Genomic DNA, 140,339 nt, shown 5'->3' with positions numbered 1-140,339 from the left:
ACATAAGAATATTCTGTAAATATTTATTTAAATTTATGAGTTTTGCTGTAGGTTGAATGGGAAAATGAAACACAATCGATCTGTAGTTTTGGATAAAAGGCAATCGAATGTTGGAAAATTTGTCCTCTTTGGAAAACGTCAGTGGACCAAGGAGGGACCATGTAGCTACATGAATTATTTTCTGTATCTCAATAAATCTCAATAAATGTTTAACCGTTTAAGACCTGAATGTCCGTCTGCCCACACAGAGAAGCTTGCTGTATTTGAATTACCGTAACTCTCCGATGAATAATATTCAAGTTGCACTTTCTAGAAAAAACGCTATTACGGTAATGATGACGCACCGCTGCTGTCGGCTGCAGGTTGGAGAGCAACGATCGCGGAGCCCCAGTAAGAGAGACTTGTTTGGAGGAATTTGTTGGTAAAAACAAAGTTAGTTATACCTTTGAGATGTCACTTTTTGAAGAAATAACGAACTAACAGTGCCATGACGTAAATAATACATCATGGCTCAAAATAAAAGCAACACAGTCGTATTGCATGCACAGCATAAAGACTTGTTCATTTGTGCTCATGACTGACATACCACGGGCCAGACGGGAATGCCCAAAGGGCCGTATGTGGCCCGCGGGCCGTAAAATGCCCAGGTCTGCCTTAGACAGACCTCTATGATAGAAGCCCTTAAATTCAGGGAGGTAGGCGTCCAGGTGAAAATACATCACAGTGCTCATACATGTAGACTATGTCAACATGATGTTGTTTCTTAACAAAAACATAGAAATGGGAACCGATGGAGAATGATGAATGTGGCCTTTGTTACTTTTGTTGTCATCGTTCAAGTTCTGTCAAGTTCTAACCCGTAAACCACCGTCTGACCCCAAAAAAGAATCATGTCGAAATCAGAGCGACTATTCTTAGTTTCATTTTTGTTTGAGAGATTTTTTTAATGCGATTTCCTCAGATTGTCTTTAATTGCTCTGATTAAAGATTAGTCTGATATTCGGCAGTATGTTTAATTCGTATACAGAGGTATAAAATGCGTTTTTCATAATTACATTCACAAATGTTCATTGTAAAACTCATTATTTTTATAAACACAAGTAGACATCTAAAAGTATCGATATCAGTATCGGGATACTAACCTTGGTATTACTTGGTATCGGATCGAAAGGTAAAATAGTGATATCGCACATGCGCTCACGACGTCCTCCTACGTCAGACGCCGAGAGCGCTTCGCTGTGATTGGCTGGAGAGACCAGTCTCGCGCCAAAACATTAAGTTTCATTTATTCATCGCATTAATTTCTTCTTACTTACTTCTTCTTTTATTTTAAACAAAACATTTTTCGTATACAAAAAAAAAGGTTTCAAATTCCTATCAAATAAAGATACAAAGCACAAGGCTGTGGATTTAATGGATATTTTATTATATTTCACCAAGTTGCTGTGTATCCTTGAGCAGGAATAAAAATTATATTTTTCAGAGAGTCTTCTTCTTGTTGTCTTGCCAATCTTATATTTTCAAAGAAGTTGCCATGACATTTTGAATAAAGATTTCACGTCAATAAATCTTTGCACAAAGCCAAACTACTTTTCATTTCAAAAATCTTGCTGGACACAAAGTGTTTTCTACAGCCTGCTTTCTGAAAAGTCCTTACTCAGTATATAAACATTGGAGGCCTCAGGTTTTCATGGGTCTTTTATTAGTTACAAATCCAGCTTGTACATCTGAAACAGAGATTTTTCCTGTTAAGCAGGTGAATGAGTCTTAAAGTCAAACTCTGCACACCCATTATACCACTTTGCAGGTCAAACCTCAAAGTGCAGGGACACTGAGCAAAATTCATTTTTGAGTAAAACGAGTAGATTCCAAATTTGTTACAGATCCTACACAGAATATGGATCTGATTATGCATCACAGTACACAGCAACATAAAACACCCTCTTGACATGTTTAGACATTCAACAAATCTTTCTGCCAAATTTTTAATGAAATCTGTATGTTTTACAAATAAACACATGAAAAAATAGGTCTGAAAACGTAACCAAAAGCTATTACAATTGGTCCCTTTTCAATATTCAGTAATGTAAACGTGGACAAAAACTAAGAATCAAGTCAAGCAGAAACAGGGTGACATGTTTAAATTACTACCGTAAACTCTCGGTAAGGGAAAAATACATTCCTTAAGGCACATGTATGAGACAAACAAGTGAGACAAAGCTAGAGTTAAAGCCTGTAACACTTTTCTACACATAAATTAAGGTAACAATAAACATAACATAACTTTAAAACAAATAAAGCTGTGGTTCGGACACAACGCCTCTTTGGTTTCTGTTAGTGTCATGACTTGGACTGCGATTGCTGGAATCTACAATGCTCCTGATGTAAGGCAATCTGTGATTAATAGATAGATCAAATAAAACATGGTTAATGTTGGACTTCTATAAAAAATAAACAAATGATCTGTGTGAAAAGGCTATCAATCTCATTTGAACACACGCATGAGTGGTGTTTCTTCTTAGTATAGCTTGTAAGAACAAAGCAACACAGAAGTACAAAAAGGGCTTTCAAGTTTGTCAGATGCTGCAATCAGGAGTAGAAAAACTCCTGGGACTATCTATTAATAACGGCTTCGGAGAAAGTACTACATACAGTATGTGCTAATCTCCAGATGTAGTTCCCTCCGCCGTCTTCCTGAGGACACATCAAGCTCTAAGTGGCGGCCACCACAGAGCCTTTCTTGTCAGCGAAGAAGCTCCTGAGCATCATGACCTGACCAATGCCGATGATAAACAGCAGGACGGTTTCTCCGATGGACCAGAAGGTCACCCGCTCCAGCAGGTGCTCTGCCTTTGTGCGGTCGTGTGCCTCCCTGAGTCTGTACCATGTCTGCGAGTCAATCACCACCTTCAGGATCTCATGAATGGAGACGCAAGATGACTCCAACTGAAAGCAGAAACACCAATTATATATATTGGGTGTTTTGATGAACAATGACGTCGGACCAAGTAGCAAATAATATTAATTATAATTATGGTTTGAGGGGTAGTCATATTTAAAGCTATCATACTTCATTGACAAAAGCAATATTATTTTTAGTATTAGTTTGCAGGATAATCACGACCTTGGTTGGTCAGTTTGTTTGTGTTATTGTGTGACTTTGATATGTTACCACGTGAGTTTGTATACAAACTAATGTGATAACACACCAAATTCACAGCCTGGTAGACCAGCAACTCCTGTGCTCCTTGTGCAAGGTATAATTACTGTTTTTGTCAATGGAGTCTGGTAGCTTTGAGGCTTAGGTTCCCCTTGCAAATAGTCTGTTGAGAGCAGAGAGAGAGCAAAGTACAGCAGTGATAATATTCTAAATATAGCAAACACTTGAAGTGATGTAGATTTTGCTTGCTGGCTTATTTGTTTAAGGTGTGCTTTGGTATAGGTAGAGAAAATAAACCAATCAGGCATAACATTATGACCACCTTCCTAATGTTGTGTAGGTTGTTCCTCCAACACAGTTGTGACTCATCAGAGGACGGACATGGACCTTCTGAGAGTGTCCTGTGATATCTGGTAACAGAACGTTGTTAGTGAGGGGTCTTGGGGTCCTATGGGTTGAGGGATCAGGCTTGTTCCAGTGCATCCCACAGATCTTTGATCAGTTTGGGATCTAGGCCAGGTCAACACCTTGTTCTGTTGTTAATGTTTTTTTTTTGTTTGTTTCGTGGATTTGTCTGTGTCAGGCTGCATTCTGCTGGGGATGGCTGCTGCCATCAAGGAGTGTCATTGCTGTGGGGTGGGGGTGCCTGGTCAGGTCTATGTGGGTGGTATATGTCTAAGTAACATCCACATGAATGCCAGGTCCAAATTTTTCCAGCTGAACAATGTATTGTCACAAAATGGTCAATAATATTTACTTCACCGATTGGTGCATGTTTTCTTGTTAAATAATAGTTAATTGCTCGCTGCGCTTGTATGCGTGTCTGCTTCTCCCAACATGGGCTCTACTGACCACCATATACTGTAGATAATACACTATGGATGATTACCTCATACTACTCCACTTCGAAGTAAGCAAATACTCTCTTTGAGATTATTCTTCCTTTATTTATGTCACATCTCTGGCTCCACCCAGTGGACTTTGTGAAAACTTCCCACCACTGACACTAATCCTATAATAATGCAAAAACATCTTCAGAAGCTTTGCTGCACTTGGTAGCAATTGATTATTATTTAGCCTAACATACCAAACATGACAGTATTAACAAATAATGTCTTTAATATTTTTTTTTAATAATCTTGTTCCAATTGGTGACAGGCTCAATGAGGCCTTTCCATCGTATCTAGACAGATTTTAAGGGCCGTGTTGATCATTCTTACCTGAGTCAGAGCTGTACTTCCAGTCATAGTGTCCAGGAGAGGCTCCTCGTCCCCGTGGCGGAAGTCCAGGTACACTATTTTATGTGTAAATGTAGAGAACTCATTGCTGAAGCAGACCTTGTAGACGCCCTGCATGCCGGTGGTGTGAGAGAAGCTGTCATACTGCTTCTTCTTCTCGTTATACAAAACGTTGCCCAGAGGATCTGTGACGAAGCAGTCTACATCGTAGTTGCCTCCAGAAATGACCTGAAAGTCAGCAAGTACAACCCAAAACTTGTTAGGACTTAAGGAGGTTGAGGTATTTGTAATACAATAACATATGTTGCTTTGTGCAACATATGCACAATGCAATGGTTGACTGACTGTATTACCGGATGAATTATGTAAATTATTTTTAAATTTTGGTGATAACAAGTAACAAGAATATCACAGACAGACTGAAGAGAAACTTACTTGGAAGTCTATGTCAAACTTCACGTCTTTCTCGAGTTCCTCGAAGAAGCATTGCTTATCGTTATCAGGGAGTTCAAATGTGAGCTCAGTCCCAAACACCACACACGCATGAAACACTAACAAACAGCAGATTCCCAGAGGAAGCATTGTGAAGGCTAAACGTGAGTCCAGACAACTGGAGCCTGTGGAAACTCGCCTTCACTGTCACACTGGAGGTAATAGTTTGGAGCTCTGACGTGGCGCGAGTACAAAGAACTTCCGGGACAGGTTTGTTTTAATTTTTTTTTTTTTTTTACTTGCTTTTTTTTAGTTAAACATTGCCCACTGTTGTCATATGTTAAATCTCATCAGTCACGACTCGTCATGCACTCTTAACATAAGGTAACCCGTTTTAAAAGCGGTTAAAGTCATGGAGCTACGACATTACAGGAAAACGTCACACTCGTCTCAACCAATCAGAGCGTCACAGCACCGAGCCCAGCAGCGGACGTTTCAAAATAAAAGCACGGCGTTTGGTAGGAAGTCGGAGCACTTATTTTGTTTGTCCAGAGGAAACAAGTGCTTCGGTTAAATCAAAAACAAACTAACAAAAATCGAATTAAAGGCCAGCTTATGGTTAGTATTTTGCAGCAGAGGAAAAAGTAGTAAAAGATATATTTAGGTGCTCATCGTTTTATTGTTACATGATTTTAAACTGCATTACAGCCTGTACAGGTTCCATATTGAATACTTTGATATTTTGTCTCACATTTGAAAAGCGTAATAAAATAGTACAGAAGACAGGCATGTAAGAAATGCATGGTGCATGTTCTAATAAGGCTCGTTTCATGAAAGTTGTCAAGAATTCACATTAAACGTTTGTCCGTGTATGACCACTTCAGATATCCATACAAATAAACGGGGTTTTGGATTTCGCATACAAGACTTGCTGCCACAAATACTGTATTGCAAATGTAATGAGTCAACCAGCTGCTTTGCACTGTTTTCTTTGGTGTGTTAGGGTGTGTGTAGTCTCCACAGACACCCTGCTCTGTTCTCCACGGCTGGTAAAACATTATCTATGTCAGAGAGCATATGTCCTTGCAGTCAGAAACTTTTATTTGTTTTAAAGCTTTTAGTGAGTCGTACACTGGTTTATCATCTCATCTCATTTTCTACAACCGCTTATCATAAACTGGCTTCTATGAAAAGAAAGTACATATTAAACCAGAGTCTTATTTAGAAAATCACAGCCAGGGCACGTCACGCCTCCCTTCACTTCCGCAGAGGCGTGTGTGTAAACAGGGTTCAGACTGGGCTAAACTCACTTGTGCATAGTTTGTAGTGCATTTGTCTTTCATCTAATGAATGAATGACCGTGTCCGTGAAAGACAGAATATTTTTTTTAATTTTAAGCTTCCTGAAATATCCAATTGTACTTATTTAATTAATCGAATAACCGAAACTATGCAAAACTACGTGAGCGTTATCAAGGACTTCGGAGAGAAACATGTCACTGGTCTCACGGTTGCGCTGGTTACAGGTAAATCGATCATCATGGTTATGATGTTATCTTATTTTGCCTTGTTTTAAGATTTTATAAAATGTCATTGTAAGGCAACTTTTCTGGTACCACGTGTAGTAGTAGTAGTAATTCATGCTACGCTTTGCGTAACCCATCGTTTATTCAGTTTCCAGTAATACAGGATTCATTTAGATCAGTCGTGAAGTTTTAGCTTATAAGATTAGGACAAGACAAATATCGCTCCATTAATGTTGTTTTTTCCTGTCAGGGGCAAGCCTGCTGGCCTTTCGAAGGTGGATGGCAGGGGGAGTGTGTAGGAGCAAGGCCAGGCTGGATGGGAAAACAGTCCTGATTACAGGGGCCAACACTGGCATTGGGAAGGAGACGGCCCTGGACATGGCGCAGAGAGGTGAGGCCATCCGCGTGAGGAGAGGAGGGCGTGGTCTGCTTGGACACGTGCCACCTGTCTTAATTAATAACAGCAACTAGAGAACACATTATAAAAGCAGATTAAAACTAGATCAATTATTGCAATGACCCCACAGTGTGTGTGATAGCGACAGGGACCTTTAACCAACTGTTACCTTTACTCTACTCCACTTCCTCCATTGTTAGCACGTGAGTATTAAGTAGGTTGCATACTTTTTGTCAAGGTGCCAGAGTGATCCTGGCCTGCAGGGACATGACCAGGGCCCGCATTGCAGCCGACGAGATCCGGCAGAAAAGTGGCAACGGCAATGTGGTGGTGAAGAAACTGGACCTCGCCTCGCTGCAGTCTGTCAGAGAGCTGGCCAGAGATGTCGAGGAGAAGGAGGGGCGCCTGGACATCCTCATTAACAATGCAGGTCATTTGCAGTGGTTCCACATTGAACTCAGTCACCACCAGTGATATGTTTTGCCCCCTTCCTCATCATGCAGAGCAGAATAAATGCATGGGTTGAACATGCACCACTTTTTATTTATTTTTGTGTTTTGTGTGTGTTTTATTCTACAAGTGTGTGTTGTGATTGTTAGGCATCATGATGTGTCCCAAGTGGAAGACTGAGGATGGCTTTGAAATGCAGTTTGGTGTCAATCACCTGGGACACTTTCTTCTCACCAACTGTCTGCTTGACCTGCTGAAGAAGTCGGCTCCGAGTCGCGTTGTCGTCGTCTCCAGCCTGGCTCACGTGAGAGGTGCAGTCTTTTTGTGTATATAATGTCAGAGCACACGGGTGAATAGAAAATCTGACAACCTCATTTCATCTCATCTCAAACATCGGCACAGTTAAAATGTATCTGAAGTGTTTTACTACTTTCACTGTGAATATTATGACAGATTTAACATCATTTGTTCATCATTTTATTTACAGTTACACTTAATTGTTTCTTGTAGGTCAAATTCACTTTGATGACATTCATCTCGATAAAGACTACGAGCCTCAAAAGAGCTACCGCCAAAGCAAGCTGGCCAATGTTCTCTTCTGCAAAGAACTGGCTACCAGACTGCAAGGTAGTGTCCATGATTGAAAACTCAGTGATTCTGAGTCTCTCTCTTTCCCAGCATTAACCGTAGCATCAGGCCCCAGCTACCACTAAACATATGACGTACCCCACTCATTAGGCACCGGCGTGACAGTGTACAGCCTTCACCCTGGAGTGATCCGCACGGAGTTGGGGCGCCATTTTTTCCCTGCCTTGCCTATGTGGAAGAGGATGATACTCGCATGCTTTTTGACACTGGTCAAAAATTGCCGGGAAGGAGCACAGACCACCATCTACTGCGCTGTGGACGAGAGCCTGGCAAACGTCAGCGGCCTCTATTACAGGCAAGTACATGTGACTGTGATCATAACTTGTATTACATGGAATTTCCAAATGTTTCTACACTTTTTCTTTTACTTCTTTGGATTGAGTCAAACCTGTTTTTCCACAGAACGGATGAAAAATATCTCTCATTATGCCGACTTTTTAATAGTCATATATGTAACAACGCATTTGTTTTCATTGCTTGCTGAAGTTTCATTATATAGGGAATGGTTTCTTACATAAACTACTAGTAATCCATCAGGAATGTGGGCTGCATCAGGAATGATTTTAACCATACTGTGTGACAGTTTTTGATTTTCCTTCTCTTTTATTATTTATTGTGCCGCACAGTGACTGTGCTCCCAAAACACCAGCTCCACAGGCCCTGGACGACGCCGCTGCCAAGAAGCTGTGGGACCTCAGCGCTTCCTTGGTCGGTCTGGCTTAAACGCAGCAGGCAGCCATGCTTTCATCAACCAGCGAACCCTGTTTACACAGAGAATAAAGCACTGCACTTGATTTTTATGATATAGTATGCGTAAAGGCATTGCATTTTTCTACTAATCAAATTCTGTAGGCCAATAAGAATACAGAATCATGCACTATTTACTCAGACACCTCAGACAATGAGGTGTAATGCTTTATCTTTATATTTTGTATATTCTGCGCACTTTACAACATGAGTTTTAATGAATACTTGTGCAAAACTGCTACATCTTTATCAAAGTTACAATTGATTTATTTGTTTAACTCTAAAAGGCTAATAAAACGCTAGCCGTTGTTCGTCAAATTCATTCATACCTTTAAGGCTTTGCTGCTTTTGTTCATGGCATCTAACGATTGCAAACACACAGCTGCAGTTATAAAAACACGTAATCTAGAGGCAGAATGTGTTGAAGTCGCATGGCTAAGGGTTATGTAAAGGAAGTGACCTTAAGAGCAGCCTAAAATGAACAGCCTTAAGATTGTTGGGGAGTCGATTCTCCACCAGGTGTTAAGAGGGAGTGGATGCCTCAGGGGAAGAGAGCAGTTAGGATCCACCCAGTAGACCCAGAAGACTTGTCAGTTCCTGTGTGTGTGTGTGTGTGTGTGTTTTTTTACATAGCTGAAGTAGTTGTGTCACAACAATGTGATTCTGACGTTTTGTAATGTTTGCTCTGAAGCTGCGTGAATTTGTTAATGGAAAAACGGAAGTGTGCAGGAAGACGCCAACGTTTTTGGAAATAAATGTCTGATAAAAAGTGACTCTGGCAGTTATTAAAGAACGTCTGCAATGACGAAAACACATTAAATACACATCATTATTTATTCACAGAGGCTTGAAAGATCCAGGATTTAGTGTCCAGTTTTTTAGGGCTGGTGTTTGAAAGCACTTGGTACGTAATAAGATACAGCATGCTCCGTATGAACAGTTTTCACAAAGCAACTTTTAAATGAAAGTTGAAACACAAAGGGAAGTAGCTGAAATTACGCCACTGTTGGGAAGAATATCTTTGCATTTGATTATAACCACACGCGCTGCTTTCGAAAGGTTACGTCAGAAAAGTTTAATGGCTCAATTGAGGATTTTCACATGTTACACATTTACAGGTTTCACTTTTCCAGCTTGCATAATTTTTTTTTGACACACATTGACACACTTATCCTTGTACTTTGAATTAAGATGAATACTAATATGATCCACTCCCTTATCTGTAGTTAAAATGTAGAAATGCCATGCCTGTGTGTTTGTGGATGTGAAATTATCAGTACGTTGGCCTTTACTCACCTAATACTGTATTCCGGTTCACCAGATTTGTCATCCTCGCTGTAGTCGATAAGTATATTAGTGAGTCGCGCTGCGTCATGTCGCTGTGAGCCCACATCTTTATGTTTGCAAGAACAATCTCAGTCGATTTGTACGACACGTATTTATCTTTGGTCCTGCAGTGGAGCCCAAAACTGCCACTAACAAATCACGAGTTAGATTACAATGTGTTGGTGTAGTTCTAAAGTTACTCATTTTAAAACTTGACGAACTAAGTTTTCTCTTAAAAAAACCCAACAACATTACGTAGTTCCTATCAGCTGCTCCTCCTTAACACACAGAATCTGAAAAAAAAAACATCAGTCATCAACATGATCACATGATCGCCATAAAGTGAATGAGTGCATCCCCCCACAGGCGCTCTGGCTCCTCTCTCTTGTTGCCTCTCCATTGTCTGTAGATAATGTCATGCACATGCCCTTATCAGTTCTCCGTCCAACGCATACACAATCTATAGCTGGGCTGGAAAAGTGATAAGGAGATGTGAGCGACCACTGCGGCATCTGTTCCATCTCTGTGACGGAGGAGCTATTGTTTGGGGACAAAAATTGACTCCAGTGCAAAAGTTTTCAAGTCTCCGGCTGCATGAAGTTGCCATTGTTTTCCTCTGAGTCCTGAAACTGAAAGTGGATTTCCTGAGGTGAGGAGCAGATGAGATTTGCCGTTCTGCTTCCATCATTCAGCCACAAAAGAGGTAAACCTATCATGGAGAAAAAGCCCCTCTCAGTCTGCCTTTACCATCACTGCAAGGTGCTCGCGTCCTCCCGCAGCGTCGGACTAGTTAACCAGTCAAAGTGGGTCCCTGCAGCAGTAGGCCTTCACAGTTTAACTGCTGACAAACTTTTGAGACACACCCCATTGATGAGTTTTATTTCACTGCAGCCCCGCCTGGCTGCACGGATTTCTCGGCTGCCATTGGTTCACGTTCTGAACTCACCATACCTGCCCCCTGGCTCCTGAGGACCGGAGCCAAATAGTTATTCCAGCTGTCAGTCACGGTGGAGATCAGCCAGTGGGATGAGAGAGACCAGGCTTGGTGGGTGTGTTCCTCACAGGTGTGGCTGAGAAGCACATTCCAATATGTACATACCTGTCAGCTCCTCTGGTATTCAGCTGCTCCTAGAAAGTGAGACCTCTGTTGACCACTCGCTCTCCCCTTTGCTCCTCAAGGGGCCCATGCCAAGGGAGAAGGACATAGTTCCTGTCTCAGGTGCACAAATGAGCAGTTCTCTAACGCGCTGTTCGTCGCTTTACCCCTTTCTTCAAGCCTCCATTTATATTATGGGATTCCATTCATTAACGTTATCATGAACAGCGCGAAGTCAGCGTGTCTGAAACAGAATGATCCAGGTACTCAATAGGAAACAAAAAAAATCTCTCTTTGTGCCTTGAAGGCTGTTTTGAGTGTAAACACATGGGAGTCGCTGTGTGAGTCAACCGTTCGCTCGCAACCACTGTAAAAACAAAACGGCGAATAGAGGCAGAACTAAGTTTTTCCAAACGACAAAACCCCCAAGCAGCCTCAGTAGTATCTCAATAAACAGCCTGATATGTAGCAGCGTTAGTCGGTGTACAGGTGCAGGCAGTGGCATGTAACCCCCCCCCCCCCTCCCACACACCCCCCAGCAAAGAACATCAGATCATCTGCGCCCGTTTGCTCCCTCTGGAAATCATAAAGCCTCAAAGAGAATGTGTGTGAAGTGGAGATTTGTGTTGTCTGCCTCTCTGGTATGCAGGCTTCTCTCTCTCTTCTTCCCCATCTGAACCACTTTTCTAACGTCTTGCTCCCTCTCTCCTCTCTCGCGTCCCTTCATCTCTCCGTGGATCCCTCTGTCTCTGTCTCTCAGCTCCTCTCTCTCTCTCTCTCTCTCTCTCTCTCTCTCTCTCTCCGTCTCTGCCAGAGAACCGAAACCCCGTGTGCCTCCGGCAGGTATGGAAATGCAGGTTTGCAGCATTTCGCGGGCCTAAATCAGAGCAGAGCGAAGACGCCTGTGCCGTGACTACCTTTGGACGAGTCTGTGCATGTGCTGAGCTGAATCAGAGCAGCCACAGTGACTCAGGTTCTCTGTGTCGCCAGTCGCTAACACACAGTGCAGCTGCAGGTTTTCATCACTACTTTCTGTTGTGCTGGCTTTCAGTCTAAAACATTCTTCAACTCAGAAACAAGCCTGTGACCCAGAACGAAACCCCGGTTAGACAATAAGTACAGGAATAGTGTGGAGCAACGTAAAAATGGTGGAATCAAACTCAAACAAATACAACTTTGGAGTAATGTAGAGCGAATGTATCCTCTGGCTCACAGACAGATACTGAAGCTCAACAACTAGTACCAAACAATCTACACAGGTTAAACAGGTTTCATAAATTGCCATTTTCACCAAAATCATCCTAGACAGCAGAAGGAACGGAGGAAGACTCAAAACCGCGCACAGCTTGTAACAGACCAAACTACATCTTCCCACTGAGGTGGCTGTGATCAAGTAGTTTGAAAAGTCAAGCATGTGGCACAAAATGAAATAAATGAACACCACCCAAACATTTTTTGAAACTCTAACTTCCCTACAAATGCAATTCAACAGTTTGACATAAGTGTGTACAGTGTGTGCTTCTAGGTCCTAGTTCACAGTGTCGTCCTGAATTGCATAACATTATAAGGTGTTTTCCCCTCTGTTAAATTGTCGTGTACAATAGATTTGTAAGCCGATATAATTTTTTTCTTGTCATTCAATGCGTCTTACAGGGAATCTTTGGGGATTGATTGGAAAGTTTTTTTTTTTTTTGGCAAACAAAAGGTATTTATAGTTGTTCCCACACAATCCATGTAAAGGACATGTATCCATGTATAAATCTAATTTTATGCACAACTCTTCATGCTCTTTGTCATGGTAAAATCTTATCTCTGTCTATTTGATGTCTCGGTTGTTATTTCTACGTTATTATCTTTACAAATCAGCGGGTGAGCGCAGTGAGGAAGTAAAGCCAAAAAGCAAAGGTTAATGCGGTTGTTGTGGACATCAGTGGAAGAGACAGAACATGTGTGGGAGGCACCGTGAATCATAATGAAATCAAAATAATAATCTGCTTTACCCACTTGACACTCATAGGTCGGGGTGTATTGGTGGGAACAGAGAAAGGGCAGATCAGAATCAGGATCAGGATCGGGATCAGGGGTGTCTGTAAGGATTCCAGGGCCCGGGCAGGGAGGAGGGTTTTTCGAGGGTTGTGAGGGATGTTTGGGCCCCGGGGCTGCAATCTGTCACCGTGGATAACAGCATTGTTGAGTGAGCACGCTGACAACAGGGGAGGTGCTGAGTCAGCTGTCTGCCTGGTTTAGCACACGCTGTGCTGCTCTGGGCTTTTCAACGAACAGTTCCCATCACCTCCTCAAGTCAGGATGCACAACCCCCATGAAACTATTCAAATTCAAATACACATTGCATAATGAATAACTGTAAAGATCAAATTATTGATCGCTCAGCTGTAAAAAGTTAAGGATTGAACTTTATTTGACTTGATTTTGAAATTGCTTAAATCTAAACATTCAATTTCCCATATGCGGTGAGTATAATAATAATCAAATTGTTACTGTTAATGTATAAGTTTGTGGTTGTTAGATGTCTTTGACTGAGATTTGAAAACAATCAGACGTTGTCAAAATTGTTTAGGCGTTTTCCAAAAGAAAAAGCTAAAACTTTATCTATAGTATTCTTCCATCGGGTAACGTGCAGCCCTTTTCTGCATGGCTTGACACTCTGCGGTTGATATTTTGTGATGTCTTAGCATACCAGTGGGAGAGGAAGGGCTGCAGCCATCTCTGCTGGCATTGTTGCCGATTATTTAGTTGAGTTCCTCTTGTCAGTGTGAAAGGCTGCTGCTAAACCAACAGGCTTCGGCCGCTCTTTATCCAGTTCCGGGGGGTTTTGTGGGAACATCAGATACCAGGGCTGCTCATGTGGACCAGAGGAGATCTGTTAAAATATCTCCTGTCCCTCACTGGGATTAGAGTGGACACATTCCTCGTCCCTTTGCTCCGAGGCTCCCACTGGTCTGCTTTGCACTGTTCACATGTACGAACCTCCATGCTAGCAGTGGATAAAGAAACAGATCATGGCTGCTATCTGATGTAAGATCTGATATAATATAAAGGCTCTTAATTTACAAATCGAAGTTCAGTAGAAAGTAGAAAGACTGGAGACAGATTTCAGGTTTCTTTTTCTTTAGCCCAGAAATGTAAAATGCACCATAAACATTCAGCTGCACTATATTACATTCCACAGCTTCCAGGTACTGTCTACATGAGGCTTTAAAATGTCATCCACGCATCACACGCGATGTTAACCTGGACCAGGCCTTAGGGGGAAGTACCCCCTGGCGTGTGAATCCTCCCCTGGATGGACTCCAGTGGAATGTCCCCACATGCTTCCTCTGGCACTGCAGAAGGTATTCCCGCTCGTAACGATTTCTGTCATTCACCTTTCACCATGAGACTGAGAGCTGAGAGTAACTCCTGTTTACTCAACCTGAAATTCTAATACGTTTATTATCATGAATAGTGGTGCTTCCTGGACCGTTCATCTGGATTTTTCCATAGACACTGTGAATGCTGGTTCATGCTGTCACAGCATTTCTTCTGGCACAAGTCAAAATACCAGAAGTCACCACAAGTCTTAAAATACCAGAAAAAGTGATATTAGTCAAGCCTTCTTCAAAAAATGTTAATGCAGCTTTCAAGTGGAACTTTTGAGTTCATGGTTATAACAGTGGAAATCATGTACACAAAGGTAATGCAGGAAATGCAAGGGTATAATAAAAAGATAAGGCCGGTGTACGTAGACATGCTTGGACATTGCTTGTGGCGTTCCCCAAGGGTCAGTACTGGGTCCGAAATTATTCATCCTTTACATAAATTATATTCGCAAGATTTCAAAAATATTAATATATTGGAGGAGCTAGTTGAGATGGTCACTGCAGAAATGGGAAAATTAAAGAGGTGGTTTGACAGAAATAAATTATCATTAAATTTAAGTAAAGCTAGATTCATGTTATTTGGAAACTACAAAAGGGACACTCAAGTGCAGGTGGAAGTAGAAGGTGTTGATACTGAAAGAGTCCATGAAAATATGTTTCTCAGTGTAATAATAGATGACAAAGTAAACTGGAAAGCTCACTCAAAACATGTACAAAATAAGCTTTCAAGAAGCATCTCAGTACTCAGTGAGACAAAATACACTCTGGACCACAAATCACTCCACATTCTCTACTGTTCACTCTAATGTACACTACAATCACAATCCATATTGCAAAAAAGAGCCATAAGGATAATTCATAATGTCAGTTACAAGGGTCACAAATTTATTATTCTTAAAAAACATTAAAATTTGTCACTTTCCATCAGCACAAATCATGTGCAAAGCAATAAACAACCTGCTTCCTGGAGATATTCAAAAATAGCTACAGGGAGGATGAATGGCTTTGACGATCAGCAGGTGTCTTCACAGATCACTTATTCACTTATTTGTTCACATGAATTGTTTTCTTTTGTCTGTAAAAATGTACATATTTAAATTGTGAATCGAAACTGATTGTTAATTACTGAGAAAGGAGAAGGGGTAGGATTAAATAAGCATACACTTCTTCCTACTCCTTTTTGGACATGTTTGTTAACGAAGTTTTGACTATTTTGATTATTTTTTTAAATTTATTTATTCGTGCATGTGTTTTCTCATGTTCGAAATAAAGTTTTCATTCATTCATTCATTCATTCATTAATTCACAATACTATTCTCTCCAGGGTAGTTTATAATATAAAGTTTTTTCTATTTAAGTGCAAGTTACGACATATACCTTAAGTCGGCATTTCACCTTTGCTCCCTTGCCAGTCAAATGTTAATTTCAGTTTACTGGCAGGGCTTCCTGCAGTAGTGCACTGGTAGCAACAGATTTCATGTCAACCAGCAATGATTCCTGGTCAGATCTGAAGAGGGCACTGACACAATGTAGGATACAGAAACTAGGAATATGTCAGAGCCTATAACAGAAAAAGTTACTAATGTAACTGAGGTTCTATGAATCTATCGTTATTGATGCTCAGAGAGAATAAACTACAACCTGTGGAAATTTGGTGACCTTTCCTCATTCAAGAACACTCCAGGTACAATCATATCTAATGGTCATATGCACATTAACATTGTTTGTGTATTTACTCTATCTGCCAATAGATGGGTGATAACAATTCAGCTCAATTCAAAAAGCGTTACTTGTCCCAGATCATAGAAACAGTTATTAAAAATAAAAGAAAGAAACATCCAACCTACACATACATTCACTGCCTCTGAAGAAGAGACTTATGTGCTACATTATCATCATTATATATAAGAACATGTTCTGTACAACAATAACAATGAATAAACGTGAATAACATCAAGGCCCTTAAAAGAACCACCTCAATGAAATGCTGCCATTGTTAGAGACACGTGCTTCTTCCATGAAAACAAGTGAAAACGTCTAAAACAACACCAGCCCTCTTATGCCAAACTAACAACACAATAGCAATGATTACAAAGTGACATGAAGAGTATGATGTGACTCAGCACAGAGTGATACAATAGAGTTCTGACATGTGCAGTATAGTGGTCACATGAAAAGCTTTGGCAAGTGGTCGTAGTCGAGAGTAATGAGAGCTGTTCAAGCTGATCAGCAGACCATGGTTTAAGGACTGTTGGACACTGTCACAGGTTTCACCAAGGCTGCTGTTGGCTAAATTTATTACGTGGCAACATTGAAAGGCTGAGAAGTGTTTCTTTCATCTGGATTTTACGTACTGCAAAAGAAAAGAAATAAATAAACCAAATTCAATAAGCTCAGATAGTCCGACCACACACACACACACACACACACACACACACACATGCACTGGCCTTTAATCCTTCATGTCCTGGTGCATGTGCAGAGGTTGACATGTTGATAATGACAGTGTTAATTCTAGCTTTATTGATGTTGTAGTATGATCGGGTGCTCTGCCTCAGCAAAGCATAGACTATATTGTATTTAAAGTGGTTAACTGAAGTGCGACCATGAGGCCCAAACATGTGTCATCGGATGGTTAATCAATGCAAACTGGTTACTGAGCAGCTTCGTTTGGAAAGAATATCATTTCATAACACAGCAGAAAATAAAATCATTTAGTTTTTATTATAAACACAATGAAAAAAAAAATATTCTTTATTCAGTAGATAACAAGATGAATCCGATGATGCATTCAAAGCTGATTCTGTAGTTACTGAGTGTGTTGATTGCCTCAATTAACCCATGAAGTTTTTACACATACAAACGTCGGCCATTGTCATTAATGACATTATCACAACTAAAATGATTAACGGTTCAGCCAAATCTCCAGCCCACATGATTGACTTCTGCTGAGAGATTCAGTCCAGTAGATTGTTCAGATCTAAATGTTTTTGGAGCAAATGTTTGATGAGGACATTCACATGATTGGGATGTTTGAAGACAGGATGAATCGGCTTTGCTTTGATAAATGATCTACATAATATTGATTTAAGTTTATAATGATTTCCACAGAAAACAAAACAGGGTGACACAAACATCTGTAGCAGGATTAATCCTGTTTGTCACCTTTTTCAAGAACTTTGACAGTAGAAGCTGTATATGTTTATATGCAGTGTGTTCATGGTAAATCATTGAATGTATCTAAGGTTACTCAAGAAAACAAAGAGGCAAAGATGGAACTATGAATTATATTAAAAATGTACCTACATGACATATACTTTGTCATGTAGTATTGAATTTAGTTTTCTTTCCTTTTTTTGAAGCATCTTAAAGACAATAAAAGGTGAGACGATGCATCATCTTACCCATCTCCAAGTGAGCAATGCCTTCTAGTGGCTGAGAGAGAAAATTGATTCTTTAACTTATAACATTACAAGTTGTGAGATGTTTATTCCTAAAAAGGCAAATAAGGTGTTGTATTAAACGTAACATGTGCCGATTTGCATATATTTTCAGTAAAGATATAAAATACTGCCTCACTCTGTGGACATAATGCACTATAGGGCCGTCATAAATGTAAGGGAGGTTATGGAGGTCATTGTAAAGTATGCCAAAGGGTAGTCATTTCTGGGGCCCCATTTCTCTTTCTTTTTCTCTCTTTTTCTTTATTTTCCACAAGGCCCAAGTCCATCCACAGCTAAACACACACTAAATAACATTTATTCAACAACCTGACTCTCATCTCATGATTATTATTATGATTATTATTATTTTTTTGCAGTATCAAATATTCTCAGTGACAAAAGTTGATTTCATCACCTCTGATAAAAGCAGTATGTGGTTTCTTAACAATAACACACACATATTAAACGTTTATATGAGGAGATAATTAAATAAGCTACATGTAACAGCGATTTCTTTGTTTGTGTGCATACAATGTGTTCTGCGTTAGTCATTATGATCAGTTTATTGTGTTCTGACTCAGATGAGGGTTTTACGGATTACAAAGTCATCACTGACTGCAATATGTGAGAGTTTATGGAAAGTCGGTGATTAAAATCGTGTTTCTACTGAAAACATGATTTGGAAATATATTCAAACGAAGAGTCAATAATAACAATCGTAAAAATCCTCACAGCAAGAAACTGCCAACACAAAACTAAGAACACTGACTGTGTGGCAGGAACAACACAATGCAAGCTCCAGTTTTAAGCATACAGACAGTAATATGAAACTGGTAGACAGCGCTTGTCAACCTCGCTGGGGCATGAACAGATGAGAAGCAACACTGTGGAGCTTCCAGAGCTGCTGCTGTTGTTGCGCTGTGCTACACCCCTGCTGTTCACTGGAGGGTGAAATGTGATCATGGAGGGCTGCCAGCACACATCAGGACCTGGCAGTTGAAATGGAAAACCCAGCGAACTGAGATCTAACGTGTCTCTGCTGGAGTCTGAACACTAGAGGGCGAGCATGGCATTCGGTTTGATAACGTTCAGTCTTTAAGGGAAGTAAAAAAGTAAAAAAAAAAAAAAAAGCAAAACAAAACAACAAATAACAGACAGACGATTCTGATGATCATTCTTCCAGAAACTCACCGTCATCACCTCTATTTGCCTCTGGACCGTCATCCAAAGTCATTGAGAGGCAGCTGTCAGTGAGTTTATTCACAGACGCCAACTGAACACAATCAGTTGTTACTAGACTTAGTGCCACTATAGCAAAATATAAAGATTACTCTATGAATAGTGTGTAACATTACAAAATAGTATGGAAAATACTTTTTATTATTGTGTACTAAGTGTATATTGAGTCCTTCGTTTCCTTTCTGACGTCAGAAGGACAGATGAACAAAACTGTTAAGCCATTCATCCTTTTCACAACTGTGTTTCTTTTCCTTAAAGAAGGATGCCCTCTCTTTTTGTCAGGGTGTTTCTCTTCAGTCAGGTCAGGGGGGCCGATAATAGCGTTTTATATTCAGATGCGGCTTCGTGAATAAAACTGACTTGATGTGACATACTGTCACTTGTGTCTTTTACAGGTTCACTGATGTCCGACACACTTTTTGTGTTGAAGTATGGTCTTCACCGGCCCAATGTTCAAATGAATAAAGTAGAGCTAGCTTTGAATTTCTCCAGCAAAAGTAGATTTCAACTTTTGAGTTTCACCGATCACACCTCAAAGACTTGGCTTAATGCACATTATTTTGAGAAAGAGAAACATTACATATTCAGAGACATTTATCAGAAATATTACAGCTTTAAAATCATGTGATCAACTTTAAGATCTATCTACATTGTTTCCCCCTCAATATAAATATAAAAGGAGAACTTTCACAATAATTCAATATTCAAAATTTACTCAAGTAAAGAAAGTTTTGAGAGTAAATATTTTGGCGGTAGAGTCCTAGATCAGGGTGGTAGATGGGGACTCTAGACAATAGCGATGGGGCTGATGGAGAAGATTGGGAGCAAGGCAGTCTGTGTGATACACAATATGAAGCACAGTGTAGGAACAGCATTGATTTTTAGGAGAATGTGTGCAAACTGAGCACTGGATGAGGATAGGGACGTTGAAAGTGAGAATATGGAGATTTGAAATGAAGAAGAGAAGGTATCATCAGAAAAAGAGACAGAGCATGGGGACACACACACACACACACACACACACACATATATATATATATATATATATATATATATATATATATATATATATATATATATATATATATATTTACAGGTTCACATTCGCAATACACACACACACACACACACACACACACACACACACACACATATATATATATATTATTTAACGTTTTTTTAAAGAAATAATGACCACTATTGCCCACAATAATTTGTGGGCAATAATCTGCAGGGTTTGTCTTTTTTTTTTTTTTTTGGTAATAAAATCACAGCCTTCTGTTTTCAGCTTGTGGAAGGGACATCAGCTGATTATGAATTGCAAATTTGCTAGGCAGCCTGATATTTCTCTCGTTCTCTAACTTTCAGGGTGACCATAGCAGATGTGTTCTGGTATTGCAGGCACTGATTACGCATTTGATTCACACTTATGTGAGCAACATCGACATAACACTGCACATTTTAGACAATATTAAATGGAACTGCTTCCTTTAACCTGGCTTAGCCTTGTACCACCGCCTACAAACTGCTTTCAAGTGTCCATTTAACATAGGTAACATATCTCATAAAGTAGCGCCCTCTAGTGGCAGCAGGTAGGGACTTCCTCACAACGCAACAGGTTGGACAAAACACAGCTTCACATTAACAATAACATGAAAACCCTTCAAAACACCTGACTAAATAACACTGACCATCTTGTAACAATTCAAAGTTCTACTGGGATACAGGCATTCATCTGGAGGTTACTTAAACATGTACCACCCACCTAGACCAGACCAGACATCCCCACCCCATAGAAATGACACTCCTTGATAGCCTGACACACACACAAATGGAACAACTAAACAAAAAATGAAAAACAGCACAAGGTGTTGACCTGGCCTCCAGATTCACTAGATCCCAAACTGATCAAGGATCTGTGGGATGATCCACAGAGGCCCCTCCCTTCAGCCTATAAGACCCAAACAACATCCTGTTACCAGACACCACAGGACACCCTCAGAAGACCCATGTCCATCTTCTGATGAGTCTCAACTGTGTTGGAGGAACAACCTACACAATATTAGGAAGGTGGTCATAATGTTATGCCTGATTGATGTAGTTCTTCTACACTGCACATGGCTCTTGTGCTTAAAACTGCATATGACTGATGAGTGCAACAGTCCCCTCCAGTTTAGAGGTTCACGTGTGCTGCCTGCTCGCTCTGACTACTTGTTGATCTGCCGAGCCTTTATTTGTCGGCTAACCGTAGCTAACAGTAGCTCTTTTGGTTGTGAATGCTGAATTTGATTCTTCTTTGGCACAATGAACAAATGGATAGCATGCTCTAGTTTGGGAAGTTCAGTCTCACAGTAGGGGGGAAAAAAGGAGCCTGAAGGAGGAGAGTGATATGAAACATTAATTTCAGCGTGCCCTCAGAAGTAATCTAATTATAGATAAAAATTAATTACCTCATGCACTGCTTAAATAACTACTTTAAGTACTACCATAATACACTGTGTGTTATTGGCTACATGCAGTGGATATTAGGTAACCCTGTTTATTGTTTGGAGATTCACACAGAAATGAGGACTAAACTTACTATTGAATATGCTGATCATCCCCCGTGTTGTTTTCTAGAAGACACAACATGATCTCTCTCTCTTTAAACTGTGTAAACCGCACAGAGCTGTTGCTGTTCAACCCTGGGCTATGGCAAAAAAAAAAAAAAATGGATTTAAAACAAACTGCACGGGTCAGACTATCTGTTCTTCCAGTTATGTTGACCCTCAGTACTATTCCAGTTTATCAGAGTGCTCATGCTCTGTTGTGCACTGCGGGCGGTGAGTGCCAGATCTGCTGCAGTTTTGAAACTAAGCGAGGCATAGGGAGGTTTATTAGTCTCCCCTCTCTCTCGCTCGCTCTCTCTCTCCTCGGGGCATGGCAAAGGCAACTATGGAGAGACGCTACCACAAATAGATTCTCTAAATATGGAGGGCTTCAGTCAAGAGAAAGTGCATGATCGAATTTTGGGCCTCCCCACCCAACGGTTTCTATAAAAGGAACTAGACAGAAGAGAGGTTGAACGGCTGATGACGCTCTATGTTCGAGTGCAGCTTAGTGTGTGTGTGTGTGTGTGTGTGTGTGTCTGCTTGCACCTGTGTGGGTCTTTCTGTGGTAGATGTCTGTGCTTTGTAAGTTCGCTTTGGTCATATTTTTTTAGACTGCCCTGCTCTGCTGCATCACTGATTCGGGCGGCAGAAGCTTGGGAGGTAGAGCCGTCGTCCAATAACCGAAAGGTTGGCGGTTTGATCCTGCACTATCCCTAGTCTGTCCGTTGTGTCCCAGGCGTGTGCTACCTGGTGTATGATTCTGTGTGAGTGATGTTTGGTGGTCGGAGAGGTTGTTGGCAGGTTGTTGGCAGCCACGTTTCTGTCAGTTTACCACCACCAGGGTGTGACTGTGTGAGCGAATGAATAATGTATCAATGTAAAGCGTCTTTGAGCATCTAAAATGGAAAAGTGCAATATAAAACCAGTGCCTTATTATTTTATTATGATGGCTTGGAGTTAGTTAACATGGACTCTAAGTGTCACTTGTGTTTTGACTTAAACGTGTCAGTACTGTTTAGGAGCAGGTTAGGATGGAACGAGAGGTCCAAGTGGCAAATGAGATTGAAAGCAGACATGGAAGATGAGGGAGGGAGGGGCAAAGTTGGGGGTATTTCCTAGGAAGCTTAGGCTTCTTGTCCTCCTGGTTCCTGTAATGAAAGAGGGAAGTGGAAGCAAAAAAGAGAGGGGGTGGCGTTGGGGACAACTGACAATTAGAAAAGAAGGGGTTAGAGGCCTGTATAGGTAAGTGTGTATAGAGACGTGGTTGTGAAAGTGATAATAAATATGTTTCACTTCAATTTTCAGAATTTATCATTTATGCAGAGCTGTGCTTCTGTTGAATTATTTTTCAAATATAGACTCTCCTTTGCTTTCGGTCTCCACAAACCACTGAAGGAAATGTCTTTTTTTTTTTTTTTCTCCTGTGCAGTACACAGATGTTTCTGATTCCGCCTACACTATCCCATCTTACAACACGCTGCGGAGCACTATTAAATGCTACTGATGGTGCTGAGTTGCAGCCTGTTTTTATAAAGATTATACATACACCGATCGGCCACAACATTAAAACCACTGCTGGGAGAAGTAAATAACATTGACCGTGTTGTGACGACTCAGTGTCCGGGTGGGAGCGTTTTGGACCTGACATTCATGTGGATGTTACTCAGACATGTACCACCTACCCACCAGAAACAGTTTAGGAGCAGCACAGGGAGTTACCCTGGCCTCCAAATTCACCAGATCCCAAACCGATCAAGTATCCTACACAATATTATATATTAGAAAGGTGGTTATGTATTCAGGTCAAGAGTATAGATTTCTTCACAGTCTACTGTGTTTTTATTAGTGACATAATCAGCGACAAGTCGGTCGCTTTAAAAAAAATCCAATTTATGCAACCTTTAATTACTAATAAAATAATATCAGTGTGAGTTCTTTAGGCAGTTAAAGAGGAGTTAAGACAAATTTGCAGCTATTGTGAGGAGTTTTTCCATATGATAAAGGGCGTTTAGAAGTTAGGCATTTTGCCTGGAATACAAACAAGACATTCTCATGTTGCTTCTGATGTTGTAGTTATGCGTTGTGGAATACTGACCTGCAAGGGACCCTCTAACTTTTTTTGTTTAGCACGTTCATGGGAAACATTACCACACATTTCATCTGATCCAGTATATGATCAGCTGCAGACGCTTCGTCGCTGACTACATTATAATAATGAACACATGCCTTCGTGAGTCAGCCTCCTCCGTCCCGCAGCCAGGGCCGTGGGTGCGTGCGCGTGAGTGAGCGCGGACGGTGCCTGTAAGTGCAAGTGTGTGCCGTGTTCTTGAGCGCACGCGACCCCCGTGCATGCGTCTGCGGCCACGTGTCACAACAGATGTTGCCTAAAAAAAATCCCGGCAGCGTCTCCGCCGATGCGCCGTCCGCTGACCTTTGGTAACGTTCGAAGATGTGGACGTGAAGGACAGCGCGCTCTCCTCACTGATCATGATGCTTTGCCTTTCATTAATATGCCTCACCTTCAGATCTGCTGTATTTGCATGGAATTAGCATAAATCACGGGGCCAACAGTTTGACGATGCAGTGTGTGGAGCTTTTGGGAATGACACCTGTTAGACAGAGACGCAGATGTCACTCTGGCAGGGTCACGCTGTGGAGGTTTGAGGGAGTTGAGGGTGGGAGACATACGACAGACGATAAGCATGTTAAGGGCTGGTTGCTCTAGATACCACTTAAAATATGTTTATCGCCACACAAATTGGAAAAAAATAATCCACTTTCACATTTTTTTATTTATTGCTTGGATTTGTTTCAAGTGTCTTATGTGCAGCCTTTTTAAATAATGACACGTCAGACTAATCTTTATCTCGACATTCATTAGAGAATTTGTAATTGATGTTTGTTCAGTTACCAGACTGACAGTTCTACCTCCAACTGTGCTTATAGTGTTGCAGAGCTATGCACCACTTTCAAGCACTTACGTGCTGGTAAGAAAGCTTCACTCCATATTACAGTCAAAATGAGACCTGGCCGGCGAAATGAGACAGAAATGTGCAGAAGTGGTCTCAAAAATAGCAGAAAATTTTCCCTTGTTTAGACTCGCATCTTTGTCCCATTTCTGTGAAGCCTTCGCTCTGCTCTGTTATGCAGTATGACATCTGAAATAATGACTCATTGTGTAAACAAAGGGGGGGAAAAAAATGGAAAAAATGCATTGAGGATTTAGCAAACTTTCCTCTTCTGCGTGAGAACTTTTGCATCTCACCGCTCGGAGAAAACAAAAAAACACTTGTTTCTTGCAAAATAGCTAAACTATGAAGCTCAAGCACCGACAATGATATTAAAAAAAAAAGACAAGAATGAGAGAAAACAGTCACAGAAAAGGCATATTTCCTGTTTTGTGCTGTCGCTTTTTCAAGGTCTGAGTCATTGTTTAACCACTTTGCGCCTGCTGTTTGGTTTGTGTTTAGCGGGGCAGTAATATCTGAGTGAGATGTGTGGTTGTTTTTGTCCCTGCCTAAACCTCGTGTCAGTTCTGGTACTGCTCGGCCTGCGGATGATGCAGCCAGGTGGTGACCCTGCATGCAGTACCTGGCACGCGGCAGAGTGCGTAGAGCTGCGGCCAAATCCCAGAGTCAGAGCTCACACTGGCCAATCTGCCACCAGGGAGAATGGACTGGGGACAATGTCAATAACACAAACACTGTGGCAGAGAAGAGGCCGTTTTTCATAGGAGGGTATACAATTTACACTAAAATAATAACATCAATTACCAGTCATGCTGACTTTGACGACAATAGAGCCATCACGCTAACAAACTGAAAGCTTCCCAAGTACTATATTGTTGTCTGGTCTAAACCTGCACGCACTTTAAAATTCATTGATAAATACGACTGAAGTACCAACAAGACTGTTTCTCTACTTCAGACAATCACTGTTTTTTTAGTAAGTACGGACTGGGTTCTGGCAGTGCACAGCTGATTTGTACTTCTTCTTAGGCGAAAAAGAAAAGAAAAGAAGAAGCAGCAGGACACAACAAATAGCTTAGATAAACACCCATGGACAGAAAAACTGAGCGACCGGTTCACACATGCTGGTAAATGAATATATGTTTTTGGAGCGAGGACCACTCATTAGTGTAATCTCTATATACACTGATCAGCCATAACATTAAAACCAAGTACATAGAGGTAAATAACATTGACCATCTTGTGACAATTCAATATGCTGGGAAACATGGACCTGGCATTGGTGCAGATGTTATTTATTTTTAGGAACAATTCAGAAAACATGAGAAACATCATTTTTATGGAACTAATGAATTTTAAAATTTTAATGACTGTTTTGGGATTTGTTTAGTATTTTGTCTGCAACTGTATTAAAAAATACGTGAAAACCTAAGACTGATTCTTAATGCTATATTTCTCAATGGGGGGTGTCATGGGGTGTCCGAAAACTTCTTTCCACCACTGTGCAGTGAGAAGTCCAGGAAGCAAATCGGTGGTTGGGTGTTGCTAAGGGCAGGAGGTCGGGGGTGATCCTTTGGCCCCAAAACTAACCAAAGCCTGTTACCAGTACAAGTCCCCACAAAGGTAAATCTTCTCCCCGTCGGGGAATCGAACCCCGGTCTTCCGCGTGACAGGCGGAGATACTGTCCACTATACTAACGAGGAGGTGCTCAACAAGCCGGACCTCAGAAATTTTCGAATTCCGCTTATGTTTTCGTTTTATAAGCGTGACGGTGGTCCTTTTGAGAAAAGTTTCACAATTAAATAAATGCAACTCAATGGGAATAATGTTTGGCGGCAGGGCTGGCTTAATTGATCTGGTTCCTGTTTCTTAGTCCAATCGACCCCTCGCACCTCCTCTCATAGAAATATGGCCGTTTCTGAAAAATGAAATAAAATCAAATCAAAGACAAACTTAACAATATTTCCTTACGACGCTTCAAGATCAACACTCGAGTCCGCCAACACCATCCATCTTTAACACTTATTCTATGTCAGATTACGTGTTCTTTTTAGTTTTTCTGCCCCCAAGTGGCCAAAAACACATACACACGCAGCTTTAACGTTCAATTTGATTATCTGGGCTTTCCATTAACCCTATTTTTATCCCATCTTTGTTGATGAACAACTCTTGATACAGAGCAACCCAGAAACCCAGAAAAGATGCCTCAAAATCCTGTTGCACAATATGTCTAAAACCATCTCCAGCTGTGGGTGCTGTGCTCTGAGAGCTGCTCTCTGATTGGCCACAGATTGATGGGTTTGAATCTCCTTGATGACCTTTGTCAAATGTCATCGCCGCTCTGTCTCCCCAATCTTCCGCAACGCTTTCCATTTTAAACCTTCTATAATAGGAAGCCATAAAAATAATCTTTACTATCAGTGCCAGTCATAGAGGAGAATCACCACCTCATTACCACTCCTGTCTGAGGGGCTGATTATGGGACGGAAGGAGCTCAGCAACAGAGCTGAGCCTGGGGCGTCCTGGTGGGCTCAGTCTGTTTTAATGGCTGCATGGGGATGAATGCTGGATCTTTCTCGTTCCCGTTCCACATCCCTGCCTCCGTCGAAGCTGTTACTAAAAAATACAGACACAGAAATGACATTCTTGAGAAAGGTGGAGTGTCCTCTCTCCCGATCAATAAAAAGAGCAGCAGCAAGGGCAGTAGAATCTCACTCAATTATACCCTGTTACCACCCTGGATCCTTTTAATGATCCCACCCAGGCAAAGCACTGTGATCCCACTGTGAAACACCCTGTGATGAAATAAACCATTGTGTGTGTCCTCGTCCCAATATGCTAATCCAGGATTAATTATGGGCCGACCCTAATGAGTATCTCTCCAGCCCTCTTAGATATGTAAATGTGCCAGGAGTGGACAGTGCTGAAAGGCTTTTGTTAACTCTCTGTGTTCTATAAAAGGGACAGAACAAGACAGAGGGAAATAAGGGCAGAGGTTTGGTGGGCACAGATTATTTCAAAAAATATTATATCATTGCTGGAAAAATATATATATTTTTTAAATTCTTTTTTCTTAAATGTGTGGGTAAATGGGTAAATGTGTAGTGATGTTGAGGATACAGCGGATGCTAAAAACGGGGAAAGTCGAAGTTATATTAAAACAGTCAAACCCCGTACAGACCCATGTGATAATTCTGTTGAACGACTGTTCACCATCATCAGCTACTGTACCTGACTGCATGGGTGGTGAATTGTTTTTTAGCCTGTTAATTAAACAGGAAGTGTAAATATAGGCAGCGCAAGAGGAAGTGTGCTCTTGTAACACTTTCATCCTCTTCCCCTTCACTTGAAAGGTGAGAGACTACGAGCGCACGAGAGATACATGTGGCAAGAAGAGTTTCAAGAAAACCTGCTGCTCTGCCAGATGTTGGGAACCAAATATATAGATGAATAAATAAATAAATAATAAAAAAGTAAATAAAAATTGATTCAATTTCTGATTTATATGATAAAAACGTGTGGCAATTTACCTTGTTACGATCTGTCTCATGGGCTGAAGCATGAAGTGGAGACCAGCTATGAAATTTACACTCGTTATCAAATGAGGACATAGATAGAGTTCAGAGTTTTCATTTCTTTAGCTGAGCCCTTTATCCTCAAGTTTTCATGTATGGCTGATTAAGACATTAAAGCCCAGCACCAGCCAGAGACACTTGCACTTAGTGGGGGGTACAGAACGGCATAAAAACACTCTTGGTGTGAAACAGTTAATTAAACGATCCTACGCTCATTTGCCAAATCATTAGGTACAGTTGTTGAAACAAGTGCATCCTAATATAACAGTCTTGAACTAAATCTCGGTTTCATTGCTGCTATAATGTTCAGTTAATGTTAACAAAAAAAAGTGTTTTGCATCATTTAGGAGTGTATAGCTGTTAAACTAGATTACATTCAACCTGTTCTGTTATTTAATCTAGATCATTAACTAAAATTGGGTTATCAAAACAATAGAAAAGTGTTGGTGCAACAGTGGAATTAACGTCTCTCTTGGTTTAAACACATGGTGAATAATTTAACATTTATGAAGTTAAGTTCAGTGCAGGACAAAGACATTGTTACAAAAGTCAAATGATTATGACTCTATGAATCTATATTTATTTACCACCAGGAAATATTAAATGCGATTAAAAATAAATAAATAAAAATTTCCCTCTTAGATGCATGGGAGCTTAAACTATTGCAAAGAACACATTAATTCAAGTAAAATACAAAGGCCTTAAAACTGAACCTTACATCAAAAGTGTCAGAGCCTGGGATTCTTTCATCCTACTGGCAATCACACGTTTTGACAAAGTCGCAGTTTTGGAGGCACGTAGCCAACCGTGCCACCTTCAGTTTCCTTCATGAAACTCTTTGCCATAATAGTCTGTGTTTATTATTGCTTCTTCAGCACTCCAGAAAACAAGTAAGAGTAAGTACTACATTGTTATTCTCCTCCTGCGTGACACCGTTTATTCTGTTGCGAGGTGTTTGTCATGTTCCCTGAATCCACTGGGTCAATAAAGAATGGACTCAAATGTTTATATTTAAAACAGTAACACCTATAGTGTGTCTGTGTAGATTCTCATCCAGGCCATATGGCCATGGTAAACCAAGCTGAAATAAGGGCAGCTGGACTTGTAGCCATAACCGGTTCATGTAATCTGCAAGTTTCCTTGATTTCCTCTCAAATTTCTGCACCAGCTGAATGGATTGCGTAGTATAAACATTCTCATAAATGTTCCTATAGTGTTTGGCTTAAAGTATATATTAAACAATCAGCAAAGTAAATGTTGAAAATGCTTCAAGCGTGTGTTGCTGCGGGATCTGGATTCCTCTCCATGGGTTACATTTCTGAGAAAGCAAGAGAAGTGTATGTATGTGTTTTTCTTGTTATTTTTTTTAAAAGGGGGAGTCAAACTCTCGCGGAACACAAACAGCGTGGGGTCATTTGTTTTTGTTTTTTGGGACTCACGACTTTTTGATGCTTGGAACGTATTAAGAACAGTTTGTGTGTGTGTTTCCTCCGGGATCCTTCGCATGAAGAAACTGCGTCTCTCCCATCGTCTCTCCGTGTGAGTTTCTTTCTGTCCGAGGTACTGAAATCTGCCACGTGACTGCGCTTCCTCCCCCTGAGTGTGTGTGTGCGTGTGCGTGTGTGTGTGAGAGAGAGAGGGAGAGAGAGAGAGAGAGAGAGAGAGAGAGAGAGAGAGAGCAGGAAGCTGAGTTTGTATGCGCGCGCTCGTGTAGGCTCCGCACGCGGACACTTGAGTCCTCATCATGAGCTGTTGGGCTCACGAGGAGGGTATCTCTGAGACTGTGGCATGCCTGCAGCGTGGACAGTTTAGTGCAGTTTAATGCGTGACCGCGGTTCGTTACGTGCACCGTTTTCTCCCTGTTTTGATTTCGCCGTTGCAAACATTAGTGCCGCAAGTGGTGATGGGCACGCAGGAGTGGGCTGCTGCCCACCAAGTCTGACTGTGTTTCGGAGGTACTGAGGAGAAGAACATGTAAGAATCCGCAGGCATCCCCGCAGATCCTCTCTGGATCCACAGCCAAAATGCAGAAAGGGATGAGGCTCAATGATGGCCACATCACCTATCTGGCTCTTTTGGCGAAGAAGGACGGGACGAGGCGAGGTTGCCTGAGTAAGAAAAGCTCGGACAACACAAAATGGCATGCAAAGTGGTTCGCCTTGTTGCAGAATATGTTGTTTTATTTCGAAAACGACTCCAGCTCACGCCCCTCCGGACTGTACCTGTTGGAGGGATGCCTTTGTGACAGGGCGCCGTCTCCCAAGCCGTCTCTCTCAGCAAAGGAATGCTTAGAGAAGCAGGTAAGATATTGATCACACGGGGAGCTCCCTTAAGTCTGACTGACTGACACCGTCAAGGTAATCAGTCTCACCGTTAGGACGCACTCGTCAATGAAACTCTCCCTGGCTCCGGCTTAAAGCGACATATTTATGAGAGCACGTATTCCGCACACGCAGCAAAGTGTTGTTTTCCTCATTATATAATTACCACGCAAACAATTTCCCAGTGATGCTTTTGCATCTTAGTTGACTTGACGCTCACCGTTACGCAATGGCGTCATCCGAAGTGATTGATTGTCTCGATTCTGCACTAAAATAGCCTCGCAGTCTACCTCAGAGGTGTCTCATTAACTTCATGAAATACAAACATCCACAGAGGCTTAGAGTTCTCTGTGCAGCCTTTTTTTTATTATCATTCTAGCCACAGTCACAGTATCCGTTGCGTCACGCTTATATACGTATAACTATTTTTGGACGAACATTCAGAGAATGCAGCACATGTATACGGAGTAAACTTAAACTGCATCCAAACTTTGTAGGTTGCCATCTTGCGGAGGAGAGCTGTCCCTTCCCCTGTCGTTTTGACGTATTGATTTAATTCCTCGTCTTGATATTAATAGCATCCTACCTTGGCAACTGTGTGTCCCCCGGATTTATAGCGGCTTGGTTCATTTGATAGCTCTCTCATTATCATGGGTTGTTAACGACAACCATGAATGAAAACCAAATGACTTCCAGGGCATGCTTTTGTTTCTCAGTACATCCCCCATTTGTTTTGTTTTTAATTCCCTTGGCACTTAGTGCCATGGATTATCATGTGCGAGGCCTGAACGGTTTCCACTGACTTTATTTTTTAATGCCATGACACACTCAGAAATAATCTCAGGGGGAAGCGTGGCTGCGTCCAGAGAAACCGGTTCAAGGGACTGGGAGGGATGCTGCTGCTGCTGGAAGAGCTACAGATTGTGGCGTAAAAGCGTTTAGGAGCCAGAGAAGTGGTCAGGCTGCTGTGAGCTATGACTGCAGTCACCTTCTGAAATCTGCTCTGCCAGCTGCAGCCTCTTCTGCTTTCCTTGCGGCAGAAGGGATAAAGAAGTGAAATGTCAAATTCATGCCTCGTGTTTTTTTTTTCTGTTCAAACATTATAATCTCTGTCTTACACGGAAAAACAGATTGTCAACTGTTTTCACCTAGAATTTGGGAACATTCATTCTTGCTCACATCACTTTTACTATTTTAGGCTCTATTTTACAGTCCAAAATTTAAACTGTGACGACAAATCAAAGGCAACATTGTGTGGTTTTGCAGGCTGGCACATGTCCTCGCACTGGTGTGTTTTGGGCATTTTATGCATTCCACAGATGTGTCTCCACTAAAAGTGTTGATGTGGGGGTTCACATTTGGGACACATAGGTCACGAGGACACAATTTAGAGCATAAAATAACTCCAGTGCAATATGAAAGTTTACGACCTGGGGGATGAGGTTACCAACAAATGTGATTTGGTTCGTTTATAAAGATCAGCGATTGCAAAGTTAGTTGTGTGAACCTCTTGAGTAAGCAGCAGGTGGAGAAAAGCTGACTATTTTTGTGCTTTCACAGAAGAAAATGTTCTTTCTTCTTTCTTTCACTTGGACTGTTGTTGGTATAAACGTTGAGCATGTTGTGAATATCTCATCCTCAATGTTGATCACTCATCCCTCATGGATTGCTCTTATTTCGTAGCTAGAATAGGTAACTTGATCTGTGTGGAGGCACATTGCTTTCTTTGCTATTTGTATTTTACTGCGAAACACATTGTAAGCGTGAATAAATGATGGGGACAGAGTAAATCCATTATCTGTATCAGCTGTACCCGAGGTCGCTGTCCATGGTGCTGAATTCTGCTGCCATACGTTCCCAACACTAGACCTGGTAAATATAGCGTGGTGCTACAGATGGCGCTATGCTATGTTTAGATATGATAGATATGATATTTTTTGTTTATTTTACCGTAGGCAAGATTTTCTTTTTGCTATAATATAGATTTTCTTGGGTTGCAAGAGTAAATCGAAAAGTTTTAGTTGCACAAATTAACCAGACACTACGTGGCAAATAAGGATAAAGGTCATACTGATCATTTCTGGAGGCTTTTGTGGAAATGAACCTACGTATGAGGACTAGTTGAATATGAGGACTTGCTGGTTGCTGTGAACTATTCAACTTTGTTCATTATATTTTCTTGAAACTGTGTCAGGACAAGAGGCTGTTCTGGGGATGGAATATGCGCTGAGTGACATCTACGATGACAGCTGTTCATGCTGACTGCTTCAGTGAATTTATTTCAACAGCGAATTAAATGAATTTGAAAGCCTTCAATTAGCATAACACAGCCTTCTGCTTAGCACGTGTCTCTTTACATAATATGTGTCAGTAATGAATTACCTCAGTTTTGGGGCATTTGTGTATTGGTTTTGTCTTGGTACATTAATTGTGCGCATGTAAAGTTATTTGCTCGAACACATTTGCTGTTCAGTCAGTCATGTCAATATGCGTCCGCGTCCGTGCATCTTGTGAAACTCGTCTCATCTTGTGTGCATGCCTCAAAGTCTATATTTACCTGGCTGTGTCCCCCTGCATATGCCAATGTCAATCCATAAACTGGGGGGTCTCCACAGAAAAGGTGAAACGAGGACAGAAGGTGTGATCAATGCTCCAGGTGTCTGAGGGCATAGAGATTTCCTTTTCACTTTGCCCTACTCTGAAAAAAAAAACAAAGAATGACACCTAAGTCGATGAGCAGACTGCAGAGGTCGTCAGAGGCAATGCTACTGTACGTTCCTGACAATAAACCTCTTACATGGACGGATTACAGCAGATTCCAGATTTTTGTTGAGTGCGTAAGATGTGTGTGTGTGCGTACTGTATTTCAGTGAGTGTGCGTCAACGCTGCAGGAGGAATGGCCAGGAGAGCACTGGATCTTATCTGTATGTGTGTGTGACAGGGAGAGGGACAATGCAGCGAATATATGCCAAGCCAACTGCCACCTTGCAGGGCTACAGTGCTTTTTATAGCCCTCACTCCTCAAAAAAGCAAAAGATCGCTCTCTTCCTCCCGCTCCGTCTGTCTCTCCGTTCTCATTGTATTCTTTGGAGTGTTCTACTTTTTAAATGTTCTTATTCCCCATTTAGAAGGCGAGCTACGTTTAAGCCCACAGTTACTATGGCAACCCCTATTTGCATCTGAAAAAGTGCATTTGAAGGGGCCAACAAAATGTGCAACAACATGCCTTGGTATTGTGCTCCATTTAGCAAGTACAGCAAATATGGGCATGCAAGGAGGAAGAGGAGATGGGTCGTCTTAGGTTCTGGTGGTGGTGGTTGTGCTTTCTTTTTTTTTTTTTGTGTTACTTTTACGTGTTTCCTTTATGTAAGTACATTCTCAATGATCAGCAGACAGTCTTCAGTGGTCAGCTGACTGAATTTATTGTATAAGCTCGAAATGTAGGTTACACAACATTTTAATACATATTTTAACCATAGACAGCATGTCCCTGGCCAATTGAAAGAACATCTGGGCAATCGCACAACAAGTGTACGCTACAAATGCAAGCTATCGCCTTTTCAAGTAATGTATTTTCCACAGTATGAATATTCTTAATTTTTTTCCCAGTAATTTCCAGTAATGTTTATTTTACTGACAGTAGTGTAGGTTATGCATGGAACAGACATGCTCCTTGTGCTTTTCTGATAGTGACGTTATTCCTTCTTCAGTAGTGGATCCCACAGACCTGTTGCTCTATATATAAGATCAGAGAGTAGATAATTAGTTAAAAAAAAGTTTCAAAATTCCACTTTTCCATTTGGCTGATTAATTGAAAGCAAACGTGTTCAAAAGTGATACAGTTGCTCTGAGGTTTAATACAATTAGAAGCCACCTTTAATTTAAATATGAGATCCAATCTGGTTACGTTTGTTTATAAACTTTAAATTTGGACTTGTTACGGGCTACATTGTCTCATTGTGTCTGAGGTGAAAAATGAAGTGACGTGAAGTTAAATATAGCCGTCTAAAAGGCTAGACACACCAGCTCACAGGATGCGAGAGGTGGGAAGCACATTATTGACAAAGGCCTGTTCTGCTGCTCATCAGGAAATATGGAACATTACTCCCCATCACAAATGATTCGCTCTTGGCATTTGGGAGGGATAAAAAAATCCAATATATTGGATTTGTGGGGGTCTATTTACAATGCATCAGTGTTATATAATTTGATGTGTTTCTACTACAAATAGGCTGTCCCTACTATTAGTGCAGTGACCACCACTTTGTTGATTTGAGGATTTTATCTCATAAGCCTATTAAAAAACAATTCTGCGTGCATTTGACGTAATTGCCGTAACTGAACCTTTAAGGCTTTAAGGCAAGGTCAGCGTGGGATAATTGGTGAGAGAGGGGTAAAAGGGGGTGAGCACCCAGAGGTGTTTGTGTTGCTTAAATGCAGCCAAATCACTGGGCTAAACGAGGCAAAAACAAAACTAAACAAAAAAATGGCGTCAGACGAGAGGCTTCCGCCGATTCAGAGGTGAGTTGCCAGGTTACAGACAGAATGCACAGAGGCTTTATAATGAATCTCTCAAGACTTTTCCCTCAGGATCCCTCTCTCCCACTCCTTCACACACATGTCCATGCACGTGTGTACACATACAAGTTCAGTTTAGACAAAATGTAGGTTTAAGGAATCTGCGCGAGGCACGGATTTTACTTTATCGCTTTATCATAACCTGACGGTCACATTTTAAACTCAGCAAATATTTAACTCCCCCTCTCTTTGCTTTTGTTTCCCAGTATTACTTCACTGTCACATTCAATCATGACAACCAGAAAGCTTTGGAGCTGCGCACAGAGGACGTCAAGGACTGTGATGAGTGGGTGGCCGCCATCACACAGGCCAGGTACCTCTCACACATGACCCCTCACCTACATACACACATTAGGCTGAGGACCCTCTGAGGTGGAGGTCTTGTCGAGAAGTGTGAGCGTGCATCAGTGAGTTTAATCAGTCAGTGAAAAGGACTTACCTCGTCCGCACATTAGGAACCTCAAATGTGGCGTCATGTCCAAAGCTCTCATATCCAGATGTTTGTAACCCACAAGGTTCATATGACACATATCAAGACATGTATTTCCTCTACAACATCACCAGAATTAAGAATATAGTGGCTCCGACTGACAAGGAACTGTAAATTTTGTTCAGTCTGATATTTGAAAATAAGCTTATCAAATCAGCTTTATTCACCATGCATATGTGGTGGCAGCTGCAGGGAATTTGTTCCCTACATTTAACCTGTCCAAGTGAGCACACTTGGAGCAGTAGCTGCTGGAGCCATGCGCGTAGAGGGGAGCGACCTAATGACTTAATGACTGGCAACATAACGAAAGTCAACAGTAACCACGGAAAGGTATCCAGTAATTTATCAAACTATTAGATGTTGCGTCACTGCCATCGGTGCAACCTTGCTTCTAGGCTCAAAAACACACTAGCTAATGTCTTGGGCCATTATTTCCATTATTTTTTGATGTGAATCCATTGCAAGACGGAGTACGCACTCTTTTATGGTTCCCTCCACTGGTGTGAGTATATATCGTTATCTACTGAATATCTACTACACTACTGTATGTATGTAAAGGCAGTGTCAACAGTTTTTTATTTTATTTATTAATATGTATCAGAACCTTCACAAGCAGATTGTCATCAACAAATGAAAAAAAGATAGAAATTAACAAAATAAAAAGGATTTCTCATCAATACTGACTAGTGATTTATGGATTCCTCACACGTGTGACGGGTGAAATGCTCCTTCAAGATTCAGGGACAAAAGAGGGTCATGAAAGCCAAGCGATACCGTGACTCTAAATGTCACCAGTGTGCATTTGTATGGCAAAAGGTCAACTGATTGGGCTCATTGAAGATTAAATTGATTAGTGCCCCGTCTAGGCAGCAGCACTTACTGTACAAGGCTAAGTTGCTCTGTAATATTTTAATGCTCAGCAGAGCAATGAAGAGCTGTATTTACTTATCTTCATGTCACATTTCTTAGAGCTTCCTCACATCTGGATGTTGGATGCTTTGAATAGCTTTATTTACAACAAATGTCCTGTTAAGGTTAATAATCTGAATCACTGATTCAACAGAATTTTTTAATCGAGAGACATCCAAATTCAAAATAGCTTTGAGGCCTGGTTTATATGAACTACAAGGAGTCGACTGCACTGATTTTAAGCCTCACATGACAAGTGTTCAACTGGGTAATGTACAGAATTACTGCTCATGCAGAAGCAGCTTTTACACATGGTGTTCTAAGCCTGCAAGTAGTCAGAGAAGTGGTTGCATAAGTGCACTGCACTCGGTGTGGATGTAAGGTCTGTGGTTCAAACATATGCTGATCAGAGGTCTGCCGTAATAAATCTACGGAGAGCCCATGAAACATGCGTTAATGAGGTCCTTACAATGTCTGTGCGTGTGTGTCTGTATAGTTACAGGAACCTGGCTACAGAGCATGAGAGCCTCATGCAGAAGTATCTTCATCTACTCCAAATAGTGGAGACGGAGAAAACGGTTGCCAAGCAACTTCGACAACAGATAGAGGATGGGGAAATCGAGATAGAGCGACTAAAATCAGAGGTAAGTTGCCTTGTAATTTCATGCTAGTAGTACCTGCGTCAATGTGCATGTTGCTTTTGTCTTACTGCATGGTACTCAGTGGAGACAAAGCAATGAAAGTAAAAGAAGACGGGCAGAGATGATAAAGACAGTGACTGGTCACAGGACAAAGGTCATGACCCAGACCATAATGCTGTGAGAACATGGTGAGCTTCGCAGCTCGCGGTGCTCCCGGGATGTACTTGTTAGAGGCTCTGCAATACTGTTGAGTATTTTGTATCCTAATTATTCTGTCTAAACCAGATCAAATGTGTCTCCCTTTAATGTGCTAATGGCTAGCTTCAATTGAATTGAACGTTTTCAATATGCATGAATCAGCTTTTGTTGTGCATGATACCGCAGTCTGCACCAGAAAATGGTAATCTACTGTCTCACTTTTCATGGCTAAAGTGTGTGCTGGTAATGGACTTTGGGCTGTTTTGTTTAATTTCTGTTCTTTATTAAAAGTTTTGTTATTCACATGCTGCATATAAAGGGAGTAAATGTAACAGATATGAACAAAATACAATACGGGAAATTTTAAACCTTTGAAGCAGCTAATGGACGGTAACAAACCTGAACAAAAAGCAATTTAAAAATGTTGAATAAGACATTAATAATCCTAATAAAACATGCAGTGCAGGTAGAGAACATGAAGTGACCTAGATCATGAGTGGGACTGTAGCTGTATACAGCAAAACATGTTTTAGCCCGACTGAATCAGCCCCACTGTTGTGTTGAATTTCAGATCGCTGGACTCCTGAAGGACAATGAGAAGATCCAGTCAAATCCAGAGGTGCCACCCAGTGAAGATGATACAGAGATCAAGAAAATCAAAAAGGTGAGAATCCTAGTGCCTGTGTGATGTGCATTTTTAAAGGGGAGTACGTGTTTAAATCAAGAAAGGAAATAAGAGCTCGAAGAATTTAGTGTTTAGGCAAAAATGTATTAGCAGGAATATTACTGTATTTTAAAAGATAAATCAAAGGGCACTTGCAGGTTTTACTACTACTACTACTTTTATATTTATTGTGCTTACACTTGCATTAGCAGCAGGGAACTCCCTGTTCACTACAACCATCCTGAATACGTATATCTGTGGAAGCTTTGAAATTGTAAAAGCTTGGATAAAATGATCAGTAACTATCAACTGACAAAAGTTTCCTTCAGCTCTGTGTTTTTTGGTCATTTAGCCCTCAACTTTACTGCTCTGTTGTGGTTCACTCTAAACACTTAGCAACACTGGTTTAAAGTCACAACAGATGGGTGGTGAACAAAGTGGAAACTTTCGGTAAAAGACATTTCTTTAAAAAGCTGACCAGATAGGAGAGTTCAGGAAAATATTTCAAATACTCTAAGAGGAAACATAAATCCAACAAGATGTTAGCTAGCCTGTGGCACTTTGTCAGCACAGTGTTTACAACTTTCCCTAACTGACAAGGAAAATGAAAACAACAAAAACAGGTTAACGGAACACACAGTGACAGCTAACTTAAGCTACATTTATTATGGAGTTGAAAGGAACTTTTTTTGGTCAGGGCACCTGAAAGAAGCTGTAAAAATATAACACAATTTAGTGAAAAACTTAACTTCAGTGCTGGCAACATGTTGAGCCATGGAGCATCATTACCTATAAGTCCAATATTTATTTTCTTTTTAGCCACCAGTTTTGGACTATTTTCTTTTGGACTACCATCTGAAGTTAACCATCTGTTGCAAATATTAAAAATACATAGTATATGACACTTTTGGTGATTTTACCAGGACAATGTACGTTACACCTAGTGACAAATGTACCTTTAGCCTACATGTTGCACTAAAGGTGTTGTGTCCAGTCTAGGAGAGGAGATAGGACCCAAATACAGACACAATAGGAAGTAGGAGCAGAAAAACCAAAGAACTTTAATAAAACGTATTAATCTGGATGCAAAAAGTGCTGCAGTTGTAAAGCAGAAAAAACACAAATCTTTTAGCATGAAAAAAAAAAACGGGGAAGTGTAAGGAACTAAAAAAATATAGGAAACAGTTCAACAGAGGTAACTCCACACACAGACACACATACACACACACACACGGGCTGATGTAATAACAAGACACAGGTGAAACCAATGAGGAGCATGAAAACAAAAGACACAAGGGAAGACAGGTGAATAAAGAATCAAACACAGGAAGTAAAACTTATATCATGAGGAAACAGATTACAAAATAAACCAGGAAACCAAACTGGATAACAAAACGGTGAATATTAACAACATACTGGTGGCATATGTAACTATTGGAAATCCAGTTTTCCAGACCTCAGATGTTTAAATGTCACATGACAACATCAGCATATTAACGTATGCTGATTCCAGTATAATAACAATCAGGCATCTCGAATATTAATTCATCACAGGTCCAGAGTTTCCTGCGAGGTTGGATTTGCCGCAGGAAGTGGAAAACCATCATCCAGGACTACATTCGCTCACCCCACGCTGAAAGCATGAGGAAGAGGAACCAGGTGGTGTTCAGCATGTTGGAGGCCGAGGCCGAATACGTCCAGCAGCTCCACATCCTGGTCAACAACTTCTTGCGGCCGCTGCGCATGGCTGCCAGCTCCAAGAAGCCCCCGATCACCCACGACGATGTCAGCAGCATCTTCCTCAACAGGTGGCTGGTGCTCAGACTTGTGGGGACACAGTTGTTTGTGTGACTCGGGACAGTGGGGTCTGCCCTGGTTGTGTACAGGAGAAGGGGAAACAGTAGCTCATGACCGTTGTATCTCTTTGTGTTATTAGTGAGACCATCATGTTCCTCCACCAGATCTTCTACCAGGGCCTGAAGGCCAGGATAGCCAGCTGGCCGACACTGGTGCTGGGTAAGAGACAGGCAGACTGTCAGTCGCCCACACAATTCAGGATGAATATTCCTTTTATTTTCTATGAGTGTCATTTCAGCCAAATCACATACTAAAAAATTATATTTCAAGTAAATCATGGGAATATCTGTGAGAGATTTTTTTGCCAACAAGGAGGTTGGATTGTGGCTCTTGCAGCAGTTCATCCTTCGGCCTTCAGAGACACTTTTTACCCACATACTCAACAAACTGTAGTTGAAACACAGAACTGGTGATATAGCACAAATCGCTACAAAATCACTTCACACCTTTAAAATTGCAGACAGTTCTGACTGTCAGTGTTTGTTGGTGTCTTTGCTGATTATCTCCCATTCCATTCCATTAATACATAGGGAATATCCTAATAATTATTAAGCCTGCTGCCTCTCTTTTTTCCAGCTGACCTGTTTGACATCTTACTGCCCATGCTGAACATCTACCAAGAGTTTGTGAGGAACCACCAGTACAGCCTGCAGATCCTGGCCCACTGCAAACAGAACCGAGACTTCGACAAGCTGCTGAAACAGTACGAGGCCAAGCCCGACTGTGAGGAGAGGACGCTGGAGACCTTCCTCACTTACCCCATGTTTCAGGTAAAATTACACATTCATTAAAATGCACAAAATTTATCGTTATGCAATAATACTGGTGCAGTGGTTAGCACAGTCACCCTCAAAGCAAGAAGAGTTGAAACCTGCTGGCCAGCTGAGTTAGTTAGTTCTTCCTGTGTCTGGGTTTCTCCAACAATCCAAAGACATGCATGTTAGGTTGACTGATGACTAGTGGCCATATATGTGGTGTTTGTCCTGGGATGGACTGGTGGCCTGTTTAGGGTGTACTCTGCCTCTCGCCCAATCACAGCTGGGATAAGCTCCAGCTGCCCCCTTGAGGATAAGTGAGTATATAGTAGATAATTGATGCAATAATGCATCAGCTTTGCCAAAGCAATGAATGAGCCAAATTTGGTTGGAAACACAAACTGGACGCTCATGACGTGATGCATCTGAGTGAAGCATTTCCTATTTTTCCCATTTTTGAGAAACAAAATAAAATGCTTTGTAAGTTTTGCACAGTACTAAAAATGATTGGATATTTTTTTTTTAAATTAATCATAAATGATAATCATTAATATGTGATTATATTACATATGTTTTTCCTATGAGTGGCAACAGCAGTACTTCTAAATTAAAACGCCACATCAGATTACATAATTTTTTTCCAAATTGAAAGTTAATTCTGTTTATAGAGAGAATCAAAGTCATAGTCAAAGTAACATGTGATAAATTTCAAAAATAATCTTCAAGCCTTTTTACTGAACAGGCCTCATGACCAAGTTATTACGAGTAAAAGTCCTTAGAGCCAAGATGTTGTCACCACCTTCATAGAATCTTTGAGGCTCTTGACTTTTAAATGTTTGAACACTGCATTTTAACACAAAAAATATGAAAAGTCATGAGTCTTTCAGTTATTGATACGGGCAGATCTCTGTCCTTATGTCTCTCTTTCTTAGATCCCTCGTTACATTCTAACGTTGCACGAGTTGCTGGCTCACACTCCTCATGAGCATGTGGAGAGGAACAGTTTGGACTACGCCAAGTCAAAACTGGAGGAACTTTCCAGGTAGATTGTGTAGACCTACGGTGTCTTTATGCGGCTCCACCGCACAAAACAACGAAAAAAAAAAAAAACTCAGAACACTTAGATACACAACACCGTATCTACTGCACTCAGAGTATTCATGTTGCACATTTATGTCATAGGATTCAGTGATCAGTTCACATGATGAACAGTTTGTGAAGTTCCTGAAGACCTGAACTGACAAGAACCTGAATTTAATCCTATTTAATCGTTCAGAATCATGCACGACGAGGTGAGCGAGACGGAGAACATCAGGAAGAACCTCGCCATTGAGCGGATGATTGTTGAGGGTTGTGAGGTGCTGCTTGACACCAGCCAGACGTTTGTTAGGCAAGGTAAGTCGTAGACGCTGAAAAAATTGTGTCATTGGTTTATTTCCTAGCCTAAAAGTAAGTGACAGTTTAGGGTAAATACTGTATGAAAGTAACTCTGAAGCATAAAACATATCAATTTATTCAAGGCAGCATTTCATTTATTTGATTAAAGAGGATTAATGTGAATGAACAGAACAAACCACAGGATTTTGGATGTTTGCACACAAATTCCTATGTCTCACATGATTCTCCTTTTTAAAGGCCATTGAACGTTAGAGCAGTTGTCACATTAAGGAATGAAATGAGATCACGTTAAATGTTTTTCTCATGTGTTTGTGGGTGTGTGTGACGCCACAGGTTCTCTGATCCAGGTGCCAATGAGCGAGAAAGGGAAGATCACGAGAGGCCGACTGGGCTCTCTGTCTCTGAAGAAGGAGGGCGAGAGACAGTGTTTCCTCTTCTCCAAACACCTTATCATCTGCACCAGAGGCTCTGGAGGAAAACTTCACATCACTAAGGTAGAATACTGCAGGACTTTAATTCATATGGGCCCATGGTAGAAAAACACAAGCATCAGATCTTCTTCTCATAGGATTATTGTCTGGTGATTATGAATGATCGTGAATTTACTTTGTAATAATTAACAGTTATCAATGATTGGTTGATGAGATTAAGCTGTATTTGTCCTTTCAACCCTGTCTCAGAATGGAGTGGTGTCCCTCATAGACTGCACTCTGATGGAGGAGCCAGAGGGGACAGATGATGAGTGTAAGTTCAAATATTCACACGTTTTCACAGCATATAGATGCGTTAACGGTAATATCTGTCATAAGGTAGATAGAAAAGAGCCCCTGGTGGGGGGGTGCACTGTACAGCCCTCATAAGTTTAAATTGCTTGTCTGTATGTGGTTGTCAAAACAAAAAGCAGCACCGCTTCATGCCCTTAAAGATGACAAACTGCAGCAACCTGCTCGCTGATAGCTCTTACAGCTGGTAAATTATCAGAGCTGAACAAAGTGTGTTTCCCACTTTACCAGCATAATTTAGCAGATATAGATGAGAAAACTGTGGTTAAATTTAAACACCAATACCCCTGTGTTATTTATAAAGAAACAGGAGTATTTTGTACAGAGTGTTTCCTTGGTGTTAGTCAGACTCTGAGTTGCATCATTTCCAGCTTTTCCTCTTCCCCTACATTCACTGTTGTGCCAAAGGGAGTCAAAACACGAACGATTATTTGAATTTATGTTTACACGGCCATCGAGAAACTGGATTCTATTAAATCGAACCAAAACGATCACAATCATCTCATTAGGTTCACAGATACATCTGCGTGTGATTCAGTCAATACTGCACAATAAGCAATTTTAGTGTATTTCATTCTTTGCTTCTCAAATAAAGCTTGTTGACTTTGCGTCTTGCAGCCAAAGGAGAGCGGAGTGGCCAGGACACAGAGCATCTGGACTTTAAAGTGATGGTTGAGCCTAAAGACGTCCAGCCTTACACCGTCATCCTGGTTGCTTCATCCCGACAGGAGAAGTCAGCGTGGACAAGCGACATCAGCCAGGTAGCTCATTTGAACAGTATTCAGTCTGAAAGCAAAACAGTTTACAAGTGAGAGTCCAAGACACGACATGGCATTTTATCCCCACGTGTTATCAACGTAGTGATTAAAAGCATCTGAACTTAAATAACCTGGTGGTCTTTGTAGCCACTGATTCAAGGTAGAAATGTGTAGGTCTTGCTCACCTTTTCACTAAAAGTCCTTTTCTTTGTCTGCCCTACAGTGCATTGACAACATCCGCTGCAACGGTCTGATGATGAACGCCTTTGAGGAGAATAGTAAAGTCACAGTGCCACAGATGATTAAGTGAGGCCCTCGTACTCGGACACCACACAGGAAAACATATGCATTATGCATGCACAAACAGAGAACGGCATTGGCATTACATAAATATATGACAAATACATGAAAGATTCATGAACAAAGGTTACACAAACTCATGCATATCTCTGCTTCCATTCCTGTTAGGACCTTTGGTGAGATGAGATGTACTGTAGATATATTTGACAGCCTCTAATCTCAGCCTCCACAACTGCACGCCTTACACTTTCATATATACCTAATGCTAATGTTAGCACTAAAACAGATTCTCCTCCCTCTGTGTGAAACTCTGGGATCAACACTTCAACATCTGACACAATACTTACCTACAGTCCACTGCATGTACCGTGAGTCCAGAATGATTGTGTGGGCTCTTTCTAGTCTAGATTTCTTCAATTTATTTACAGCTCAAAGGTCATTGATGAAACATCGTCAGTGGATCTTAACAAGCTACTTTTGTATTAGCTTTGTTTTTTGGATAAAATGCGTTAATCATAAAATTGCAACAATGTAAAGTTTCTAACCCTCACACGAGCAGTAAACTAACTAAAGGTGGGAGGCAGGACCACTTGGAGCTAAACCCGTGTGAGTAACACTCCCAGTCTCACTCCAACGCAGGTCAGATACCAGCCTGTACTGCGACGATGTTGACATTCGCTTCAGCAAGATGATGAACTCCTGCAAGGTGCTGCAGATCCGCTATGCCAGCGTGGAACGTTTGTTGGAGAGGCTGACCGACCTGCGCTTCCTCTCCATCGACTTTCTGAACACCTTCCTGCACTCTTACCGTGTCTTCACAAGCGCTGACGTAGTGCTGGACAAACTCATCACCATCTACAAGAAGCCCATCAGTGCAATCCCTGCACGGTGAGTGAGTTGATTTCAAGAGGGTATGAACTTGATCACACTAACCATACTTTAGCAGCAGGCTAATATTAAAAGAAAGTGGTATGGCTTCTTTTGCATTAACTGGGTGTGTGTGTATGTAGGAACATTGTAAAATATCTTTAAACATCGACTTGGGCAACAGTTTTGATGCATGTGTCTGATGAATATGGGTTTATGACCAGGAGACTGTTATCTTAGCTAGCGTTAGGGTTACAGGGGTGACAAGGGAAATCTGAAGGAAACTAAATATATTAGCCATTAAGCACATCTGATGCTAATATATAAAGCGAATTAAATCCTGTTTGTTAAATCTATAGAAAAAATAAGTGTTTGCTGGTTGTCTGGCAAGATGATAACAAGACTTCTGTCAGAGCCAGGTAAACTGTTTCCTGGTCCAGGTCTTTAATGCTAAACTGAGCTAATCTGCTGCGGGCTGTATATGTATATGACAGATAAGAAAGTGGTATTATCATCTGAGTCAAGAAAGCTGTTGCTTTAACTTTGATGTATATACCAATACAAGTTAGCAGTCTCTTTGATGAACCGACGTAGGACAACCACCTGAAGTTTAAGACCTATTAAGAGTGAAACAAATAATTTATTTAATTCATCAGCCACTCACTCCAAACCCACATTTCAAGCCAGTGTCGCAGGTTAGACTAAGTTCACACTTGTTGTGTTTTGTTCTGCACTATTGGGATTTTTGTGTAGAAGCGCCTAAAGAAATCCTTTTCATGTGTCATGTCCTGCACATTCCCTGTTAGATTTCCTGTAAGTGGACAGCTTTAGACAGCAGTGCTTCGATGGTTTGTTCCATTAAACTCCTACAAGTGCCTCACTGCCAGGTCCAATGCTGCAGCTTGTGACAACTGAAAAAGGGAACAAAGTTTGAGATTTCCACATATTTCCTCCAGAGGATGCAGCAACAGTCCTGTAATGGTGCAGTGAAGAGGTGGGACTTCCCCGGTGTCTGAATTAGTCTTTGCTCTCACGTGGACTGTCTGTAAGCAGCCCATCATGCTATCATATCGTGTCCAGGTGAGAAGGGACCGGAGAGGAGGCAGGGAGAGGTCACACCGACACATCTTCTGTCCGCCATCACAGTTAATTGGGTCCTGCGTCCACCCACCTCCCCCTAACCCCTTCTCTTCTTTCTCCTTCTTCTCTTTACCCTTTTCCATTCTCTCGCTTTTATTTTTCTTTCCACAAGTCTGACCATCCCTCTCTCCGCTGCGCTGTCACCATGGCAACCCTTTACTCTGCTGCAGGACCCCACCCTCTCCTTCTCTCTCTCCCCGTCTTCTCCCTCCCTTTCTCTCTCACCCTTTCTCCCATGATCTGCAGCGGCTCTACGGTATTAAATATTGATGGTGGTGTTTTGCACCCAGACCCCGCTCTCCTCCCGTCTTCCCTGAGCCTCCTTTTTGTCATACTCCTCTGTCGTCTCCTGCTTAATTATCTCCTCGAGTCTTTCCTCTTTCCTGCCACACTTGTGTCCCCTCTCGCCTCTCCACTTTGCTTTTTGTCATTTTTCCTTCTCATTTGATTTTCACCCCCCCACCACCCCCACCCCTCCTTTCCTCTATCACACCAGTCTCCCCCATTCCAATCTTTGCTCCTGTCATCTACTTTCTTCACTGTTTTGGGTGAGGAGACACAACATGGCTGCAGCTAACACCATACAGGGCTCGAGGCTTCCCAATCGCCCACTCCCAGCCAGCAGCCTTTGCTGTGGTGGAATCCATATCCACTATGTTGCTCCTCTATCGCCCCCTCCCTCTCTGTATCACTGTTTTCGCCCCTGCTTTTTTTTTTTTTTTTTGCATTGCACCTCTGTCTCCTTCTCCCACTTTCCCTCTCTGTCTCTATGTGGCTCCCCGTTTCTCTGTGTTTCTCTCTACCCATGTCTCTGTGGGCCTCCCCTGGGCTGGTTGCTGTTGGCAGCACCCGTGCCTCCCACACTGTCACTTGACATGCTATTTATAGGCCTTCAGAGGGGGTGGCTCTCAGTGCAAGGAGGATGCTGTCTTAAACAATGTAGCTTAAATAAAAGAGGCAGGAGCTCCCGAAGAGCCCTGTGGTTAATGTGTTCCCTCTCTGCCTCTGTGTACAGACAGCAAGTGCCCATTATCACCATTTCTCCCCCCTTTTCACTTTTTCACTCTCTCTTATTCAGGTCACAAGTATTTTGTTTTTTTTACCTAAAATTCAAAGCTGCGCTGCTCTTTTACAGTTTGTCCTTCTGTCTCTATCACGCGTTCCTCATTTTCCTCTTTCGCTCTCTTTCACTCTCTTCTTTCCTGCAGCTCTTTGGAGCTATTCTTTGCCAGCAGCCAGAACAACAAACTCCTCTACGGCGAGCCACCCACATCGCCACGTGCCAGCCGCAAGTTCTCCTCCCCTCCTCCTCTCTCCATCACCAAGACGTCTTCTCCCAACCGGCGTCGCAAACTTTCGCTCAACATCCCCATCATCACAGGGGGCAAAGCCCTGGACCTGGCCGCGCTCAGCTGTTCTCCCAATGGCTATGCAAGCATGCACTCCACCATGTCGCCCTTCAGCAAGACCACCCTCGACATCAACAAGCTCTACGTGTCCAGCACCATGGCCAGCAAAATCACAGACGAGGGGGAGCCCAAGGCCGAAGGCAAGGCCGAAGAGGCTGTCCCCAACAAGCAAGGTGGGAGTCACGTCCTGAGGGATTTTGTCATTTTGTAGTTTCACTTCACTTTTAATAACTGTGGCAGTAGATGCTGTGCACATATGTTATATTTATGCCATGAAGCTTTTTAAAGTCCTACTGATGTATAGTTTTGGTTAGCAAAACGAATTAACTTTTTAAACAGAATCTAGTGATGAAACGAAAATAAATTAACATTATTGCATTCACACCTGTTCTTCCTCGACCATTTCATCACCAAAACACCCATCACATTACTTTTCCTGCTCTCTTCTTCTTTGTTGTCAAGATTTTCTCTTGACCATCAGAAATGTTCTCTCTGTCCAGATCTGTCTGTAAGAGAGGAATGTGACGAAGAGCCAAGTCAGAGCGACGAGACGGAAGCAGAAATGTCTCCTCCCAAGTCGCCATCAACACCCAAGAACGTCAAGTCAAAAAACTCCGGTACAGTGTGATTCTGTCTCTCCGCTAATGTGCTGATATCCTGTTGAAACTGTTCTGTGTCAGAATGTCTTGTGATCTACTTTTAAATCCCAGCTCACCAGTTAGAAGACAAATGAGTTGGCAAGAATGTAAGAGCTGGCAAAATACTGTAGCTTAGTGGTTAGCGCTGCTGACTTACGCTACTTTGCCAAGGGGAATGTCTTGGCAAAAAATATGACAATAATAGAATAAGACCAATGCGTCCTATAAATAACAAAAATAAATAAAATCCACCGCCCCACTGCACATATGGTACATCCTCTATGTCCATTTGAACTTTACTTTCACTTATCTTTGCGTGTCAGAAAACCGAATAAAATTAAATGAGCAGCTAAACTGAAGTGAAAATAAAAAAGTAGGTGGTTTAGGTGCCATTAGACCCTGAAGAGAACTATTTCTCTTGACCCAAAAGCACAACCAGCTGCAGTTTAGCTTAGCTGAGAAAACAGAGTGGAAACATATAACTTGTTTGTTTAGTCTAGATAAAAACTGAGGGGGAATATATCAGCGCGGTACATAAGAGCCAACGGGCCAAGTAGTAGTCAGACACCTGTTGGATTGTGTTACTTTTGGGCACAACCATTCAAGCCGTTTTCTCATGTCGCCTTTATTCTGTGGCTGTTCATAGTTATTTCACAGAGAGATACAAACATTTTAAACATTTAACTTTGTGCATTTCTCAACACCTTATACCTCTGATAAGAAAAGCTATCATTGGAGCTTGATCCTGCAGAGCCACACGTCTGCCTTTCCTCTGGTCTAAAAGTGATCAGCATTGCAGAGGAAGTGTTGAAAGGTTCTCGATGAGAAGAGCAACTCATAGAGTCAAATAAATATAGCCACAGTGGACTTATAGCAAACTTTCTTTTTTCTCTTTTCGAAACGACGAACGACGTAGCTAAAGCCAAATAAGGTCTTGATGAAAACCACCCACAGCCTCGTGGCCCTCCCCGCACCGCACAGAGAGGGAGCATCCACCCCGTAGGTAGTCAGGCACAATTCATCCCCAGTGTGTTCTCTTCCCACGGTGCTGGATACAAGGGAAGCCAGTGCCTTGTGTGAGTAGGTGGAAGGAAACCTTGTACCTTAGCAACGATGTGCGTGTTCTTCCATACCGCCCCCGGCTGAACGGAGGAAGGCAGGGAGGAAGGGAGGGAGGCAGAGAGGCAGACACGGTGGAGTGTACACCGTCACTGCCACGAGCTGCAGGACACACTGTACTGCTGGGTCTGCTTCAGCTCTCTGTTGCCCTCCACTGGTCAACAACTTTGATTATACACATGTGGTAGGATACTGTATACCTACAACACGCTTCACAAAAAACACCCGTTTAGCATGACCCTGATAGAGAGAGGCCAACTAAAAATGCCACGGCACTCTATGTATCAACACACGAGAAGTTCTGAGCTTCTCACATAGTTTAACAGTTTTCCTTCAGTGATTATACAAGTAAGAGTTTAAATCTCTGCATTTCCTGCCCGTAGAGTTTTCCCTGTTTTCCTTCAACAATGGCATGGTGGTGTCATCTTGCCGGGAGCTGGACAATAACCGCAGTGCCCTCTCTGCCGCCTCGGCCTTCGCCATTGCCACCGCCGGTGCGAATGAAGGAACGCCAACCAAGGAGAAGTACCGCCGCATGTCCCTCGCCAGCACAGGTCAGTCACACGAGTGGAGGACAGTCCAGATGTTTACTGATAACTATGTGGAGGGTTTCTGTAACTGCCATTGTTTTACTGTATTGAGGAATTTAAGTTATTTAGCCTTTATTTAACCAAGAAAAGTCCCGTTGAGATTAAAAGTTTTACTGACAGAGAAAGAACATACAACAAAAATAACATTTACACACATACAAGTTAAATCAACCTCTTAGACATAGGTCTTCTTTATATATATATATATATATATTTTTTTTTTTAATTTCCTCTCTCAAATTTAAATACACATTAACATGAATCTAACATATTTTATAAAGGGTCAAGGGATACCTTAATATTACATGCAAAATGATAATAATGTATATTTATAAATAGCATTAGGCTGAGTTTAATATAGAACACAATATAATAGGTAGGGGGTTACTACTTAATCTCTCCATCAGTTTGGGGGTCCTTGGCTGAAAAACATTGAAGACCTCTGGTCTAAGACCTTCAACATGGTCCTCAAGTTTTAGATCATTTTGCAACATACTCTAGTAGTCTCAGCTAATCTAATAGCTGCAAAACATCTCTGTGATTAAAGAAGAGATGACTTTCCAATAAGTTCAATGCTGGTTAGATTACATTGCCACATTTCTTAGAAAGTGTATGAGAGACAACAGTGGTCCGAATATTAAGCGGCTTTGTGTCTTATGACCACCAGAGGGCACTAAGCCTCATACTTAATGCCATTTATTTAACTGTCTTGATTGTGTACTGTTGAATAAAACCTAGTTTGCAACAAGAGTAAAAATAAGTGAAATGAGAGCAGCACATGTAATTATGATTAGGGCTCCAAATGTTCAAATTAAAAGTACATTTATACTTCTTGAGCAATACTTTCACCTGCGTTGAGGCTAAACATTTAACCAAAAGGATTTTTCCACAAGTATAAATAATGAAATATAGAGTAAAGACACCATTAAAGACAGAGTGCTAATTGTCAAACATGATTCCAGGTTTTCCTACAGACCAGAGGAATGGGGACAAAGAGTTCGTTATCAGAAGAGCTGCCACGAACAGAGTCCTGAATGTGCTGCGTCACTGGGTCTCCAAGCACTCGCAGGTACAGTTCAACTTCTTCCTTTCTTCTTTTGCTTGTTTCTATCTCTCCTGTGTCAGCGCAGGAGTAAAATAACACCTCTGTAATGACTCTGTTGTCGTTCCTGTGTGGGTCTTCAGGACTTTGAGCTGAATACAGAGCTGAAGATGCGGGTAATTGGCTTCCTGGAGGAGGTGATGCATGACCCAGAGCTCCTGACACAGGAAAGAAAGGCAGCTGCCAACATTATCAGGTTGGGTTCCTGTTATCGTCGCTTGATCGCACATACAATCATATATGACACATCTGTTTGTGGAAAAAAAAAAGCTTTAGTAAGAAAATCTCTGACAAAAAATATCAGCCAGGGAGTAAACATTAAAAAGGGACTAGTCTAAATGTAACTCTTGATTCACTGACACAAAATGTATCTGGACTCAGGCAGTAATGCTACAGAGAGCAGAACATTTTAACCTTTCTGCAGAGCTGGAGTCCATGAAGTGTTTTCTGTTTCTCTTGGGAAATCAAACCAAACTTTTAAATGAGTGCATCATTGCATGACTGTGAGGAAACCCATAGTATGTTGTCACTGCACACTTTACCCATGAAAATGATCAATATCAGTTACATGAGAAGCTGAAGCCAAACAAAGACATTTTGACTAATGTTTTTTTATAAAATACAAAAATAATGCCCCTTATGTCTTCTTGTACGCAGAACTCTAACTCAGGAGGATCCCGGAGACAACCAGGTCACTATTGAAGAGATCATGCAGATGGTGAGTGAGTGATTACGGAAAGCCTCTCAAGAATAAAGACACTGTTAACGAAAGCACTGGTTGACTGACAACAACGCCTTTTGCCGTGTGTCTGTGTGTCCAGGCCTCAGAAGACTGCAAGACCGAACCGTTTGAGAGCCATTCTGCTTTGGAGATAGCCGAGCAACTCACACTGCTGGACCACCTGGTCTTCAAGGTCATCCCGTACGAGTGAGTAGGCGCATGTGTGTGCACACGCAAACTCTGCAGGTTGAGTGGGATGGTTGAAGGACGGCACACACGCAGTGAATGTTGACATGTTTTTCATGTTACGTGTTTGTTGAACACTTGAAAACATTTTTTTGTGTGTGTGTGTGTGTGTGTACAGGGAGTTCTTCGGTCAAGGCTGGATGAAGAACGACAAGAACGAGAGAACCCCGTATATAATGAAAACAACCAAGCACTTCAACGATGTATGTGTTTATTCTAAATAGTAGATAGATAGATAGATAGATAGATAGATAGATAGATAGATAGATAGATAGATAGATAGATAGATAGATAGATAGATAGATCTTATTATAATCATGGATTTGTCTTGTGTTTTTTTCGTCAGATCAGCAACAGGATTGCCACAGAGATCCTACAGTGGGACGATGTCAACATGCGCGTGGCCGTGATTGAGAAGTGGGTGGCGGTGGCTGACATCTGCCGCTGCCTCCACAACTACAACGCTGTGCTGGAAATCACGTCCTCTCTCAACCGCAGCTCGGTTTTCCGCCTCAAGAAGACCTGGCTCAAGGTCTCCAAGCAGGTATCAAATGAAACCAACTTTATTGTGCATGTACAGTATTTATTATTACTATTTGTGCACATGCAACACAGGAAATTTGGGCTTTGCGTTAAAACCCATCCAAGTGAGCGGTGGGCGTCCATGCAAAGCCGACCGAGGAGGATTTAGTGGGGTCTTTCATTTTTTAGACTTTTTTTTTTTTAATTTTCCTTGGGACTTTCATACTTAGTGGTACAGATGTGAGAATGACAATGAATCTACACAAGAAACTGAATATTTCTTTGAGATTTGTTTCAAGCCTTGTATGGACATTTTACAACTGTCCTTTATTCAGAAGGCCGTGGTGTCCAGGTGCTGGCACTGACAATTATGACCTGATCTAATTTCTAGACAAAGACTGTGATTGACAAGCTACAGAAGCTGGTGTCATCAGAGGGACGGTTCAAAAACCTGAGAGAGGCTCTGAAGAAGTGAGTAACCATGTTTGTTGTTGTAGGATATTCCCTTTAGTGTTTATTGTGCTTCGTGTTCATCTCTGTGCGTCCATATCCATATATTCTCTGTCTGTCTTCAGCTGTGACCCTCCGTGTGTTCCCTATCTGGGAATGTACCTGACTGACCTGGCCTTCATCGAGGAGGGAACTCCCAACTACACAGAGGACAACCTGGTCAACTTCTCCAAGATGAGAATGGTAAAGAACACCAGAGAGCACAGGCAGTACCGTAAACCAGTACTTTCTGCTATTCCAGATTTGAGTCTAGCTCGTCCATTTTAAAGGTGGAAGTAAATTAGAAAAATATCTGCTTTTTTTAATTTTTTATTATTGTCCACCATTTTCCTCCTCAGATATCTCACATCATCAGAGAGATACGGCAATTCCAGCAAACAGCTTACAAGATTGATTATCAACCAAAGGTGAGGTTTCTCTTTGTATAATTGTTTTTATTTTATTTTGTTTATCATTCCCAGCAGCCTGTGGTGTTGATGTCTTGTTTGGCTTTTATTAGCATTGCCATGAAAAATATCAGTAAGTCTGCTCTGTATTTGTCTGATTTAGCTTATAGGTCTGTATCATTTAGTCAAAAGATTATTGTCACCCAGTATTTGCCATTTGTTTAAATTATGACATTTTTAAACACCCTTTGGATTACTGTGACCTGGATGACTGAGAAGCTTCACAGACACTTTGTGACATTATGCTCTCATTTCTGTTCAACTACATGAAAGAGGTCACAATCACCTCTTGAATTAGACTTCTTGGTATTATATGTAGCTCTGATTATTTGTCAGTGTTTGACAATTGACAGTTTACAGTAAATATTTCTAATTTGTCATCCATCCATTAACAGAACCAGATTACATGTTGTGTGTAATTTAATTGGATTCATAGATTTTTATGAGAAAAGTCAAGAAAAAGGAAAGTGGCACACTCATAATTCTTTTTCTTACTAAACAATCTAAAGGTTTCTAAAGAATCCTTTGTAAATCCCATGTTCAGTGTCACTTGTCAGATCAGAATTTACCTAACACGCAAAATGCATCTATTTAAAGGAATGATGGAAACTTTAAATGAAGGATAGTTTGTGCCAAAGCGGCCGTTAGAACTCACTGATTTGTGCCACGTTTACACTAATAGAAGATGCACTTTTGAGGAGTCTTCATGTCTGTGTTCTTCATTGCTTCAGGCGGGAAGGTACTTGCTCGACAGCAGCACAGTGCTGGACGAGGAGAGCCTATACGATGCGTCTCTGAGAATCGAGCCCAAAACGTCGTCATGAAGAGGATCTCCCTCACTGTCCTCACCTGGAGTGTACAGCAACAGTATATCAAAATGTACATTTACTATTATTTGTATTAGACACAGTAGGCTGTGCCCTTCTAGTATATGCTCCCCAATGGACTTGTTGTGTATAATCGTTATTAGAGACTGAGTAGAAGCCCAGAGAGGTTTTATTTCTATAGTTATAGAGTATTATAGAGTATTTATATGTTATTTATCGTCTTACACGTTATTTTGAACCACAGAATAAACAGACAAGAGAGTATAAAGACTTGATAACCCAGCAGGAATGTGCAGTATAACAAAAGGCTCTCGTTCATGAGAGAGATGTCAAAGTGAAGAGCGGACGACACGTAGCTGCAGTGACCTTTAAACAGCTTCTAATATTCATAAATCCACCGAGTTAAAAAGACTTAAAGATCCACTAAAGGTTTTAATTGTTAAGATTTCCGTCATGATTCATAGTTGAATTCAGCCTCCATACTCTCTGCAATACTAACACCACTAACAATAACTATATTAACGTATATACTGCAACGGTATGTATATTGACTATTAACTGCACCAACTTCTTAAGGATTAAAACTTTTAAAAGTCAGACTTTCCTTTCCGAGGAGCAGAGGAGGTGAAAATTGGGACTGCTGCAGCGACTTATGTCGAATCCTGTGCTCTGATGTTTCATGTAGCCACTGAATGACCGAGAGACTTTGGCACAGGTTTTCTGACTGAGCTGGGACACAGTTTGTTTGCTTGGAGAGATGGCCTTTTATGCTTTGCTTACTATCACCTTATTCCCCTGGAGGGCAACATGATGTATATACAGCATAAGCACCGGGCAATGTATGTAGCAGATGTAACCAATATCGAGCCACTTCAGGACGTTAAATTCCCAGCTTCTGCACTCAGACAGTGAGAGCATAGTTTTTATGGTTAATCCTCTTTGGCCAGTGCATTATGGTTTTGCCTTAATCATGAAATGGATTATATACCACAAAAGTATGTAAACTATTTTGTTCTACGATTTGCCAATGAAGCAGAAATCTTTGCTGTGTACAATATCGTGTACAGGCAGTCTGATGCATTTCCTAATGTGCAATGTGTTGAAAACATATCCCTCGAAATGTGTTATCCTTATGATCGTTCAACTCTGTAATAACTTTTTCTGTGTATGATACTTCAAAACAAACGTTGAAAACAACTTATAAGTGTAACACATTCTGTATCCTGTCTATTCCGATGTGTTAGCAGGAACTATACAGTAGTAATATTGTGCTTCTTCTTCTTCTTCTTCTTCTTCTTGGAATATTTATATGTATTTTTTACAGGCTTTGTATAGAAAAACACCTAAAGCTTAAGTGGCAGGCATGTACCACTTTCACGTGTTCAAATCCAATCTATATCTAGGGCAGTATGTGTACTGTATTTAAACCCCACCCTTGCACATGACTCTTTACCCTCTAACAGGCACATCAGATGTTTGCAGTGAGCAATACCCAGTGGTATGAGAATTATCTTTCAGTCTATTTCAACAGCTTGAGTAGTATTTCCAGTTTTGTATAAAAGTGTATTCTTTCCTGATTACCTCTTGTTAATAAATCTATTCTTTCTCAGGGGGAGAAGTGTTTTTGAGGCTGCTGTGTTTCTTTTATTCTCTTAACTGAAGTACTGGACCATTGCAAAAGCAGGCACAGCTTCACGTGGGGAAAACACAAGGGAGGTGGCCCCAGAGGAAGGGGGGTGCTAAATAGTCATTATGAAAAAAGACAAATCATGTGACTCCCTCAGAGTAGAGTCGGCAGGGTGAAGTATGGCCCTCAGAGTCCTGTGCTTCATCACCGTCGCTTTTACTTTTGTCCATTTGACACCTTTACTTGAGGGTAAGTGGTCATCTATCCGTCTTTCTCATTAGTTTTTTGTTCATTTTAAAATGTTTTAACATAACAACATTTTCAATGAGCTGAAAATGGCTCCAGCCCCCCCACGACCCCCGGAAGCAGTTACAGAAAGTGTATGAATGAAATCTTTCAATATTAACCAGCGATTAAGCAGGTTTTTAAGTTTTTGTGTTAGCAAAGATTTATGCAGAATGAATTGTCAGCTAAGTATCATTTTACTATGTAGAGGGAAATATATTTTACATACTGTTGGGTACTCTAATCTAAAGAGAATGTGTATGGCTCTTAGATAAGTGCAGCTTAGTTAACATTGATGTAGTGTTAGAAATACGTGTGTATGTGTAAACGTGTATTCAGGAACAGGGACACAAATGGCTTCTCAGCATAATATGAAGGTTGTGTTATTCACTCAAGACTTCACTCTATGTTCTGTCAGAGGAATACCATTTCAAGCAGTGGATGTCACAGGCAAGTACAGTGAACTGTAACAAAATCATACAAATTATACTCCATATTTTTGCATGCTTAGACCAACATGAGGTATGAAAACCTCTCCCCTTTTCATGCTTTATTATATTTCCAATTTTAATGTGCAGCACAACAGAGTTTATGACGTTGAGGAGTATCACTACCGGCTCCATGTATTCACTCAGAATAAGAGGATGATTGATCACCATAATGCTGGGAACCACTCCTTTACAAGTACAGTACACTTCTGCACTTCTCCCTAAAAGTCACCACGCTATAAGTTCATGAAAGATGAATTATTTTCACCCAGCTGTTCATTTTCAAATCTAGTGGGCCTCAACCAGTTCTCCGACATGACATTTCAGGAGTTCAGGAAGTTCTACCTTTTCACACAACCTCAGGTATAAAACATTTAAAGGCAAAACCAGCTTTCTAATTAATCTTCTAATAATAATCATCTATTGATTGTATGTCGTTCTTATAGAACTGCTCAGTTACAAAAACAAGTCATGTGAGCAGTACTGGCCCTCACCCTGAGAGTGTAGACTGGAGGACGAAGGGCAACTTTGTGACCCATGTGAAAGACCAGGTATCCTCAAACTGCACAATCAAAACAGAACATTATCATTTTAAACATGGTGATTAAACATTGTCACTTCTTTTTAATATTACAACAGACACTGTATAAAGGTGTGGGGAAAAAAAGGCCAAAACACATTCCCTGGCACCCTCAGTTCTCATGCAGCAAAATCAATAAAACACATAGACTGTGTGTAGAAAAATTGAAAATGTGAAGCTTCAACGAGCGGTACAGTAGGTTACTGCCATCTATTGACTCTCGGTCAGATCCACCCCTCACTCCTCCCACTGGTCCAAATATGGTCACTTCTGCCTCCAAAGATGAAAGAAGATGAGAGTGGTCAAGGGGCTGTGTCTGTCTTTTATATAAAGCCTGAAATTACCCGAATGTCACATAATTTACGTTATAAAGCCTCATCAGAAATGAACAAAGCTGTTTCCAGTAGCAATAGTAGTTTCAGTTATGTGGCCTTTGTGTCTTCAGGGTTACTGTGGCAGCTGCTGGACTTTCTCTACCACCGGCTGTTTGGAGTCAGTGAACGCTATAGCTACCGGGAAGCTAATACCCCTGGTGAGATATTACAGTAAGCTCATACATGTGAGCAGACTTTACTTAAGGAAAAGTACCAATATAACAAAGTAAAAACACTTGTGAACGACATATATGAACAATCATGCTCTGGTAAAGGTATATATATGTATGTATACACACACCAAGGGGCAGCAGAGGTCATCATGTGGTTGATAATGTTTTTTGGAGGTATTAGATTGTTTGAACATTTGTTAAAAAGAAACAAAATTTAGGTGGAAAGCTATCACTGCATGTGACATGTGACTGAGACTATACACTGTGCTTTCTGTAAGATGTCAGAAGACAAAAAGGAATTTTAAAAGCCACTAAATGAAATCTTAATTTTGAAAATAAAATCCCTTTACACAAATATGGAGGAATATATACTGTATAAATATATAAGTACAACTATCAAGTACAGTACTTGAGCAGAGGCAGCCTCTCATGTGGCGCCTCTGTTTTCTCACAAGAATATTGTGAGCTGGACTCTTAGTTTTATAATTTTGATCTTGGTTTGTCTGGATCTGGATCATTATTGAAACCAGCATGTATAAAAGCATAATCCTGTTTTTTTAAATGCGTGTTTCAGTCTGAGCAGCAGCTCCTCGACTGTTCCAAACACTTCCACAACTATGGATGCTTGGGGTGAGAGTCATATATTTGTTATATATTTTTTTCTATGACATATACAACCCTTAAGCTACAGTAGCTGCGATAACATTTATGTGTTGAACTTCAACCACTGTCCTGGTTCGTTCCAGTGGGCTGCCCAGCCAGGCCTTTGAGTACATCAAATACAACAAAGGTCTTATGACAGAGGAGGATTATCCCTACAAAGCCCATGTATGATCTTTCTAAAGGTTTCATTACATGTTTTATATTGAGAGCCATTTCAAATGAAAAGCGCAATATGTTTGTTCTTCCTGTTTTAGGATGACACCTGCAATTTCAACCCTAAACTTGCAGCAGCTTTTATCCAAGATGTTGTCAACATAACAAGCGTGAGTGTTACAATGAACACAGTTGCTAACCTGATTAGCTAAAGAGCAGCTACTTCGGTGCTGTGTGCTTGTACACTTTGTTTTACATTGTGGCATCATTGTAAACTCATACAGTTGACACTTCATTGTGAATGCATTTCCTATATTCCCTCTCAGACTTTAATTGTTCTCATTTACTTATTAAGCTTCTGTTTGTCCATCCACAGTACGATGAGAAGGCCATGGTGGATGCAGTGGCCCGCCTCAACCCCATCACCTTCAGCTTTGATGCCACAGCTGAGTTCATGCACTACAAAGAGGGAGTGTTCTCCAGGTAAAGGTCCCCCGCTAACAACAGCCTGTCGCCAGACACCACAGGACACCCTCAGAACACCCATGTCTATCCTCTGATATTCTCTGAAGGTGTTTTGGAGACACAAGGGAGACCTAGACAATTAATTACAGGCATAGCTGGTTGCCTTTAGCGGTCACCAATGTTTCTGAGCCTGTACAGATATCATAAATCTTGGACTGTGTTTATTTTGTGTAGCCTATGGTCTGCTGTTCTGTCTTGACCAGTCATAAAAATTATCAAGCACACAACCCATTGTACATGTGTAGGATGCTATATAATACTCACACTGTCTCGCTTGCCCCGGGAAAAGACAGACGCTTTATTGGTATAATGTCGTCTGTTTAGCACCCAGTGTAAGAACACAACAGACAGGGTGAATCATGCAGTCCTGGCTGTGGGTTACGGCACCGATGACAATGACACACCGTACTGGATTGTGAAGAACTCTTGGGGCACAGGCTGGGGAAAGGACGGGTAAATATAAGTCTGTATCTGTGTTTCTGTGCGATGGTGTGTTACTGCTCTCAGGCGTCCCTGACTTTAGTTTTTCCCCCACCAGATATTTTCTGATTGAGCGTGGAACAAACATGTGTGGACTGGCTGCATGCTCTTCCTACCCTCTACCTTTAGTTCGAGGGAGAGACATGACAACAAAGGGGTGAAGATCACAACCATGTCCTGTCAATGGAGCGAACATCCTGGGAAGTGTTTTAATGTTTGAACTGAATTGTGGAGATTTTACACAGATTAAGGACAGAAAACCAGCTTTTTGTGAACAGTATTTAACTACGCAGCTGCATCATGTAGACACAAGCACATGTGAGGAATGCATTGCTTGTGGGTTTAAATTCATTTCCCGTTGAAGCTCACGTTGAAGCTCACATGTGCAGGCAAAACCTGCTTGCTGTCATGCTGTCTGAGTTTCCTGTAATTAAGTTTTATTACAACAAAACACTCTACAACAAAACACTGTTTTTCCCGTTCGGTTAGTGTCAGTGTGCCCGTAGGAGAGTTTTTGTTTCACGATGAAGCCGTTTCTACAACTTGCTCTGATTCAACCAACTTATGACCAAACACACAAAGCGTCCATTGAAGAATCAGTCATTCAAAAGTGCTTTCATTTTTCATAAAATTTCTTAATAATAAATAATTTTCACTTGTGTGATGTTCAAATTATTTCTTTTATTAGTGAAATCTTTTTCTTTATGTTTGTCCTCTTATTATGAAGATGTATCTTTTATTTCACAGGGGATGTAAAGACTTTTACAGTCACTAAATGTTGAAGCACGTTGCATGAATTCCTTAATTCCTTAATTCTGCCATAAGATGGCGACATGATCCCATCCCATCAGAGACATCTGGCTCTCGGGTAATCAAAATATGGGCATATGGGTGGGGCGTCGGCTAGGCTAGGTCGCTCTCTTACATAGCTATGTGTTATGTATCTATGGTTGCTAGCACCCGGCTAACGCAGCATCACATAATCTTCACCTATTTTGCAACGAGTGGTGCTACTAGCATTAATGGCGGGTAAGACGGAAGAGGAACAGGATGCCGATCAACATGCAAGGCGTTCATTGGCTGGAGACAGCACAGAACTCCGCCCTTTTACAATTCTGACCAATGTGCTGCCAGCATTCTGTTTCACAACATAGGGGGAGGGGCTAGTTACAAAACATTTCTTGTGGCGCCAACCCGCTGCTTGAATAATGTCCACACTGTTGACTGTATAGGTCCACACAGAGCAAGAGGTTGCGAGTATCGTCTTGACTTCTCTCGAGTAACTGTATCTGCAGTCAAGTGCATTGACATGTCGGCAAAACGTAAAGCTGTTGAAAAGGTACGGTTAATACTTTAATACGACTTTCTCGTGTAGCTTTGAAATGTTATCTATTCTGAGTTATTTAGGTGCCATTAACATTAGTGAAAGTTTCATAGCTTAAGTCGAGAGTGGACGACGTGTTACTTATTAATAATTCTCATCCGGTAGGACATGACTCCTGTAACTATGGAGCCAACAACCAGACGGTCATCTAGAAAAGCCCTGGCAGTGAAACGCCTCCAGTACTCCCCTGAGCCTGAAGTGCAAAAGAAGAAAATGGTAAGAGACTTCAGTCAACTCAGACTAACTAATAATGGTGAAGAAGAAGTCGTTTCGTGTTGTTAATATGCTCACTTTGCCTGGATAGAAAACAAAAGTGCTCAAAGAAGAGGACGTTGAAAACAATGATGTGGAGCATGCAGCCGTAAGTCCTAAAACACAACCCATCATGGGCCCATCATGGTTTCTGCAAAACTTCAGAGCTGTGTGTTTGTCTGACAGGATGGACATGGAGGACTTTCTGCCTATGAACTGGAGCGCCTGGAGAACATCCGACAGAACCAGGCCTTTCTGTCATCTATCAACTTATACCAGGTAGGTTGACAGGTGAATCATACACCCACCAAAATTAAATCTCAGCAACATATTACTAAAAAGGGAAATGTGTGTGTGATGCTCTCGGCTCACCATGACAGTGTTGTGGATCGGTATCCATCGTTGTTCTCTTTGTGAAAAGGCAACTGAGGAGTTCAAGCAGCTGACCCGACCAAAGCCATCACAGAGGGGCCTCATGAGGTACGTTCAGCCTCCCAGCTGTTGTTCATACCCTCTTAGTGTCTCACTGAATAAAAATAATTTAGGGGGCGACTTGGTGAATGACTGGTCAGCTGCACAACTAGAGTTTTCTGTTCACCTATGAACCATCACTGTCTCGATATCACTGTAGCGTTTCCTTCCTGTGGTCGCAGGTCGCAAGCTGCTGTAAAAGAAGTTTTGCCGCCTCGTAAATCCCTTCGTCTCCAAAATAAAGAGGCAGAGATCTTGACGCTACCCCCTGAACCCAGGGGCACGCTGATCACTACAGAGGTACAAGCACATAAATAACCTCATGATGTGTATTTCGTGTCTTTTTTTCATGTTGGTGCTCTTTCTTTTTAGTTTGTTACTCATTTTGGTTATTTACTTGTTTTTATAGTATATATCCGTCAAGAAGCCCTCTGGACCTTTGCCCATGAATCCAGTCAACATGGAAGAGGGAAGCAAACTGCCAGCACAACTTGTCGAGCTTTGTTCTGAGGTATACCTCGCCTTTCTAGACTAGTACAGTGTCGTGTTCTGACTACGCCACAGATTTCACACCTTGTGTCTTTTTTATTTTATTATTTATTTTATTCTATTTGATTTTCTTTTAAAAATGTAAAGGTCTGTTGTTGTGTTTAGCTGTTTAGCATAAAAACTTACAACTAAAAAAAAATAGAAAAAATGTTTGAGATGCCAAACCTTAAGATGTGTTGGCATCTTTGTTGTATTTATTTTTACAGTAATTTTTGGGAATTAATTGGATTAAAACTGCCTTTTTCTCCAGCACTCAACAGAAGAAAAGAAGATGGAGCTTGGTTTAAAAGGGTAAGTTATTTTTTTTTGTTGCTTCATTATTATTATATTTTTCCAAGTTAGCAAAAATCTAAACTGATGTCTTACCACAGGTACCGCTCTGCACTTCAGAGCATGAAGATAGCGGAGGACAAAGTAGCCAAAGTGGTGAAGGATCGCATCTTCTCTGCAGCCTTCCACCCCTGCACCAGCAGCCTGTTGATGGCTGCAGGAGACAAGTTTGGGAAAGTGGGACTCTGGAAGTTGGTGAGTTTTCTTTGCTCCAATTAGAAGTTAGTGCTTATTAAAAGAGGCCAGGAAGTGTGCTCAAAACACGTGCAGAGTGGTGTTGGTCGACAACAGCAGAGCTAGAGTCTTTCTTTCTTTATGAAGAATTAATAGTGCTACATGTTTGACTTTATTGTCCATTACTCTGATCTATCTCTCATCATTGCTGGTTACTGAATACATATTAATACAGTTTGAAATACACTTGTGTAATTGCACTTATGTATACAATTACATTATGTACTAATGTGTGTACTCTTATTTCAGGCTGGTGATTGGGGCGATGATGGCGTGCTGCTGTTTGCGCCACACTCTCGTCCAGTGTCCTGCATGGCGTTCTCCACCGCCCATCCCTCCCAGCTGCTGAGCCTCAGCTATGACGGCTCTCTGCGCTGCATGGATGTAGAGAAGGCAGTATTTGACGATGTAAGACACCCTGTGCTCCACGAAAACGAATGACAGCATTACCTGTCCAGCACACACTGGCTTCCGATTTCATCCCGATCTATTCAAGTCCGTCGGTTTCCACCGCTGACCGTATTTAAGCTGCATTGTACCTTCCTCTAGGTGTATGATATTGAAGATGGCCTGAAAACATTTGACTTCTTGTCGCCTGATTGTTCAACACTCGTGGTTGGGAACTGGTTTGGAGAAGTTGCCGTTGTTGATCGACGCACCCCTGGGTAAGATGTTTTTTTTTTCTGATATTTAACAGCATGCCAGAAAACATTATAACTTATGGTTATTGACTGACACATTCTCATACAAACATTATGCAGAAACTCCCATGAGTCCCTCCACTCAATGGACCCCAAGACTTTGCGTTGTGTTAGCGTCCACCCTTTACAAAGGCAGTACTTTGCGGTGGCAGAAAGCAGGTATGGGTGGATTACATATATATGTTATAAAATATATAAAAAAATATCCATATAAATATTATTACTATTAAAGCAATGTTTTAATTTTCAGGGTTGTGAGTATTTATGACAGCCGGTGCCTGAAGAAGACCAACAGCCCGGCAGTCTCCCAGCTGCATGGCCACAGTTTAAGCATCTCCAGTGCTTATTTCTCCCCCTGCACTGGGAACAGAGTTCTCACCACATGCATGGATAACCACATAAGGTAAATCCAGCTACACGTCTTGACTCTTGTCTTGTACTTACAATGTTACTTTTTATTCTGTCCCAGCTCAATGCCTGAACGTTTCTCGTTTTACAGAATATATGACACATCAGCAATGACCACCAAATCTCCTTTACTGACAAGCATCAGGTAAATTCCCTTAATTGAAATTAAAGTTGTAACGAACTGAAAACCTTTGTAAACAAAACCTGACGTGATCATACATTGTCCTTTCGCTCTGTCGTTGCAGACATGACATGCACACAGGCCGCTGGCTGTCCAAGTTATCAGCAGTGTGGGACCCTAAACAAGAAGACTGCTTCGTGGTGGGAAGCATGATGAGGCCTCGGAGGGTGCAGGTATTCCATGTAAGCGGCCAGTCCCAGCACACCTTCATGGACAGTGAGAACCTTAGCACAGTGCTGTCTGTCACCGCTTTCCACCCCACAGCGAATGCCTTGCTGGGTGGCAATGCATCAGGCCGTCTGCATGTCTTCTCAAGTTAAAGTAAAGACCAGACAGTTTGTGAGCAGCAATGGATGTATCCCTGTTTCCCACTAGAGCTTTTCTACAATATTCTCACTTTATGTATCGAAATAATATCAAGTTGTTGTCATAGACACTTTAAATTTTCTATGCTTCATTCATTCGTACACTGAGGTTAACAGGATATTAACTGTCAAGTGCCAGAGTTTGTTAGGTGGCGGCTGAGCATCGGTGTAGGCTGGGGTACCTCCTGCTCTTGGCCTTAAAAGAAAAGTCTCTACCTTAATGTTGTGTATGTTCACAATATTTCTCCATTAGATCCTCATGCTCATGTTAAGGTCTCACCAAATACAAACTTACTTTCCTCCCTAGTAGTGATGGTGCACAACAGTAAAACAAGTATATTCAGACTTCCATCTGCAGTATGCATCTGTAATAGCCAAACACATCAGGACTCTGCACGCTAATCCCTTCCTTGCAAAGTAGCTTTGTCTTGGGACTGAATGAATGGCAATATTCTGCAACCAGATTATCAGCTGAACTGAGGTCTGGACCACAGGATGATCTGGTGTTTTGAAGCCACTCCTTGTAGACTCGGCTTCAGGCTTGCGTTTATTGTCTTGCAGGATATTGACCTTCTTTGCAGATGGTAGCTGATCTTCTGTTTATTAACAAATGCAGGGACATGCCCATTTTTTGCTGCATTCATTTTACAAGCTGATGGGCCTGCAAATAAGCAAGCAAACAGCACGAAGCTACCAGCTCTCATGGTGTTGTGTTTCTCATGTGCAGGGCTTGTCAAGTGACCAAAAAAAGCTACATTTTGATCCCAATATGGCAGATTTGTAGCTGTGATCTATGGGTTCCCCCCTCCTTACTGTACTCTAAGGCGTATTCTCTGTATAGGGAAAGACAAGATCATTACGTTACAGTTTTATAGATATTTGTTTTGTACATCACCATAATTTAGTTCAGTGATCAGATACTTCTTTTCTTTCTGAAAGCCTAAATTATTGTTACATACTTCTGTTATTATTGTTTGTGGCCCAGAGACAGCACAAGAGTCTTTGGTCTGAGAAAAGTTCCTGTTGTAAAGTTGTTTATTTCTGTTTTTTGTATTTGTTGTTTTTAGAGCAAACGGAATAAATGGACCTTTTAATACTAAACATTTTGTGTGAATGCAGTTAGCTCGGCAGTGCCTGTATCATTTTAACCTCAAGATGGCAGTAATGTAACATAAAATAATAATGTTCATGTTATGCATTAACTACACTGAGCTGGGACTCACAAACCTCCACATCCCGCTGTTAGTTGAATGAATTCAAAATTGAACTTGTAGCCAGACTAGCTGCCACACGTCAAGAATAGATAATATTTATTCATAAATCGCTGACACCAGTATTCAGTAAGTGAGTGTAAATAAGCAGTCTTGTTTGGAGGTAATAAATGCAGGACACATGCTTACAGAGACATTTCCATGTGCTGGGCCACGGTACAGGAAGAAAGCTTACAGTAAGACCAAGTCTGAGGCCTTGATCCCGTTTACATGATTCAGTAAAACAAGAGTCAGTGGAACTGTCACCCCTCTGTGTCGCCACTCCAAATGATCTGAAACAGATTTTTGGAAATTTAGGATAAGGTATACCTTGAAATGCATCACACAAATAAATGTTCAGGTAGTTGAAGATGCTACTTCTGCTGTTGAAATTGACTGAAAAATGTATCTGTTCCATTTCTATTTTCTGTTAGAGGTGTGCAGCTTCTGCAAATTCAGACAAGGAAGAGCAGTCAAAGGTCAGACAATCCAACAGGGTTCACGTTAACACATTTGTCATCTTTCTATTTGCAGCCCATTGCAGACGGGAACAGTGGCCGCTATCCCATAAACCCATGCATCTACAGACTTGAGGACTTAAAAGACATTTTGTGTCTCGAGAACAGAGACAAACATAAATTCTCAGTTTACGTTGATATTAAATACATAATCTAATATTTATTGCTCAGATTATGTAGCAATTCTTCCGTACACATGAAATATAACGGTGGCTAAAAAGCAAAATTTCTGCCTTTTTTTTTCTTCAATCGAAAACCACTGAGCACCATCTGAATCAAAGTAGATACATCAGTAATTGATAGAAAGCACTCCCAAAACATTATTTAAACATCATTTGATAATCATTAAAAGGGAATTGGGCTTATTTGTACTTCTGGTTTACAAAATAAAATCGTCATTTAAAGCTGGGCAACACACCAGGGACTCAAAGTAATGCTTTTTGTGTTGACTTGAATACTAATACTTTCAAAACTACCAGTAGGCACCTGCATAACCTAAATCCCTCTGCAGATAACAAACCATCCCTATTGTTACATACACACCGTGTCATTCTTTTTAGGTAGACTGTTGTGGACCTGCTGATGAGCCACTGGTGCACAGCTGATACATAATACATCCTAAGCAACCACATGTGGGCTTGAGAAAAGGACCAATACTTTACTGTCACATTTGAACTTCATGTCTTAAACTGATCGTGTTGGTCTGGGCTGTAAAGACACACTGTGAGCGAACCTGTGAACTATCCTAAGTAATAAGGCTGGAGGAGGAAAGCAGACTATTATAGTTTCCATCTGTTGACGCAAACCTGCGTGAGCATGAGACAACAGAGGCTTCTTTGGTAGGCGTGATGATGAAGGTTGCAGCGCGACGTAAACATGACGAATCTTAAGCTCTCTTGCAACTGAGCGCAGGGAAAACCACATATCCACTGTAAAAAAATAGATAATGCTTCAAGTACATCAAGAGTCACTGTGAGGAAATCTGATAACAAGACAGAGGTTTGTGGAAACATGATTTAAATATACTCGGCCTTTACACATACGTTTTAACACAACAGGTCTAAACAAAGTTAACAGCCGTCTCTCAACACGGGTCTTAAACTTGAACCAAACTCTCTTAACTATGTACCGTGGGGAAAATAGCACTAATTCTCGCACTTTACAAAGGTAAAACAAGTTTCCCTTAACGGAAAAGATCTCTGGGTTTTTAATGCTAACAGTATTGCACATCAAGATGGACTCCTTCTACAGATTTACGGGAGTCAAAGAACTAACCAAACACCTGACTATCACTACAGCGCTAGCTCACACACTCCCATCACCTTTACAACTACTGTAAAAGTAACTACAGCAAAGTGACAACTGTTCCTCACACACAGATTGTAGTTACTATTTGGCTGCTATTTAATGAACAGTAAACCTAGAACCCTCATTACTTACTTACTTACTTATATAGCCTTACAAAAGCTTAACGTGTTGATAAAACTTCATTAGTCCTCTAGTGTCTGGACGAAAAACGGTGATGTGAGCACACTTAACAGACCACAAACGAAGCTACAGCACTACAAGCATCGTCCATCAATCGAGCCTTCTTTCAGGGCCAAGTCACACCCTTATCAAACCCCTGTGTACCTGCCTACCAATTATCTAAAGAAAACATTACCAGATTCAGGACTCGACTACATTCAATAAGTGCTGCCTATTGTTCCATTGAACACTTTCTCTAACAGACCCTGGTCTATCTCAAGGTAGTGACCACGATGACATTTCTGATGAGCTAGACCCCCCCGTCTTGTCGTCTCTTAACACTTCACTCTGACTTTCAGGTCACATAACGCGCACCCTAACACCTTTCCTTTTCATCTTTCCCTTACAGTTATGTCACATCATATAAATTAATACAAAAATAAAGGCAACTGTTATCGATGGTTGAGCAACTGAGTGTCTGTCAGACTTGTTTCTGTGTTTAAATTAAACCCTGTGACTCTGTGTATAAAACAAAATACCTCGAGATGACCTGAATTTCTAAAGTAAAATGTGATTTCCTTCTCCGGTAGCGAGGGTCAGACATGATAGACAAGGCTCTTCAGGGGACAGATCGTGGCTTTTGACAGGAACTCTTTCCTGGGAGAAGCTGAGCTGATATTAGGAACAGGGCTGCCATCTTTTTTTTTTACTTTTCTCTCCTCTCCTCTCCCCCGGTGTCCTGACCTCTTTTGTCCAGTCTCCATTAGTGGAGGGTTGTCTTGAGTCATTCACTGTCTGTATCTTTCAGCTTTGCCTCACTTGCTGACAAGGAAACCTCCCATCCATCGTAACTTACAGGCGAACCAGCGCCGCAGAGGGCAGAAGTATTCAAAGTGGAACTGCTGGAATTCAGGTGTCTTGCGGATGTCTCTCAGAAAAGCAATGTCCAGGTCTGACTCTGTCAGCATGATGAGGAGCAGCAGCAGAGCAAAGAGTAGTCCAATGGTAACTAGGAACAGACGCAACACGCTCAGGACGAACTTGTTGAGCTCCTCCGCGTCGCTAGGTGGTGATGGCCTGCTTTTGACCATGCGCTGCGCTCTCCTGCCGGGCCGGGCAGGGGCCTGCCCCTCCTTTGATGCACCCGCCTCTGACTCCTTCTCCTCATCGATGCTGCAGGGAGCACCGTTGAGGTGGCGAGCCAAAGGCATCTCCATCCCATGTTCTGCCACTGGAGTGGGCAGCACACTGTCGGAGGGGCTATAGGCCTCGTCAGAGATGACTGCTGATGTACTAGCCTCGCTGCCATCCACCATCTGGCCCCTGGAAGACATGAAGGAGCCACCATGGGAGACGGAGCGCACAGGTGTGGAGTGGGCGCTGTCTCGAAGGGACTCCAAACCTGAAGACACAGCGAAGGACAGCGGTTCATGAGGGAGATGCATAAAAGAATGCTGCCTGATATCCTGACATCGTTTTTTATAGCTTAGACATTATGAGACTGATTAGAAAGGATCCAAGAAAGTTGTTGGAATCTAGGGAATACAAATCAAGTCTGGCATTGTATCACAACATTAGAACCGCTGGAAGGAGAATGTTCTGCTGGGAAACGTCTGAACCTCCCACCACCCACCTAGACCAGACCAGTCACCCCCACAACAACAGTAATGACACTCCTTGATGGCAGCAGCCATCCCCAGTAGGATGCAGTTTAGAAACAACTTAAAAAACATGAAAAACAGCACAAGGTGTTGACCTGACCTTCAAGTTCACTAGATCTCAAACTGATCAAGTATCTGAGTGATGCTCCGGAACAAGTCTGATCCTCAGAGGCCCCTCCCCTCAACCCATAGGACCCACAGACCCCCAACAAACAACATCCTGTTGTCAGACACCACAGGACACCCTCAGAAGGCCCATGTCTATTCTCTGAACTGTTTTGGAGGCACAAGGGAGACCTACACAATAATAGGCAGGTGGCCATAATGTTATGCCTGATATGCCATATACACTAGGTGGAAACCACACCAAGCTGACTAAACCGTAAGATCATATGCCATGACTCAAACAGTCGTATGCATGAAAAAAGTGATGCTTTCAAAAATAATCCAGTAACTAGTTTTTATGTATCTTTTACCTGGACACAACGAGTCATAAATTGTCGGTAAATAGAGCATACTGTGTGTACAGCTGAAGGTGCAGTTACATAAACTTCAGATTTAAAGGATTTATATAAGGTCAATTTGTCACTGACATTATATAAATAAAATTGAAATTGAATAAATGTTTGATGGGCTGCAGGCCACATTAGCAGTGACAGTATGTCAAAAGAGGAGAATTAATATGGATAAAGAAATGCAAACTATGTACACAAGTCACTGATGTGACTCACAAATGTGAGCACCCTGTATGGATCGTTTCCCATGAAACACTCGAAAGTGGAGGTCTAAAGGGGAATCATGTTCATCATTAATTAGACCTGTAGCAAAGATTGCTTCAGCCTCTTTTGAGGTCGGTTCGCCGGGCTGCCAGACCATTCAGGTACTATGTGCTCTGTTGAACACTGCGCCAACATTTCTGATTCAAATATAGCCTGAAGGGAAGGGTGATTTGTTTTTAATGGCTAGCTTGTCACAGCCTATGCTCCAGAAATGGATCCTCTCCTCTCAACATGTTAACTATGTCTAAATGAAATACAAATGGTAACCTTTACCCCAAATATAATGTGACAATATATATCATGAAACTAAAGAACACTGTCCTCTAGGAACTTACTTAGCTCCTATAACTCATCCTTATTACCTCCACAGCTGCTCTCTGTAAGTTACATCATCACAGTGTAAACTTTCATAACCACTGTGTTATTAATCACTGTATATCGATCACTGCATAAGATAAACCTACATTTGTGTTTATTTATATTCTGGCACCGTAGAAACATACATATACTATGTGCTCAAACACTAATAAGACAAGGTCATGCGATGAAAACGTCACCTCTCCATATCTGATAAAAACAGTCTTGGTTTATACCTTCACCGTTGGCTGGTGGGCTGCAGCCATATAACTGGGGTGGGACAGCTAGCCTCGAAGGGGTCCTGGAGTTCTGTCCCGACCCCGAACCAGAACCGGGGGTGGAAGATCCCCCGGGTAGGGCAGGGAAGATAGGAAAGACCCCCAGAGCTTTCCCCAGCAGCCTGGGTCCCAGAGACAGCACACGCACCTTCACATCCCGATAACAGTGGTTGATCATACGCAAGTGAACGTTCACCTTGGTCTTGATCCGGATCAGACACTTCACCATGATTCAGCCGTGTAACCTTGACCCTACGCACTTATGCTGCTCCCCTTTCTTTCATCAAATCTGTCTTGCTTTAAAATGGCTCTTTGTTGTCTGTCGCCCGGCTTTCTGTCCTCGTCTCCGACCGAAGCAGTCGAGCTAAGCAGCAGCCCCTTTCTCTGCAGTGAGGTCTCGTAAGCCTGGAGGGCAGGCTGACAGCAGCAGACAAATGGAAAGACAGTCAGAGTGAAAGACAAGGCGCAGGAATGTGGTCCACTTGTGCCACAGTTCACCTCTCCTCCCCTGCTGTCGACTGTGTCACTCACAGCGTGGCCCCTGACAGCAGGAGCTATTTCCAGGCTGAGATATTAATACCAGTGGAAATACCAGAGCAGACAGAGCAACAGGACAAAACACAGGGGGTTTGTTTCCACTCCTGCAACATTGGGGTGCAATGTCAGAGCATGTTCTCTGTGTGCGTGACAAGATAGAGGCTTGTGTGTCTTTTTCTCTGTTCTGAACGGACTATTCTGCAGGTTTATTAGTTTTATCCAGGCTGATCAACCTAGAGCAAACTTACTCTCAGTGGCAGCATTGGCAAAAGGTTAATAGCCCGTTGGAGGAACGAGTGGACAGTGAGTGCCCTTTATAAACTGACAGGATGACTTTCTCTTGTCAAAATAAAGCCTGAGGCCAGTGGCTGATGGGCTCTCTCTCTCTCTCTCTCTCTCTCTCTCTCTCGCTCTCTCGTGTTTGCGTCTCTCTCAGAAGACGTCCATCCAGAAGAGAACGAGAGCAAGACAATACACTAAATATGAAGAGAGTGACGGACACTCGCAAGTAGGGAAGCTGTTGACATGGAACTGCACTTACTGTGTGAGACTGTTAACAAGACGTGAGAAGTTTTGTGTGCCGTGGGTGTGTGATTCACAGCGGGTGAAATCATGTGGAGCAGGGCAGTGATTCCCAACTTCAGGGCAGACTCGGGAGCGTGCTTCTACATTTGGCCAGGAGGTAACTCACATTATTATTTTATCATTGTACTCTAATTACGTCATAATTATTTCAGTGTAATGCATTAAGATTGTGAAGTAGCTCAACTAGTACAATCGACACAATAAACTAAAGAAGAAAACCCTGCAATTACAAGTTTTGTTTAAGACAACTACAAATATCCTTATTGAGATATCTGCAGTGTCTTAACACTATGTGCTGAGTGCACAATTGGAAAAACCTTTGACTTGTAGCGTACGTATGTATAAGCATCCTGAACAAATGTTTAAAATACTTGATAGACTAATGATAAAAAATAGTTAAATAGATAAAACATAAAAAATTAAAAGGGAATGTGAGATAAAAATGAAGCTATGCTTATTAAAAGCTACTAAATACTATACTGGCTATCTAAATTAGCTAAAACAATAAACATGGTGGCTGTAAGGTTAAAATAGCCAAAATAAATGGAGAAATTTAGCTTAGCTGAGCTGACACTTAGCTGAATGTACTGAATGAGTTAGGGTTAGAGCTAACAAACCTATAACTATTTAATTTCATGAAATAATAATGTACCTCGTTTCATCTGAGTGGACGGTGGACATCCACATGTTATCCACATCTTATGGACAAACATCTGCTTCACACTAAGGCTCCCTTTCAGATGTTGTTAAGTAAAGGACTCACTCCCTCGGTAACATGGTGAGTGCTTTTATTTAGAAGTGTGTTCCCTCTGTCCTCTGTGTACACTACCTTCCATGATGGAGATGTGCACGGCTCTCCTTCGGGTTCTGGGCACGCTGGTCAGACGAGGGCCATGGGTGATGGACGGACAACTCCTACTTGGCACCATACCAGCCCTGGGAGGAAAAAAAAAGTCACATGCATTTTTATAATCTAACACACATTAAGGGCTGAAGCTGAGAATGTGGCTAATGCATTGCGCAGTTTAATAAATAAAGTGTAATGTGACCTGTGGATCTCAGGGGGGTCTCTCTTGATCTTGGCACTTTGTTCCATTACTTCTTTTGCAACCTTTCCGCTGAGAAAAAAAGGAATGAGAAAATCCGATAATCTGTGATCGACACAGAACAAGACCACCAAAACAAGCAGTGACACACTGCGAGGGTACGTGTACCGTTTTTAGCTACTGCTCTGCAAAAAAGCCATACATTGTGCACTGTGTGGTTTAGATACCTGTATCTGAAGCGACTTCCCTTGAAGAAGAGATTACTACTGGACACAGTGCGGACTTGACTCGACTTCTCCAGCCTGTGCGTGAATGGGGAGAAAAATCATAAAGATGATCATGAACTTAAATCAAATGTGAGGTCAAAAAGTTTAGTTGTACTGTGACTCACTTATAGAAGGCCTGATTCTCGACTCCACATTTCCACAGATGCTTACAGGCTTCAGGTGTAGGTGCAAAGTAAGTCAGTATGATCTTCTTATCCTGCAACAAACCCAGCACGTTCATGTATTTTATATTTACTTACATACAGAATACTGACACCGAATGACACCAACATTTGAATTATATAAAGGCGTTTATCTTCCTTCAGACTCATGAGAGGAAGACAGAAGATGTCTTTCTAGCTCGCAAATGATCTCCAAACCCCATAACCAATCGCCTTCTCATATTTTTTCTACACATGCACAACATCTATCACATCTCAGGCTGTTTTATCTTTTTTTGGGGGGGGCAGCTATTCCCCGTTTACTGCAGTATTAGTACACTGGCTCCCCAGTGGCTGTGTCTCCATGCATAAAACAGGAAGCAGGCTCCTTTAACTCCCAGAGCTCCAATAGGCAGCATTTTAATAATGAATGCACATACCTCTTTCTGATTTGCATATATATGGAATGTCTTTGCTTCAAACTTGAGTTTGGTCACCTCCTCCCTGAGGTCGAGACGCAGATCCAGATAAACCAAATGAGGGAGGGAGCAAAATAAAGAGGAAATAAAGATATTTTAGGTGAGGGAGAGAGGGAGAACCAACGGAGAGACAGAACGTTTTTTACATTATTAATTGAACCTGGGATAAATTAATTAGACCAACATTTCTGTGCTGAAAGCATTGCTTCCAGACACAGAAAATGATGAGAATAAGTTGTAAGAGAGGTAACAACTGATTTCACAACAACGACTCAGAGAAAACTTGAGCGTGCCGCTTCACAGTCGACCAAGTCAGCCATCTTGAAAAGGTCACTGATATCCTCTTGTATCTTGGATCTCTGCTCACTTTTAGTTGCTTTTAGACTAAATTTGTAAGTGCGTGATCAGTGCTACGTGCAGACGTTTTAAACGATTGTTGTGTCCAGACAAAACAAACCTGTTATGCTGGTATACTGTACTGGTTATTTAATGTCAAATGCACACAGTTGTTCAGTGCATCAAAATTCAAAGTAGTGAGTGTAAATAAGCTTGAACAGTGCCATATCGTGGCCCACCTGGGGCTGCAGCCCACTGCTCCAACTGTACACACCACTGTGTGAACAAAAGGACGGGTCAAACAGCAGGAGGACATTTCCCCGTTGTGGGACAATTAAGGGTTACAATTAATTATGTGGACTGTATTATAGAGTTCTTTGTCCTTAGCTGGCACTTGAAGCAGTGTTATTTGGAAATAAAAGGTTTTGAACAAAGAGCAGTTTGTTGGCACTGTGCCTTTGCACGGAACTACACCAGTATTCTAATATTTCTGCTCGCTAATGTGGATTCTTCATTTAAATAATAAACCACAGTGTCAAGTTATAACTTGACCCTCTGTACTCACCATTTGAGGAGATGGACCCTCCTGTTTCCTTGCAGCACAGTGAATCCAAAAGGAGTGAAGGCCAGAAAAGCTGGGTTGCCAGACACATCCTGACGAATCCATGTTTTTATGAAGAAGAAGAAGAAAAGCAGCAGAACAGGTTTTAAAGACAGCAGTATATCTTCATTAAGTTCAAGCATTGATAAGGGCCACTCCTTTACTTTACAGTTCTTTGCAGTGACTACCTTGCATGGGTGAGGGTCCACTCCATACGTCTCCAGCATCTGAGCTTTCTGAAGGAAATTTAGCTCTGATGTTTCAGGAGTCTGACCTCTGAAAAAAGAGATTAATTACAATCATAAGGATTTCAGACAAAAAATTTGGGACGTCCGATGCAAATATGGTCTATGGTTCTCAATCAAGAGTTTGTCAACACATAATCTGGGAGGAATCACTAATGGGTACATTCTGAAAAGTTTGGATGTGTTACTGGAAGACTGGGGCCACCGACTTCTTTCTTCTAACATTAATCAAAATTGAGCAGATCAGCTTGTGGCGGTAAAGTCAAGTGTTCACTCTGTCTAAAGACTGAAACTGAAGCTGACTCATTTTTTTTATAAATCCCAGGTCAAATGTTAAAGCAGTGACTAATGCTGCATCTGCTGCTGCACTGACCAAAGGAAATAAGGACAACTTGTGCATGAGTCACCTTAGCTCAGTGTATAATATATAGTAGCTCTTTACACTCATCGTATAAGACCCTGATTTATTCCATCGTTCCTTTGCCTCACTCTCATGTACACCGGCAAGTTACAACACAAGAAAATGCTTGCACGGTGGAGTAAATGTGTGATATTATATGTAAATCTATTGGTCTGTAGGTAAATTATGGCAGCATTGGATTTGTTTTTTAGTAAAATCATTTAGGGATAATCGTTTCACTCACTGCATACAGTTAAAGGTATTTAACTGTGTGCAGTGAGCAATAGAGGGCAGTGTAGGATCAGACCTATAACCACCAGGCCTGTGTGTAAATGTATACATGTGTACACGTATAGAGTGCTACACAAACGCTTTAAGCATTTTAGATGCCAGGTGAAAGACAAAGACGAGAGTTATAACAGGCTGTCCTCCACAAAAGGTAGAGGACACTGAGTACCTTTAAAAACCTGATATTTAAATAAAAATATATCTTTTAAAGGCCTTCAACCTCCGAAAACATTGATTAGCTACGCTTTTGATTCACTTCAGCAGTATCTCCACCACTATGGAAGAATGAGAATTTGCAACAACCTAATTAAGAGTGGCACCTGCAGTGGAAGGTAACGCGTTCACAGGTGTTTTTGCTTCACTGTCTTAAACCAGAATGTCACTGGGGCTGTCATACAGAGAGCTGAGAACACCCACAGCAGCAGCTCCACGAGTTAAAGAAGAGTCTATACATGAAGTGCATCGTGAGTTCAGTGTGCTTCTGAGTTGCCTGCACTCTGGCTGCTACAGAACCGGAGGAGTACACAGGTACACAGCGACCTGGGCAGGTGTCACCTTACATCAGCTCAGTCTTGTGGATCTCAGCAATCCGCCGCTCCAATTTCTCTGAGTGCTTGGGGAAGAACTGGAACTTGGAGCTGTAGCCCTCTGGGTGCTTCCCGGGGTCATAGTCGCCGATTTCAGCTGCCAAAAGCAGGAGACAACAAAGGAAAGGCTGAGGATTAAACACAATAATACATTAATACTCTCACATTGTTTTTTTCTTGGGACTTTTAAACGGACCGATGGCTGTATTGTAAATGTTAGCTCTGTAATTGTGTTCATTAGGTGTTAATAGACAAGCAGTATGCTAAACTGAAGCAGAAAGATACATGTAACTATTTTTGTAACTAAATACATAAGATCATTACAAGTGTTTATCTGGAATGTAAAAATTGTGATGGTTGGCAAATGGCTGAGAGAGGCAGATTTTTGCTATTAAGGTACAAGTTCTTATAATCAGAAAAAAAAGTCAGTTTGCAGTTACTGTACCAAGGACATATTTCACCTGAATCCTGATCAAAATAGGATTCAAGTAATCAAACTGTCTTTACTGATAAAACCTGAACATCAAAACTCAAAAAAGAGAAACTCCCACAGCACAAATGTGCAGAAAACACAAGATCAAGACCAGTAAGTTAAGATTTTTAATGCACTAGTTTGTAAAACATCTAGTAATGTGCACACTGAATAGTCCAAACCTGATAGGAAGGAACTCCAGCATCTAGAAACATACCATCATACCGTACATGTGAAATCTTTTTTTTTTTTTATTTGAGTCAATAGTTTGAGTCACAAGGATTGATGCAAGGTGACAGCTTTGGTGACATGCACTTGCCGATATTTTGGCTACTTGGCCACTCTCCGTGCTGCATCATATTGCTCAGACAGACTTTGTTGTTGAAAACTGCCTTTTGGAAAACCAGAAAATGTCACTGGAAATGTTGAGAAGGGATTGTATGAGCAAGAGATGCTGGGTGAAGGAATGATCAACATGAACATTCAGGCACAGATGAGGCAGATAGTTGAAGGCTTGAGCTGGGAAAGCCGCCACCCCCCAGGCCTCACACCACACACCGACCCAGAACGTTCAGAATACAGTAATGAATTAGTCATAAATAAATTCCTTAATCAAACTCTGTCTCTCGACATGATTGATTTCACTCAATTGTTTATCTCCCTGCTTTAACTTGTACAATGTGTACAGTCTGCACACACTGTACATTGTATAGTCAGTTATAGTTGGCAGTCCTGTGGGTGGAAGAAGATAATCTGAGGGTGTAAAGAACTAAATTACAATTAGATATTAGCCAAAGGTCATAGTACATAAATTCACACAGAGAACCTGTTGGGAGAGACAGAGAATAGAAAGAACAGAAAGCAGACAAACTGATAAGAAGATAAATGGTTGGGACACCTCTCTGTATGTTGATGAGCCACAGGAGACAAAAAGTGCAACTTCTTACAACAAAACTGTAAGATTGTGTTTAGGGAAGCATATAGAACTTTAAATGACTGAATCCCATTTTTAATAAAGTAACACATTCATATTTTCAATTGAGGGGGAAAAAAAACACCAATCCCTGATTCTCAGGTCAGTATGAGTGTAAAACCGCTGAATACACTCACAAAATAATGTACATATGCAGAGAAAACACATTTGCACACACATGTAAATACATGTACATAAATATTTATGACATTAGTAAAGAAGCCTGGTCTGCTGACGAATCTGCTTATTTACAATACCTTGTAAAATGTAGGCAGCCAACAGAGCTGCATCCGATGTCTTACACAGAAGGCGTCCGTGGTAGAGATCCCTCTTGACCTGCAGGAAGACGAGATATCTGTGGAGCAGAACACAGAGGAACCGATTTGGGTCACAGATTTATGTAGGAGCTATCGACAGCACAGACAGGAGAAGTTTACAGTCTGACAGTAAGGTGTCCCACGAGGCCGCACGTCAGTCGGAGCCCAAGAAGAGATGTTGTGGATACTGCAGTAAGTTAAGACCTGAGACTGGCTGCTGTGAATTGCATCCTGTGAAAGACCTGATAATAGTTCAGGAGGCTGCTTTACGAGCTTGTGGTTGGTACAACTGAGCCGCACACACATAGTTTACACACTGAAATAAAAAAATAAAAAAATGCAGCTACTGAATATCACATTAATTTGGCTCTCTCACATTTAATAATTACAATTTGGAAAAAAAAAAAAATAATAAATGGATTTTGGATCATTAGATGAGGCACATGAAGCCTAACTTGAGGCCTAATGCGAGCAATATTATTCTGAGAATTTGGCAAAGATTTAAAATGTGACTGTGGTGTGCTCCGGAGTCCACTGGGTACAACTCAATCTTCTGGTCTCGTCCTCACGTGTCATTTTCCCACCGATCCTGCCTCTCTCTGAGCAACAAAGCAATAAATAGGAGAATGAAGCAATGCTGTGGAAAATGTAAGAGTCGGACACGAGCATCTTACATTACATACAGAATACTCAGGTTATGACCCGTCGTGTGTATTGAAAGGTAAACGCACTATTCATTTATTACCTCACCTCAGTTTTTATATGCACAGATTTAAAATGTATATTAATGATAAACATCACATTATATTTAAAACAATATAAAAACAGGGCTGCTGTAAAACAATTGATGGTGATCATTTTTGCGCATCTACGACATATATGTTTGTGTCTGCGGAAGCCTCCAGTCAGAACAGATGGATAGAGGATAGATGGTTCTGCTCTATCAAGAAGAGCTGGATGGCGAAAAAGAGATTTTCATTGCGTGGCAACCGGTCGAGGGATGTGATTTACAGGGATCTGTGCGCTCGGCAGCTCACTCCTCGCAGCAGTTTGTTCAGCTGTCAAGGATGCCACACACAGTACAGTGGGGCCGGGGAGCAGCGTGACATTGCAGCTTATAAAAATAATAAAAGGGAAATATTCAAACCCCCAGCGGCGCTCTGGATCACTGTGTTGAGCTCTGGATACTCTCACAAAATTAAACGCATTCACACTTTCATTATAGCATGCCTTTTTAGGATTTTAAGATAATATTTTACTTCAAACGACGTATTAAGTGATAATTTTTACTCGATAATGAAGAATATGGTAACAAGGATAAGATGCAGTCCAAAGGCTGGTTGCCAAATAAAAAAATAATGACGGTAACACTGTACATAGGAACTGTTCTTGTTTTAGAAAGGGAAGGACCAACGACGGAGAAATATTTCTTTCTCCCTTTTGTTCAATAAGATTAGTTTGTTCCTGCTGCAGATACTGATTTTATTTTATTTCTACCACTTAGGTTCGCTCAGTGTCAGCATTTTTCAGATGCTGGATTGATTGTGGAACTGTTCCTTTTCCATTGCGTGGTCATATCACGATCTCTTCCTGGAATGGTAATGGTCTTCTGCTCTGGAGGATTTTCCTGTCCTGTTGTGTCCACTCTGAGCAAATGGCATCACTTTTATAGACACTTTTTGATATATATTCTCTTGGTATTTTGACAGCTACCAGTCAAACAAACCAACCAACAGCTGGCGAACCAGCAGAATCGTGATCATGTTTTGTTATTACATGTTTTATTTTTTTCTCCCTGTGTCTGCGTGGGTTTTCTCCAGGTACTCCAGTTTTCTCCCACCTCCAGAGACATGCTCGTTAGGTTCATTGGTGATTCTAAAACTGACCCTAGGTGTGCGTGTGAGTGTTAATGGTTGTTTGTCTCTGTGTTAGCCCTGCGATAGACTGGCGACCTGTCCAGGGTGTAACCCGCTTCTCACCTGATGACAGCTGGGATAGACTCCAGCAACCACTGCAACCATAGTGAGAATAAGACGAGATGTTTGATTTTCACACTTTGAGCTTGTCAAGCTTATAAAATACTGGTGCCAGTCTCATTTGCAAGGCAGAATTTTCAACATGAGAGCATGTTAACTATATGACATGTTTCACTAACCAAAACAAATACTGTTCCCTTGGCCCAAGCAATGAAAGTTTTACAATTAAGTCATTGAAACAAGGCTCCAGATTGACACCTTCTCTTCTCTTCTCTTCTCTTCTCTTCTCTTCTCTTCTCTTCTCTTCTCTTCTCTTCTCTTCTCTTCTCTTCTCTTCTCTTCTCTTCTCTTCTCTTCTCTTCTCTTCTCTTCTCTTCTCTTCTCTGTCAGTTCCACACCAACATGCACAGCTGATCTCACAACTGCTCGTGATTTGACAGCTTTCACAGTTTTCCAGATTTTCTGCAGTTGCTGGATGTAGCAGGAATTCACACCAATAACACAATTTGCTTGTAGTAAACACAGTTTCACTCAGCTGGAGGTGGTAATTAAGGCACAGGGGTAGTGAATGAATGTCACCGCCATCTGTTTCGGGACTTAATCTGTGACAGGAAGTTGCGACATGCAGAGTTTGCCCAACTCAAATACCAGCCCTCAATAACTGCAGACTGTGTGTTTTGTTGTTGTGTGGACTGTTGTGTGATGCCTTTTCTTGATTCACTGTGACAATGTGTCAGTCAGGGTTGTGACCTATAAGCTAACCCCGGTACAATACATGAAATGGCAACATTTATAATTGAAATGGTGCCTTTAAACTAAAAATAAGCAGCAGTGGGTGAGCTCACTGAGCGGTCTTTGCATCTTACCTGGTGATTTCCTCTCTCAGGGCAGCAGGGTCAGGTGGGTAAAACTTGACACGCAAACACATGGTGAATGGAGGCTGGGCTGCAAATGGAGAACACAGATTAGATCATTATTATTATTATTTTTTGTTATATTCTTTAAGGTTTATTAGTCCGATCAAATTTGATCAAAGCAAAACAAACTGCTCAGACGTGGTAAGCGAAACACTTACATTTCATTTGTTTGGCAATTGACTTTGTAAACTCCAACCAGTGCTGTGAGGGAGAGAAAGAGAAGTAAAGGCCTGCACTTTGAACACAGGAATCTCTGGCTGCTTAACTGACAGGCCGGGGCGTTCTGATTGTTCAGCAGCTGAGCATGAGAACTTGTAATCTATGGCTGGAAGACACAGCAAAATCACTCCCATCTCCTCGCCTTCTGTTTAGACTCCCTCCGACGCAGTCGCCATGCCGAGAGGAGGCGACAGGAAGAAAGCTGTTTGGAGAATAACTAGAAGAGTGCTGTTTTCCAAGGGTTGACACTGGGTCTAATCAGTGAGATAATGGCACGCTGACATTAATGGGGCAGTAACCCGACAACACGTTGGTGCTCCTTCTTTAACCTGTTAACCTGTTAATTGTGTTTTTCTGTTAACATTTTCTTGAAACGTCTCTCTGCTGACTGAATACAACACTTGCAAGCCTTTGCGATCCACAGTTCAAGAGTGCATCATTAATAATTACTCAGTTCAATCCCGGCTAATTCACGCAGGGCTGTATTCATTTATTTGACTGATATTCATATCAATCAAAGAAAGGGTTAGCCTTTTGGCAGCCCGCATGATTAATGTGCATGCCTACCTGCCCGTCCTGAATATTTATGTGGACTCATTAGTAAACTGAGGGCCCGTATTTATACCAACATTAGATAAAGCATCCATCACATGTGAGATAGCATAATCTATTCGGTGTCTGGCTCTATGACAGACACAACGTATATACACTGCCTGGCCAAAAAAAGATCTCCAGAAAAAAAAAAAAAAAAGGTCACACTCTAATATTTCATTGGACCACTTTGCCTCCTCCAGCACATCCCAAAGATTCTCAATAGGGTTAAGGTCTGGACTCTGTGGCCAATCCATGTGTGAAAATGATGTCTCATGCTCCCTGAACCACTCTTTCACAATTTGAGCCAGATGAATCCTGGCATTGTCATCTGGGAGCATCACTTCTTCTGCCTCTCTTCTTACCCTGATGCTCCATCACTCTGGAAGGGGGTAAATCTGGACTCATCAGACCACATGACCTCCTTCCATTGCTTCACTCCAATATTTATGCACCCTAAATTGAAGCCTTTTTTTCTGGTTAGCCTCACTGATCAGTGGTTTTCTTAAGGCTGTTCAGTCCCAATCCCTTGAGTTCCTTTCACACTGTATGTGTGGAAATGCTCTAACTTTCTCTTTTAAACACAGCCTCTAATCCTAACCATAACATCTAAGTGATCAATTAGAATTTTTTCTGACCACATTTCACCCGTGAAGACGATGGTTCCCCACTATCATTTCAGTTCTTAATGATGCATTGAACAGTTTTTAACCCAATTGTAGTAGTTTCTGCTTCAGCCTCCTCAGGTGTTTTCTCTGCTTGGTGCATGCAAATAATTTAACTATTCTCAAACATCTTTTCCACGACCACAGGATGTGTCTTTCGACACACATGAACAGTTCATTCATTGCATCAGTTGGGGTTAAATCATTTGTTGTCATCTGAAAGATAATCACCCATCCAGTATTTATCCAACAGGAGGCTTGTATCTGTTTGATGAGTTAAATCCAGATGGCAACTTTTTTTTGGCCAGGCACGTACTCTTATATATTTGATTTTTATCAGTTCCCCATTATTTCTTTAGGACTCACATATAATTGGATGGAGTCTGTTAAACACAACATGACAGCATAAAACAGATTTCCCAGTATAAGAGATCTGCTCTGTTAACTTAGCTGCACAAGTTGTGAGATATTTTGAAGAATTACATTTTGTAGATGACATGATCTATTTTTTTGTGACTGTTGTTGTTCACATGTAACTCCTTTAATAGAAACATCAAGAAGCAAGTGAGCAAGCAATCTACATTGAAGGTATTAACGTTTAGAAGTTAAAACATGTATAATGGTTAAACGGTTAAATAAAGTGAATGATAAACAAGGGGTTGGAAATAAAAGAGAAACATCAGAGGGAAGGGAAATATGCCAAATCATGACTCTGCAGAAGATAAATTCAGATGAATAAAAAATCATTATTAAAAATTAAAACTTACTCTCTGCTTGTCTGGGTCAACATATCTGATGCCAAAGTAGTCTTTCTCCAGCAGGTTGAGATGATGGCAAATGAGGTCAAACAGGTACTGTCCCTTGGCATCCCGCTGAAAGACACATAATATGAGGACATTTATTCAGTGTACTTGCATTGTGGGAGGGTAGGAAGTGAGGAAGAAAAACAGAAAAGAATTCCCCATCACACACCTCCCAATATTCCCATACTCACAGACGTACTTAACGAAACATCAGCAGATCAATGCTACACACTGCTTGCGTGAACACTCATCGAACCGCTGCTCAGGTGTAGAAAAATCAAATACTCTAAAATGATATTTTGAAAATAAATTGATGACATCACAGCAGCAATGATTGCTTGTGTCTCATCAGGAAGTTTCTTTTCTTTTCTTTTTTTCTTTTTTTTTTTTTTTTTTGAAGGTGCCGAGAAGTCAAAACGGCCACCAGAAAGTGTTTTAATATTTCACCGACCTCAAGGGAGATATATGAGGGCTATCAAATATTCATATCGAAGCAGCAGCCATCTGTGAAAGCTCTGAGAAATGTCTGCTGCAGAAAAAGACCTGGAAAAGCTATGAGACAAGGTGAAAGCAAAGCAAAAGGCAGGCTGGAAAAGATAAGGAGGCATTTGACATGCAAGACAGTAAATAAAAGGTTCACCATTGCAAATACTGTATATGATTTTTTTCTGTGTGTGTCAGTAAAGAACCTGGAAATACAATGTTTGCATGACAGAAACAGAGCCCCTGAAATGGTTAAATATGGGGAAACAAAGCGAGTACGAAAGATTTTAACTTAGAGTGAGCACAGCCTTTCTAAATCTGCCTCTGCCCCGATGTCCTCATTAAAACCTATTTTTAATGGGGTCTTAATTTAGATTTAACTGCAACAAAAAGGTAGATTGCAACAAAGCCACTTTTGAACGCGTAACAAACCATGAGCTGTTAATTGGGAGCTCTACGGCAAAGCCAGCAAAATTCAACTCTAAACTGAGACACTGAGATGTTTTTTTAAGCTGTCACCCCCTTAAGGCTTTTAGTGAGGTGGACGCACACATACCGGCTGTACACAACAGCTTGTTAAAATGAAAAAAGCAGGAATGGTCACTTTTAGAGGATATCACTGGCATCACCATGGACCTGTAGTCAGATTCAAGCATTATATGTTTTCATTAGTTTAGTTTATGCCAATCCATCCTTTTCCAGCCTTTCTGGTTTCCACCCTTAGGATGGAAATCAGGATTATCTCTGATAACTCTGATTATATCCAATCTGGTCATGTAAAAGTCGCTTACTGACATTATAACACATACTAATCTTAACAGAGTTTTTTAGCTTATTTATTACTGACTTTCAGAATTATGTCTAAATGGGGAAAAAGTCTTTGGGCTCAACTTAAACTGAACTATAGCATGTAAAACATCACAAAGGGTTTAGAAGCAAACTGCAATTCTGACATTAAAACTGGAAACCTTCTCGGGACAATACGATGCTCTGCTGGGAAACTTTTGGACGAGGTGTTGACCTGGCATCCAACTTCACTAGATCCCAAACTGATCAAGTATCTGTGGGATGATGCACAGAGGCCCCTCCCCTCAACTCATGGGACCCAAAGGCCCCCACTAACAACATCCTGTTGTCAGACACCACTGGACACCCTCAGAATGTCCATGTCCATTCCATGATGAAACTTTGTTGGAAGCACGAGGAAAACCTACACAATATTAGGAAGGTGGTCATGATGTTATGGCTGAAGTTAACTCAGACATCCTGTGTCTAAAGTTTTTTTTAAATACACAAGGCTGTGGGTACTGTACATTCTGTCTAGATTTGTCAATGCAAGATTCTCCCCATGCAGCAGTCATCATTTCAGCCATGTCTTAAAACATCACAGAGAGTTGTGCATGTTTGCACACATCCGGTGGGAACGTCTCTGCACTGTGAAAACTGTGTGTGTAGGATGTAGCTTCTCATTCTTCTCTGCTAAAGGACACCATAAAATATCTGACTCTGCCCTTTGGAAGAGACATTATGTTCATATGAGTGACACAAAAGTGCATAGTAAGAGAAAGGCAAACGCAGAAATGTGAGAACAGGAGGGGAAACGAGTGGAGGAAGGCAAATCCGTGAGAGAGACACCAAGCAAAGAGGAAGGACAGAGAGAGAGAGAACAAACAAGCAAGGCCAGATGACTGATTAATGTCTCTGAATACAGCATGCCTCACTGCTAGAAGAATAACTGCACCAAAGTCAACCTAGGCCTATCACATAACAAATTATGTTGGACGATACATTGTCCCACAAATTATTGCCCATAAACGATATTGTTGTCAATATTATTTTGAGACCACGTTTTCACAAATGTAAATGATAATATGGCATAATAACAGATGGGCGTGACAGTCCTTTCAAAAACAATAAACAGTCAACTTTTAATTCTCAGGATAATCTGACATTGTAACTGGAACGTCAAGAACTTTTACATATTCTAAACAAATAAAACAAACAAACAACAATAAAACATAGAATGGACTCTGTTCTGTTGCTACGTTAACCTACATGGCACGTTTGTAGCATTTATCGAAACTTTTCAACTGTATTAAAGGATTGCATTTCTTTTGTAATGTGGTGAAGTTGCACTTGTGCTGTTTCGTTTGTATTTACTTTGTCAACCAAGGGCCTCAGTGAGTGTTGACTATCAGGACTCCTCTGCATCTATAGCTGCATTTTTTTCCTGCTGGGAAAACTGGACCGGATGGTTACGTTTCAGGCTTTCTTTGTTGCCACCTTCAAACTGATATATGACATACTGGCTCGTCTGTGTTAATGCGCTCACCTTGCTCACTGGGTGAAATGTTCCCTCGCTGGGGCTGCGGCATTCGGGCTTTGAAATTATTCCTTTTATTCCTTCCCCCGAGACAAAGAGGCAGGATGACTGACAGGAGGGTTCACTCCATTCATTCCTCTACGTATGAAACCCTCACGTCATCCAGCCTCTTTGGCAGAGAGAGACGAGAAAAACAAACACGCATGCATATGGCGATACATGGAGTCAGGTCATTTTCATTTATGGTGCAATTAATTGATTGATTAATTGATTTATTGATTATCATGACCTAAGTCAACGTGTAAATCACAACAATTAGTGTTGAGGCTTTTTAAGACACATCATATGAGATGATATGAGTATCTGGAATGAAGCGTGTTCACACTGTTGTTTCACTTAATATCAGAACACATGTCAGAACAAACACTGAGCTACTAGTCCATGTGCTAATGTCAAAATGCCCTATTGGTAAAGAAGAACATGGTGACCTCTTTATTAATTACCTCAATCCAAAGCCCACTTCTGTAGCAGTCAGCTGTGTCTGTCATCGATTGGCAGTAGATTCTGAACCTCTAGCAACAGACGCACTAACGTTTCAGTGTTCAGCTCAGCTCCTCAGCCAACTTCTCTCTATTGTTCGTCTCCAGTTTTCCTCCTTTTTCCCTTTTCTCTGTACTTTATGAGGCACACTGACATATCCCCAGGATACACGAGAAATTTGCTGTCAAGCTGAACCATTTCCAACATGTAGCGTCTCTTTGCCAATTCATGCCGCCCCAGTAAATTCACGTTTAATCACGTCTCTCCATTAACTCCATATCATATGGTGGTTGAAATTTTCTTTCCTTACTGTTTAAACGGTCTTGATCAAGCCCCTTTGAGACCATCGTAACGTACAGTATATTCTGTTGCTTTTGTAATCAGAGCCCCAGTATATCACACATACTAAGATTATATATGCATATATTAAATATGAGAATGCAATAATTAAATATAAATCTGAGCCCACACCCAAGAACAACCTAAACCACACAGATCAGATTCACTTGTGTCAAGCTGTGCACTGACCAGACCTTTCCCAGGATGCACTGGGCTGACCCTCCATCTCCTCTGTCAGTGTGTCTGTATGTCACTGTCCCGACATATACCCTGACTCACCAGGACATGTCTGCTGACTAGCCCAGCAGCAAAAATAGAAACACACCCATCCATTTTGCGGTCTTTCTACTCCTCCTCCTCCTCCCTCCGTCACACACACACACACACACACACACACACACACACACATATTCAGGTAAGGAAACACACACTCACAACATTATTTATTGGAAAGGCTTTTGCAGGAACATTGCTTTATTTTACAGAGTACAAGAGATGGATGTAGTGGGAGGTAAAGGCTCTGACGCTGTGGATAAAGGGATTTCATAGGTGTACCACCGACATTCCTAACAGAGCAAGAAGAATTGAGACTCCCTGCCTGTGTTTCCCTGCCCGTGTGTGTATGAGAAGTTACCAGTGATCAATGGCCATGCCAGTAATTTGGAAACAACAACAAAGGTGCAGGGTAGTTTGCTTCAGCAAATAAGATGGATGAGATGCATTTGTAAAAGTTGTTCATAAACACCACTGAACTCCTCACTCACAAAACCAAGCTGAGAAAAAGGACACTTTCAACAGTGAGGTGAGCGGCTACGAGAACAGATTTTAAAAGTTAACGTCTTAATGAAAAACTTCTGCTCTTGAGTTTTTATTGTGGTTTACAATGAGCGCGGGTGATCCTGTTGTTCAAGTTAATTTACCTGACTGTGCACCCTGGTGCAGTTTGCAGCAGTGAGATCGAAGCACACGCTGCCTTTGTTCTGACTTATTAAAAGCAATAGGATAAAGCAACAAAGGCAGCTGACCAAACACTTGTAACGTAAATGTGGTGTTGCGTTGCATACTAATGAGACAGACTGAACTTCAGCGAGCTGACCGGGGCTCCGCTGGGACACGGTGGCAGGCTCTGAGGTAGAAACACTATTGATCTCAAGTTAAGTGTTCTTCAACATCCTTATGAGATTTAAACTCAGAGCCAAGCTGCAATACACTGCTGGCTTCAGCGAGGAAACACTATACGCTGCCAGTTGAAGCAGTGTGTTATTGTTTTTGAGTAGATAAACTGCAGATTTATTATGTGGTTTGCACTCGTGTGACTTTAGTGTTGGAATTGTTTCTCTCACTGTTTTATCTCCCTGCGGTTATATTGCCTTGAGGAAACAATTAGGACTATGCTATATGTGGATTAAAACTCTTTATTACCTAGACTTCATGAAATTGGGAAATACAATAACCTGCCACTGAAATAAATGGATCTCTGATCTCTCTGATCTTTGTTTCATATTCCACATAATGACTTTACACTAACAGTAAAATGTACTGCACTTTCTGTACAGTCTTTCTGATGAACCCTTTTCGCAAAGTTTAAAATAAAAAAAGTCAATGATTTCATAGTATATAGGCTTTAAAAACAAAATTGCTGGCTTTTAATTCGACGGTAAGTGCTACATCACATTTTAGAGTAAACAAAGCATTGCTCATATCCTGCCTTCTGTCAATGCATTGCAGAAATGCAAACTTTTAATGAGCTTGATCTCAGCCAACTTGGGCTCATCTGGAATCAGTCTTTTCTAAAAATGGAGCTGAATAGATATGGATATGCATACCGAGGATGCTGTTGTTCGACTTTGCTGCAAATTGAGCAGACGGATAACATTTAAATCAACTGAAGTCATTAAACTTTTAACTATTAAACTAAAGTTTTGTGTTGAGGTACCATGAGGTACTGATTCAGCAGCACATATAAAACATCTGTTCCGTTACAGACCAGCTGATGCATCTCATTATACTTTAGGTTGAATTTCCCCACAACACATGAATGTTGTTCTGCCTCTCACTTCCAGACCTCTAGGTGCTAATTGCATTAGTGCATCAACAGCAAATACTGTTATGTGTTATCATTATGCTAAAGTGCCATAAATATTTTTCACATTTTTGTGATAGTGATGCCATTTGTGTTTTGTTAATACAATAATAACATGATAATCTTCTTAATGCTTGCTTAATGCATTACTCTGTATATATGTTTGTATTAGTATAATTTTACAGTGATTTCATTTAGGTGATAGATAGACAGACTGTCATTAAAAATCAGTTGTAGGCCTAACCCTTGAGTTATTAAAATGAATAAAAACTAAATGAAAAGATGTCCCCACTAGGTTCACTAGGGTGGTATCTTTCACTATTATCTTTATCTTATGGATATGGCTGTGAATAGACACTGGTAAAGCTAAGAGAGGATGTTCATGACTGAATAAATTGGTATAGGAATCAAGGACAAGGCACGGCAAAAGGATGGCAGATTTTGAGATCACAGAAGGATTTTCTGATTCCCTCAAAGTGTTTCTGCATGACTTATTTGTTTGAGTCAGAAATGTGATGGTGCTTCACGCAAACTGCCATGGCAGGTAGAGACGGAGGGTCCCACCTTTCTGTGGGCATGCTTTATTTCGCCGCCTACCCAAAGAACACAGGCACATGCACAAAAAAACAGAGCAGGAACAACTCAAGAAAAACAGCACAAGGCATTGACCTGATCTCCAAATTCCCTACAAACTGATCAAGTATCTGTGGGATGCACTGGAATAAGTCTGATCCACAAAGGATCCTCCCCTCAACCAGGACCCAAAGACCCCCACCAACAACATTATGTTGCCAGACACCACAGGACACCCTCACACGCCCATGTCCATTCTCTGATGAGGCAGGTGGTCACACACTTGGCATCTTACACCTAGTTGGTGCCAAGGTCATTAAAGAATGTCATTATACAGGCTGAGTACAGGGGCTCAGCCTATATAATGATATATAATATATATTTCCCAACTGAGGGTGTTCAAGTATTTCCATGTCATGGTTGGGGGTTAGATAAAGCATGAGATTGTAACTAATCTGTGTGCCTTGCTGTGAATATCCAGCACAAAACAGCAGCTTATCCTCAAGGCAAAGCCCATCAGTCAGTCCACATTTCAACCATTCACAACGGTTGTGGTTTTGTTCTCACGGTTTCATAATCTCAGGGACATGTGAACTCAGTTACCTGGGAGAAATTTGGAGCAGCACTTTCACACTGCAAGAACAAGTCGTTGTGATGAAAATGGCTGTGGGTGGCTCACCTGTCCAATTAGGATGAGATCCTGGAACTGACTTAAAATGGCACAAAGATGGTACATATAATGCATTGGCTGGAAGACATCACTGAAGAAAGATGGCTGAGGTTTCTTATTAGTCTAAGAGAGCAGAATTGCAATATTTTGTCTCCTCATACATGTATGACATGTAATATGTTTCTCATATATATGTTGATATATGTAATGAGAACTGTAATTGCACTGGGGTATGAGCGACGGCCGGCCGTGATATTAGCCACAGTGACTCATGGGAAAATGAGATTAGTGCGAGCCTGTCAGTGAGAGAGGAATGTATTAAACAAGCAAAGGCCCGTAAGTGCTTTATTGAACCACGTGCAGCGTTTCATCGCAGCTATAATAAAAGTGATAAACGGGGAGATGGAAATAACCCAGACTGGGGCCAAATGATCACTGTGGTCCTTAGTGGAGTGCCAGTAGCAGCAGCAGCAGCAACACGCCGCTCTCTCAGCATGGCCAAGCCTTGCGTTAGATTAATTATTGAGAGGGGTTCTATATCAGCTTGGGAAACACCACATCAATAAATGATGGTGTCATTTTAAGCTAGAGGATGGAAATTGCAACAACGGAGCGAATGGTCCTAAAAGGTTACTGCATCTGGTAGCGTCTAGTAACAGCGGCGTTCAGCGATGCTTTGTTTTCTTCCGTAATTTCACACAGCTCTAAACTCCTGGGCAGCAGGAGATCGAGTGGAAGAATGGTTCATGGTGGTGTTAAACATTGCCTGGTTCTCTGGGGCCCAACAACTGAGTGCTCAGCTGCATGATCTTCGTGTTGATTTTTACTGTAAAGTTTCTGCCTCGGGGGCTGCAAGTACTGCATGCAAATGGCTTATTATAATCTTATGATATGGTAATGGGAACTCTCCGTATTCTGGAGAGCAGACTCGGATGTGAAAGACTGCAGTGGATGTTCTTGTCAGTCAGAAGTTGCATGGTATTAGAAGATTTACGCTCAACATGAATTCCCCATGCAATCTAAAGGAAGTAACATATTAGCATTTTCAATACCATCTGCAAAACTGATAGCTCAGTCAATCAGGTACGTTTTGAACACATTTGGATGCACTTCAAAGTAGTAAACGGAAACCCAATATAATATAAGAAGATATTCTAATAAGGTGCATTGTGCTGTAAACATTATCTCATTCATTTAGCTAATCGACCTGAAATGAATGAGGAAAATATGCAGACAGCCACATGCTTCCAGTCTTCATCTGGGCTGACCAGCCAATACCAACGTAGTATTGTTCAGTGGTATTAAATTCTTCTATAATCTTTGTGAAATTACCTCTTTGAAAAACAGAAAAGGATTGCTAGTCTCAGCACCCAGTGACCCAAACAGACGACCAAAGGTTTTTATTTTCAGTACCATAATTAAGAAGAACGTGGAGTTAATGCCACCTCACTGTAACTCTTCTAAAATGATATGGCTACTGAGGCTTGTGCTGACTTTGGGGGAAAAAAAGGAGACACGCTGTGAATAAACCCATACCCAGAGCTAAGTCTACTGAATGGTAATGACTCACACTATTGCTTGTGGGTAAGGCTCACTCCTTTCCAAGCATTTCACCCAAACTGCATGAGACCCTGTCGTTGTTTGTCTGTGCAGCCATTACTTTGCATTTGTCTGTAAGCTGGTGATTCAGTTTTGCTCCACCACACAGTGACACAGTTATTTAAAGTAACAACACTGTGTGAAATAATGTTGTGTGTGAGCTCCCACAGTGTTACTGTTTAACATTTTATTGTGCTATATAAAGTTCATCGGGAAGTGTTAGCTTAGCTTAGCATAAATACCTGGCTTTCTTTAAAGTTCAACAACAAATCAGAAATGGTTATGAAGCAATTTGCATGTGAAAGCTCCACATTGAAAAGTTCCTGCCACAAAGAATCAGTGTAGATTCATGGAGTGGTGACAGCTTTTTAGAGTGGCAGAGAAACTTTAAGCCACTTTATAATGTGACTGTGTGCATGTCTATAAACGTAAAATAATAAAATACTATGTGTTGCTAACATTGACTGTATATAAACACGGACAAACCTTCAGTGATGTCACCTATAGGACTCCTGAAGAGTGGTTTGAAGCACAGTGTTGCTGACTCTGACTGTGGCCATCTTGGCAGTGCATGACTCTGTCTTCTTGACAGTATGAGACTCTAATTTAAATATGGTGGAATAGTTTTAGAGCGAATGGAGCTGAGCAGGCACCTGATGCCTAGGCAGGCAGCCAGCAATGTGTGACAGCACCCACCTATCACTCAAAGCAACCACGTCCTTGGGTCATGGACTGTGGGTTTGATTGCCGGCCTCAAGTGGACATTTGAGAAACTGTACCATTTTGCACTCTGCTGTTTCATGACTGTATTAAAATGTTTAGTTCTCTGATGGAAAGTTTAACTCATGATGTGCATTTTGGTAAAATCTGAAAATAAGCAGCAAATCTCTATCTTAAAAATATGTCACTGGATGGGAGGAAAAGCAGCTTTTGCCTTAAAACTTGGGGTCAATTGTGGTTGAATTCAGCGACTATGTTGTCATTTTTTGTCAACTGTGTTAGAGTATCATTCTGAATTCACTACAATTGAATAGCTGATTCACACCCATTACTTTTCTCTTTTACGTGGCAAACCACAGCTGACTCTCGTCATCAGTATCTTTTCAGTTGCACTGTACCAAGATAATACAATGAATGTATTGTAATGTAATGTATAATGAATTGTCCGATAAGTGAAGAAATACGTGTGAGCAGAACATTACTGACAAAGGGAAATTTATGCATGAAGCTTAAATAAAACTCCATCCTTTTTTGGTTTGTTGATAATAATGGTGCTGAGGTACTAATAATAATAATCACCTAGGTGCCACATTATGTTGTGGATTGTATTTTTCCACACAATATTACACAGACATTGTTGTTTTAACAAAGTAGACTCTACCTTTAGTAGACTATGCACTGTTCATTATCAACAACAGGCATTCATATAGTGTAGCAGTAGTATAACATGTGTTGACGAGATATTCAGTGTAATACATTTCTTTTATTGTTTTTTTATGTTCCCTCCAGTGTCCCTGGAACACCCCTTAGCTGCAAAAGGGAAAGACAACAATCTTCTTAAAATTATGTTCACTGTCAGCAGTGTTGCCATCTTATTGCCCCTGAAGTAGCCCAGTGGGACTCAGTGATGTTGGGACAACATTTACAATCACTGCTCAGTTGTATAAATCCTTTCTAGTTTAGATAGAGGCTCAGGCTCCTGCGGGCTCCATTACAGATATCTCAGGGAGGAAGTGGCCCTTAGAGTAACCAAGCTCACAACTGCTTAAAAACACTACGAGGAGAGGAAACACGGGGAGAGGAGAGACAATAAAAAGCTACATGGGAAAGTAAAGTTGAAAGAAAGCACTGATAAAAGACAGCGGGAGAAAAAAAAATAAGGTAGAGGAGAAATCAAAAGAAAGACAGCCGTCACAAAGTGTATTGTTTGCCCCAGTTGAGCGGTCTCTAAGGCTTTCTCCAGGAAAAGGGCAGCACTGTGCTAACAGAAAAAGAAGCCAAACCACTGAGCACCTGTTCTCTCTGTCCCTCTTTTAACCTTTGCTAGTCTATGATCATGCTGATCAGATCATATGACGTTTTTGAAGCGCACTAACAAAAGAAAATAGGTCACCGGGATCGCTGCTGGCAACTTCACTCAAAAGTTTAGAACTCCCTCCCAGTTTAAGTGTGACACTGAAAGGCAAGTGGGTATTAAGCTCTGTCCCAAGCGTGCCCGTCAAAATTTAAAAGTCCGGTGTCTCCGACCTGATGGTAGTAGGATGAGGTGTTGGTTGAGTGGGTGCAGGTGCTGGGTGAGGGAAGACCGATGATTTTGAGGCAACGTGTGTGATGTTTGCTACGCGATTTAGCCGTGTCCTGAGTAATGAGGAGTTACTGAGTCTGTATGCTACTTTTCTTTATTTTTTTAATAATCCATCCAAACCCTGGTAACCCCCAAACGATGGTAAATGTCTCAACGTCTAAACACACCTGCGTGGAATCTAGATTTTTACGTGGTTAGCAGTGATGCCTCCCAGAGAGAAGACTGTTATTAGCAGCACATATGTCCAATCGACCTATTTCTTCCAATCTATGGCAAATCACTGTGGGTTTCATTTCTTAATATTTCCTGTCTTCCTTTTATTATTTTTTTTAATATTACTATTATGATTTGTCTCAGTGAAGGACAGGATGACACTGAATAAACTGCTCTCCATTGTGGACAATCCATCCCACCCACTACACCAAACATTTGAGGGTCAGAGGAGCTTATTCTCCATCAGACTGATTCAGCTCCACTGCCGAAGTTACATTCCTTGAGTATAACAGCTCATCTTTTTGTGCAGAGCAGCTGCTATGTGTGGCATTTAACAAGCTCTGCAGCAATGTATGCCCTATTAACATTTTTACTGTAGGTTAATAGTCAAACCTTTAAAGAACCCCCACAGAGCAAATGGTGAAAATCTTAAGTATTAATAAAAGGTATGACATTTTGACTTAGAGGCATTTTGTAAGGCAGTCCGAAACACTATAGATTTTTCTACATTTCTAAAATTCACATGAGATGGTGGATTAGAGGCACCTGTACTGCACACACACACAGTACAGGCCGTGATCTTGATATTGAAGATCGCAAAGGGCAAATATAAAGCTGGGTAAATTATGTGGATCACATTCCCAGTATTGGTTTCTTTGACAAATGCGCTGTCAGCTGTATTTGAGAGAGCGCTATTTTTGCCTAACATCCTCTTATTTAGTAGAACATGAGATGAATTTAAAGCAAATCTTTACAACTGTGCATTCAAAATAACTGCTTCATGCCCTCACCAAAAGTTTGTTCTCACACCATGTAACTTGGGTTTTCTCTTCATAACTCTCCAAAGAGCCAAATTACACAAACTAAAGGTCTTTGGCTAGATGTAAGGAAAAACTATGGCTAGGTATTCCTGGAATACTCATTGCTGCCTGCCATAAAAACAGAGAAAATATTTGTTCATGACCTGCTGAAAAAACACAACTTCTGATTAGTACATACCACCTACTGGGTCCAGACTTACTAATTGGTTGTTTTCACTGTGCTGATTATCCTCCGATACAATCAATCAGTATCATCAATACTGTGGAAAGACTCAAATACTTACAAAGGGAACAATTTACACTAGACACACTGTGCAGGAGAAGGAGAAGGAAGCCACTGATAAGTGCTAAGCTAGCCGACCTTGACATAACACGTTAAGTATCAAATCAGGAAGGAACGTTGCAAAACAGATGCTTAAGTACAGCAAGCATATGGTGTAAATCGAAGTAAGATGCTGTACAAAGAAATAAGGAACGCCTATGGTGAGCTAAAATGGAAGTGTCACAGCACGATAACTGAGATGTCACATCTTCATCACCATTGAAACCTGTTGCTTTAGACTTTAAAATCACTCTGCTCAAAGTGAAGAGCCCAGTCCCTGACACAAATATATACTTGGCGAACCTAGTGCATATCTGAAACACACACCTTTCAGTTGCTTCTGTACCAGTCTTTACCGTGACGTCACTGTGAGCTCTAAAAAGCAGCGGAGATGAGTCTGGCCTCAAGATATTACTATCACGTAATTTGTCTCATGTGCAACTATTAGCGCCGTTCTGAGCTGAGCCTTTTAAAAAATGGAGGGACGCTCTAAATTGAACTCACTAAAGTGTGCCAGCAATCTGGAACATTGCTCCTGATCACAAGAGGATTCCTGCAAGTGGTAGTAATGTCTTTCACACTTTATGATGAGGGTTTCTGCATTTAATAATCAGCTGCTGCATTAGGTTCAGTGTGCAGCTTGAACAGTATTTTGTCTTTTTATCAGTTGAGATGCACTAGATGCAGTTTGCAAAAACATCCTCTCTATACCTACTAAGCTGAGTTTCTTGCATTTCTTTTTTTAAAAAAATATGTTTTTAAAATGGTTTTAAAAATCATCAGCAAAATCGAACCTATGAAATTCCAGCTCCAAATGTAGGTCTGTTGTTGCAGTCAGATAAAAACTGCAGTGCTTTCAGCTAAAATGCTGAGCTGATCACAGATACATACATATATTACTACATTCATGATCTCAGCTGGGGACATCCACGCTGAAGATGAAGGGAACTGGAAAATTCAAGCCTAGACATTGAATAATTTACAAAAATATTTCAGTCTGAAGTGAATTGTTGGTCTGGGTAACAAGCACTGCCATAATGTTTTGAATATGTTATTAACACTTTGTGACCTGATCTCAAAGAAAATGCACTAAACAGAAAGTTCTGGCGATTAGATGATCTATGTGTTACATAGATTGGAGGAGAGAGGAGAGGAGAAGAACGCAAGTGAGCAAAACAGATAAAAGAAATACCAAAAATGTGAAGGTTCTCAGTCATGCAGGTCATGTTATATCTAAAAACATTAAAGAAAGGCAGCTGAACTTGGAGAATTTCTTGAAAACGTTTTACTGCTCAATCAAGCAGCGGTTTGTAAATGACTGCTGAGGAGTTGGGGTTTAAATAGAAACATCTGAAACTCTCTTGATTAGTGTCTGTGTCTGACCAGAAACATAGAAAACATCCCATTTTCATTAAGACACATTTTCACACAGTGTTCAAATACTTAATCAAGCTAAACAAACTTGACCCTGACCAAGAGGATCAGTGAAAAATCTTTACACTGTAGCTGCTTTGAGCTCAGCAAATGTCAAGCAGAACTCCTCGGAATCTCTAACCAAGAGGTAGGAGCACCAATTAAAAGCCACTTTCAGCAACTGAAGCAAAACTATTGCTGCTATGTAAGACAAAGATAAAATAAAAGTACAGTTTTATGTACGCGCCGCTTCCAATCTGCTGAAGATTCAGTTGAAGCATATATTAAGGTGAATGTACGCTCCACGGTTAATAAATTACAGCACAGCGCTGAGACAGCTTTGTGGCATAAAAGGAGTTTTGACAAATGTTCTCTTAGGCAGCCTTTCAAAAACAATCAGTCATTGCCTCTCTTTTCTAAAATACATTTTAAGTGGCAAAAGATCCTCTAGTGCCATGGCTTGTGGAGTGTGAGGCTTGTCTGAATTCAAACTGGATTTACATCTAGCAGTGTTTACCTTCTTTGACACTTGTTACGTAATGACGGTGTAAAGCATAAATCCCCATCTTTCAAAAGCCATTTGCTGCAGCAGAAGTGCTCCCTCTCTCTCTCTGGTGACTTTAATCATTGTGGCATGCATTGAAGGCTGATGAATTCCTGTACAAAATACAATATAGGCAAACTAATAAATAAATAAAGTACCATATGTTCATGAAATTCTTCCCTCTGGGAGCAGTTTGAGTTTTTAGTGACGGCTTCCATGTTGTTCAGCTGGTTGCAGTGAATGCCCAGAAGTTATTTTATCCAACAATCCCTCCACTTCATAGGCCCTATAATGAGCAGTTTGTTTAAGAGAATAACTCAAGTAGCGTTGCTAATATTAAGATGTTATTACGTGGCTGAGTGACCACTTGGCTGCGAAAGGGAAAGCACTAAGATTCGCAGCACAAGACTGTCGTTGAATTAAGAAAGAAGAAGCCAGCGATACATGATTCAAAAGATGTGCAACCACAAATAAGACGTGGGAAGAAAAGGAATAAAGAATATATGGCGCAAAGATTTAATGAGACCTCAAACCAGAGCTTTAAATGTTGTACAGTCACACGTATTTCTTCTCTATCGGAAGACCTTGGCTTCACTACACGCAGTTCCTAAGGGCAAGGCTGTAACAATAAGCTTTGAGCACTGACACCATAGACAGTGGTTCATTCTGGAAAAAGTGCTAACAGGCGATACTGTTGCCCTGACTGAGCAGTCAGCACGTCAAATGTGTTAGTGATCATGGCCCATGATAGAAGGAGGCGCCCTGCATCTGCTGTGCTTGCATTCAGACAAGGAGTCAGAAGGACACCGGGTGTGCCAGAGCGCACACACGCCAGGTATTTATCAGCTACACTAAAGTCGTGTTCACACATGCATGTACATGGTTTATCATTACCTTCTCTTATCAAACGTACCACATGGTGCACACACACACACACACACACACACACACACACACACAAAGGTAGTTTCATTGTTTTTCCATTATCTTTCCTCATATCCCCCAGAATGCTCCATAAGCACACACCACTGTACGAACTGGTTTGTTTCCTTTGGGACAATGTTACCATCAGGATGCTGTCATAACACTCGGGGTGCTGCCAGGATGGTTTTGTGAATGTAAAACTAAGCCAGAGCTGCAGTAAAGCAGGTTCCATCTTGTTCTGATCTGTTGCTGAAGGTAGCTCGACATACCAGGGAAACCAATGTAAAGGAAGGAAGGAGGACATCAGTAATCCACAGCTGAGCTTGACATCCAGGGTCCAATGCCTAACAATCATCTTACACAAAAAGAGGATACAGTCTTTTAAGTCAGTTCTGAATGACACACCAGCTAAGTTCACACCGAGACAAGGAGATGTCATCTCCTTCGCATTTATGGTCAACAGTGTGGGTGGATGTGATGAGGAAAAAGGCTCTGACCTCTGCATGCTGTAAACTCAGGGTTCATGTGATTTTGCAGGAAAGCTGCCAAATGCCCCGAAAACAGTTTGTAAAAAGCTAAGCTTTGTTTCTAGCGCTCTGGATTCTTAAAGGATTACTTTCCATCTTCTTCTTTGGTTAGATTCATTTACTGTACATGTTTTTGTTTGCTTTTTTTTTTTTTTTATTTAACCTTTATTTATCTAAGAAGATCCAATTCAGATTAAGAACATAAATAACAGTAAATAACTGTGTCATCTACAAATGCAAATTAGCTCCTGATGCATTAGATCCAGATCACTGATACAAATAATTAAGAAGGGACCTAATACTGAACCGTGTGGCAACTCCTTGAGAACAGTAACTAATTCAGAACACAGACCATCATACTTAATTAGGTAATTTGTGAACCAAGCCTGCAGATGTGATGGTGCTATGTTTTTAAGCCAAAGCTCAAACTAACAACAAACAAAATAACACATAATGTTTGCTCTTTTGAATTAGTATCTCATTACATAAATATATTGATTACTCCCATTGAGCTGGATTAGAATTAGAAAACTTTTATTTGTCCCACAATTTGGGAAATTACAGAAAAAGAGAGATACAGAGTGACATGAGGAGAAGGGAGGAGAAAAAGCAACCCCCACACTATGCTCCTGTGGGGAGTACAGTGTGGGAACATAAAAAAAAATACCTCAGCAACATAAGCACATACACTTTACAACATGAGGGGGGTGACTGCATATCTGTCCAAATGTATGTGTCTGTGTAGGCCTGGAGAGTCGCTTCGCCTGGCATCACAACCTTGGTGCCTCAGTCCGGAGACAACCTTGATCTGGTCCCAGACAGAGTCAACTATCAGCAGGTGTCCATGGGAAGTGGGGGGAGGAATGCAAGAGCTTCTCACTGCAGTGATCTTCTGGGGGAGGTGTTATTCCAGCAGCGGCCCTGATCGAGGCCAGTGCTGTTGAGGTACCGAAAGCAGATAAGATTGGGATTGTTTGGTCTTGGGGCAAGTAGACGTGTTCTTTTGCATAACTACTCTGTTTGTCCATTCAGGTCTCTGAAGTGATCCATTCCCCTTTCCAAAGCCAAAAGCTTCTCCATGATGTTATCCAGGATGCGGTTCATAGCCACAGCTCTGTCCAGCGTTTCAATCATGTCGGGCAGCTTCATGGGGCTTTGGACAGCTGTCACCATTTGATTTCCTCGATAAACCAGGACAATGCCTAATCCAATCAGCAAAAGACCTGAAATCATGGTTCCGAATAGGTAGATGTCTTTAATGTCCTTCACGGAAACAACCGCCAGGCACACGACCCACCACCTCTCCAACGCGTCCATCATGTAGCCAGCTGCGAACGTTCCAGCAGGGCAGTCCGGCTCCCCCGAACCCAGACTTCTCGCCGAAATTGTGTCAGTTGCGTTCAGAGACCAGTTTATCAATTCCATGATTTTGTAGTTTGGAGAGCAGTGACGATAGAGTCTCTCAAAAGTATAGACAATAGACAGATGAGACGAGGGGAGCAAAGCAGGGAAGATGAGGGAAAGGGGAGGGAGAAAAAGTGTGACCGCCTTCATTGAGAGCTAAAGAGGAAAAAGGGGTTGTTCATCCCTGCTGATTGTAATATTCTTTTTGGCACAATTGGCCACAATTTAGCCACAAAGACACAGCCACCTTGGTGACAAGCCATTGCCTGTAGGAATACCTTTGTTATTATTAGCAAACACAGAAAGAGATGGTGTATTACCACTAATCGTAACCCATAAGCAACAATATCCTTAAATTAAAATCCTGCTTGTTGGAAACCTTACACTACATATTTCTATAAAAATGCATCCCTATAAACTAAGATGTTTGATAACCTTACTACGCTGTTGTGTTTTCCAGTGTCTAAACCTGCAGGCATGCACAGCTCTTTGTTGTATTTATCTCATCTATATAACCTCAGCACATGAGCAGCGATTAACCGCCCACACGGGACCTTTCGCACCGCATATACACAAATCTGAAAACACAGCTTGGAAGTGCATCGTTCAGTGCAAGACTCTGAAATCGTGCTGAAATGAGAAATTCGCCAAGCGAGCTGAGAAGTTTTTACAGCAAATCATCCTTAAAAGCCTCTCTGGATGAATAGTGAAGAGAAATAAACTGTTTTACTTCAGCTAATGAACAAAATGATTCTGTAATTTGCATTATATGCTAAGCAGGTAAAGAGACTGTTTACCCTGACACTAGTATGCTGCTAAAAATAATAATAATAATGATAATAACAGCCCAGTCAGGAGTGACCTCCACAGTCACAACAGATGGAGCTTATCGGAAGGAATTTTCAGTCATATGGAGAGATGTGGCCTAACCTGTTAATGATGATGTGAACGCTTCATCTAATAGTTTATCTGTGGGGAAAATAAATACATTTTGCTGCAGATGAAGAGTTTACAGGAGAGACAGCAAAACAACAAATGTTGAATGTAATCAACATGGACAGAGCTGTTGAACATGTGAGTCCGTCTTGGCCATATTTTTCTACTGAACGAATTCAATGTTTTACAGTAAAGGAAAATAACTTCTTCTTCTGTTACATTTCCATTTTGCACATATGATGCAAACGTTCAGGTGTTCTGGGGCATTCAAATGTAAACATCTTATCACAATATTTTATTTAGCACCTGTGTTAACATGTGCTTTGAAGAAACATTGTTCAGTTTAATTAATCAAGAGTAAGACAATAAATTAGTATGTCCATCTTGGGTAAAACATATAAGAAAATTAAAAAAAAAGATTGTTGCAGGATGTACTGATGATTGTATTTTTCTTGCTATATTTATTTTTTTGAAGAAACAGTGCAGATTTATAAAAGAGAGAGAGGGGCTTCTTTTAGCATTGTTCTAAAGACCAACTCAAAGTGCTTTGCGCTCAGGAAAAACAGGAATATAGTGTATGCACAGTGTCACTGAGCAAATTAAGGAAGACGAGCAAAGAGAAGTTTTAAATTCAGCACATGGCGTGTGTAGAGGAATCCATGTGGAAATTCTCTTTTTTCACTTCACTTCATAGTGACTGTATTTAAGAAATCTTATCTTCTATGTTAAAATTTGATTACTGGAACCGATTCTATTACTGTGCAGTTGGAAAAGGAAGACGTTTCATAGCTAAATGTTTCAAAGCTTAAATCCAGTACAGATGAATAAAAAAAAAAGATAAGGTCTTGAAAGAAGGCTCTCATGTTCAAGTCGGTAACTGCCAGATGAAGCAACACTATCAAAGTCATTCTTTCCTGTACTTGAGCTGTTACACCCATCTCCAACCTTTTGTTTCTGAAGTCTGCTTTGTCTGCTGAAGGGCAGCGCCCTAAAGTATAACCTTTTCCACCTGGCTTTTAGACTTTGACAAATTATCTATTTTAAGACCAAACACGTACTTTATGTTGCTTCCATTTTCCGTGTTTCTGTTCTTTCCCTCTGTTCCCTTCCTCTGTCACCTCATTAGGCTCACCTGGGCAGGAGACTGGCAGGAGCACCTGATTGCAGCTGTGGCCAATCATCATCAGAGCTCTTTAAAAGGATTGCCGTGGCGTCTTGCAGTGCCAGATAATTCCACATATCTCGGTCTGTGCCAGCGTGAGAGCTACGTCTCGAATGACAAAAGCAAACCTCCTGTTGAACATGTTTTTCCTTGTCGACTCCCTCTTCTTCCCTCTTAGAGCCTCTTTCTGTTTGCCATTTTTTCCTGTTGGATTTTTGTACTTAGCTGCCAGTGTTTGGTATTAAACTTGGCCTTATTGACTTTCCTGAGTTCTGAGTCCGTTGCATTCTGGGTCCAAACGCCGGCTGGCCAGCCATCACACATTGTTTACATAACAGGCAAAAGGACACTATTGTACTTGGGTCATTTTTCTTTTGTCTCTGAAATGATGAGGAGCACACAAAAGTGTCTCAGGATCAAAGTAACAGCGGACCAGGGCATAAATGCAGATGGCAGGGTCAGTGTGCAAAGAGCCCAGAGGTTGGAGAAGCATTTTGCTGTTCCACTGAGGGATGGAGAAAAAAACAGACTTGTAGTTATATATCCAACATCTGATGGTACAAATACATCTTCCAGGGTAGTTATGTGGAACCTACCACACTGATGCACACAGCATCTAAGTGTCAGCAGGTGTGGATACAAACACAGCTAATTGTTTGGCGTACAACATCAGCATTCACTTAGATTAACTGCATGCACATTAATTTCCCAGATTTGCACTGGTACCCTGAGATCAGTTCAGCAGTCTTATATTGCCTTTCTTTGCCGTTGTTCTGGTCATCCTCCAGCTCTGTCACATTAAATCTCCAGCATCAGAATCAAATGTCTTTGATGGCAAGACCCGGTGCAAGCCGACTCCTTTAGCTACATGAAAGTCCAGTCACATCACGTCAATATATTCAGACTGCTGGATCCCATTACTGGAAGAGCTTTTGAGGAGCACTCACTAAGTCTTTCTTACAAAGGTGGACAATTGACACAAGTTAAGAAACTGACAAAGTTTTTCTTTCTTTCTCATTTCTTTTTTTTTTTTTTTTCCTCAAAGAAGCCAAATGCCCCAAGGAAAACTGTCTGTATTGTAAAACCTTTATTTCTAACAGTCTGGATACTTAACAGAGTACTTTACATCTTGTTCTTTGGTTAGATTAATTTACTTCCTTCTCATATTAAATGTATGTTGTTTTTTATTTAACCTTTATTTGACCAAGAAAAAACTATTGAAATTAAGAACCTAGATAACAGTAAATAATGTCATCTGCATAAAAATGCAAATTAGCACCTGGTACATTAGACCTAGATCATTCATACAAATAAGAGGGGACCTAATACTGAACCATGTGGAACCCCCTTGTGAACAGGCTTATAATAGTTTCCAAGACAGAATAGGGAGAAAAAATATAAAAAGTCTCATTTACATACAGGCATGAAAGTAGTACCTATTTCTCAAAATTATATACTATGCTGTCATGTTTTCTTACATTAGATATGTTATGTCATTTTTAGCAAAATTACTTTTGGTCATCCTTTGACAAAACTATTGACTAGTCACCCTCAATTACACCAATCACGCACAACATCAAAACCACTGACAGAAGTAAATAATATTGGCCATCTTGTTCTCCTGAAAAACGTTTAGATGTGACATTAGGGAGGATATCACTCAGACATGTACCACCCACATAGATCAGACCAGGCACTCCCACCCCATGGCAATGACACTCCTTGATGGCAGCAGCCACCCCCAGCAGGATGAAGCCTGACACAGGCGCACACACACGAAGAGTACAAAGTTTTGACATGGTGCACAGAGGCCTCAACCCAGAGGACCCAAGGGCCCCCACTAACAACATCCTGTTCCCATACACCACAGGACAACCTCAGAAGGCCCATGTATAACTGTTTTGGAGGCACAAGGGAGACCTACACAATAGTAGAAAGGTGGTCATAATGTTATGCCTGATGGGTGTAAATCAACCATGTGTACACTGCCTCTGACAGCACACTGGGAAACACACCGCCGGAGTCCTTGTAAACAACAACTTCAAAGCTACAGTGTTTGCTGGCAGCGTACACTGTCACAGTGGCCTGCAAATATCAAGAGGCTTGCAAAAGGAAGAACCTGAAATGTGCTGAGTCATTAAAATGCAACTCAGCTGCAACATAGCAAGCTGTGTGCCAGCCTGAAATAAATGCATTCAGTGGTGTTCAGCTGACTCAAGGCAATGCACAAATTACAAAAGGCCGGCCTACAGTATCACACCCGTCAGTTACACCAAGTAACATTTAATCTCTAAAGTGGAAGGACTGAAAACAATGCTGCTAATAAAAAGTTGCATGTTTTGAAAGTACAGCACTTAAGCGCAGTCAAGAGTGCAAAAAGACTTGTGCTTAAAGACATATAGGTGCAAATGTCCACACAGTGAAATCCAACGATAAGAAACTCCTAGTCTGTCTCGATGTATGATTGAATTTTGTCATTTTAATGACACTGGTCACCTCCACATGTGAAAATGTGCCACCAACTATCTCCTGACACCCAATATGACATTTGATTTACAAAATTGCAAACAAGATGGAAATGACCCCCCCCCCCCCCCCCATGTTAGAAAGATAATGAGTGCAGTCGTACCAGTTGTTTATGTGACACTACCTGGCTCCTTACAGTTGTGGTCTATGGAAATCATTGGAGAATAGTGGTTTCATTTTATGAAAATAATGAAAAACACTGAAGGAAAGTCTATTCATAAAAGTAATTATTTCCATACTACCTGCTGTTCATATCCTCATAGGTGAGGCAGTGCCAGCTTCATTACTGCCAGAGGCAAACAGCAGCCTGTGACAGGAGCAGCACTGCTTCAGCATTCAGAGTGCCGACGCACAGCGGCAGAGACAATTAGCTGCAGAGCTGCAGAGATTCACTGAGCCCCTAAGAGGACAACCAGGAGTCGTTCTTATTCCTGTCACACAGCCCTGAGCTCAACGGCACACTCCTCACACACAAACTAGACTATTGGAGCCATGATTCAGATTGTTTGTGTCTGACAAAACGCCCAACAAGACAGTCGGGTCGAGGAGGGGATGCCTAAACATCAGCTGTGTAAAAGGTTTTCTGCTTGTTTGACAGTTTACATTGTTTCTTGTCTTTCTGTGTCTGCAACTTAACCCCTATAGTTATAGTTTTTATTTGTTGTTCAGCTAACACTGACATTTTTTCAAAGATGCCAAAGCAAATATTAAGCCTCAAGTGTGCTGGCCATTTAAAGACACAATTATATACGGACCCAAACTGGCTCATTACACAGGACAATGCACACTGTGTGAGCTAAACCTCTTCTGAAGGCACACGTCCTGCTAGACTTGGCAGCCAGTGCCAGCTTCCCCTTGTAGGCCATTGTTAATGGTGCCAACATGGGCAAACTGGACAGTGCAGTCAACCTCTGCCAAACCAATACGTCAGGAGGATGAATGGTACATTGCCCTGAGGATTTGTCTTCAGGAGGAATAAAAAGAGCAGAGAGAATGTAGAGCAAAATGTGTAGTGTGTATTATGGGAGTTCAACCGATGCAGAGTTAACCGAGACACACTTGTGTAAAGTCACCTCCGGTGATGATGTAATAGGTTGGTCAACGGTTTCGCTTGAATTCCCTTGTCATGTTGTTTCTATAACAGAAGCAATATGAAAAGACCAACAAAAGCACAACAGCTGACAAGACTTGGGATCTAGTGTGTTTTCTGTTGCCCTGTTTGGTTTTAATTGTGTGTTCTGCCCTCGTTCTGTTCACCTGTGTTTTGTCACACCTCTGCTCATGTAGACCTGTTCTCTGTCAAGTCCTCATCTGTTTTTTTTTGGGGGGGGGATTTGTGTGTTATCCTGCCTTTCCTGCAGCACATATTGTTCTTGTTTTGTAAGTTTTCATTAAGGGCAAAATCACACTACGGAACCATGGCGTGCTTTCCCCTGAAGTCCAGATTCTATGAATAGTGTGAGCGCAAACCTTCCCAGGCCCGGCACGGTTGGAAGAAGTGAACTTGGGCACGGAACGACTGGTCACACACCTGTAAAAGCGCTCATAAGTAACGTTACATCACGTTAGCATGACGTATAAAGCAAACGAACAGCCCTCCATCACAACAACGACAACAGCGAAGGGTTCACATAGGTCACAGAAGTACATCGCAGCCATGTTGTCAGGTTTACTCTCCACCACCCCACTGTAACCGCATGTAAATAACAATCACTTTAGCATGATGTCGTGCCATGCATATCAACATGATGGCATATGTGTTGGAGGCAAACGTGCCTTAGACCGCATGGTTCAGGGTAATGTGAGTGCGGGCCAGCGGGGGACAGGGGAGGGTGGGTCATTCGTACCTCAGCATAGGACGGGACAACTGGCCCTAGTATGAGTGCACCCTTAATTAGCGTTGTTTCCAAATCCTGGCTTACATTTGGGTCTTAATGCTACAAAACGCTAACAAGACTACCTACAATTTTGGTAAGCCATTTGGCCTATTTCCTGAAGAATGGTTTTGAAGCTCGATGTCAGTGGCTCTGGCAGGGGCCACCTTGACATTGCATGACTCTGTCTAACTCTTGTCTTACGAACATCGAAAAAAAAGAATGTAAGAGAAGTGCTATAAATGAGGAAATTGGCCATAAAGGCTGTTAACAGTATGTAATTTGAGCATTTTAAACGTGACTGTCTACAGGAATCGGGATCAGCCTCTATCAGCCAGTTGGAAAAATGCAGAGCTAAACGTGAATGTTGGACTTTTACATATTAGTGAGGTAGACAGAATGCTAATGTTGTCCTGCGGCAGCTGGATATCAAAAATAGACACTTTGAGAAGTTCGTCATATAAGCTTCATTAGGATAAAACACCAGTGTTGTGTTTACAGCTTCTTCCCACTGCTATTTCAGTGCCAAAAAAACAGCTCGCTCATGATAACTGTGTACATAGTGTATCATTAATGTTTGCCCCTAAGCATCTAATTTAATGTCTCATCATAGTTCCACATTGAGCAAATGCAGCAGAGCCCTCAAAGGCCTAATTGCATTCTCTTCCGGAGAATCAGAGAATTGCATTTAATGATAATGGACCCTATATACAGTACATTTATCCTTACAGCTGTCCTCCTCACTAATCCGTCACAGCAAAACAACAATTTAACCAAAATGTCAATCTTAAACTGATTCCGTTCCCCGTATCCCAGAGTTATACTTGGAGAGCTAAGGTGTAAGAGTGAAAATCCCATTGAGACGACACTTCATTTAGGAAAGATACTTCCAGTACAAGCCTTTCAATTAAAAGCTTCAGTACCTTGGACAATTGTGTCTCGCTAGTTGTGCGCAGAGGAAGGAGACTTAAATGGCAGCTGACTGCAGAGCTCTCTGCGATCACGTGCTGTAGACTCTCTAACGAACACAGGCCTCGGTTCTCTGCATGCACTGCATTAGGGAGAATGATTGACACACGGAGAAGCCCTACTTAAGCCATATGTCAATAGCATCCACATCTGCGAGAGCATTACCTCTGAAGGAGAGAGTTAATGTGGAGAAATGAGTTGCTCAGCACATGTATCCTCGAAAGTGTAATCAAATATCGTGTGAGGTCTTTGAGGCAGAGACACGGTGTTTCTTTGCAAAAGTCAGGGTTGCTAAACATTCATCACCACCCCACTGCTGCAATATTGAAAAAATGTCAAGTGAACAAACGATGCAGTGTTTGGGGTGAAATAACCCACCAGACTGGGAGTTGGTATGTTCAACCAAACGTTGATTAACTGTGAGAAAATTGGGTTTTGAGGCCTTGGTATCATTATTATACTCTCTGTGAAGGACAACACTGATTATTGATCCTGTGAGATGGTAATTGACTTTCAGATGCCTCCTAAATGACATTAGCCAGGCGAGAGATGGCATGACTGACCCAGATTGTCTAAATACACAGGGAATATATTAACTGCATTTCTGGCCTCCAATAATATCTGACTGCTGGCTCAAGTGGAATAATAGAAATAACTGAGAGTGCCATCCAACTCACCTGGCAAACCGACGCTGCATGTTTGTTTTACAGCCCAATAATATCATCATGAAACATTTAAATCCCACATACAGTGCAACGTGAACTCCATCTTCAGATCAGTCGTTTTATTTAGGCTATTCATCACTGCGTGTGAGACTGAAATCCCTAAAGCACTTTAATTATTCACCGCCCACTATTATTTTAATGGCAACACCGAACAGAAAAGAAAACATCAAGGTGAAAAAGCCTCCCTCTCAGCTGTATCGGCAGGTAAACAAGTCGGCACTGTTTATGTGCGTTCCAGTTAACGGGGCAAAATTTGTAGTACCTTACAGGCCGTTAACTAGCCTGCACCTCTATAGATCAGCCAAAGGACATAGCCTGAAGCTTTTCTCTTTTTTTCAGTTTTCTGAAAAATCTTCACAGTCCTGTTGCACACAATCTGGAAATTCATACAACCAACTAATCTTTATAATGTAAGCGATCACATGTGTCCTCCAGTTGCACAGGTAAGCCATGTAAAATAAATATTATCAAATGTTAGTCCTTGTTGTTAATGTTACATGTACATGAAGTGCTGTATCTGGGACATGTATTTCTTGTCCTGGCCTTCTCACTGCAGCCACCACCAAACCCTGGCCCTGGTACCTTGACTTCAACATCTTGTGCCCCTGGTAGTCCAGAGTCTTTAATCCATGGTAGTCCAAGCAACACGGCACTTTGAGGCCTGAACTCAGAGCCTCCTGCCCCTCATACCGTCGAAAGATCTTTCTCATAGGTTATGTAAAACCGTCACAGGCTCCACTGATTAGGTCAATCAGTGTACCCTGTCCCTGTCCTGACATCTAAAATTCTGGGCCTAATTATACCAGTGGCACTCGCGCGGCTGCACATTTTGCTTCTCGCTGAGCAAAAACTGAGGCAACCTCCATGAAAGATTAAATATGGCTTCATCAAGTCAGAGATGCTCCTGTTATGATTTGAGTAGATGGATGGTGCAAAGATGTTGCTTGTTTTACATTAGTAAATTAAGCCAAGGTTGTACTAGTGTGGGGGACAAAATTAGCATTTTGAAAACTGAGCGGGACATGCCTTCCGGCCCATCCCCTGTGGAAATTACATCCTTGGATGAGAATATTGTTGCTGATTAATCATGTACTTAATAACCCGACAGTCTTCTGCAACGTGAGCGCGGATTCACAATGAGCACTTTCATGTTGGTTTATTCCCACGAGAGCAAATTAATGATCCATCCAAGTATTCAGGTAGGGCTGTAGCAAACAGAGCGTCAGGCTTTTCTGCACAGTCAGAACGCCCTAATTAATGAGTGACAGCCACTTAGTCATACTTACAAAGTACCACAGAGAGTCCAGATACATGAGCAAAATGTGCAAAGCAAGAGCTCATGGTATTTTCTGTCAGGCCATCATATGGAGATTAAATAATTCAAACATCAAACAAATCAGGACGCGTCTGCAGACATAAAAGCCTATTTTGCCAGAGTTTAATGTACAGTGCTATACAGCAAGTCTTCCCTTTCATTAACATGTGACATACAATTTTGACTGGGTTTTCCCCAAAAAACACACCTGTCCTGTTCACTTGACTTTTTGAGTCAAGTGTGTGCTCATTCAAATGTCCCATTTTTACATAATTACAGTTTTCTGATGTTCTCTGATTTGCCCAAAATAGCTACTTCCATATAAATATTAATCAATACAACGCATTTATTTAAAGGGGAATTGAAATGTCTATGTATTTGTACTTGTACTGCGAACTATATCCAAAATAATACATTCGCTAAAGTACTTTTTTGTTAAATTGTTAATTTGTTGCTATTTCCACCTGGCTTGCCTGCTATGGAGTCGCCACTGTGAAGTGACGTAATCGAATACATCACAGGGTTGGTTGGAACCAGTGGTTTGGAGAGAAGAGCGTGTCCATCTGCTGGACCATTCAATCAGCGATGTGTCCTGTATCACCACAGTGTGTACTTTCCATATTATATGCTGGGATTTGTTGGTAGTGGCAATGCTTTCACTGAAAGATGTCTTAGCAGAGCTGGAACCACACGTTAAAATGTGATAAAACAAGTACTACGTGTATGTGACTAAAACAATCTATCTTCCGCTATCTGTCTTTCATCGTCTGTCTTTCTCAAACTCTCTCTTCTCCCTTTCTTCTCTCTGTCTACCGCTATAGGAATCACCAACATCATGACATCACAGGCCACAGTACAGCAAGATGGCGGCGCCCATTATAAACGGCACAGAACGGCAGCTGTATTTTCCCCTTATATGCTAACATTTGTCAGTGGTGCCATATATTGTTGCTATATACAGTGCTTCATTCCCCCTTTAACTCTGGGAATGTGTGGATTTATGAATTCATTTTGGATTCTGACATCGCTGCTCATTTAGCCATTCTGAGATCAATGTCTTTGTGAATTAACTTCACATGGGTGACATTTCATTAACTTAATAATAGCCATATTTTTCCTATAGTTAACACCTCTTGAATGTTCCCTGCGGCGCTGGGGAGACGTGACTAGTTTTTCAGGGTGAAACTAAGGCCATAGATGTGAAAACTGGATGTAAAAATGTCTTACAGATTTTCTCAGTCCCTTACTGCCACTACTACCTCAAGTGTTACATTAACTGCAACAATGAATATGCGTGAATGTTTAGTAGAACCACGTAACTAGAGCACTCACGATACAAAAACATAGAGTGCTCTGCACTTTCCAGACATTTTGAGCAAATAAACACTGGAGAAATGCACTAAAAAACCTTGACATTTTGCAAATACCCAGTCACAGAGTAAAAAGTAAAAAAGAAAGAGAAACGGATTTCAAATCTGTAAATGATCCAAAGCATCCATGAATATTGTACACTGTTGCAATGTACCTTTTATGAAGACAAACACAACAATACTGGCAGTCATTTGTGCATGCTCGTAGCTAAATGCCAAGAAAAATCGTGCCGAGAGCGATAATTACTGATGGGTTCTTCCATATGAGCGACTGCTTTCACCTAAACACAGTGATATGATTCGCGTTTTTACAGCAGTATTAAATTGCATATATATATTTTTCGAGATCTCTCCTTTTATCCATGAATGAGAAAAGACAGTCTGTATGTTGATATAGCAGGGCACCATTGGACCCTATTAAAAATTTACAGTATACACAATACGCAATGTTTTTTTTTTTTGTTTGTTTGTTTTTTTACCCATTTGAATTGTGCCATGAATTATATAAGGATAATTTTGCAGGTCAAGAAAGTCAGAGTTTGATATAAGGACAGCAACATTTTTCACTCTGTAAAAATTAGTTATCTTCAACAACAGACATCATAATAAACAATTTTGAATCAAACAGGTGAAAAACACTCATATCCCTTCTATGTATTCATCGTTTTAATTAAGATCCTAAACAGTTTTACTACAAACCGTGACTTTTTTATTCTTGCAACATTTTCTTTTAAATATTATCTGTGTGAACTGGATCACAAATGTACTTGTCTCACACAGTTCACTACCTACTCATCGTTGGATTTTCGACTCTTTTCAGTGGGTTTGTAAGAAAATAAGTAGGAAACAGCTTATGTCCTTCTCAGCACTTAATACGCCTTTTTTAAAGAGCAATCTGTGTTCTGCAAAGTCAAAGCCTTCTGTATATGTGATTGTGCCCAAGCGCATCCTTGACACAAGTAATGTGTTTGTAATTTTTCTAATTAAATTATAAGTTGTTGTGGTTTCATTGCAAGATAATGTAACAGGGTTGGAAAGACTATCCTCTCTCTTGTGGCCCATTCTGTATGAGCAGAGTTAAAGTTTCAGGTATTCAATCATATGACTGATCCTGTGCACAGCTGCTGACGTTAGACCTATTATGTTTTGACATATGTAATGTTCGAGGCAAAACTGAGGAGACAAAAAGTTAATCAGATTGTAAATCTTGTTCACCACTGCCTGCCAATATATGCACTAAACTATATATATATTCAGTCTCTTTTGTATTTTCTTTCTTTTCTTCCCTGTGTCAGTCTTTCCCTGGGCACATCTGCCTGAATCTCACCTCATTCTGCTGCATTACACCCCACCTCCTGACAATTTATACATTTTTAATTCCCACCGCCCGTGTCCGCTGTGCTGACATCAGAATTCTTATTTTAGAGTTGCTTTAAAATGTACCTGAATTGCATAAGCGGTGAACGTGCGAGGGCAAGGAGATAATGTTCTTGAACTGACTGCGATTTTGTGATTCAGTGACGTTACAGTCACATTAAGGAGGAAAATTATTTTGAAAATGAGTTTGATTATTTGGGAAGACAAGGGGGTTAGGTAAGATTTTAAATACTTGACATGTTTTCGACAGTTACCTGCAGTCTTCTTCACAGGCGTCATCTGGTAGAGGTGACGTGTCATTTAGAATATCGTCCAACCTGATTGATCCACCAGGTCGGCTATGCCCCCCGCTGTCCGATGGTGTCGATTCATGGTCTAGTCCACCCGCTTCCTGATCTCGATTGCCTCAGTAATCCAGTGCGGTCCAGTCCATAATGTGATTGTTGCATGTGCATTGATCTGATATGGCTGATTTTCGATTCTCTTCTTCTGCGTTTTCTTTTTGTGTTATTGTGAGCTGACCTGAAGTTTCCTTCTCCCATTCCTTCTGGTGTTCTTTTTTCCTTATGTTGAAAATTCTCCCTGTCAGGTCAGGTATTTAAATCTTTCCTATTCCTCTTGTGTTTAGAAAATAATCAAACACCATTACTGAAAATTAAAGACAAAATTAACATTTCTGAGCAACAAGGTGACTCACCCGAAGTTCTCCCACTCTAGCCACAGCTCACTAGACATTCATCTCATCTATGCAAAACTCTGTCCATTTAGTGAGGCCCCTGGGCCTGCGGCAAGCTGCACACACATAAATGTTCAGTGGGCGAGGGACCAAAGTCAGAACTAAGACACCTCACGGAGAAAGCAAGGTCACTTTGACCTCTGCTGGGGCAGGAAGTGCATAAGGCCTTTTGGGACACACTGTCCTGTCTGCAGCAGTAATAGCAACTTGATGAATGATGTAGCTCAGGGACACAGCAGATATTTCCACATTCTTGCACTAGAAAAAAACTGTCTGGCAGGTACAGAGATTAGGGAAAGAGAGAAAGCCACATAGAAGCTGCGCTATTGAAGTTCAAGGCTGTGAACCTTTACTTGTACCAATCACAATCTCATAATATGCATGTGGACGTCCCAGCCGCCTGTAGGAACACTGCTTTCATGTCGCCATCTATCACAGAGATCCACAGGGAGCAAGACCACTGAAACTGGGCTAGCGGAGGCTGTTAACCCCATTTAAATAGTGCCAAACATTTTAGGAACTAACCTTCCCCAAGGCGAAAGACAAACTGGGGTAAAGACAGCTATAAGTCTCAGAAGCACTGAGCAATGATATTTCCAATTTACACTCATCTGGTAGTGTTGGTATCACTAATAACATCCGTGAAAATGGGAAAAATGTATCCGTGTATTTCTGCATTAAAAAAAAAGAGTACATTACCATTGTCACCATCTTCTCTGTCTCTTTATGATAAGCTATCTCCAGGAAAGGGCTGCAACTAATATTTCATGATCACTTCTCATCATTTTGATGTCTTCTGTAATAAATTACAATTTCCTGGAAGGAGATGTGACACCCTCAGAGAAAGTCTCCATTTTAATATAAAGCTGGAGCTACCATTTGTTGTATATTGCTTTCATTAATACTCCTGGAAATGTGCGACTAGATAAAGCCACACGTTTAAGGGATTTACCTCCCTGTCTTTTGCTAGTTTTAGCCTTCTTGCCTTTAGGTAAAGCAAACAAAACTTGATTCCAAATGAAAACTAACCTAAAAACCGAATGAATGAAACACAGTAGTACTCCTGAGCTACTACCGCCGAAGCCCTCGCCACTATCTGGTTTTGCGTATGAACATATGGGCAGGCTCTGGTAGTTGGGAGAGTTCAGAGTGAGGGGATTTGGCAGGCGCAGCAGTCAGTGCAATGGGTGTGTGGAGTCACTGTTGGGCTGCCGCAGAGCCTGGCTAAACACCAGCTTGACGACAGCAGCTGGAGAGTAGTGATGTAATAATCTTGTTGCCATGGAGACCCATGGTTCCCTTGCATCTCCAAAAATTCAAGGGCGGTGGAAAGTCACTAGGCTGGCAGTCTGGGACACAGCGCTGCTGTGACGAAATGGTCTTCAGTCTGTAGTAGGGAGGCATCTGAGCTGACTTCATCATCAGGCCTTTGTGTTAATGACAGCTTGGTATGACACACAAAACCTGATTTATTAGAAGTATGACAAAATATATTAAAACTTCACGAGAAAGAGATCTCATTCAAGAAATTCAGCCCTTCAGGCTAAGTCACCATGACATTGTTACATGTTGCTGAAATTGGCCAAATCCTCAGGCAGAGTTGTCTGTAACCAAATCTTCCAACAGCTGCCTGCAACTGGATTAGGTGGGAGTGCTCGGGAAAAAAATGGAATATCTACATTTCAAATGAGCCTCTGGTGTCTTTCATCACACTGGCCATGTAGAGCAAATGCAAACGGCCTAAAGTTTGACCAAGTTATGTGCGCCACTAAATCAGTGTTTATCCCCAATTGAAGCACAGAGGCTCTTCCATCTGTTTTTAATGGCCTGAGATCCAGATGAGGCTCTGGAGAGAAATGGAGAAATAAAGGGCTGAAAAATTGTCTGAGACAGTAATAGAAATGCAACTAGTGAAAACAAAGAAGGAGAGGAAGGAGCTCTGTATTTTGCATCTCATAAAGCCTGGGGATTGTTTCAGAACATGCAAATGAAGTGCTGCCTTTACCTTGATGTCTGAGTCCTACAGCCAAGCTCTGGGATTTAATAAGATGTCTGTTTATACTAGAAATAAGTTGTATAAGTTGTATGTAAAACCATTTTTATATGGGGGGTTCAAATGGAAATGGGAATCACTGTGATGCAGCAAGTGAGCAAAGCACACTGAGTAAATAATATACGACACTTGACCTGCTGCCCTGGATCCAAGAGCTTCTGGGTATCATCTCACTTGTCATCTCACTTGGTTTCATCTCTGCAGCTTTAATTTGCCTTAGTTCAGTCAAGTGAGTCTGAACTGTGGGAGATGGAAGTCTGAGTAGTTTTATTGCAACAGTTAAGTAAATTACAGAGGAGCTGTTCTCACATAAGAAAAGACAAGTTATTTCACACACTTTGATTTAAGGTGTTTAAAGTAAGGCCACACTAAAAATACTATTAGGTTAAATGGCTTTTACTTTAAGTCCAAACTTCAGAGTTCACGGTGTCCTACATACTGAATGATGACTCTGAGGGCAATGTCTAATGTTTTGGGCTTCTGGTGCAGCCTCGGGATATTCAGATAACTGACATTTGGGCCAAGACAACTTGAGAGTTCAGCCTCTTTTCTTTAAAAGGGAAAAGGCTAAATCTGGTCCCTTGCCTACAAATTATACAAATTCATGTGCATAAACAAAGTTTTAGTATACACCTAGTTTAAAAAATTAATCTTCAATTGAATGAAAATGTCCACTCCATTGTTCCTAAAATATTAAAACAGTTAGATATAGAAAAAAACACTAAGATGTAGTTCAAAAGAAGATTTTTCAGGAGCAGATGTAATAATCTCCCCATGAAAGGTCCTTTTAGTCGCTCCCAAATCCTCAAAAGACTTTAAAATGATCCAGAGAAGCTGCTTCACAGAAATATAACTCGCAAACAGCAAGCATACGCTTCCTGTCTCTCACTTTTTTCTTTCTTTCTTTTTTTTTTCTTGACAAGCACCTTATAGGTCTGACAAAAGACAAAGAGATCTCATCACAGCTGAAGCCCGTCTAACCAATCCCAATTCCTGTGGACATCCAAATCCATATTTCATACTGTGACCATCGGAGCTGCAGTGATTGATGAGAGATGTCTCAGGGTTAGATTCATTGCCCACAGTATCAAATGATGTCATCATCAGTCCGGTCTGACGCTGGTAGATCTGAGGAGTCACAGAAAGTTTGACATAGTAGGAAGTCCAGTACTTATGCCATATGTTGAGTCTTGATTTGATAAGTATATTTCTGAACGAGAAGACTCACTGTTCTCCGCATGCATAAAGGATGACCGCATGAATATTAAAACAAACCCTTGATGCATAAACAAAATCCAATGTACTGCAGACAAAGTGGAGCGTAAGACCAAAATGCTAGCAGCTACGTGAGGGGCAGATCGATCACTCTCCGTGAATCATCATTCTCATGCAATCCACCTCTTTTAGAGAGCCATGAAGAAGAAGAAACAGCTTCCGCAGAACAGCACAACCTGTACTGCCTCTTCTCATTTTAAGCAACACACTAAGCTGATCAGCCCTGTGTATCAGAACAGTAGCTCCCTCTGAGACGTCACGGGATTACAAAGTAGTCTGTTAGCCAGTCTGCTCACCGATCACGCTGCTCACCACGCCAGACGACGTTAAAGGAACTAAACTCGCTGAAGAGACATAGACAACATTAAAGGGGCGACGAAAGGCTGATGAAAAAACTAAGGAGATAAAGGGAGGAAAAACAGCAGAGGGATTGTGTGTTTGTGTGATGTGAAAGCCAAAGTGATGGCAGCCAGGAAGGAAAAGCAAGAGCACTTTGGCAGGCACTTGACTGAAGTGTACGCTGTCCTTCCTATGGAAGTGAGCTGATGATGACTACAGTTACCCACAGTTAGAGAGGGGATGAGCTGAGCGAGAGAGAGTTAGAAGAAGGGGGAGCGCTTAGTATTCCACGCACACAGAGTTGCTCCACTATAGCGAGAGTTTAAAAATAGACCGCAGCAGACTGGTGGACTGAGGAGTCGAGCTAAAACGAGAGGTGCAGCCGCGTATGAAGAGGGGGATCCAGGCCGGTCTGGAGGGGGTGGAGGAAGAATATAGATGACTTAGCCCATAGCAATGATTAATCTTTCTGGTTAAAGACAAAGCATTAGGCAAATGTTGTGAACCAAGAACAAGACTTGCTGCTCACATTTACCAGCACTGCCTCTATGTGATCAGCATACCATTTAGGATGCAAGTGTGGAAATTTCTTGAATAATAAGTTGATGAATATGTTAATTCCTGTCTATAAAAACATGGAGTAATAGCAGCTAACGAGTCCACACTCCTCACATCTATGTAGCTATGATGGCAAGACATTATTCTCCACCTGGTACGTGAAGATATTTGGAAGGTTACGGTGCACAGGATGACTTGACGAGTTTTCAGAAATCATTTTGCATTTCCTACGTTAGTTTCCTCTCTTGCTTTCCTGCTAAACTGTTAGCCTCTGGGCCTCAGTGGCCTAACAACAGTGTCCCCACCGCTTACAGATGACGTTACCACTTGCATTTTGTGTACACAGCGTCCCGTGTCATAACCGTGGGCTCACAAGTTCCATTTGAAGGCAGCGTACTTAAAGACCACAGACAGTGTAAAGTTAATTTACCTTAGCTTAAACACTGGAAACAGGGGAAATGCCTTGGTGCTGCCCCTCTGTAACAAAATCTAGCGCCTCTAACTTTCACTAATCAATACTTTAAATCTTCCTCGTTTAATCTGCACCGAACCTAAAATGTAAAAGCAACAATTGTGTATTTGTAGAATCTGTGTAGACCATTTAGTGGCAAGCAGCCATTACCTGGTTTTAAGCTCCTAACTGTCTTGTGGCTGAAGCCAGTTAAAGCTCATTTAAAGGACTAGATGCCATAATCACCTAATCAGTAGACGCCGCTTTTGCCATTTTTGACATTCAGCTTAATTTTACTTTCTACTTCCTGCTTCACTTTCAACAGTGGCAATTGAAACATTCGTGAAGACGAGTCATACAAATATTTGTGTCTCCAAACCTCCTCAGTTAACCTTTCCTTGAAGCGTTCCATCTTTATTGATCCAAAGCAAAAAATTCAAAAATTCTGAAGATGGAGAAGTATCTGGAAATACTAAAGTGAAATACTAATAAGTGGACCAATCACAGCTCTTATGGTCTGTGTTGCCGCAACATGTAGGTACAAGGATGCAGGTCACATTGGTGAAGACCAGGTCATAGCATGCAAGTTTCATTACACGTTACAGATATTTACTGGGCCATGATGCATTGTGATCATCAACTGCATTTAAAGGCAAAAGTACTACTGATGTCAGGAAATTTCCTGAAGTGATTCATGCAGAAGAAATACCACAATTCAAAGCAAATCTCATGGGACCAACCAAGGATACATATCAACAGTGTCTCTCTTTCAGGGCCCTGTAAAAAAAAAAAAAAATCACAAGGTCTAATACAATTTATATAAGTGCAAACTAGAGTCAGAGTTTTGCTTTTTTTCCCCAGAAGAAAACACTTGAAGTAAGCTGTCTGAGTGACTGGTTTGTTTTACTTCTGCTTTTATAGTTGTGCGGAGGAGGATTTCACTGACATTCATAGAACATAAACCTGAGATTTAGCAGCCAAATAAGCTGGTGTGTCCTGACGGATGGAGTGAAATCTGAAAATCTGTTGTTACGTGTCACGATAAAAAGCCCTCAGGTGTTTTGCTGATTAGGACATTTTGTACGACCAGAGGCAGCAGTAGGAAATATGCACGAGTATACGGTAAATCAGAGAAAGTGTGTTACCGCGAAGTAAACAGATTTGTGCCACATACCGTATTTGTGTCTTTCAGTATAAACTGGTGAAATATATAGAAATAGACCTGAATTTGCAGTAAATAAAAGGAAGTATATCTGCATTTTATCGTTTTTCAGAAACACCGTGCGTCTGTGTGCATGTGTGTTTGTGTGTGCTGTTGTAATTCATATGTTGTGGGGACATTTATTTTTGATTTGATCTGGATTAAAGTCAGGTTTACGGTAAGACTCCAGTAAAGTCAATGTAATGTCAGGAAGAGAGGGGAAAGGGAGAAATAAAAAGATGCTGACTACAACTCAGCAGAGTGTGGAGAGGAGGAGATATCATCAATTCTTAATGTTTTGTTCACTAATCAATGTTGGGTTGCAATCAAAATGTTTTTTTTTTGTTGTTTTTTTAATTATAATCCACACATAAGAGCAAAGCTGCATGTAAGGTCAATTTATAAAATTTACTGGATAAGTGCCCTAATCTTCTTAGTTACCGCTGAGCCTTTTTTAAAGTTTTCTTACCTTGAAGCTCTCAGCTATTAATTGCACTGTCAAAGGGACTAGTAGGGCAGTGGGACTCTGAACAATAGATGTAGTCTAACAATGTAGTCATCTTTCGTGCCTTCTGTGTTGTTACTTAACCAGACAATAGTTCTGCACCTGAGCTCTTAAAAAGATAACGCAGCTCCTTGCCATAAAGCACAAACATGGAGCAGCGCTTCCTGACATCTGAGTCTGTCTGCCGTGCACACGCCATGGTGGCTGGGGAATATAAGATAATAAGCAGACAGCTAATTTAGGAATGAATCGCGTTTGATGCAGGAGAGAAATGACAACTTGCATCTGATTATTCAGCAACATGAGCTCAGCTGCTTGTTAGGTACAGTTAGCTAAAAACAAATGAGGTCTCATACAACCAGTAAGTACTACAATAAATTTCTTCCTCATAAAGTTTAACTTTATTACAAATTTATGCTTGTTTTTGGGAAGGTCTGGTGTGTAGTGTGTGCAGTACTAATATTTTATACTGCTTGGCTTAAAACAGCACATTTACATTTGAATTAAAATTGATGAGATGAATACTACTTGCATGTTAAGCAACATTGTGTATTTCAGTGGCTCTTGTGTTCCTTTGCACTCGAGATGCGCTCTGTAGATGCAGCAGGAGCCGCACGCCTTCATCTCACATTAAAGCGCAGACGACCAAGCACTCTCAAGAGACAACGAACAATACAAATACAACACAAACACACACACCACAGACCACAGCACATGGCTGAAACTGACCACACGGACGGAGGCCTTCTACTTAACGGTTTGTAATCCAACTTTATGAACAACACATCCACATACACTCACTAGACAGTTCATTAGGTACAGAAGTGAAAACAAATGTATTCTAATACACTGATCAGTCATAACATTACAACCACCTTCCTAATATTTTGTAGGTCTCCTTTGTGCCTCCAAAACAGTTGTGACTCAGCAATGGACATGGTCCTTCTGAGGGTGTCCTGTGGTGTCTAGCAATCCTATGGGTTGATGGGAGGGGCCTCTGTGAGGTCATGTCTATCTGCTTGCGGATTTAAGGTGGATTTAGCCTGTGTTAGTATTAGAATGAATTAGTTTTTCTTTTTTTCAGTAGTGTACCTGATGAACTGGCAAATCAGTGCACACGATACAGTCCACTGAATTCTCTGGTGTGGCTCTGTTAGACAAAATATGCACAGTGCTCGGGTATTTGTATAATGCATAAAACTCACAAAATCAACACAATGCGGGAATGCAACAAAACAAGAGCGTGTCAAATACAAAGTCATCTGATCGATGGTTGTTCTGTATCTGCACCACATTAGGAGGTCCCTGCTGTTTCTTTCCTCTAAACATTAAGCATTTTGTCTCTGCAGCGGAGTAATTAGCAGACGCCGTGTGCTACCCGTGTGAGAGTCCTGGAGTCATTACAGTAATCTTCATGGTGTAAAGTCCCCATTTCCTTTTTCAGATGTACGCCATCTATCCTGGAGCACTTGCACGCACGCACAAACACAAAACCCAAGTGCAGGCACACGTGAAGGATACTGCTGTCTGTAATGTGCGTAGCCAGCAGTCAGCCAAACAGGACGTCAGCATTCGTGTGTAATTAAAGCTTTTTGACTTTTGTTTACAAAGCACCACACTCATACCCCGGTGGACACAAGCAGCAGCAGCAGCAGCAGAGAATGATTTTCTGGTTCCTTATTAAGGCAAGAATTCACTCTGCAAAGACTCAGATATGCGAGCGATTTTTAGTACTGACACACGCGAACAGCAGACACACACTGATAATTAAGAGCACCTCGGTGGCTGCATCGTCATCATCAGAATAGTGATTACACATCAGCTGTTGGAGCCAGAGGGATCATGAATAAAACATATGAGCCACGGTCTGAGCAAAAATCACAACAGCATGATTTCCAATTTCGGCGAGGCCGACATCAGTCTACTCAGAATCACCGCTGCGCCTCGACTCGTACTTTCCAGCGACATCCTCAACTCCACAGTAAGCCTCCTCCTTCCCCAAACAAGCCTCGTCTCCCCTTTCAAGTCCGACATGAAAGAAAGGAGAGAAAAAAGGAAGAGCAGCGCCAGAGAAGACCCCAGTGAGAACAAGAGATTGCTCTCTCATTTCTGCAAAGCCTGAAAGATTTCCCCGCTGTAAAGCCTGTGCTGGGGTGAGAAGGATTTCTCTGCCTGTCTGATACCAACCAGTATGGAGAGACTAATTCACATCCATTGCACTATTCTTCAGGGCTTCACTGCTGCTGCTGCTGCTGCTCTATGAAGTCATGGTGCACAGCACCTCTAACACCTCACTGCAGCCGAGCCAAATGTTGCAGATGGAGTAGTGACAGAATGCACTAATTGAGAGATGTGTGAAAAGATGTTACAAAGTGACATGCAGGCGAACAAAGGAGCACCCATTTAAAGACCATCTCCTTTTTTGGGGCTTTTCAGTCCCATGCTAGTCGCGCTACATAATCCCCGAACGGAAACTGCCCCCGTACATACAGTGGGGTGATTTAGTCTGGCTGGTTACCGTTTGGCTGCTGTTCAGTTCCCCACATTAAACTATAATCTCCTTGATGGCTCCCAAATACGACAGAAAATTTGCTTAACTGCTTTTCAATTACAAAATTAAAACAAATCATGGAAGGGACTTATGTTCACACAACACTGCAGAAAAAGACGCTGCTACACTGATAATAAACCTTTAGAATAGAACTGATGATGTCTAACTTCGACTCACTTCTGCAAACACATCTTCATTTCCCTGTGTGTTTATTTAGATTTGGGCCCCCTGGTGCATCAGCGAGCAGGAGACAGACTCAGTTTTCTAAACTTTTTTTCCCCCTTGTTTCTATTCCTAAAATCTTCAAAAATATCCACAAAGACCTCCCTGAGAGACGAGAGTTATCACTGCAGAACTAAAGCAGAAAAGAAGGAAGACTGTGTACATTATATGCTCAGCGCAGACTGAAACTTTTGTTATGATGGAAAAATATGTTTTTGGCCTTGTTGAACCAAAAGAAGTGAGAGGGTGACATCTTAGAGAATGCAGACTGTAACATAATATACCTGTACGTGGAAAAATAACTGTTATTATGAGAACAAACGCCAGACATAAAAATAAGAAGTAATAAGCCGTGTTACTTGTTGCAGGAGGCTGTACATTGGCGCAGTGCTTTGAGCTCATATCATGGACTGTACACTGATCAGTCATAACATTATGACTACCTTCCTCATATTTTGTAGGTTTCCCTTGTGCCTCCAAAACAGTTCAACAGGATGTTGTTAGTGGGGGCCTTTGGGTCGTATAGGTTGAGGTTAGGGGTCTCTGTGGATCAGGCTTGTTCCAGTGCATCTCACAGATGCTTGATCAGTTTGGGAATCTGTGAAAGGCCAGGTCAACACCTTGTGCTGCTTTTCATGTTTTTTGAATTGTTCAGTTTTTGTTCGTGTGCCTGTGTCAGACTGCTGGGGATGGCTGCTGCCATCAAGGAGTGCCATTGCAGCAGAATGCTGAACTGTCACAAAATGGACAATGTCATTTACTTCTCCTGTGAGTGGTCATAATGTTGTGGCTGATCTGTGTATTTCAAGATGGACACACCTTTTGAATCTCAGTGTGGCGGCTCCTACTGTCGCCATCATGGCAGTACCCCGACTCCACCTAACTCCCTGCTAATCCAAACGTGGCAGGTGATGCTCAGGCAGACAGATAGTAACATGAGACCATGAGATGGCACCGATTTGTCACTCGTGTCAATTCCCATTTGAAAGTATCAGCATGCTAAAATTGGCTAAAACTGGAATAATTTGCAAGTATTTAGTTATGAACCAAAGTATTGAACAACTGCTATGGCAATTCAACAAAATGCCTCAGTGTTAGAAACATTATTCTCAAAAGTAAAAACTATGAACCTTGTGGTGATGCTGAGAAATCACTAGGTATTTAATCCTCCTCACTAGGATTCATGCTCTGTGAACCATGAATGTCTGACCAGACTGAAATATCTCAACTTTCATGTGGGTGTGCAAGCACATATTCCTTGATCAACGGTGCTTAAATAAAAACAAAGAACCACCATATGCATGCATCTTGACTTTGTTGTGTACGTACGGCCTTTGAAATGCATAACAATGACAGTAACGTCAGGCCTCCTGTGAAATGTCTCCAGTATCCTTACCGCTGTGTCACATATAGTATGTCTTTGCTGTTTTGTCTACCGGTGTCAGGTTCACTCAGGGCGAGCTCATTAATCTGCTCAGCTGCAGTCCTACTGGCTTCGAGAGGACAGAAAGACAAAAAGGAGAAATGAAAGTGAAGAGGACCAAAGAGGGGATCTTGCCGAATTTAGGGATAGAGACAATGCACAAAGAAAAGGATTAAGGATGAAAGAGACATCAAACCGGAAAGAAAGGCAGGGACAGATAAAATGATAGACGAAAACAAAATTAGTATTTAGAGTACACTTTGTTTTACTATAAACTGAAGCTCCTTTGGAGACTGCAGCACAGCAAATCCAAGAAATGGCTTAAGTTATCTGGATCTGCTACTTATGGATTGCATTCAGTAGGCTGACCTCACCGAACACCTCCAGAATAACAAGACAACAGATAACAAGCATTAAATATTCACACACGCACACACACACACACACACACACACACACGTTTGAGTGTCAGAATTATCAGCATGAGGGAGCCAGTGGGAGCTGAGCTGAGCTACCTTGTAAAAATCAACAAAGAATTTGAGTTTAAAAGAGTCTGAATTCTAAATGTGTGCTTTTCTACTTTTGGAACAATTTTCAGGTTCTTGGCAAAGATACTTTTTCCAGCCTTCAGTTGACTCAGAATTGAGCCACCGACCTTACTAATAGTGGCACACGCCCTTTACCACCTATAGTAAATAAGTTGTTGAAAATGCACTAGTCATTTTGAAAATGATTCATTATTATTAGCTCCACTAACTCAACATTAAATGCAACCGGAAGTAATCCTCATTGATTGCTCTTTGTCGTAAAGTAGCTCATTCTCTTTAATGTTCTGGTTTTTATGAACTCGAGTGTTGGGTCTATGGAAGCAGAACATCTGTGTGGTACAGTACATAAATCGGCTGGTTGAAACCTCAGAATAATTCATGCGCATGGTACCCCAGCATGTGTGATGACTGAGACAGCAGGGTGAGTTGAACTGCCCTGACTTCACTGGAGATGTACATATTGCTGTCATTCTCCAACAGCTCAATGTCCCAATCGGAAAGCAAACCAAAGCCTCGAGGGCTGATCCCACCATTTCTACACATTATGGATTACCATGCTATTTAGCAGGGCGCCTTCACATCAGAAAGGCATGTCTCTCTGAGTTTTCAGCAGGGCGGCACATAGCCGGCAGCGAGGCAGATAAGCACGAGCTCTGTCTAAAACACATCCTGCTTCTCTTCTATATTAAGCCTTTACCAGTTGAAAATAAATCTACTTAGGGGACCGGTCCCTAAGTTCCCGGTCTTTGGATTATCAATGACCCTAACTGCCACGCTTGTGACCCACAGAGGACTGGTGGGAGGCCAAATGAATATATATTTGTCTATTCAGTGACTCAAATGCTGTATGGTAAACCCTTATGCTCTTTTTCAGTATCACTCTAGGTGCTACGTGCAGCACCATGAACAACAGTGGTGTGAGAGCAAGGCTATTAGCAGTCTCTCTTTTTTTTGAGAAGTCTGAAGACATTTCAAAATATTACCCATTTAGCTTCTTTACTCTCCACCTTTGAGATTAGCAATCGAAGCGGAAACCTGGTATCTGCTGCTGAGCAGAGCCACCGGAGCTTAAAGTGAACGAAAGGTCTGATCAAAGGCATTTTTACAGCAGCGAAAGCGTCGGTACATGTCCCAGCTGATCCGAGGCTCAAACACGAGGGCAAACCTCACAGACTAAAACCCACATTGACCATTGACTGAATAAGGCCTCAGGTTTTTCTCCAGTGCTGTGACAAACCTAACGATTTTTTTCTTTGTTTGACTGAGTACACTTACCCTATAAATATTTACTAATTCCCAACTGGCGTTCAGAGCTCAACATGTCATCACTTTAGCCACTAACAAACAAAAAAAAGTCCCAAATGATACACTATACAAGAACATGAAGTGTACAAAATGTTCACCCATTTTTCTCAGCAATGCCAGTGGCAAGGCTCCGGCCGTCAGCAAAATATTTCAGCAATACCTGGATGGATTCATTACACTTAATGAAGACAGTCAAGTTTTTGGTGATGCCCTGACTTTTCCTATAGTGCCACCAAGAGGTTGACATCTGTGGTTTTGAGTGAAACAAACACGGATTGTTCTGAGATTTCCACATTCCACATTCTCCTCATGATGACTTTTTATTCAATTACTTTTATACTTACTTTTTATTATTATCATCAAAACCATCTGGCAGCTCAAATCCTCAAACTACATCAAATGCGTACAATTGTCAGGTTGATAGGTTTTATCGTAGGACTTAATTGCAGGAGGAAAGGTGTTGAGGCCGGGGTTCAAGCAAAAAATGTATTTAATAGACACAAAACTTAACAAAAGGTGCTGCATGCTGGCATAAGGACAAAAACATGGCGATGAAAAACCATGGCAAGGTGACAATAACATGGGGACAGAGGACATGACAGAGAACAAAGGGAAAGTCAGGGCTATATATATATATACACATGGAGAGAGGGAAGCCGAGACACAGGTGAAATTAATGAGGGTGGAGCACACAAGGTGAAACCAATAAGTAATCGAGGGAAACACAGGGAGTAACATCAAACAGGAAACCAATGAACTTAACAAAATAAAACAGGAAACTCAAAACATGATCATGAAAAACAATAGTGAATCAATGAATGCTTTGCATGAATGAAAAAAAAGCTCTATTCCAATTTTAGCAGTGCCCACCAAAAACAAAACAATATGAGCGGAGAGAGACCACTTTGGAGACGAGAGCATTTCAATAATGCATCGACAAGGCAAGCGAGACAAGCTCCTTCCAAGTCCTGCATTTGGCTTGAAAAGAACTAATTTCATTAGCGGGCTATACAGGAACTGAGTCGGTGCCAGGTGCCTGAACCTCTCACAGTGTTGAGCTACGTTTCTCTGCATCACTGCTCTTCTACCATTCAGCTCACTTTCAGTCTCTGATCTACGACTTTTGGTTAATCATAAGAATATTAATATCGACTAAATGGCAAACAGTAGTTACCCCTAAAAAATAACTGGCTGACTGATGTTTGATGAGCTGTTGAACTATAAGTGATAAATCTGACATATTTTGACTTTAATAATGATTAAAATATATAGCTTGTATTTTCTAACAATAATCCCATGAGACGGAGCTTGGTGGCATATGAGACAGTGAAGGGTTTATGCTACTCTTACCGAGACCCCGAATTATTAACAGCCACGATCAATAACTGCATAATTCAAAGGGATCCAGGATGTCACTGCAAAACTAGATGTGGATATAGATAAATCCGTGAAGTACAGGAGGCCTGCACATTGCAGTATAAAATTGCCAGTGTGTGTTCAATTGACTAAGGATAAATCCAAAACAAAACAACACTTATTTAATGACATTACTCACTGATGTGTTTTAATAGTTTCTGTACAGGTAAATCTTTGTTACTCTTTAACTGATCTGGTCAATAAGTCAATAATGGATAAAGGTAAGTGATGTGGATGATATCTTAAATTGCACACAGCATATATAGTATAAATGAATATAATTATTAGAATTATTCTATCATAGATTATATAGTTTGAAACACTGAATGAAGGAGCTGCTGTATTTATCTTTCTATTGATGAGGATACTGTGGCTCAGCAGGTAGACGAAAGCAGCCACTTATTGCTTGGATGGCAATTACATCTGTGCTGTGCTATTTCTCTTCACAAGTGTCAATACCTCGTATTGCTGTCTCTGGTTAGGCCTCTGCCTCCTGTGTTAACTTGTCACCACATGTGTGCCACGGTGATTCCGTGAATGGGTGAATGGAGGTGGATGCGTAAATCCAGCCGATTTACGATCGATGCGCAACAATGTCCACAATGGACAAATACAACCAGAGATAAAGGGGTCGATATCTGAGCGTAAACGTATAAAGTGTGTGTAGTATCGTGGGTATAGCAGGTCCGGCCTTGCCTATACCTGTTATATCCTGACCTGGGCCTTGCCTGACCTTACATGCTCCCTGCAGACCACTCGGAGCTCTGCTTAGCTCAGCTCAGTGGTGCGGAGAAAGGCAAGTTTTCCATTTAGCATCTCTGCTGCTGCTTCTCCCCACTGATTTAAAAACTTTGAATTTTTTCTTACACTCCCGCTGATCATTGCCACAAACATAATCGGTTGAACTACATCTAACCTTGCCTTTACTAGTGTTCCTTGATGCATGGGGCCTTCAAGTGCCCATCCATTAAGCACCCTCCTCAGCACCTTCCACCTTTTCTCTGCAGTAGATGAACATCTCAGCTGCATGGTGCACTCCAATTAACCCTCTTCACAATTTTACGCCTTCAGAAAGAGCTCTCCGTATTAATCTGGGGTTAAAAGCAATTCTCTAACCACCCGTCCCTTTGTCGCTGTCAGTTGGCCGATAGTGGATCAGACTAGAGCCTGCTCCCCTGGGTCCACAGCCCAAATGTTTTTGAGTGAAACACAAAGAACATAAAATATTGCTAGTGTAAGGACGGAGCTAGTGCTTACCATCGTCACCTTCTATTTAGAAAGAAAATGTTGTTGAGGTCATTCCGCCTGAATTCACCCTTCACTCTGAGCCTACTGTCACCGTGGTAAGTTTGTTGGTGGGAACCAATGTCATGGACCGTGTTTCCTTGCTGTAAATGTTTGGACAACTCAGCATATGTCAGTTGCAACTATGCATCCACCCACATCACGTCACTATTTCTTTCCGACGTGTTATTGCTACAACTAGCCGACTTTCATTGACACCATGTGGTCTCTTGTAGTCGCATCACCCCACCTTGAAGGTAAAAAAAAAGCACAGGATGGTTCATGCTATGTAATCAAACCACCAGGTGTAACAGACAGACAGTGTGAGTGAGTGAGTGAGTGGTCCATGAATGAATGACCTGTGAGCTTTACCTTTGCCTGCTTGCCTTAACATCCCGCTCCATTGTGCCTTCACATTTAGATATTTCTCCATTTATGAAGGTCACATCATCATATGATGTTAACATCAGCGGTTTAAGGTGTGGGCTAATTGAGCTAAATGGAGAGTGTGACTGTGGCCTGCTCCCACGAGGGCCATTTATTCTGGGCCACATCTCTAAGGTGCGCAATAAAGGACAAGAACCATCCGCTCTCATTTGCAAGGAGGCCACAATGTTGTCATTCTGCACTAAGGTCACAGTACTGTCCTTAATGCAGATTAAAAATGAAGTGATCGTCCGTGTTTATTTGGTTTTACGGAGGCTTTGTGTAAAACATAATTAATGTAGCTCCCCAAACGCTTGGTTCACACCTCCTGATACCAGCAAACAAATGCCAGTGTTGTGGCTATAAACAATAGACGACTGATTAAGCTGATGATCCTATTTATGTTTCCATTTAGACCAGTTGTGCTTTGTGAAGAGCCCCATAGAGTAAAATAATGGCATATTTCACTATTTCCCATGCTGGAAATAATGAAATTTGCCAATAGAGAGCTAATCCTTCAATAGACGCTCCAAAACAAATTAAGCATTCTGTCCCTGCTGTGTGCTTTCACTTGCTACAAGAGTGGGATCAGCATATCTTGACGGCCCAACACTCGGGTGAAGGAGCTGCTTAGAAGTCAAGGGGGGACCGGTACAGGCTGCACTTTGGTAAACATGAGTGACAAGACATAACATGTGTTCCCCAGATCAGACCAACACTAAAACCATATATGCTTATTTGCTTGTAAAAAAGTAATAAAAGTGAAAGCGGAGCTAAGTGAAGATATTAGGAACCTATATGGATGGGTTAAGGCTAATGCTATGTGACTGCTCACTTCCACACTATGAAACCTTATTAAAAAAAACAATGTCGCACGCCACTTGTTGGCAATGCTTATTTTTTTTTACAGGCAGGAGGAGCAGAATCTGAATATCTGAGATTGATATAAAATTACCACTTCTCTGTCCCCCGAGCACTGCTTCTTTAAGTTTGATGTTGAAAGGCATGCTTTGCCTTTGCTGTCATATCCTAGAAAGGAGCAGGTGTTGATGGTCTTTGTGCGCTGTCTTCTCTAGCCGAGCAGCTGTGGAATCCCTGAACATCAAACGCAGATCCAGAAACTCAAACGACCAGGTTCAAGAAGATGCACTTAATGATGCAGCAACATGAAAGACACACACACACACGCACGCGTCCACGCTCACACTTGATTTACAAAGGACATTATATGGGTATTAATCACCCAGTCTTACTCTTGAAGTCTCTCGCTTATAAGCAACGCCGTGTTGATTGACTGTAGTCATGTCTCGCCTTCATTCGTGTCAATACTACTGATTTTTCAGACATCTCAAACATCTCAAACCACAAGGAATAAAGAGAAATTATCCAAACAAGTCTGGAAGGGACTCAGTCAGGGAGACAGGGACGGGCCGAATGACTAATCATGTGCAGCATTAGTCACAAAAACACATGGCCGTCTCATTTTTAACCTGTGAGATGTACAAAGACACTGATCTATACCAGGTAATCAGAAAACGGAAACATCTTTACAGTGCAATACAGCCTACTTTTATCCATCCACAACAAAACTGCCTTAAATGTAAATCTGAATCGATTTTTTTTTCTGGCTTTCTGGCCTCGGATAGCAGAAACAGTCAAAGCCACAAATAAGAAATAAGAGAATTAAGACTTGACAGAGCCCCGACAAGTAGAGACCCAACTGAAAAGGCTGTTTTGTATATGTGTTACACTGTGTTTTGGGCAGTTATTTACTCATACTAAAGTAACTCTTGCTGTAACTTACAGTCTGTAAAACCCCAAGGATGCCAGGATCAATTAAATCTCAATGCAGCACCCAAATTTATTCATGCCGTCCTTTTAGGTTTGGAGACAAATGCCTCCCCGTTAAGTCTCCTCTGGGTCAGTCTGAAGGGCAAACTGATGACCCCTGAACTGAAAGCAACTGAAATCTAAATAGCATCTAAACAAGGTCTAACTTTCCATGGCTGTACACCAAAAACCTGTCTGGATCATGTAGCCAGAGGATCCAGAAATCCGCACTGAGCCCTTCACTGAAATCGTTCAAGATCAGATTATCCAGCTTAGTTTCTTAATGCATTCAAATCAGGGCATGCATAAAGCTGCTGGCATGACAGCAGCTTATACAGACATTTATATATATATATATATATATATATATATATATATATATATATATATATATATATATATATATATATATATATACATACATATGTGTGTGTGTATGTATGTATGTATCTCGTATTCTATCTCTTGGCACGCAGTGTTATCTGAGAATCCTTGAAATATGCTGCGCAGTGGGCACATCCCATACGATCATCACATCCACGCAGGTAATGGTCTCTGAGCAAAGTAACATGACAGACCATAAACACACAAGCAACAAGAGCTGGAGCTTTAGATGACCAGTTCATTGAATGTTTAACGCATGCAGCAGATTCAGACACAAGGGGAGAAGCAGACAGAGGAAGACGAGAGAGATGTGCGGGGTAAACGTCATTTTTACCTGATCGCCACCCCGTTACGTGCCAAAAGCACGTCCTCCGCAACAAGGTGATTTGACTCGGAGGAAATGCCGGCCCCCACTGACCTGAATCGTGCAGGTGTACTCCGAGTCGTCCAGCAGCCTCACGGTGCAGTTGCATTCCCTGTCCAGACTCCTGATGCTGCTGCTCATCAGTCGGCTCAGCATCTTCTCGACGGGTCTGTGAACGGGACCAGAGAGAGGTGCGCACAGCGCATAGAGCTGCGTCCAAGTTTATCTTCTGTCACGTTAACGGCGTCCCCGTTCTTTGCTCCAACACCTGGTCAGCGGCGGCGACTGTGCGGAGAGGCGGCGGCGGTGGTGCATCGTCTTATCAGAGCGCGCTGCGTTTCCTCGGGCAGAGAGCAGTGGAAATAGTGCTGCTCCTCTCCTCTCCTCTCCTCTCCTCTCTCTGGTCCGGTTAAACTATCACCCCCTCACCACACCTTCTCCCCCCGCCTGTCTCCTCTCCGTTGCCATGCCGCTCTCAATGCCACTGTTGTTGAATGGCCAACGGAGCAGTGACTGAGATGCTGCCTTTGGAGAGTACACAGCAGGAGAGAAAATTCCGATAGGCTGCTGGATGTCGTGACTACACACACACATGGTGAGGAATAATAACACGGCGGGGCCTGTACGTACACGAGCCACAACAAAAAAAAAAAGGTTCTTTATGGGATGCTGCACATACTGATGATCAGCCAAGATGTTACTGGAATGAATGGCCTAATGCTAAAACTATTGAATGCATTACCTTAATGTTATTGAAACAGCCCTCTACAAAACAGCGTTAGAAACCAATTACAAGCCAGAAACTTTATTAATACACTTTATCTGCTTGCTCTCTCTGTTTAGCCCATCGGCTATATAATATTTTAGAGTTCTTTCATACAAATCGATGTTATTCCTTCCATGTGATAACTACAAATTTGAATGAATAAATATGCTGTGCAGTCACCCATGCACCACCATCCATATAAACATGTTTAAGTTTTTATATTGTGTCACTAGGCCCTCTTTGGAGCCTGCTGTATATTGTTTGTAACATAACAGCTGACTCTATCTCTATATTTATCTTTATTGAACTTTGTTGTCCTTTCTCCTGTTGTTGAATTAGTCTGAGAGAGAGTCTGAGAGAAATGTCAATAACCCCTGAATGCGGCTATGGTGTTGTATACTCCTGCTTTGACAATAGAGCTGATCTTTGACATCAAAGAAAAGATGACATCCTGCACAAGTTGTTCAAATCTATCACAACCACAGGATGCATCTTGTGTGTAATATGGTTTACAGTTACAACATCTATTCATCTTTGAATTGAGGCCCCTGAGCCAGCCAACATAATGCTTTGGTTTAACTTCTACTCAAACTAACATAGCGATTTAATGCCTTGCTCAAAGGCAACCGAGCAGCTATAGTCTATACGACATTTCCCCATTACTGATTATTGCACAGAGAAAGATTTCTTTATGATGAGTTTATGGCAACCTGTCAATAGAGCTACGGTGTTGCCGTTTGCTCGACTGTGTCTCCCTCTGGTGGTGCTTTACAGCAATGACATTGAATTGAGGGGGGAAATACATTTACCGTTAAAATTAGAGTTTGTATGATCTTCGTTATATTTTTGGCTGAATGAGATATTAAATATAATAATGCAGTCCAGTGATTATCTAAATTATTTCGAACACCAAAATAATAACGTTAAGATCCTTACCTTTCTCATGTGTCAGGAAAGATTTTCAACTGGGCCATATAAAGTAAAAAAACGTGTTTTACTACATTGTAAAAGTGAATAGAAAACTTGACAAACATAAATTTTTTCAAAAGAGCTCATCTGCCGTGACATTGTACCACAATGCCGTGACCCGGATTCGAACCGGGGTTGCTGCGGCCACAACGCAGAGTACTAACCACTATACGATCACGGCGAGCTACGATGAGCCGAGAACAGAGAAGCATAAACGTGATGTCTTTGGTGTGCGCCGATCCTAGTGGACTCGTTTTGGTTATGTGGGGTGCTTTACAGCTGAGTTGTTGGAACACAGAATCCTGTCGCAGCACAGGACACTCATTTTAGATCATATATGTCAGCAACATTAAGGTTTATTGTGTTTTTTAATGTTACACTTTTTAACGTTCACCTTTGTCTGCCCGACTCTGACATCTGGTGGACAGACAGACGTCTGGTTTAGCCTGCTCTCCTCTGATTGGCTGATTTGGCGGCACACGTGACATAGCTTCCCGTTTTGTAATGTGTTCAACGTGAATGTTACCAAACACTGAAATTTGTCAGTCTGCACAGCTGAGTAGCGAAAAAGGTGAAAGAAACGTGCTCTAACACCCTGCTAAGGTAACGTTTGGTTTCTGTGTTATTTTGATACATGTTGTGTTTTTCTCAATGAAACCGTGGTGTTTTGTTGGTTGATTATTTACACGACGACTAGAAAATTTTGAGTCGAAAAGGGCATCCCTTTCGAACTGCATCTGTGCATGAAGCATTTATTGTTGAAAGCCTTTGCAGAGTTAAGAGAAAATCTTGTCTGCATTTAAAACAAAATTATATCGTGAATGCTTTAGTGTCCCTCGAAGTCAGTTTATGGCATGAAAAGTCAATTTTGTGTATAAAGCAAATGTAAAATAATCATGTCAGTAAAGCAACAAAGTTCTGTATAATCAGAGTTACAAAAAAACATTTAATATATATAAACACAATTGGTCAAACTCTGAAGAACTTAGAAATACTAGTTTAAACATACAAGAAAAGCATGAAACCCCAGAAAATAAAAGCAAATCTTTAGACCGAATTCATAAACACTCTGTGTGTCTTTGACATTTAAATTTCCTGGCTTTCTTCTGCCCCATCTTGAACTGTTTGCATATAATGTGGTGCATGTGTTTACAGGCTCAGAGGGATGGCTCACACCTGTGTTCACTGGTTCCGCAAGGGGCTCAGGCTGCATGACAACCCAGCTCTAATGGCCGCCCTGAGGGACTGTAAAGAGCTGTATCCTGTCTTCATCCTGGACCCTCATTACAACAGCAATATGGGCATCAACCGCTGGAGGTTTCTCCTTGGAGCGCTCAAAGACCTGGACTGCAGCCTCAAGAAACTCAACTCAAAGTAGAAACACTCAGAAATATTACAATTAATAACATTAACATTAAGAAAGCAGTAGTGTTTAGCTTAGACTTGTGCTGTCAACACACACATTGCCTTACTGTGGTGTTATTGTCTCCCTCAGACTGTTTGTTGTGAGGGGGAAACCAGAAGATGTGTTCCCCAAGTTGTTCAGCAAGTGGAACATAACCAAACTGACCTATGAGTACGACACCGAGCCCTACAGCCGGGACCGTGATGAAAAAGTGACCAACCTGGCTAAGGAGCATGGAGTCGAAGTCATCTACAAAGTGTCACACACACTTTATGATATAGAAAGGTATAACTCCTGCAGGAGTGAGCAGGTGGATTTTTACTCTTCTGACGTTCATTATTTTAACACAAAATCTTTCTTTGCCTGTTATGTGTCTCCAGGATAATTGAGGAAAACAATGGGAAACCCCCTCTCACATATAACCGTATGCAAGCGATAGTAAAGGCTCTTGGCTCCCCTAAGAGGCCGATCTCAGCTCCGACCATGGAAGACATGAAAGGTATCTAACTACCACTGCATAACACCACTGAATCTTTTGGAATGGTTTGCACTGACATAAGATGTGAACTCTGAAGCATATCTCCTCTGTCAAAGATGTTAAGACGCCTTGTCCAGAAAAGCAGGACCACAGTTATGAGCTTCCTACCCTGGAGGAGCTCGGCCTGGACACCACATCTCTTGGAGAGGAGATCTTCCCAGGAGGAGAACAGGAGGCTCTCAGGAGACTAGATGAACACATGAATAGAACGGTATATGTGCTTCACCACACCGCCCCTCTTCATCTATAGACGGGCCTTTTCTTTGACTTCACTACTTATCTGTTGCTGTTGGCTAAGCTAATTAGCTGGTGCCTGTTCGTGTTTTACTTCCAATCTTGGCAGAGGGGAGAGGTGTTGGTTGAAGTGTAGTTGCATGTCCCATCACTTCTTACCTGCTGCTGTTGGCTAAGCTAGGTAGTTGATGTCTTTTTGCTGGTTGCTAGTTGGTAGCTGACTGCTGGCCTGCTAGTTTCTCAGTTATATGAGGCTTGTAAATGAGTTTTGCCTCAGATCATGGCACAAGGGACTGCAACATCTTATCCTGTGTATTAATGAATCGAAACTAAAAATCATGGTAAAGACACGCAGAATTTATTACCTCAGAATTGAGGGATGTTGTATTGAATTGTTTTCTTGTGACTGAGGCCATTTTCTGTTTGACTGATATGGCTCACCTGTCTCTTTATCCAGGCCTGGGTGTGTAACTTTAAGAAGCCGGAGACTTCTCCAAACTCTCTGAGTCCCAGCACCACAGTTCTCAGTCCATATGTCACGCTTGGCTGCCTGTCAGCAAGAACCTTCTGGTGGAGGCTCACAGACGTCTACAAGGGGGTGAGTGACGGTTCACAGTACAGTTTTATAGGTACTAATGTGAACATGGCTGCCATGGCTGTATCTGTTGTTGTGGTTAGTAGTTCAGATTAAACCTCCATTTGTCATCTCCAATGATAGTGAGTGACAGCCTGTCTTGTGTCTTGTGTGATCTTTACAGAAAAAGCACTCAGATCCTCCAGTTTCCCTGCACGGCCAGTTACTCTGGAGAGAGTTCTTCTACACTGCGAGTGTGGGAATCCCTAAATTTAACAAGATGGAGGGCAACAGTGTGTGTACTCAAGTGGACTGGGACACAAACCCTCAATATCTGGCTGCGTGGAAAGAGGTACTGAGATTGAGTCCAAATGAAAAGTGTCTCTCAGACACAATTGGAAGAAGGGTCTTTAATGATTATGCACTCATAAATAACAGAGTTTCAGAAATAATGCATGTCATGTTAATGTTGCAAGGCTCGGACTGGTTTCCCCTTCATTGATGCCATCATGACTCAGCTGAGACAGGAGGGCTGGATCCACCACCTGGCCCGACACGCCGTGGCTTGTTTCCTCACCAGGGGAGATCTTTGGATCAGCTGGGAAGAAGGGCAGAAGGTGTGTACATTAACTTGTATGTTTCATGTCATTATGAAAATTCACCCAGTTGTCATTCAGTTTGGAATTTGCCACAAACCATGTTTGTTGCACCTTATTGTAAACGTGTTTATTTCTGCTGTAAAGTTTTAACATGTTGGTCTATGGGGACTGACTCTTCTGAGTCGCATTGGAGCGACTGCAGTTTCTAACACTTCCGTATTGGGTTGATTTGTCAGTCCTGGAAAGTACAGTATGGCTGTATTGTCAGAATATACACATTGTATTAGAATAAATGTATAAAAAATAGCTAGATTGCATGAATCTTGAGAAGTGCACTGCAAAATTAGTGGAGTATTCATAATATTCGGCCTTGCTCCTGCAGGTGTTTGAGGAGCTTTTACTGGACGGAGACTGGGCTCTGAATGCAGGAAACTGGCAGTGGCTTTCAGCGAGCACCTTCTTCCACAAGTTTTTCAGGGTTTATTCCCCTGTTGCCTTTGGGAAGAAGACAGACAAGAATGGAGACTACATCAAGTAAGATTATGAGCATATTAAACTTCAAACTGTGAGTGTGTAAAGTGTGTTATATTTGAAGTAATTTATGTCTCTGCTATGTTTTCCAGAAAGTACCTTCCTCTTCTAAAGAAGTTTCCAGCACAGTATATCTATGAGCCCTGGAAGGCTCCTCTCAGCATCCAGCAGGCAGCAGGGTGCATTGTGGGTAAAGACTACCCACGTCCGATAGTAGAACATGAAGTGATCAGCAAGAAGAACATTCAGAGGATGAAGATGGCTTATGCCAAGAGATCTTCAGATGCCTCAGAGTCACCAAGCAAAACCAAAGGTAGTTCAAGAAACTCTCTTTAAGTAAGAGGCTTATCTCATTTGACGTTTAAATTTAAATGTGTTTGTCTTTGTGTTTCCCCACTCCAAGGTTCGAAGCGCAAGATGGAATCTGTGGCTGACATGCTGAAGAAGAAACGTAAAACAACATAATGGGATACACATTGATGCTACTGTCAGTGTAAGTGATAGATTTATTGTGGAATCAGGGATTGTCCCTTATAAAACACTGCTTATTCAGGGTTTTATGTTCTTCTGAAAGGGAATTTCTGTTCAAGCAGTGTACTGTGTCTTTATGTTACACCGTTTACTTTTTTACTATTTTATATTTCTGTGAGTTCGCTTGCTCCTGAGTGAAAACAGTCACACAGCAGCTTTTTAGCTACACACAGAGACCATAAAGAGAGACACTGGCCACATTTGTATGGTGTAACTTTAAATCAGCCAGTGACTTATTATTTTAGATATTTTTTATTTCATAGATTAATCCTTTATCTCATCCGCCTGTTAGAAAGGGTTTCTTTCTTCTGATTCAGTGTTTTGTATGGATACCTGGGTGAAATTAGCATCTGTCTTTTTTTTCTTTTTTTTTTAACTTTTTGTGTTTGTTTCAATGTTGCAAATGGTGAGCCTTACTATGTCTTCAGTGTGCATCATGGTGAATCCAAACTAAATACTGGTGCAGGTTTTAGTAACCAAGTGAAGTGTGTGTGTATACGTAATAAATATGGTTTTGAATGTGCTTTTTATGTGAGGAAATAAAGGAGGCCCTCACACTAAAGGGCACCATGTTTTAGGTTTTTTGCATATGTTTGTTCTTTACACAATTCCTTTATATAGTTACTATCCATTATAAATACAAAGAATACAAAATATGACCCAGATTTCCACCTGTATGATGATTTTTTTCACTAACCTTTAATGAACATAAAAAAGTTTTAATATTCTTCTATATGGAATATGATGAAGATTGTATGAAAATTACATAGCTACTGCCACTAGAGGACACTACAGTTCCACTTGAATAAAAATCTTCATGTCGTGAATTATTTGTTTAGTAAGTGAGTCAAGTAAATGGGAATATGTTAAGGAATTTAAGTTCCTATACATATTAATTGAAATTAATAAGGAAATATCCATGTTCACAGAAATTATGGGCAGCCTTTATACATTAATCATCTGGGGGGGGGGTGAACACTTGCACTTGTTAACAATCTGTGTAGCAGTGACTGCTGTTTAAAAATGTTGTATTTTAATGCCCCACATGTAAAATCTAAAGCCTATTCTGTATCAAACATATTTTTTCATCCTCCTCACACCTGAAACATCACGTCAAATAATGGCCATCAACATCCGTCTGATCAGAAGTGTCTGCTTCATGTGCTACTTAAGGTCCCATCAGTTAACGTATGACAGAATGTGTATGTTTGCTGTCTGCGTGCCAGTGGCCGAAGCTGGCGTGGGTGGCACAGCGCCACATAAAGGCAAGATGTGAGCGTGTGTGTGGGGCACACAGCTGTTCTTGGAGGTCAAGTCTTCTCCTGTTTCTACCTCCTTGGAGCTGACACTGGTGTGAATATCCAGAAGATGATGTCACAGCCTCAGCAGCAGGCCAGACGGCCGTACAAAGCCAAGCTCAGTTTCCACAGAGACCTGTCAAACATCAACACAATCCGCCGTCCAACTGTGGATCCGTGTAGGAGGGTGTTTCGGGGTCTTCTTGGCTTCGAGCCACTCCACCAGTAAACTCTCACGGTAGCGTGTAGCTGGTCCCGATAAACTAAAATCACTAATGGCAGATTTTTATTTATTCATTTATTTATTTATTTTGTGCAATGACAGACAACAGTATATCTGGATGTGTTTCTGATCCCATAGACGTGTTGAGTTGACCCCAGCCAACCCTTCTTTGATCAAAATCCCAATAATATCCACCTCCTCCCCTGTTTGTCTAGTGATATAGCCTTCTCCCCCTGTGTCGACACCTCGCCGCTCAAAACATCTTGGATCTGGAAGCTGTAATATCCCAGTCGAATTAGAACAGCATGTTCCCATGCAGCTGGTGTTTCATGTAGCTTTAATAGTAGCGCTATATCTCCTGAGTTTAGTCGCTCCACAGGCAGCAACATCAAAGAATGGATTCCCACTTTCTACATTGCTTGTTTTAAGAATAACAATTATTGTTTAGTTTTTTTCTTTCTTTTTCAAATCTCCGACCATAATGCCAGGGCAAAGGTTCTTTAAAGGTAATTACGGACGCCATTTGCACCATTTGATTAGGGGGAAACTCAAAGTTGGCGGGCGCGCACTCTCTTAAAGTAGAATCTGCCGTCGCTGACTTCAAGTGGGTCAGTTCAAATTTACATCACCATGTTCTGAAGATTACTGCCACACCAGCATATATACCCATTTTAATCTCAAACATGAAAACTAACAAATTACTCTGTCATTCAGCGCCAAAGTAAGGCTACTTGACCTGGTGAGAAATTGCAGACAGCCTCCCTGTGTAACAAAATGTGTCGCAACTGCTTAATTGCACTGAAAAATGAAACGACATTGGCTGTCGTGTTGGCCGACATTGTGCATGAAAGGGGAAAATTGTTCACTGAATGCTGACGGCAGGTGTTCTCTAATGGCCAGGTACAAAACATAACAAAAACTTTTTTTTTTTTTTTTGCTTTAAAGTTGTAGTTTAAATGTCATAACAGTATAAAAGAAGAGGAGTGAGGGACAAGAGGAAGTTGGGAGTAAAAGGTTCGCGACCACACGCTGAAAGGTCACTATTTGTTGGATGTCCATGAAGGCGGGCGAAATAAATGCCACAGTGAAACTGAAGAGCTGACAGTTGTCCAACCTGCTTCATACCTTATAGTCTTTCCCTGTTTCCATCAGACGCACACACATATACGCACACATGCGCCTAATCACACATCATGAATGTTTTTTTTCACGTGGACCTGGGCCGGTCCATTACCAGTCGTGTTATAATGACTGATTATAACAGGTTACGTTTGCCCCTTGTGACTCTTGTACTATTTCTGATAGCGCACAATTATGTTTGCAAAAGACAGATAATGGTGTAAACAAAGCCAGAGGTAGTGATCATGAGAACACCCTCCATAAATCTGTCTCCCTAAGCCGCAACAGGATTTGTTGAGGTGCTATACATAGCAAAACATGAGGCAATGGACATGCAATAC

The 140,339-nt window shown here is 41.4% G+C and overlaps 7 protein-coding genes, 1 long non-coding RNA gene and 2 other non-coding genes across 10 annotated transcripts; 6 read left to right on the top strand and 4 right to left on the bottom strand.

Moving 5' to 3' along the window:
- Positions 1 to 1,407: 1,407 nt before the first annotated feature.
- On the bottom strand, positions 1,408 to 5,235 carry tmed3 (transmembrane p24 trafficking protein 3). Its single transcript, XM_047581184.1, has 3 exons — positions 4,834 to 5,235; positions 4,381 to 4,626; positions 1,408 to 2,946 (listed from the first exon to the last, which is right to left on the bottom strand). Exons 1-3 carry the CDS (start codon positions 4,978 to 4,980, stop codon positions 2,713 to 2,715), a joined length of 627 nt encoding a protein of 208 aa, XP_047437140.1. The 5' UTR covers positions 4,981 to 5,235; the 3' UTR covers positions 1,408 to 2,712.
- Positions 5,236 to 6,080: 845 nt separating this feature from the next.
- On the top strand, positions 6,081 to 9,370 carry LOC125005665 (retinol dehydrogenase 13-like). Its single transcript, XM_047581183.1, has 7 exons — positions 6,081 to 6,355; positions 6,606 to 6,746; positions 6,991 to 7,182; positions 7,352 to 7,513; positions 7,713 to 7,829; positions 7,941 to 8,145; positions 8,477 to 9,370. Exons 1-7 carry the CDS (start codon positions 6,181 to 6,183, stop codon positions 8,571 to 8,573), a joined length of 1,089 nt encoding a protein of 362 aa, XP_047437139.1. The 5' UTR covers positions 6,081 to 6,180; the 3' UTR covers positions 8,574 to 9,370.
- A 16,903-nt stretch (positions 9,371 to 26,273) lies between these two features.
- On the bottom strand, positions 26,274 to 26,345 carry trnad-guc. The gene has a single exon. It is a non-coding gene; the product is annotated as a tRNA-Asp (tRNA).
- A 3,560-nt stretch (positions 26,346 to 29,905) lies between these two features.
- LOC125005756 (ras-specific guanine nucleotide-releasing factor 1-like) lies at positions 29,906 to 55,629 on the top strand. The gene is made up of 27 exons (XM_047581312.1): positions 29,906 to 30,517; positions 35,324 to 35,430; positions 37,013 to 37,160; positions 37,927 to 38,019; positions 39,574 to 39,827; positions 39,956 to 40,035; positions 40,453 to 40,646; positions 41,564 to 41,673; positions 41,908 to 42,026; positions 42,363 to 42,523; positions 42,710 to 42,773; positions 43,430 to 43,572; positions 43,793 to 43,875; positions 44,509 to 44,757; positions 47,085 to 47,458; positions 47,786 to 47,902; positions 49,426 to 49,596; positions 50,595 to 50,701; positions 50,818 to 50,930; positions 51,392 to 51,452; positions 51,556 to 51,662; positions 51,820 to 51,904; positions 52,048 to 52,245; positions 52,615 to 52,694; positions 52,799 to 52,916; positions 53,072 to 53,140; positions 53,911 to 55,629. The coding sequence occupies exons 1-27, from the start codon at positions 30,242 to 30,244 to the stop codon at positions 54,001 to 54,003; spliced, it is 3,774 nt and encodes a 1,257-aa protein (XP_047437268.1). The 5' UTR covers positions 29,906 to 30,241; the 3' UTR covers positions 54,004 to 55,629.
- A 170-nt stretch (positions 55,630 to 55,799) lies between these two features.
- On the top strand, positions 55,800 to 59,881 carry LOC125005757 (pro-cathepsin H-like). The gene is made up of 12 exons (XM_047581313.1): positions 55,800 to 55,882; positions 56,337 to 56,368; positions 56,497 to 56,602; positions 56,699 to 56,769; positions 56,853 to 56,957; positions 57,432 to 57,518; positions 58,108 to 58,163; positions 58,280 to 58,361; positions 58,451 to 58,519; positions 58,726 to 58,832; positions 59,199 to 59,327; positions 59,413 to 59,881. Exons 1-12 carry the CDS (start codon positions 55,813 to 55,815, stop codon positions 59,513 to 59,515), a joined length of 1,017 nt encoding a protein of 338 aa, XP_047437269.1. The 5' UTR covers positions 55,800 to 55,812; the 3' UTR covers positions 59,516 to 59,881.
- A 616-nt stretch (positions 59,882 to 60,497) lies between these two features.
- On the top strand, positions 60,498 to 65,330 carry wdr76 (WD repeat domain 76). The gene is made up of 15 exons (XM_047580928.1): positions 60,498 to 60,693; positions 60,844 to 60,954; positions 61,043 to 61,099; positions 61,177 to 61,269; positions 61,412 to 61,470; positions 61,644 to 61,761; positions 61,871 to 61,972; positions 62,261 to 62,301; positions 62,382 to 62,535; positions 62,824 to 62,982; positions 63,124 to 63,239; positions 63,336 to 63,434; positions 63,526 to 63,678; positions 63,775 to 63,828; positions 63,929 to 65,330. Exons 1-15 carry the CDS (start codon positions 60,664 to 60,666, stop codon positions 64,182 to 64,184), a joined length of 1,602 nt encoding a protein of 533 aa, XP_047436884.1. The 5' UTR covers positions 60,498 to 60,663; the 3' UTR covers positions 64,185 to 65,330.
- A 192-nt stretch (positions 65,331 to 65,522) lies between these two features.
- Positions 65,523 to 131,763, bottom strand: LOC125005530 (FERM domain-containing protein 5-like). Its single transcript, XM_047580927.1, has 14 exons — positions 131,266 to 131,763; positions 82,968 to 83,072; positions 80,884 to 80,926; positions 80,675 to 80,753; positions 77,773 to 77,870; positions 76,044 to 76,167; positions 74,739 to 74,826; positions 74,515 to 74,603; positions 73,575 to 73,638; positions 73,099 to 73,190; positions 72,935 to 73,009; positions 72,711 to 72,779; positions 72,491 to 72,597; positions 65,523 to 68,866 (listed from the first exon to the last, which is right to left on the bottom strand). Exons 1-14 carry the CDS (start codon positions 131,365 to 131,367, stop codon positions 68,280 to 68,282), a joined length of 1,722 nt encoding a protein of 573 aa, XP_047436883.1. The 5' UTR covers positions 131,368 to 131,763; the 3' UTR covers positions 65,523 to 68,279.
- Positions 71,187 to 72,639, top strand: LOC125005532. The gene is made up of 3 exons (XR_007112452.1): positions 71,187 to 71,379; positions 71,513 to 71,758; positions 72,505 to 72,639. It is a non-coding gene; the product is annotated as an uncharacterized LOC125005532 (long non-coding RNA).
- Positions 131,764 to 133,055: 1,292 nt separating the features above from the next.
- Positions 133,056 to 133,127, bottom strand: trnah-gug. The gene has a single exon. It is a non-coding gene; the product is annotated as a tRNA-His (tRNA).
- A 309-nt stretch (positions 133,128 to 133,436) lies between these two features.
- On the top strand, positions 133,437 to 137,935 carry cry5 (cryptochrome circadian regulator 5). Its single transcript, XM_047581718.1, has 11 exons — positions 133,437 to 133,549; positions 134,102 to 134,320; positions 134,442 to 134,636; positions 134,732 to 134,850; positions 134,946 to 135,100; positions 135,581 to 135,721; positions 135,882 to 136,049; positions 136,174 to 136,314; positions 136,679 to 136,830; positions 136,920 to 137,140; positions 137,231 to 137,935. The coding sequence occupies exons 2-11, from the start codon at positions 134,112 to 134,114 to the stop codon at positions 137,290 to 137,292; spliced, it is 1,563 nt and encodes a 520-aa protein (XP_047437674.1). The 5' UTR covers positions 133,437 to 133,549; positions 134,102 to 134,111; the 3' UTR covers positions 137,293 to 137,935.
- Positions 137,936 to 140,339: the final 2,404 nt, after the last annotated feature.

The sequence above is a fragment of the Mugil cephalus genome, chromosome 3 (assembly GCF_022458985.1).
Source record: "Mugil cephalus isolate CIBA_MC_2020 chromosome 3, CIBA_Mcephalus_1.1, whole genome shotgun sequence".
NCBI classification, from domain to species: Eukaryota; Metazoa; Chordata; class Actinopteri; order Mugiliformes; family Mugilidae; genus Mugil; species Mugil cephalus.
The sequence above is the reverse complement of the archived record's forward strand: the minus strand, read 5'-3'. Positions and strand labels throughout refer to the sequence as shown.

What these genes read in the sequence shown, in the direction of transcription:
- tmed3 (XM_047581184.1), bottom strand. Translation starts at nt 4,980, where the DNA reads ATGCTTCCTCTGGGAATCTGCTGTTTGTTAGTGTTTCATGCGTGTGTG. An exon ending in AGTTTGACATAGACTTCCAA is followed by an intron (nt 4,627 to 4,833) that starts GTAAGTTTCTCT and finishes GCTGACTTTCAG; the next exon opens with GTCATTTCTGGAGGCAACTA. An exon ending in GAAGTACAGCTCTGACTCAG is followed by an intron (nt 2,947 to 4,380) that starts GTAAGAATGATC and finishes TTCTGCTTTCAG; the next exon opens with TTGGAGTCATCTTGCGTCTC.
- LOC125005665 (XM_047581183.1), top strand. Translation starts at nt 6,181, where the DNA reads ATGAATGACCGTGTCCGTGAAAGACAGAATATTTTTTTTAATTTTAAG. An exon ending in CATCCTCATTAACAATGCAG is followed by an intron (nt 7,183 to 7,351) that starts GTCATTTGCAGT and finishes TGTGATTGTTAG; the next exon opens with GCATCATGATGTGTCCCAAG. An exon ending in CAGCCTGGCTCACGTGAGAG is followed by an intron (nt 7,514 to 7,712) that starts GTGCAGTCTTTT and finishes TGTTTCTTGTAG; the next exon opens with GTCAAATTCACTTTGATGAC.
- LOC125005756 (XM_047581312.1), top strand. Translation starts at nt 30,242, where the DNA reads ATGCAGAAAGGGATGAGGCTCAATGATGGCCACATCACCTATCTGGCT. An exon ending in TAGAGCGACTAAAATCAGAG is followed by an intron (nt 37,161 to 37,926) that starts GTAAGTTGCCTT and finishes GTTGAATTTCAG; the next exon opens with ATCGCTGGACTCCTGAAGGA. An exon ending in TTGAAGAGATCATGCAGATG is followed by an intron (nt 51,453 to 51,555) that starts GTGAGTGAGTGA and finishes CTGTGTGTCCAG; the next exon opens with GCCTCAGAAGACTGCAAGAC.
- LOC125005757 (XM_047581313.1), top strand. Translation starts at nt 55,813, where the DNA reads ATGGCCCTCAGAGTCCTGTGCTTCATCACCGTCGCTTTTACTTTTGTC. An exon ending in TGACCCATGTGAAAGACCAG is followed by an intron (nt 56,958 to 57,431) that starts GTATCCTCAAAC and finishes TTGTGTCTTCAG; the next exon opens with GGTTACTGTGGCAGCTGCTG. An exon ending in CCGGGAAGCTAATACCCCTG is followed by an intron (nt 57,519 to 58,107) that starts GTGAGATATTAC and finishes TGCGTGTTTCAG; the next exon opens with TCTGAGCAGCAGCTCCTCGA.
- wdr76 (XM_047580928.1), top strand. Translation starts at nt 60,664, where the DNA reads ATGTCGGCAAAACGTAAAGCTGTTGAAAAG. An exon ending in AACGTAAAGCTGTTGAAAAG is followed by an intron (nt 60,694 to 60,843) that starts GTACGGTTAATA and finishes CTCATCCGGTAG; the next exon opens with GACATGACTCCTGTAACTAT. An exon ending in TGCATGGATAACCACATAAG is followed by an intron (nt 63,679 to 63,774) that starts GTAAATCCAGCT and finishes CTCGTTTTACAG; the next exon opens with AATATATGACACATCAGCAA.
- LOC125005530 (XM_047580927.1), bottom strand. Translation starts at nt 131,367, where the DNA reads ATGCTGAGCCGACTGATGAGCAGCAGCATCAGGAGTCTGGACAGGGAA. An exon ending in CTGAGAGAGGAAATCACCAG is followed by an intron (nt 77,871 to 80,674) that starts GTAAGATGCAAA and finishes TCTGCTCCACAG; the next exon opens with ATATCTCGTCTTCCTGCAGG. An exon ending in GGAAGTCGCTTCAGATACAG is followed by an intron (nt 72,780 to 72,934) that starts GTATCTAAACCA and finishes TTTTTTTCTCAG; the next exon opens with CGGAAAGGTTGCAAAAGAAG.
- cry5 (XM_047581718.1), top strand. Translation starts at nt 134,112, where the DNA reads ATGGCTCACACCTGTGTTCACTGGTTCCGCAAGGGGCTCAGGCTGCAT. An exon ending in CTCAAGAAACTCAACTCAAA is followed by an intron (nt 134,321 to 134,441) that starts GTAGAAACACTC and finishes TGTCTCCCTCAG; the next exon opens with ACTGTTTGTTGTGAGGGGGA. An exon ending in GTCACCAAGCAAAACCAAAG is followed by an intron (nt 137,141 to 137,230) that starts GTAGTTCAAGAA and finishes CCCCACTCCAAG; the next exon opens with GTTCGAAGCGCAAGATGGAA.